A 134,685-nucleotide genomic window follows, 5' to 3' on the forward strand; every position below is an offset into this window, starting at 1 on the left:
TAATTTTAAAGATTCTGCGGTGTAAATAATATTTAAGGTGAGGGGGAAAGATTTAAAAGGGGTCTGAGGGGAAACTTTTCCACACAGTGTGTTTCACATTTTGGGATGAGCTGTGAGAGGAAGGGCAGTTGCTGGTACAATTACAACATCTAAAAGACTTTTGGACACTTTATTGGATAGAAAACTTACAAACGGGTATGGGACAAACACAGGGAAATGGGACTAGTTTAGTTTAGGAAACCTGGCCGGAATGCTAAGTTGGGCTGAATGGTCTGTTTCTGTGCTGTGTCAGTCTAGCATTCTGCAATTCAAACTTCACTGTGATTGGTAAAGGAAAGAACAAACGGGTGTTAATTGTATTTTGTGTCCATAAAAAAGTGTCATGAATTTTAAATAATTTTGTCACATGAAATATTTCGCTCTTATTGTGATTAGAAGTACAATGAACGTGAGCATCAAAGTGAAATATAATTAAATCAATTCAACTGGTTCCATGGTTAAGATAAAAATTGATATTCACAATCATTGTGAGTTTGTAAATTGCAATATCTTCACATTACTTCATGCACTGAGCCATTATTACACATTTATACCCCCTACTGAATTGAACAATACTTAGATATTAGCAACACTTAGATTTTCTAAAATCTATCAGTACATTTAGAAGGAGAAATCTAATTTTGCTGCATGACTGTGCAATGCGCAGACATGAACAGGAAGTATTGCAGAGAAAAGTAGTTACAGTTCTCTGAACTCATAAGGCTGAGATTACTGTGATTATTCAAATGAGCAAAAGTCAGTTTTCGAAGCGTGTTGGATGCAAAATGATTGATTCCATTGTGGGATAGTTGACCTGAAAACATTGTTGCAATGGATTAAATTAAAATATGAAATAAAACAATATATGGATCTGACGATACACGTTAGAAAGCCAAATAACTTATTCAGCAATTATTATAAGGATAATGAATTCCTAATAAATGTTGTATTCTGAACAAATAAATTGACACAATATTTTAAAAACACTTTGCTCTAGTGTTGATTAGACGCACATTAAGATCGGTAAACTGATGACTGAAATATAAAATCTAGATTGATGGATTGAGGACAATAAATCAGCCATTCATTAGTTTATGAAAAGAATTTATTTTTTTCTCAAAATGCAGACAATACAGGAGTAATGTATTTCATTCAATTAGTTTACTTTTAGAAACATGTGTTTTTAATTTATGTAATTTTATTCCGATCGATGTTCAAATATTTGTGTCTGAATTAGGAAGCAAATAAAAAGATAATGAAAGTGAATATGATAGTGACCACAAGATACAGTTCATGACATTTGATAGAAAAAGGAATTTGCATAATCTCATGACTATTTAATGTTCATAAATAATTAACTCCTCAGGTACTGAAGCAGTCCAAGTCCAACGACAACAAGATCAGGACAATATCCAGGCTTGGGCTGACAAGGGGTAAGTAACATACATGCCACACAAATGCAGGCTATGTCCATCACGTATAAGAAATAACCTAACCACCATCCCTTGACATTCGATGGTGTTACCATGACTGAACACCCACTATCAACACTGTCCTGGGGATAATCGTTGATCAGGAACTGAATTGGTCTCACCACATAAACACAGTGGCTACAAGAGTAATTCAAATCCTGGCTCCTGAAATCCTGTCCAAACGCTACCAGGCACAAGTCAGGAGTATGTTGGAATACTCCTCACTTGCCTGGTTGAGTGCAGCCCTTACAACACTCAAGAAACTTGATACCATCCGGAATAAAGCAGCCCACTTGATTGGCACTGCGGCTACTGAGCATCAGTGGTGCAATCTCTACCTCTTCTTATTAACAAGGATAAAAGAATTTTACATTGTTCAACTTTCTCATCAAAATCGAGTACAGTATTCACCGCAGCCCTCTTTTATACTAACCAGCAGCATTTCCATCACCAATAGCAGCTCCTCTTAAAATATTTTGTCAGTAACTTGTAATTAACTGATTGCTCCAATTAAAACTGAAAGCGTGTTACTGTAAAAGCGCAGCAGGTCAGTCAGTATCTACGGAGGAGGAGAATCGACGTTTCGGGCATGAGCCCTTCTTCACGAAGGTCCTGAAGAAGCAGTGAACCAAATTTTGAAATGATCTTTCTAAACATAATATCGATCAGGTTAAAACTGAAGTAGGTGTCTTACACAACTTGCTGCAAGGACAAAGACAGTAGAATCTGAGGTGATCATGAGTATGTGGAGGTGAATGTGGGAGACAAGCTGGGACTTTATTGGATTAGTCATGGTGAGAGGGAACAAATGCTGGATGCAGGGTTTCAGCAGCTGATGGACTGACGCTGAGGCGAGCCATCGGAAACTGAGCAGGAGACCACCATCTAATAGGACAGAGAAACTGATCCATCAGCCTGAAACTGAGTGACCACGTGGCTGTCAGTGACTCCAACACAAGTGAATGGAAACATTGCTCAGAGCCTGTTTCTGTACAACTCAACACAACCAGGAAATGGAAAGTGATTAATTAGCTGAAAACAAAGCCATTGCTCTGTTAGAGTCTAAACCATTCAATGTTCAGTTATTGAACATTATTGATTCTCAGAATATTCTACCCTGCAGAATCACAGTAAAAGGGGAAAGTAAACAACATTCTTGGCAAAGACATAATGAACCAACTGCTTATATAAAAACAGCTCAGCAAAAAGGGCTGAATCCTCCACAAACTGACAAACACAGTTACCATCAGATTTATAGATAGACAATGAAATTCTTCAGAAAATCACTTCCCTGCTTATGGTGTGTTGGAGAAACCATTCTCAGTGAGAACTGCCACTTATTTCCTTTGAAAAGAGTCTCATGTCCCCCTCAGAAAAGCAGGTGTGTTGCTCACTTACAGACTGACTTACAGACAAAGGAAACCTGATCAGGGACTCGCAGGTTAATTAAGCTATTAATGACAGTCCATTGCACACAACAAGAGCTTAGACCACAACAGATTCTAGTGAAACCAACAATGCAATGAAAAAGGTGAGTTAGTCTTTATAATCATGCAGCCTCTCTCAATCAAATAATCCCAGTCAACTTCCAAACATTTTAAAACTATTAATACCAATGTATACATATTTATTTCCTTTCCTAATTTCCTCCAAAAAATATCTGATTATTCTCTTCAAAGTATATTTTAAATGATTAATTCATAATCACAATTCATTTCCAAGTATTCTTAGAGCAAAACAACTTGCAAACTAAAATAGTTTTCATGTCAATAATGACACTGGAAACTTTGTTATGTAGTTTACCCATATTTCCAAATATTGTTTTGGTTCATTATTGCAGTGGAGCTAAAATTGAAGTCTACTTATTTTCTTTGATATCCTTCCATTACTTTATTCCCTAATAACAATGCCCATGGTGTAATGGGTTACAAGCATTGAATAAAATTGAATTTTCATTGCAAGAACTGGTACAAATAATCACATGTTGTCGTTGATTATCATTTATTTTCATTGTATGATCACATTAAATTCACTTAAATAATCACAGTACAATTCTCACCTCGATAGATATGTCGAGTGAATGTCAAATTTTTCTTATTTCAAGTAAAACCAAATTACATTTTGCTCTGTTTTATTCCAGGAATGACGGAATATGTTGCATTATTATGACAAACAGGAACAGGTGAAGGTGGTGGCTCTCAGACGTGAGGCCTTAAAGCCAAAGAACCAGGTGGTAGTTACAGTGGGGGAGGTACCTAGTGCCCCGCTCTCCTCAGAAGGCAGTGAGGATGGTGACACTGACTGGAACGGGTTAGATGACAAAGCGCACACGTATGGACAGAGAGACGGCAATGAGTGGGATCACCCATTGCCCTATAAGGTCCAAAAGGCCCTCTCTATGGAACCACTGGGCATCTAAGCTCAACTTGGACAGACAGTAGGGAGCAACAAACGGAACTGACAGAAATCAAACATGAACCGTTCACCTGCTGAATGACAGATGTTGGTGAGTTAACACCCAGCCTGATAGAGAAATGGTAATAATGGGCCTTATTGGGAGAATATAGATGAATTAATTGAGGTACAGTCTCACCGATGATGGTGTCAGGCCAAAAACTCTCAGGCCAAGATGCCCCGACATGTACATCAGAACCTGTCTCTGCAATGAGAGGGTGCGGGTGCGAGCCGATTCCCCCAGTGCACAGCTGATCAGTGTCTCCAGGCATTTACATATATTACAAGGACACACTGGGGAGGGTACAGGCTGAATGGGCTAAAATAACCTTGGTGTCTCAGGGAACCAAGGGTAATATCGAGGATCATACAGAGAGGAAGCCTGAGGTGTGTAAGGGCCACGGGGGATTACCAAATCCCAATCTGTGATGATGATATCAGTTTGTTGTTTTTCAACTGGGACCCCATTTAACTATAATTATAAACATGTGACTCCCAGTGGGAGATCATTCTAACCACCTTCTGAATTGGACCATGAGTGCTGAGACAAGCTCAGAAACACAGGGGAATAGCTGCAGTACAGGGAGGGTAACCAGACTGGCAATTTTACAAGTAAAGCAGTAAAGGACATATTGCCAACGAACGTAGGCAGAGAGAGGGAGATAGATATTCACATTGTATGTGTGCATGTGTTCACCTAGGCACATGAATATTCTTTGATGCTGTGTTTGGGAACCAGCAGAGCATAATATTAATACAGGAGCATCTATATCAATTACCAATATGGATTTGCCACATATCACCTCAATTGCTAAAATGAGAGCAGTCGGAGAGGGAATCGAGGAAGCTGGATGAAATAAACCTCTCCCGACGCAGATCACGGATGTGGCAAAATATATTCAGATATGGGAGTGGGAAACTGGGGAAGGGACCATTCTGGGAGTTGCAAGTTTAGAACAGTTAGGACCAACTATTGATGTAGAGACACAAACTGTAATATGGGAACAACCTGAACAGGCCTGGGACAGGAAGCAAAGGAAAGGCGACATCTGCAGAGTAGTTACCTTGCAGGGAGACTGGAACAGTCAGGGAATCTGAGGAGTTATAGCTAGGACCCAAACAGCAGTGTGGATAACTTAAACAGGAATGTGGGTTATTACCTGTAGATACTGTAAAGATCGAGGGCCCTCTCACACCCCACACAAACAGGATCTCATTAAAGCTGAGGAGGCAGTAATTGCGACAGTAACAGATTGACAGAAGCAGGGAATAGTCAGATGGACAGTATCCCAGACTAACTCACAGAAGCCGGACAGCTCATCCCACCTCACTATTTAGTATACCTCCCTCAGTAAATCCGCCACTAAAGAGTATCCTACATGAGCGAACCACACCACTGTATTTAATGGACTGAAATCGCAACAGTACATTGTCTCAACCCTTGATATTGTGAATGGGTTCTGGTCCATACCTGTGCACCTGGAATCCCAGAATAAGCTGGCGTTTACTGGCTGAGGAAAACAGCACACCTGGATCCAGTTACCTCAGGGATCCCACAATATTCCACTATATCCCACCGATATATGGCTGATGGAATTAGTCACATTGATCTTTCCAACACCTCATTACCTCAGTTGGTGAGAAAGAACATATCCAGATATTAAACAGAATATAGTGCCAGGTCAGGCAGGACGGGCTTAAAATTAACCCACAGAGAGTGGGAAGGTAGGGGACCTGGGACATCACATCAGGGAGATCAAATCAGGAAGGGAGAGGGGACAATCCCAGTGGAACGACAGACCATGATTTTAAAACTATCCACCCCCACAGCGTGAAGGGGGTAAGGCAAACATTAGGATTGTTTAATTACTGTGGAAAGTTTGTGGAGAATTCTCCAGAATTGGCAGAATCATCACAAACCCTGACAGAAGCACGGACATTAGCCAGGGGTCAGGGAGTCAACATCTACACACACAGTCAGCATGCCTTTGGTATTGTTCATGACCATGTGCTGGCCTGTGCTCGGTGAGGGTACATCACCCTGTCTCGGGGTCACATAGAGCACGAAGCACAGGTCAGATAGTTAGTGGGAGCAGTTAACTATCCCAGTGAAGCAGCAATAATGAAAGATTAGAGCTCACAGGGAAGTAGAAACCCCACACCAACGGGGCAGTAAGTATGTGGGGAACGCGAGTGAAATACTGACTGAAACAGTGCAGACATTTGGGGAAGTGGCAGTGGCAGTAACTGCAGAAGTGAGTAAGGAAAGTTTAAAGACCTTCGCAGATACAGCCCCACAACAGGAGAATGAGGAATGGGAAAAGGGTGGGGCAGTAATATGACACAACAGAGTCTCGATGACCCAGCAGTGCCACTACACTGTATAAGACAAACATTATTAAAACATATCATGGGCTGGCCCATACTGGTGAGGATAAAATGCAATATCAGATGATCCACTACAATCCTTGCCTGGAACAGGGAGAAATACAGCAAGGTTTTGTCGAAGGTGTGTAGTCTGTTCACAGTGTGAGCCAGGGAAAGCAATCAGGATAAAATGGAGGCAGCAGCAGCGACCCAGAGGCCCATGGGAACAAGTACAGATGGGTTTTACACACCCACACCCACCCCAATCCCAGGGAAGGAGGTCCTGCTGGGTTTTAATAAATAGGTTAACTCAGTGGGTGGAATCATTCCCCTGCAGATTCTGACCAAGGGACACATGTTACAGGGAACATAGCTAAAAAGCTATGTGCCCTGTTTAATACTGAACAGAAATCCCATCACCATACCACCCCCAGAGCTCTGTGACAGTAGAAGGAATGACGCAGACACTTAAAGCTCGTCTGACTAAGGCTCTCTCAGAGACAGTACAGCGATGGGTTAGAGTACTCCCCACCAGCCTAATGAAACTGAGGACAAGCCCAGAAAAGGGGACGGGGCTGTCCCCCTTTGACTTAATAACTGGATGGAAGATGCAGATGGCACAGGGTATAGTAGTGGGAGAACCGGAGATGTGTGGTAGTGGGAGGGCTGGAGATGTGCAATGATAAGGTTAGGGTTAAACCATTTGTGAAAGAGCTAACAAAGCAGCTGCATGAATTGAGAGAATCAGACTGTGAAAGGGAACGCGGAAATATCGGAGCTGACATTCCAAACCCTGGAGTTCAGGTCAGGGGGCAAATATTACTGGAACATATGAAGTAAACACATCAAAATGCTGGACTTATCTGGGGGAGCCGGAGAGGGACATCTCCCATCATGTATTAGTAAGGAGCTCTGAATAAACGTTGGTCGTGCTGCTCAACGCAGAACTCAAGGCTCCTCTTTGATATTTCTCTCAGCAATAGTTGTGCAGGGGCATGTTGCTGGCTGGAGGTCTATGGCTAGTGCTGTTCCACAAGGATCAGAACTGGGACATCTGTTGTTTGTAATGTATATAAATGAAAAGTTTGAAAATGTAAATGATTTAATTAGCATGATTTGGAGATGCCGGTGTTGGACTGGGGTTTAATTAGCAAGTTTGTAGATGGCGCAAACTGTTGAACTTGTGAATTGTGAAGAATGATGTCAAAGGATACAGCAAGAAAAAGATGAGTCGGAAAGTTTTGTGGAGAAACTGCAGATATATTTTAATTCAGACAAGTGTGAGGTGATGTGTTTTGGAGGACACATAGCAAGAGGAATGTATACTATAAACGGAAGGGTCCTGAGCAGCACTGATATACAGAGCGATCTTCAGTTGCAAGCTGAAAGATCCCTGAAAGTGGTGAAGGAGGTGAATGGCAGGCTTGCCTTCTTCAGTCAGGGGAGTGAATTTAAAACTATAATCAGGCCACCTTTGGGGGATTGTGTGCCGTTTTGATCACCACATTATAGGTAAAATGTGAAGGCGTTTGGGAAGGTGGAAGCAAGTTTTCCAGGAGGTTTCCTGGATTGGGAGAGGTTGGAAAATCTTGAATTGTTGTCTTTGAAAAGTCAATGGCTGTGGGGTGACACAACTGGCACAGACAGAGTTTGTAAACCATGGTTTACTACAGAAATTGCATCCCTTGTTAAGAAGAAGAAAGAGGCTTATGTGTTGATGAGGCAAAATGGTACAGATGAAGCAATAGAGATTACAGATCAGCTAGGAAAGATTTAAGGAGAGAGTTAGGGACAGCAAAGGGAGGACACAAGCAGTCTTCAGCAAATAGAACAAAGGATAACCCTGAGATTTTCAATAGGTATGTGAAGAATAAAAGGATGTTTAGGGTAGGAATAGGGCTAATCAAAGACAGAAGTGGGAAGTTTTAATGTTTTTCATGTATTGTTATTTTTATGGGTGGCACGGTGGCACAGTGGTTCGCACTGTTGCCTCACAGCACCAGAGACCCGGGTTCAATTCCCCCCTCAGGCGACTGACTGTGTGGAGTTTGCACATTCTCCCCGTGTCTGCGTGGGTTTCCTCCAGGTGCTCCGGTTTCCTCCCACAGTCCAAAAATGTGCAGGTTAGGTGAATTGGCTCTGCTAAATTGCCCGTAGCGGTCGGTGAAGGGGTGAAATGTAGGGGAATGACTCTGGGTGAGTTGCACTTCAGCGGGGTCGGTGTGGGCTTGTTGGGACGAAGGGCCTGTTTCCACACTGTAAGCAATCTAATTTCAAAGTTGAGTGTGGACCCTGCAGAGATCAGAAAAGTGCTAAATGAACATTTCTCATTGGTGCTTACACAGTAAAAGGAGAATATTGTAGAGGACAAAAATGAGGTACGCGATACTAGACCAGAAAGGATTGAGGTTAGTTATGCACAGGTGCAATCAATTCTAGAAGGAGTGAAAGTAGACAGGTCCCCAGCCCGGATGGGGTTTATCCGTGGATTCTCTGCAAAGCTAGGGAAGAGATAGCAGAGCCTTTGGCTTTGGTATTTGAGTCATCATTGTCAATGGGTTTAGTACCCGAGGACAGGAGGATTGCAAGTGTTGTGTCCTTGTTCAAGAAGGGCAGCAGAGATGACCCAGGTAATTATAGACCAGTGAGCCTTACTTCCATTGTAGGAAATGTTTTGGAAAGGATTATAAGAGATAACAGTTATAATCATCGAACAAGCAACAATTTGATTTCAGATAGTCAACATAGTTTTGTCAAGGGCAGGTCGTGTCTCACAAACCTCGTTGATTTTTTTGAGAAGGTGACCAAGCATTTAGATGAGACTAGGACAGTTGACGTGGTATACATGGACTTCAGTAAAGCCTTTGATAAGGTTCCACATGGTAGGTTGTTAGAGAAAATGCAGAGGTATGGAGTTGAGGGTGATTTAGCAGTTTGGATTAGAAACTGGCTTTCTGAAAGAAGGCAGCGAATGGTGGTTGATGGAAAATATTCAGTCTGGAGCCCAGTTACTTGTGGTGTTCCACAAGGATCTGTTTTGGGACCACTGCTGTTTGTCATTTTTATAAATGACTTAGACGCAGGCATAGGTGGATGGATTAGTAAATTTGCAGACGACACTAAAGTCTGTGAAGTTGTAGACAGTTTGGAAGAATGTCACAGGTTTCAGGGGGATTTAGATAAACTGCAGAATTGGGCTGAGAGGTGCAAGTGGAGTTCAATGCAGCGAAATGTGAGGTGTTGCACTTTGGGAGGAATAACAGGAAGGCAGAGTACTGGGTCATTGGAAAAATTCTTGGTAGTGTGGGTGTGCAGAGGGATCTTGGTGTCCATGTACATAGATCCCTGAAAGTTGCCATCTAGATTGATAGTACTGTTAAGGCGGCATACGGCATGTTAGGTTTCATTGGGAGAGGGATTGAGTTCTTAAACCACAATATCATGCTGCAACTATACAAAATGCTGGTGCGGCCACAGTTTTAATATTGTGTACAGTTCTGGTCGCCCCATTACAAAAAGGATGTGGAAGCATTGGAAAAGGTGCAGAGGAGATTTATCAGGATGGTGCCTGGTGTGGAGGGAATGTCTGAAGAGGAAAGGCTGAGAGACATGGATCTGTTCTCATTGGAAGGAAGGCGGCTAACGGGGGATTTGGTAGAGACATACAAGATGATCAGAGGATTAGATATGGTAGACAGTGAAAGTCTTTTTCTTAGGATGATGAGGACAGCTTGTATGAGAGGTCATAACTACAAATTGAGGGGTGATAGATTTAAGTCAGAGACAAATTCTTTACACAAAGAGAATGGTAAGTGTGTGGAATGCCCTACCTGCTAAGGTAGTCAACTCAACCACATTAGGGAGATTTAAACAATCCTCAGAAATGCTCATGGATGATTTTAGGATAGTGTAGGGGGACGAGTTGAGAAAATTCCACAGGTCGGCACAACATTGAGGGCCGAAGGGACTGTTCTGCACTGTATTGTTCTATGTTCTATGTTCTATAAACTCAATCTTTTTCCAAGGTAGAAATGACAAATTCTAGAGGCCATAGCTTTCAGGGGACAGGGGGAAAGTTAAAGAAAATAAAAACCGGGAGAACAGTAGATGCTGTAAATCAGAAACAAAAACAGAAGTGTCTAGAAATGCTCAACAAGTCTGGAAGCATCTGTAAAGAGAAATCAGAGGTCACATTTCTGAAGAAGGACCCGAAACATTAACGGATTTTTATTTTCACAGATGCTGCAAGACCTGCTGAGCATTTCCAACAACATGTGAAAGTTTAATGGGAGTTATATCAGGCAAGTCTCGTATGCAAAAGGTGATAGATGACTGGAAATGTACTTTCCTGGGAGGTGGTAAATGCAGAAACAATCACAATGCTTTAGAGGCATTTGGGCAGGCACATAAGTGGACAGGGGTTGGCAGGGATATGGATCATGTCCAGGCCGGTGGAAATGGTTTGGAATGGCATCATGGTCTGCACAGACATAATGAGCCAATTAATCAGATGCTGTACTTTTCTGTTTTCCAGGGGGTACTGTGCATGGAGCGAGAGGTAATATTTTTTTCTAACACACAGTGAGTTGATACATTTTGAGAGAAGCAATGTAGAAAGGAAATATATATTTAGATAGCACAGACACAAAGAGTAGAGACTGAGGGAAGGGCGGGGGAATGTGTATAATTCATTAAAGGAGAGAAAACATAATCAGAGTGTTTTGATCAAAATATATGGGAACCTGGGTTTCATTAATAAAGGGAATGAGAACAAATTCATGGAAACAATTTCAGTGACTGATTAGGTCACAATCAATCATTGTATCCAATTCAGGTCAACAAATTCCTGCTCAGGAAGGATCTGAGTGATCTTCAGAGTGTGCAGTACAGACTTACTGGTGTGGTGCACTGATGAAGAAAATGCAGTCACTGGATTGATTTGGAAAAAAGATTGTTATTTTCTTTGAAGAAATCAAGTTGAATATATCTTAATAGATTAAAATGGATAAGATTATAACTACCTAGATAGAGCAGACAATAAAATAAATTGCACTCAATAGGTGATGGCTCAAAACTTAAGATCAAATATAACGTTTTGAGAAAGTGGAAGATTGCAATGTTCCGCTGACTGTATTGGCTGGAAATATGCAGAACGTGCTGCCTATTATGGTGTTGCAAGTAGAGATGATCAAAGATTCACAAATACGATTATATCAGATCTGAGGGAAATAAACTTTCAGGGTTTTGAGGACAGTTGGAGAATGAGAATAAGGGATTCTGCTGCAGAGAACCAGCTTGAATTTGATGGGCCCCTTTCTGTGCTATAACACATTTTTTTGTACTTGCTTAACTTGGTCTGGTTATTTGTCTTCAGGGGTTAAATTATCATTAAGGTAAATCTGCTCTGTGCTCATGCTCAGACCAACACAGGTTGTCCTTCCACAGCAGGAGATAATGTTTACTCCTTTATAATTGGTTCTGGGGGAGTCCCCAGGTAGGGTACCCAGAACTGAAAATCTGCTCCAGGGTGTTTTAACCAGGATTGTGAATATCTTGGAACATCTAGTGCCACACCAATACCTGAAATACTTTCCGACTGAATGACTAAATGAAATATGTTCCTTCCACAACATGTTGCTGGCTGGAGTTCTGTGGTCAGTGTTGTTCCACAAGGATCAGAATTGGAACATCATTGTCTGCAACATACATCAATGCTTAGCATGGAAATGTAAACGATTTGATTAGCAGGTTTTAGATGGAAGAAATTGATGAAGTTGTGAATCGTGAAGAATATTGTCCAAGGATACAGCAAGAAAGAGATCAGTAGGAAAACCTGTACGGAGATAGATATTGATCCAGACAAGTGTGAGGTGATGTATTTTGTGAGGCTCATTGCAAGAGGAATGTATTCACTAAACTGAAGGGCTCTCAGCAGCATTGATGTACACAGGGTTCTCTAGGGGCAAGTTCACAGCTCCCTGAAAGTGGTGAAGAAGGTGGATGGCATACTTGCCTTCTTGTGTCAGGGACTGAATATAAAACTGTCATTAGGCAACCTTTGGAGTATTGTGTGCTGTTTTGATCACCACATAAAAAGGAGGATGTTGAGGCTTTGGACAGCGTGAAAACAGGTTTACCAGGATGTTGCCTGGATTGGGAGAGGTTGGAAAGACTTGGATTTTTGCGTTGGGAAAGTCAGTGGCTGTGGGTGATCCGAAAGGCTCAGACAGAGTGAATAATCTGAATCTTTTCCCAAGGTGAAAACGGCAAATTCTACAGGCCAGAGTTTTAAGGGGAGTGGGGGCAAGTTTAAAGGAAATGAAAACTGAACCAACTGCAGATGCTGTAAACCAGAAACAAAAAAATTTTTCTGGAAAAGTTCAGCAGGTCTAGCAGCTTCTATGAAGATAAATTAAAGTCAACGTTTCTGAGGAGGGGTGACCAGACCCGAAATATTAACTCATTTTTCTTCACAGATGCTGCATGATCTGCTAAGCATTTCCAACAACACCTGAGCAAGCTTAAAGGGAGTTGTGTCAGACAAGTTTCTTATGCAGAAGCTGGTAAGTGCCAAGAATGTACTTTCCTGAGAGATGGGAAAAGCAGAAACAATCACAATGTTTCAGAGGCATTTGGACAGACAGATAAGCAGGCATGGATTGGCAGGGATATGGACCATGTACAGGCAGATGGAATTAGTTTGGAATGGCATCATGGACCGCACAGACATGGTGGGCCAATTATTCCGGTGCTGTCCTGTTCTGTTTTCTAGGGGGTAGAATGTGTGGAGCGAGAGATAATATTTTGAGTGGAATATGTCTCTTCTTTAGAACACACAGTAAGTTAATACATTTTGAGAGAAGCAATGTAGAAAGGGAATATATATTTGCATGGCACAGACACAGAGAGCAGGACAGCAGGAATGGGGGACAATGTGTACCAATCCTTAAAGGAGAGAAAACATTATGTGTTTTGGGTAAAACAAATGGGATGCTGGGCTCCATTAATGGAGGAATGATAACAAACTCACGGAAAAGATTCTGACCCTTGACAAAGCTTGAGTTAGGTCACAGTCAATCATTGCATTCAATTCTGGTCAACATATTCCTGGTCAGAACGAGGAAGTTAAAATACCATAGAGGGACCAGTTCCATACATTTTGCTTCTCTTTCAGGACACCGTGGGGTCTCAAGGGTTAAACATTACCTTGCAAAAGGCCTTATTTCATCAACTGAAGGCCTGTACTCTTAGAATACAGACAGAACACCTCAGAATGGTGGAGGCTGACAGTATCTCAAAATAGAACCTCTTGCAGCCAGACATGTGGATTGCCCCGTAATCCCAGACAGAGGAATTTGCCCTTTTCAGACAAGACTGGTAGCCCTGGGCACAACTCTGTTAAACTGCCTCCCACTCCCATTGTCTTACCTCCCCTCCATATTGGCATAGGTAAGTGAATCCCTTATTTACTGAAGGAAGAACCATTCTGCCTTAATCTCCTCCCATCAACACATAATCAACACATAATCATGAACAATACGATCATCAGTTTCTGTAATCCATCACACGTTATCACAGACATCGCTTTGTAAGGTCATAATTACCTACTTTAAACTATGCAAAGACAATCGTCCATGTGATTGATATGCCTTTGTCTAATTCCTATTAAATATACTGTCTCTGTGGGTAAGGCAGAGATTCGTGAAGAAGAGTGTCTACAAGTAGACACTCAGCTACTTTAGAGACATTTTGAAACTCTCGCCGGCTGTCCAATAATAAAGTTACTGCTGTTGTGCAGAAAACTTGCATCGTCTGGATTTGTGGAACAAAATAGGCATCAACAATGAAGGATATGAGTGATCTTCAGACTGTGGCATATAGGCTTACTGGAGTGGCTCACTGATGAAGAAAATGCAGTCACTGGATTGATTTGAAAAAATTGCGATTTTCTTTGAAGTGAAGAAGTTGGATATATTTTTGATAAAGCTGTATAAGGTTATAACACACCTAGATACAGCAGACAAAAATATCTGCATTCGATAGGTGATGGCACAAGAGTTAAGGTCAGATGTAAGGTTTTGAGACAGCGGGAGATGAGTAAGTGTTTCTGCTGACTGTATTGGCTGGAAATATGCAGAACATGCTGCCTACTATGTTGGTGCAAGGAGAGAAGATCAATGATTGATAAAAACAATTAGATCAGTTCTGAGGGAAATAAACTTGCAGAGTTTGGGGTACGTATGGGGAATGAGAATATGGGATTCTGCTACAGAGAGACAGCTTGGATTTGATGGGCCTCTTTCTGTGCTATAATGCATTTTATTTGGACTTGCTCAACTTGCTCTGGTCACCGATTAAGTTGTCATTGAGGTACATCTTCTCAGTGTTCCTACTCAGACCAATACAGGCTGTCCCTCCACAACAGGAGATAATGTTTACTGCTTTATACTGGGTTCTTGGGGGGGGGGGGGGGTGATGGGGACGGGCTATCGGTGTGTGTAACAGTCTGTCAACATTTATCTGAAATGGCTCAACACCAGTGCAGCCACACCAGGGATCGACTCTGGAAATGTGGGGAATGCCAGAAGGGAATTCTTTACCCATCCCACCTGGAAACTGGCCAAACCAGTCAGACTGGGGGGCCGTTCACCTGCTCTGTGTGTGTGAGGGGGAAGGGATTCACTCAGGCATCCATCCTGCTGAGACACCAGTCAATTTACTGATAACCACAGTTGAAGGACTTTTTCCTCTTTTTCACGCCAAGTAATGAACAATGGTTTTGACAGCTCATAAAGTTGTGCACACAGAAATTAGCTTTGGAAATGTTCACAACATTGTTGAACATGCACAGATTCACACTGGGTACAGATTTTTATTTTCCTTTATTCATTCACAGGATGAGGGTGCCGCTGGCCCGGCAGCATTTACTGCCCATACCTCATTGCCCAGAGGGAAGGTAAGAGTCAACCACATTACTGTGGATCTGAGGTCACAATGTTGGCCAGACCAGGTAAGGATGGCAGCTTCATTCCTGAAAGGGCATTAGTGATCCAGATGGGTTTTTCTGACAATCGATTAATGGTCATCATTAGACTCTAATTTCACAAGTTTTTTTATTGAATTCAAATTCCCCCATCTGCTGCAATAGGCTTTGAACCCAGGTCTCCAGAACACGATCTGGGGTTTTAGATTAACTGCCTCGCGACAATACCACGAGACCAATACTTCCCCACATCGCTGTCCATCTGCACAGAGTGAACAGTGATTTTCTGGTTCATCAGAACTTGGTAATCACACATATGTTTGCTCAATGATTGCAGGAGTTGGATGTTGATTGGCTATTGACATCCATCTCCGAACCATGTATTCTGGGGTTTTTTTCTGATGATGATTGGAAGCATCATCAGTCTTGTTATCTTTTGGGGGTAAAAACAGTTTCAATTAGCTTTCTGCTAAATGCATGGCAATCAATTCTATCTCACAACTCACAGGCACATTAGTTTCTTTTGAAGTGCTCTCCGTCTCCCCAACCTCCTTCATCCTCACCTCCAGCAATACAATAATCTCACAGTCTCTTTGTGACTATGAATGAGATAATCTGATCAGCTGCTTCTTCCCCAGCTCCTATGTCAAGTTGGATCTTAAACTCCCCTTGCTGCAGTTGTGGTCCTGCATCATTGTACAGTGTTTCTTGTATTTCATGACTTGGCCTATCAGTGTTCATGATACTGCATGTATTATATGGGGCCAACAGTGTAAGAGTTTAGCTCATTCCTTCCAAGAACTGCAGTAGAATTGTACTCCAACAAATCATATACAATCAGGGCCCCGCATATTACCCAACTTGCCTCTTACCATCAAACCAGAGTATCAGTCCTCATTCAACTGTGAGAATTCAGGAGGGCATATCAGTAAAAGCAGCATGAATACCTAAAAATGAGGTGTTAACCTGATGAAGTTCCCAAAGAGGACTACTTGTGTGCCTAACAGCATAAGCAGCAAGTGATAGACAGAGTGAAGCAATCCGGGAAACAACAGAACAGATCTAAGATTTGCAGTCCAACCAAATCCAGTTGTGAAGGAAGTCAGAGCACAGCTGGAGTTCTGAGGACAGTTCTCTTCAAGATATTAACCAACAAGAATGTCAGACTGGATTAATTATCGTAAAACTCAAGTCCGTTTGATATTCATATATTTACAATCAGTGTTCAATTCACCAAATGTAGCTGAAGGTAAAGATAATCTTCAAGTAATTGTCACGATGGAGACATCTGAATACTTGGTCAGCAACTTAAAGCCTATTGTGTTTAGATAGTAATATTTTTAAAGAGATTTTAAAAAGTAAGGTGACTTGAGTATAATGGAAGCAGTTGATTGGTAGGTAGCTGATAATGTTCTTTTAATCTGAAGTTAATTTAGGATGTGTTAACAAATAAACACATGGTAGGGAATCCCAGCCCCATGGAGTGCAAATCCAGTTCCAAGTGGGAAACCAGGACACGTCTTGTGTGATCGACAACCACAAGAACACGGAGGTGACATGGGAAATATCAGCAACACTCATTTGACTGCAGTTAATGTACTGCACACACTTCTGATCCCCTTATTCCAGGGTTAATGTGATCACACCAGAGAGGATACAGAGGAGATTGATCAGAATGTTTCTACAATTGGAAAATTCCTGCTCTGAGGAAAGGTTGGATAGGCTGGGGATGATTTCCGAGGAGGATGACCTGAGATTTAATTGAAGTGATAAAATGCTGAGGAATCCAGATCGAGTGTCTAGGAAGGAGCTATGCATTAACTGAGAGGTCAGAAACTGGACGATTTAGATTGAAACAAATTCCCAGAAAGAAGGGGAGAGGAGAATTCATTTCACTCAGAGATGGTGGGGAGCAGGAAATCATTGATGGGGTGGCAGAGGCAGTAACCAGCATCACATTAGAATAAAAGGACATGGATGTAACTGCGATGCTGGAACATTAAGGGCTGTGGACTAAAGTCTGCAGAATGGCATCATTGTGATTTATTTAACATTTCTCCAGAATATTAAACTCAAGTCCAATTTGAGAATTTATGAACATCATTCGACCTAAATTCCAAATGTCAGAATAAATTTATCAGAAAGTTACAGCACAGATAGAGGCCACTTGGCCTATCCTGCATATGTTGGCTGAAATAGAATGACCCAGGCTTTACAGCGTTCTGTACTCACCAATGAGAGCAACAATTTCAGACTGTGTACTCTGCCCTCAATGTTGTTATAATCTGCTTTTTCAATGTATTTCTTTGACAGCTGCTCACCTTGTTTCCTGGTTTCTTTCCCAGCTCTAACTCCATTCCCCATGGCCTTGAGGGACTACCATTTCTGTAATTTAATCTCTCCTGTCTTCCCCCGTGTGACAGAGTGTCTTTTTGTCCTTGTCTCCCTCCCACCTTGCTCACATCTTGTTTCAGTTCTGATTGTTCCCAGACCTCTGTGACTTCACTGCGCCCCCTGGGTCAGTGGCACGAGTTTTGAATTCTATTTCTCATGAGATAATCGGAAATCTTTCTGGCTGCAGTTTCTCCCAGATTTTATTTTGAAAAAAAAGAGGATTTGCGTCAAAGTCAAGTATTTCTGAGCCTTCATCCCACAATCCTGAGCACTTAGACATAATATGTGACCCTCCCACAGATGTGCAGGTTTGGTGGATTGGCCATGCTAACATGGCCAATAGTGTGTAGGTTAGGTGGGTTGAGTTAGCCAGGCTAAATGTGGGGTTATGAAGGTAGGGTAGGACAGCAAGTCATTGCATACTGGATGGACCAAATAGTCTCTTTGTGCGCCTAAGGGATTCTGTAATTCTAACTAGTTGTGATTGTTGTCACATTTTCCTAAGTCCAGGTTCATTCAACTCAGGTACACATGCTGCCTTTTGTGTTTTTGTGGGTGCTCAATCAATCCTTTCCTTCTGTTTTACATCAAATTCACACTGTGTGTGAGGGTGGGAATTTATGTAAATATAAATACTCCAACCGAACCCCCTCACAAGTCAGGAACTGTTTCTGGTACGAGCATCACTCACAACAGGAAAATAAAGGTTCAGTCATAAATCTGACAGAGAAACAGTGGGTATAATCACCAGGAAAGGCATAACAGCTTAAAAATCTTTTCTTAAGAAAACAGGAGGCTGAGAGACAACCTGGTACAAGTAGAAAGCTTTGTATCTGTGTTTTAAGAGATTTGAGGTTGAAATCATTGCGTTTGAAGCATGTTTCATTGCTCCAGGTCATCAAAGGTACGATCTAAATGTGCATCTTTCTTACTGCCTATCTGTCTGAGTCAACAATCAGACGGATATGTCATTGTCTGAGTGTTTTCCCAAATCCCTGATTGAATCTGCCTCCTCCCACAATTTCAGGTGCCAGCTGCCTCGAGTCCACCCACATGGGCATGTTGAAGAGCATGACAGGAGAATGGATTGAAACCGAGAGTTCAATGCCGGAATGAAATAGGAAGAAGGAAATAAACAGTATTTTTGGATCCCAGGGGATACAGACTCCAGGATTATTCCCTGTGGGCATTCCCGCAGTAACACGAGACAGCATTCCATGATGAGAGTTAAATCCGGGTGGCAGGAGAGGGAGTCACTGAACATGAGCAGGTTTAGTTCAAACACAGGAGGTTTGTTCAGTCGGTAACAGTGTGTTAGACATGGAGGGGAAGTGAGCAGTGAGGGGAAATGTTACCACAAGCTGACGATGGATCACTTTCATTGGAACAGGAGGAAGTCATTCAGCCCTTCAACCCTGCTCTGCCATTCAATAGATCATGGCTGATTTGTGGCCTAAGTTGGAATTTTCAAAACCATTCAAACACATCAATTAACTACTCTGCACCAGACAAGATCAATATTCAAAAACTAAACATCTGCAAATGCTGGGAAATCAGGAACAATACCAGAAACTGCTGGAAAAAACCAGATCTGGTAGCATCTGTGGAGAGTGAACCTTTGGGTCCAGCGACCGGTCAAGTGATCACCTGCAGCTGACCATTCTGCAACACTCTCTGGAATAGGTTCTGGTGCGAGTGGAATGAGACAGTCAATAACAATTTAGAAAATAGGAGGATGTGCTCAATCAGAATAAAACACATTTTGGTCTTTCACTTTTAATTCAACTGCAAAAATTATTCATTATCATTTCAGAAATAAGATAATAGGCCAGAAATCAACTCTTCATGTCATTGGGTCTGAGAAACTGTTAATTCTGACCTGGTCCAGCCTACAAGTGAATCCAGACATTGAATAACGTGGTTGACTCTGAACCATCTCTTGGGCAGTTAGAATGGATGATAAATGCTGCCCCAGCACGTGATGCCATGATCCCACGAACAAACAAAACAAATCTGATCGCTGTGGTTACTTGTGAACTCGCCGGTGTTATTGGAAGAGGATGAATGGGAAGGTTTATGGGGTAAAGGCAGAAGACTGGCATTCAGTGAGGTGATCCTTTGGAGAGCTGATGAGCCAATCAGCCTCCTTTTGCACAGTAACAATTCTGTGAATATTTCATTCTGAGCCTTATGAGGAAATATCTGGGCAGGGTTTGTAAAGAGGTCAGATTGAATGAGGGTCTCAGTGAGCACAAGTGAGACACAAGTACAGAGAGGTTTTGGGATAGATTAAATTAAATTTTATACATTTGCATAGTCATCAACATGACAGCAGTTAAAACTGGGAGTCTAATTAGAGCAGCAAATAAATCTTAAACAGTTACGCAGCTAAAGGGGATGCTGGGTAAAGATACTGTAGTTCGCGTTTATTTTATTCCAGGCACACCAGCCTAGGAGCACATCCTTCCTGTATGTATCCTCTCGAGCTCTTGAAGATTTTTGTTCCTTTGAAGTGTTTCATGTTTAGATACTCCAGAGAAGACAGCTTCAAGCTCCTTAATCTCTCCTGCCAGGGCAATGCTGCTGTTAGATTTAAATTCACTGCTGCATGTTACTGGCTGCTTCATGGACTGGAACTGGCAATTGAGAATGAAAGGTTACTGTATAAAATATCTTCAATGGTATTACCAGACGGGAGTGGTTTTAGGAAAATTACCTTGGCTTACCGGCATTGAGTGTCAGAGCACTTCCTGTTGTGGGGCATCCTGTTTAGATTCAATCTATTGATAACTATTAGAACTGACTTGTACTGGCTCCGTCAAAGTGGTCAGAGCATTATGGCTGTCATCGAAGGTGGTAACAAACTTCTCATGGGTTAAAAATCATAAAAGATAAAGTAGTCTGAATTGCAGAACTGCACACAGTAATCTAGCTAGGATCCCGCTGGGCTTCTGTATATCGCACTGACGACAGCTGTTTCCAGCCGTCTTCCGCTTTTTTGTTGCAAGTACCTTCGCGGATGACATCAAAAGACGTTGGCTGTTACTGTGTGATACTATACCAATGGAAACAGCTCGATCAATAGAGGCAGCTCAGTCCGCTGGGATGGGTTAATTTCTGCAGTGTCTCCTGCGGATCAGATGCAGTACATTTTATCATTCAGATCATACAGAGTGAGAGCGCTCGAAAAGGCCAATTGGTCACTCGTACCTGTGTCAGCTCGGGAGTTACAAAATATGGGTTAAAGCAGAAACACTGGGGATTGGATCATGTTTCAAGTATTTACGTGAGGCAGGAAGCAGTGATTAGGATCTGACTACAGGAGCAGCAAATAGGTTGTATAGCGCATAGGAGAACTTTGAAGTATTGAATTCTGATTGATGGGCCGATCATGCTTTCACTAGGCCACGCTGTTGCAGAAGATAATATGTCAGTGTCTCTCGCAATTGTGATGTCGCAGGCAAATATCACCGTTACTTTGCAGGAAATTCCTTTTTCCAATGTGACGACAGTCTGTAAGTAAAATAGCTTCTAAATTTAATCCTTTCTCATAAATAATTCCACTCCATCTCAGTGTGTTCAATTGTCTTCTTTCTAATTTACCTGTTATTGTGCCTGCATTGAAGTTGCTTTGCTCCTTCTGCGAATCTTTTACAGTCTGGGTGATGTGATGCATTTGTATTGACCCACCTTCTGACAGAATTTTCCACTTCACTTCAGCCCGTCCTAACTTCGCTATCTGATACCATTCCCGTTGTCTGGGTGTTAAGCGCTCGTCTCAGACACAGACTACCCTCACCCAAAATAAACGCAAAACTCAGACACACTGTGATCACTGCAATATACCGGCCATTCGAACTGACAACCGGAAGCGGCAGAGACAGGCCACGATAAATGCCGGAAGAAACAGCACAGAAGCGCGTCACAGGAGGTTCCCAAACACTGAGGATGTCAACTCGACGAAACGTTTGCAAGACAAATTCCCAGCTCCACAACAGAACCACAACAGGGGCTCTATTCTCTTCTCATGAGGAAGAAGGTACTTATCTCAATCTGTGGAATTCCCTATTCAAAATGCGGTGGATGCCAGGACAATGAGCCAATTTAATGAAGAGATACAGATGTTTAATTTGCAATGAGATGAAGGGTGAGAGAGCAGGCTGGAAAATCCAGCTGAGACCGATGTGAGCTCAATCATCACCGTATTAAATGGTGGGGCTGGTTCTCCAGTGCCCAGTGCTTATCTTCTAACGGTAATAACTGGAAAGCTGAATCCAAAAATCACCAACTTCACCAAAGGAGATTTTCGGAAAATGACAGATAGTCAAGTGCATTAGCATACCAAGCTTAGATAGTGAGGAAGTGTGTAGGAGATAATGATTTTGCAATTTTAAACTCAGGGGAGAGAGTGATTTATGGTTTTAGACTGTGTGGTACATTCACACCGTCCAGAATACTCTGTTGTGATTACCTATCCTGTACTTTATTACACAGCCAAGGTCTCTGACAATGAAAACCAAAACACCCAGGAAACATCGCCTCCCCTCTTAATCTGATAAAAGAATTCTGAGAAGTCTGGTTGAACTTAGAACACAGATGGAAAGCTGGAAGATTAGATCCACTCCCAAGATCCAGTGCTTAAACAAAAGGAGACTACAATAGAATGAGGCAGGAGTTGGCTAATGTGGACTGGAAACAAAGACTTTATGGTGGGAAAGTTGGCGGACAGTGCAGGAATATCAAAGCCATTTTTCGAAGTGCTCAGCAAAAGTATATAGCAGGGAAAAGGAAGGACTGTAGGAAGAGGAGTCATCTGGCAAGGGTGGCTCAGGAAATAAGGTAGTCTATCAAAATGAAATAAAATACATAAATATTGGCAAAGACCAAGGAGATTAGAAAAACTTTAAAGATCAACAGAAAGCGAGATGGAATTGGCGGAGAAAAGTGATTAATACCTGTCCCTTGGGCTGGAATAGCAGTTTACCCTGCTGAGGGGAACATATTGTGTGGGGAATATATGGCCTCTGTAATTGCTGAAGTACTTAACTGTTACCATTGAGATAATCTTAGAACATAGAACATAGAACAATACAGCACAGAACAGGCCATTCGGCCCACGATGTTGTGCCGAACTTCTATCCTAGATTAAGCACCCATCCATGGACATATCCAAATGCCGCTTAAAGGTCGCAAATGAATCTGACTCTACCACTCCCACGGGCAGTGCATTCCATGCCCCCACCACTCTCTGGGTAAAGAACCCACCCCTGACATCTCCCCTATACCTTCCACCCTTCACCTTAAATTTATGTCCCCTTGTAACACTCTGTTGTACCCGGGGAAAAAGTTTCTGACTGTCTACTCTATCTATTCCCCTGATCATCTTTCAACCTCTATCAAGTCACCCCTCATCCTTCGCCGTTCCAACGAGAAAAGGCCGAGAACTCTCAACCTATCCTCGTACGACCTACTCTCCATTCCAGGCAACATCCTGGTAAATCTTCTCTGCACCGTCTCCAAAGCTTCCACATCTTTCCTAAAGTGAGGCGACCATAACTGCACACAGTACTCCAAATGTGGCCTAACCAAAGTCCTGTACAGCTGCAACATCACCTCACGACTCTTGAATTCAATCCCTCTGCTAATGAACGATAATACTCCATGGGCCTTCTTACAAACTCTATCCACCTGAGTGGCAACCTTCAAAGATCTATGTACATAGACCCCAAGATCCCTCTGTTCCTCCACCTGACCAAGAACCCTACCATTAACCCTGTATTCCGCATTCTTATTTGTTCTTCCAAAATGGACAACCTCACACTTGGCAGGGTTGAACTCCATCTGCCACTCCTCAGCCCAGCTCTGCATCATATCTAAGTCCCTCTGCAGCCGACAACAGCCCTCCTCACTGTCCACAACTCCACCTATCTTTGTATCATCTGCAAATTTACTGACCCACCCTTCGACTCCCTCATCTAAGTCATTAATAAAAATTACAAACAGCAGAGGACCCAGAACTGATCCCTGCGGAACTCCACTTGTAACTGGACTCCATGCTGAATATTTACCATCTACCACCACTCTCTGACTTCGACCGGTTAGCCAGTTTTCTATCCAATTGGCCAAATTTCCCTCTATCCCATGCCTCCTGACTTTCCGCATAAGCCTACCATGGGGAACCTTATCAAATGCCTTACTAAAATCCATGTACACTACATCCACTGCTCTACCCTCATCCACATGCTTGGTCACCTCCTCGAAGAATTCAATAAGACTTGTAAGGCAAGACCTACCCTTCACAAATCCGTGCTGGCTGTCCCGAATCAAGCAGTGTCTTTCCAGATACTCGTAAATCCTATCCCTCAGTACCCTTTCCATTACTTTGCCTACCACAGAAGTAAGACTAACTGGCCTGTAATTCCCGGGGTTATCCCTATTCCCTTTTTTGAACAGGGGCACAACATTCGCTACTCTCCAGTCCCCTGGTACCACCTCAGTGGCCAGTGAAGACGAGAAGATCATTGCCAACGGTACTGCAATTTCCTCTCTTGCTTCCCACATAATCCTCGGATATATCCCGTCAGGCCTGGGGGACTTGTCTATCCTCAAGTTGTTCAAAATGTCCAACACATCTTCCTTCCTAACAGGTATCTCTTCTAGCTTATCAGTCCGTTTCACACTCTCCTCTTCAACAATACGGTCCCTCTCGTTCGTAAATACTGAAGAGAAGTACTTGTTCAAGACCTCTCCTATCTCTTCCGACTCAATACACAGTCTCCCACCACTGTCCTTGATCGGACCTACCCTCGTTCTCGTCATTCTCAGGTTTCTCACGTACGCATAGAATGCCTTGGGGTTATCCTTGATCCTATCCGCCAGGATAATCTTGATCAAGTTAAAAATCACAGCACACTCCAAAGGCTTGTACCTCAAAATAATCCTGTTGGATTGCAACTTGGTGATGTGTGGTTTTTAACTTTGTCCACCCCACCACCGGCTCCTCGACATCAGAATCCTGAGAGATACCCCACTGAAACTGAAGCGCCTGTCAGATACTTGAGGGAGTCACAGGGGTGTGGGGGAAGGGTATGTGGTTTAACCACAAAGTGCTGAACTGAACTAGACTTTCTAACTGCCGTTGCCATGGAGATAATACTGAGAGACAGTCTCTATTCAAAGTCCCAAACCACAACGGTATACGAATGGGAGCTGTACATCCGACAGGCAGGGAGTTACCTGATGCTGTCTGGAGGTATTTTGTATGTACACTATCTAGGTATCTGCCATGTCTCATAAATGAAGATTCAAAGAAGACCTCTCACAGTTCTGTGCCGAGTTATTCCTATCCAGCAGGGTTCAGGAATATGAGTACACAGCAGTCAGCCTTCACAGTGGAGGATACGAAGAACAGGACAGGAATTGATAAGGAGACTGAGGAAGGTGAGGACCTAGATAATAACAATTATCGTGAAAGAGTTAGAGCTGGGCAAGTTAATGGAGCGAAAGGTACACAAGTCTCATTGCCCTGATGGAATACATCCCAGGATACCAGAGTTAGTGGGAGAAATAGGAAATGCACTTAGAATTGTAGAATCTTACAGCAGAGATAGGCCCTTTGGCCCAAACTGGCCCATGCCGACCAGAATGTCTATCCACACTAACCCCATTTCGCTGCACTTGCCCATTTGCTTCTGACCCTTTCCTATCCATGTATTTGTCCAAATGCCTTTTCCCTGTTGTGAGTGTTCCTGCCTGACCCACTTCCACTGGCAGGTCATTCCATATACATACCACCCTCTGTCTAAAACAGTTGCCCCTCAGCTTCCCTTTTATTCTTTCTCCTCTAACCTTAAACTGATCTAATCAAGCCGTCCAATCCTTGAGTTCCTGGGAAAAGGATGAGTGCATTCACCTTATCCATGACCCTCATGGTCTTATACACTTCTAGAAAATAACCCACTCAGTTTCCTCTGCACTAAACGTAAAATCCTCACTTGTACAACCTCTCCCTATAACACAGACCCCTAAGCGCTGGCAACATCCTTTTAAAATGTTCTGCACTTTTTACTGTTTCATACAGGAAAATACATTACATTCATCATATTCTCACTATTTCCCCACGGTGCTGGAACCGACATGACAATGCAAATCGATTACAATCCATGATCGAGAATGAACTCCTTGACAACAATCCCGTTTTCATAGTGTTTCCCATGGTGCAGGTATACGAGTGTCTTTCTGGTTGTATGGTTAATTCTCACAGATACATTTGGAGCTGAAAGGAGTCTGAGAAGATAGACTCAGCTTACCATTGATTTTTGTCTGGATTGATGGGCTCTCATTATCTGCTGCGAAATTGATATTGTAGACGGGCACATCCCAGCAGCTGTGCGAGTCGGAGAGGGATCATGGAACCATTTTCATGTGACTTGGCATCTGTTGTTATGCAGGAGAGCACAGTTGGAAACGGAAGAAAATGGTGCGCGCGGCCGGCTGGTAGTGTGGCCGAGCGGTCTAAGGCGCTGGATCCAGGTTCCAGTCTCGAAAGGGGCGTGGGTTCGAATCCCACCACTGCCATTTCTGCAGATCAACTCCAACGCTGCAGCCTTTTTGTTAAAATGCTGTTTCTGTCCCCACTGTATTGATGTTGAAAACAAAAGTAAAATGGCTTTGCTTCCCGGGGAATTAACTGTGGTGTGGGATAGTGCCGAATATTTCAAAGTGTCTCTGTCTGTCATGATCGTGTTCGCCTCGAAAGGGGCGTGGGTTCGAATCCCACCACTGCCATTTCTGCAGATCAACTCCAACGCTGCAGCCTTTTTGTTAAAATGCTGTTTCTGTCCCCACTGTATTGATGTTGAAAACAAAAGTAAAATGGCTTTGCTTCCCGGGGAATTAACTGTGGTGTGGGATAGTGCCGAATATTTCAAAGTGTCTCTGTCTGTCATGATCGTGTTCGCCTCCCGCGCAGAAAATCGCAAGCAGCTGTGCTGTTCCAGGCAAGTTGAGCTTGTACTGGAACCGAATGGAGACCGGTATTTCATCGCTGTTGTGAAACAAAGTCCTGGGGTGACTCGACTCGTCGTTATTTGGTTTTTCGGCCAATGGGAAAATCGTTCCAACGAATTTCGATGTGATATGTTGTTGAATTTCTCCCATTTCCTTCGTTTCCGTCCTGGAGACATCGGAAGGGAAAGGTAATCTAATCGAGACTGTGATTGGTGAAATTCACTTTTTATGGCCCATTCTTATTAGGTTCTTTCTTTCTCTCTTTTCAGTATTGTCTGGGAAGTGGTGGTTCCCTAAGGCTGCAGTATGTGTGAAAGAGTAGTTTGGAATTGTCCTGTTGTTAGTTGTGAGATTACTTTATAAATCATGCCCTCGGACTGTCTCACATTTAGCATTCATGCATCTCTGTGTCTGAAAATGCATTAGGTATGCCAGCTTTGTTTGTGTTCCGTGTTAAATGCTTTCTGTTTTGCGATTCGCTCAATACTTTACGAGTTAACAGCGTTTCTGAGGAAACTTCCAGCTGCAAAAGTCCTTAAATGAGGATCTGGGAAAATTTCACAGAGTATGGTCAGTCGGAGCAAAAGTAAGGAAGTCGTTCCTTTCTGCAGTGTTTCGCAATACTACCTTTCCCGTGAGCATCGAACACAGTAAAGGATTGTGCCACAGACTGCGACGGCAAGCTCCGCTAAAAAGTAATCCTTTAAAGCAGGTGTAAGCAACACAACGTTATTGGGGGACACCGCGTGGAAACAGATACTTCGGTGTATCTCGTCCATGCTCAGCACATAGCCAAATATAAACAAGTCCGGTTCCCCAGTATTTGGCCCCAAACCCTCTCAACCCATCCTATCCAGAAACTCATGCAATTTTCTGAGCCTCCTCCGCTTCCTCTGGGAGCTCATTCCATACACGCACAACCTTCTGTGTGGGAAATGTGCCTCAGGTCCTTTGTCAATTTCAGCCCACTCACCTTAAACCTATGCTCTCGAGTTTTCAACTCACCCCAACTTGGGTAAAACACGTAAATACTCAGTTTCCAACCCTTCCATTAGATCATGTCGCAGTCGTTACGCTGCAGGGAAAGTCGTCCCAGCCTAGTCGACCTCGCCCTACGGTCCAAACATTGACCACATCCTTGTCTATATTTTATCATCAATTTCACGTGTCTTTTTTTTATGTTTTGAAGATGTCAATTACGCTGGACAACAACGAGCTATTGGAAACAGAAAGGTGAAACGAAGAATGGCTTCAACTTTCAGTGCTGGATGCCCCTGAGCTGCCGGATGGGCGGCTGCGGCTTGTTTCTGTAGTGTAGTGGTCATCACGTTCGCCTCACACGCGAAAAGTCCCCAGTTCGAAACTGGGCAGAAACTGCTTTGTTCTTCATCGGCAGCCTTTTACATGGACAAGAACGGTGCTTTCTTGCTTGCTTTCCCATCTGCAAACCTGCCTTCGAAGTTGCTTGAACAAATCTGCTCGCGTAGTGAAATGTAATGCAATTCCATTTAATGACTGTGCAAAGAATTGTAAAGTTTTTATCCAAACTGGTTCTGATCATATGCAATTCTGTATGAGAGTGTAGTTACCCCCTTCTGATTCTTCTACGAAAAGCAGTACCGCATTTGCATTCCTTGCGCAGGCGGCTCGGTTCAAAGACAGGGAAGAAGCTGATGCGCTGGTGTCACAGTGCACCACGGATTCCTGAACTTGTCTGTCTGTTAAATGTACCCCAAAGGCGTCTCTGAAAGGCCTCGTTTGGAAGCTGTCTGTCGTTATTCAACGTACGAGAATTGGCACCAGAGGTCCTGAATCATGTTTTGGAGCAGTTCGCACTTGAGTGGCTCTTTCAATCAGCAACAGCAATGAAAGAAATTACACTCTCAGAGGAACCTCTGGACCTGTGCTTTCATGGTGTCGCTAGTATTAAGGTGCGCCCCGAGACCTAAGCCACGTTGGAACTGAAACGGAGGAATCGACAGAGAGGTTACAGAATGACATCGCATCCATTTGGTTTTCTTGAAATCACTGAGGAGCAGGAAAATGTAAACGGCGAAGTCGAGTGGGGAAGTCAGGCAGTTGCAGCTCTGGAGAAACTCCTTCTTTGTGACTCACTCAGCAACCAGACACGTGAAGGTGACTCAGAGGCGTGAGAGCTCTTCACATCGAGAACAAAAAGCAATCAAGGGCAGTTAGCACCTCTTCCGGAGTGGGGGTGGGGTGAGGTAATTACCTTTTGACTTTGTTACTATGTTGAGAAACTGCCTTTTAAATTGAGGTGAACAGAAAATGCATTTCTAATAAGCACCATGGAATTGAGCAAAATTTATTGAGTCGCTTCTCGTCGATTCCCACACAGGTTTCCAACTCAGTTGCTATCCATGTGGCTGATGTCCAGGAGTGAACATCTCTGCAGCAAATTGCACGGTTAGGGTAAAAGGCAAGGAAAGTGTCATCTCGAACTGGCTCCGAGGTCAGAGCATCGTCACAATGTAATCTGTCGTTCTCGAATAGGAATGCGACCTCCGGTTTTAGGGTGGAGTACATTGTTTGGGACTCTTTTTCTGCAAAACAGACAGAGTGACTGAAATTACGCTGCACGGTATGATGTGGAACACGGCTTTGTGCATTTTCCCTGTAGTCCGGTGTGCTTCATGTTCCGCGTAAACGTGAAACTTGCCCTGTTTCAAGCAATGGGTGAAATCATTTAGCAAAGCAAGAATCGAAATTGCAGTAATGTCAAGCAGCTCGTGGTTATTTGACCAAATCATAACCGAACATATATTCTCACAGATACATTTGGAGCTGAAAGGAGTCTGAGAAGATAGACTCAGCTTACCATTGATTTTTGTCTGGATTGATGGGCTCTCATTATCTGCTGCGAAATTGATATTGTAGACGGGCACATCCCAGCAGCTGTGCGAGTCGGAGAGGGATCATGGAACCATTTTCATGTGACTTGGCATCTGTTGTTATGCAGGAGAGCACAGTTGGAAACGCAAGAAAATGATGCGCGCGGCCGGCTGGTAGTGTGGCCGAGCGGTCTAAGGCGCTGGATCCAGGTTCCAGTCTCGAAAGGGGCGTGGGTTCGAATCCCACCACTGCCATTTCTGCAGATCAACTCCAACGCTGCAGCCTTTTTGTTAAAATGCTGTTTCTGTCCCCACTGTATTGATGTTGAAAACAAAAGTAAAATGGCTTTGCTTCCCGGGGAATTAACTGTGGTGTGGGATAGTGCCGAATATTTCAAAGTGTCTCTGTCTGTCATGATCGTGTTCGCCTCCCGCGCAGAAAATCGCAAGCAGCTGTGCTGTTCCAGGCAAGTTGAGCTTGTACTGGAACCGAATGGAGACCGGTATTTCATCGCTGTTGTGAAACAAAGTCCTGGGGTGACTCGACTCGTCGTTATTTGTTTTTTCGGCCAATGGGAAAATCGTTCCAACGAATTTCGATGTGATATGTTGTTGAATTTCTCCCATTTCCTTCGTTTCCGTCCTGGAGACATCGGAAGGGAAAGGTAATCTAATCGAGACTGTGATTGGTGAAATTCACTTTTTATGGCCCATTCTTATTAGGTTCTTTCTTTCTCTCTTTTCAGTATTGTCTGGGAAGTGGTGGTTCCCTAAGGCTGCAGTATGTGTGAAAGAGTAGTTTGGAATTGTCCTGTTGTTAGTTGTGAGATTACTTTATAAATCATGCCCTCGGACTGTCTCACATTTAGCATTCATGCATCTCTGTGTCTGAAAATGCATTAGGTATGCCAGCTTTGTTTGTGTTCCGTGTTAAATGCTTTCTGTTTTGCGATTCGCTCAATACTTTACGAGTTAACAGCGTTTCTGAGGAACCTTCCAGCTGCAAAATTCCCTAACTGAGGATCTGGGAAAATTTCACAGAGTATGGTCAGTCGGAGCAAAAGTAAGGAAGTCGTTCCTTTCTGCAGTGTTTCGCAACACTACCTTTCCCGTGAGCATCGAACACAGTAAAGGATTGTGCCACAGACTGCGACGGCAAGCTCCGCTAAAAAGTAATCCTTTAAAGCAGGTGTAAGCAACACAACGTTTTTGGGGGACACCGCGTGGAAACAGATACTTCGGTGTATCTCGTCCATGCTCAGCACATAGCCAAATATAAACAAGTCCGGTTCCCCAGTATTTGGCCCCAAACCCTCTCAACCCATCCTATCCAGAAACTCATGCAATTTTCTGAGCCTCCTCCGCTTCCTCTGGGAGCTCATTCCATACACGCACAACCTTCTGTGTGGGAAATGTGCCTCAGGTCCTTTGTCAATTTCAGCCCACTCACCTTAAACCTATGCTCTCGAGTTTTCAACTCACCCCAACTTGGGTAAAACACGTAAATACTCAGTTTCCAACCCTTCCATTAGATCATGTCGCAGTCGTTACGCTGCAGGGAAAGTCGTCCCAGCCTAGTCGACCTCGCCCTACGGTCCAAACATTGACCACATCCTTGTCTATATTTTATCATCAATTTCACGTGTCTTTTTTTTATGTTTTGAAGATGTCAATTACGCTGGACAACAACGAGCTATTGGAAACAGAAAGGTGAAACGAAGAATGGCTTCAACTTTCAGTGCTGGATGCCCCTGAGCTGCCGGATGGGCGGCTGCGGCTTGTTTCTGTAGTGTAGTGGTCATCACGTTCGCCTCACACGCGAAAGGTCCCCAGTTCGAAACTGGGCAGAAACTGCTTTGTTCTTCATCGGCAGCCTTTTACATGGACAAGAACGGTGCTTTCTTGCTTGCTTTCCCATCTGCAAACCTGCCTTCGAAGTTGCTTGAACAAATCTGCTCGCGTAGTGAAATGTAATGCAATTCCATTTAATGACTGTGCAAAGAATTGTAAAGTTTTTATCCAAACTGGTTCTGATCATATGCCATTCTGTTTGAGAGTGTAGTTACCCCCTTCTGATTCTTCTACGAAAAGCAGTACCGCATTTGCATTCCTTGCGCAGGCGGCCCGGTTCAAAGACAGGGAAGAAGCTGATGCGCTGGTGTCACAGTGCACCACGGATTCCTGAACTAGTCTGTCTGTTAAATGTACCCCAAAGGCGTCTCTGAAAGGCCTCGTTTGGAAGCTGTCTGTCGTTATTCAACGTACGAGAATTGGCACCAGAGGTCCTGAATCATGTTTTGGAGCAGTTCGCACTTGAGTGGCTCTTTCAATCAGCAACAGCAATGAAAGAAATTACACTCTCAGAGGAACCTCTGGACCTGTGCTTTCATGGTGTCGCTAGTATTAAGGTGCGCCCCGAGACCTAAGCCACGTTGGAACTGAAACGGAGGAATCGACAGAGAGGTTACAGAATGACATCGCATCCATTTGGTTTTCTTGAAATCACTGGGGAGCAGGAAAATGTAAACGGCGAAGTCGAGTGGGGAAGTCAGGCAGTTGCAGCTCTGGAGAAACTCCTTCTTTGTGACTCACTCAGCAACCAGACACGTGAAGGTGACTCAGAGGCGTGAGAGCTCTTCACATCGAGAACAAAAAGCAATCAAGGGCAGTTAGCACTTCTTCCGGAGTGGGGGTGGGGTGAGGTAATTACCTTTTGACTTTGTTACTATGTTGAGAAACTGCCTTTTAGATTGAGGTGAACAGAAAATGCATTTCTAATAAGCACCATGGAATTGAGCAAAATTTATTGAGTCGCTTCTCGTCGATTCCCACACAGGTTTCCAACTCAGTTGCTATCCATGTGGCTGATGTCCAGGAGTGAACATCTCTGCAGCAAATTGCACGGTTAGGGTAAAAGGCAAGGAAAGTGTCATCTCGAACTGGCTCCGAGGTCAGAGCATCATCACAATGTAATCTGTCGTTCTCGAATAGGAATGCGACCTCCGGTTTTAGGGTGGAGTACATTGTTTGGGACTCTTTTTCTGCAAAACAGACAGAGTGACTGAAATTACGCTGCACGGTATGATGTGGAACACGGCTTTGTGCATTTTCCCTGTAGTCCGGTGTGCTTCATGTTCCGCGTAAACGTGAAACTTGCCCTGTTTCAAGCAATGGGTGAAATCATTTAGCAAAGCAAGAATCGAAATTGCAGTAATGTCAAGCAGCTCGTGGTTATTTGACCAAATCATAACCGAACATATATTCTCACAGATACATTTGGAGCTGAAAGGAGTCTGAGAAGATAGACTCAGCTTACCATTGATTTTTGTCTGGATTGATGGGCTCTCATTATCTGCTGCGAAATTGATATTGTAGACGGGCACATCCCAGCAGCTGTGCGAGTCGGAGAGGGATCATGGAACCATTTTCATGTGACTTGGCATCTGTTGTTATGCAGGAGAGCACAGTTGGAAACGCAAGAAAATGGTGCGCGCGGCCGGCTGGTAGTGTGGCCGAGCGGTCTAATGCACTGGATCCAGGTTCCAGTCTCGAAAGGGGCGTGGGTTCGAATCCCACCACTGCCATTTCTGCAGATCAACTCCAACGCTGCAGCTTTTTTGTTAAAATGCTGTTTCTGTCCCCACTGTATTGACGTTGAAAACAAAAGTAAAATGGCTTTGCTTCCCGGGGAATTAACTGTGGTGTGGGATAGTGCCGAATATTTCAAAGTGTCTCTGTCTGTCATGATCGTGTTCGCCTCCCGCGCAGAAAATCGCAAGCAGCTCTACTGTTGCTTTCTGTTCCAGGCAAGTTGAGCTTGTACTGGAACCGAATGGAGACCGGTATTTCATCGCTGTTGTGAAACAAAGTCCTGGGGTGACTCGACTCGTCGTTATTTGGTTTTTCGGCCAATGGGAAAATCGTTCCAACGAATTTCGATGTGATATGTTGTTGAATTTCTCCCATTTCCTTCGTTTCCGTCCTGGAGACATCGGAAGGGAAAGGTAATCTAATCGAGACTGTGATTGGTGAAATTCACTTTTTATGGCCCATTCTTATTAGGTTCTTTCTTTCTCTCTTTTCAGTATTGTCTGGGAAGTGGTGGTTCCCTAAGGCTGCAGTATGTGTGAAAGAGTAGTTTGGAATTGTCCTGTTGTTAGTTGTGAGATTACTTTATAAATCATGCCCTCGGACTGTCTCACATTTAGCATTCATGCATCTCTGTGTCTGAAAATGCATTAGGTATGCCAGCTTTGTTTGTGTTCCGTGTTAAATGCTTTCTGTTTTGCGATTCGCTCAATACTTTACGAGTTAACAGCGTTTCTGAGGAACCTTCCAGCTGCAAAATTCCCTAACTGAGGATCTGGGAAAATTTCACAGAGTATGGTCAGTCGGAGCAAAAGTAAGGAAGTCGTTCCTTTCTGCAGTGTTTCGCAACACTACCTTTCCCGTGAGCATCGAACACAGTAAAGGATTGTGCCACAGACTGCGACGGCAAGCTCCGCTAAAAAGTAATCCTTTAAAGCAGGTGTAAGCAACACAACGTTTTTGGGGGACACCGCGTGGAAACAGATACTTCGGTGTATCTCGTCCATGCTCAGCACATAGCCAAATATAAACAAGTCCGGTTCCCCAGTATTTGGCCCCAAACCCTCTCAACCCATCCTATCCAGAAACTCATGCAATTTTCTGAGCCTCCTCCGCTTCCTCTGGGAGCTCATTCCATACACGCACAACCTTCTGTGTGGGAAATGTGCCTCAGGTCCTTTGTCAATTTCAGCCCACTCACCTTAAACCTATGCTCTCGAGTTTTCAACTCACCCCAACTTGGGTAAAACACGTAAATACTCAGTTTCCAACCCTTCCATTAGATCATGTCGCAGTCGTTACGCTGCAGGGAAAGTCGTCCCAGCCTAGTCGACCTCGCCCTACGGTCCAAACATTGACCACATCCTTGTCTATATTTTATCATCAATTTCACGTGTCTTTTTTTTATGTTTTGAAGATGTCAATTACGCTGGACAACAACGAGCTATTGGAAACAGAAAGGTGAAACGAAGAATGGCTTCAACTTTCAGTGCTGGATGCCCCTGAGCTGCCGGATGGGCGGCTGCGGCTTGTTTCTGTAGTGTAGTGGTCATCACGTTCGCCTCACACGCGAAAGGTCCCCAGTTCGAAACTGGGCAGAAACTGCTTTGTTCTTCATCGGCAGCCTTTTACATGGACAAGAACGGTGCTTTCTTGCTTGCTTTCCCATCTGCAAACCTGCCTTCGAAGTTGCTTGAACAAATCTGCTCGCGTAGTGAAATGTAATGCAATTCCATTTAATGACTGTGCAAAGAATTGTAAAGTTTTTATCCAAACTGGTTCTGATCATATGCAATTCTGTTTGAGAGTGTAGTTACCCCCTTCTGATTCTTCTACGAAAAGCAGTACCGCATTTGCATTCCTTGCGCAGGCGGCTCGGTTCAAAGACAGGGAAGAAGCTGATGCGCTGGTGTCACAGTGCACCACGGATTCCTGAACTTGTCTGTCTGTTAAATGTACCCCAAAGGCGTCTCTGAAAGGCCTCGTTTGGAAGCTGTCTGTCGTTATTCAACGTACGAGAATTGGCACCAGAGGTCCTGAATCATGTTTTGGAGCAGTTCGCACTTGAGTGGCTCTTTCAATCAGCAACAGCAATGAAAGAAATTACACTCTCAGAGGAACCTCTGGACCTGTGCTTTCATGGTGTCGCTAGTATTAAGGTGCGCCCCGAGACCTAAGCCACGTTGGAACTGAAACGGAGGAATCGACAGAGAGGTTACAGAATGACATCGCATCCATTTGGTTTTCTTGAAATCACTGAGGAGCAGGAAAATGTAAACGGCGAAGTCGAGTGGGGAAGTCAGGCAGTTGCAGCTCTGGAGAAACTCCTTCTTTGTGACTCACTCAGCAACCAGACACGTGAAGGTGACTCAGAGGCGTGAGAGCTCTTCACATCGAGAACAAAAAGCAATCAAGGGCAGTTAGCACCTCTTCCGGAGTGGGGGTGGGGTGAGGTAATTACCTTTTGACTTTGTTACTATGTTGAGAAACTGCCTTTTAGATTGAGGTGAACAGAAAATGCATTTCTAATAAGCACCATGGAATTGAGCAAAATTTATTGAGTCGCTTCTTGTCGATTCCCACACAGGTTTCCAACTCAGTTGCTATCCATGTGGCTGATGTCCAGGAGTGAACATCTCTGCAGCAAATTGCACGGTTAGGGTAAAAGGCAAGGAAAGTGGCATCTCGAACTGGCTCCGAGGTCAGAGCATCGTCACAATGTGATCTGTCGTTCTCGAATAGGAATGCGACCTCCGGTTTTAGGGTGGAGTACATTGTTTGGGACTCTTTTTCTGCAAAACAGACAGAGTGACTGAAATTACGCTGCACGGTATGATGTGGAACACGGCTTTGTGCATTTTCCCTGTAGTCCGGTGTGCTTCATGTTCCGCGTAAACGTGAAACTTGCCCTGTTTCAAGCAATGGGTGAAATCATTTAGCAAAGCAAGAATCGAAATTGCAGTAATGTCAAGCAGCTCGTGGTTATTTGACCAAATCATAACCGAACATATATTCTCACAGATACATTTGGAGCTGAAAGGAGTCTGAGAAGATAGACTCAGCTTACCATTGATTTTTGTCTGGATTGATGGGCTCTCATTATCTGCTGCGAAATTGATATTGTAGACGGGCACATCCCAGCAGCTGTGCGAGTCGGAGAGGGATCATGGAACCATTTTCATGTGACTTGGCATCTGTTGTTATGCAGGAGAGCACAGTTGGAAACGCAAGAAAATGGTGCGCGCGGCCGGCTGGTAGTGTGGCCGAGCGGTCTAAGGCGCTGGATCCAGGTTCCAGTCTCGAAAGGGGCGTGGGTTCGAATCCCACCACTGCCATTTCTGCAGATCAACTCCAACGCTGCAGCCTTTTTGTTAAAATGCTGTTTCTGTCCCCACTGTATTGACGTTGAAAACAAAAGTAAAATGGCTTTGCTTCCCGGGGAATTAACTGTGGTGTGGGATAGTGCCGAATATTTCAAAGTGTCTCTGTCTGTCATGATCGTGTTCGCCTCCCGCGCAGAAAATCGCAAGCAGCTGTGCTGTTCCAGGCAAGTTGAGCTTGTACTGGAACCGAATGGAGACCGGTATTTCATCGCTGTTGTGAAACAAAGTCCTGGGGTGACTCGACTCGTCGTTATTTGGTTTTTCGGCCAATGGGAAAATCGTTCCAACGAATTTCGATGTGATATGTTGTTGAATTTCTCCCATTTCCTTCGTTTCCGTCCTGGAGACATCGGAAGGGAAAGGTAATCTAATCGAGACTGTGATTGGTGAAATTCACTTTTTATGGCCCATTCTTATTAGGTTCTTTCTTTCTCTCTTTTCAGTATTGTCTGGGAAGTGGTGGTTCCCTAAGGCTGCAGTATGTGTGAAAGAGTAGTTTGGAATTGTCCTGTTGTTAGTTGTGAGATTACTTTATAAATCATGCCCTCGGACTGTCTCACATTTAGCATTCATGCATCTCTGTGTCTGAAAATGCATTAGGTATGCCAGCTTTGTTTGTGTTCCGTGTTAAATGCTTTCTGTTTTGCGATTCGCTCAATACTTTACGAGTTAACAGCGTTTCTGAGGAACCTTCCAGCTGCAAAATTCCCTAACTGAGGATCTGGGAAAATTTCACAGAGTATGGTCAGTCGGAGCAAAAGTAAGGAAGTCGTTCCTTTCTGCAGTGTTTCGCAACACTACCTTTCCCGTGAGCATCGAACACAGTAAAGGATTGTGCCACAGACTGCGACGGCAAGCTCCGCTAAAAAGTAATCCTTTAAAGCAGGTGTAAGCAACACAACGTTTTTGGGGGACACCGCGTGGAAACAGATACTTCGGTGTATCTCGTCCATGCTCAGCACATAGCCAAATATAAACAAGTCCGGTTCCCCAGTATTTGGCCCCAAACCCTCTCAACCCATCCTATCCAGAAACTCATGCAATTTTCTGAGCCTCCTCCGCTTCCTCTGGGAGCTCATTCCATACACGCACAACCTTCTGTGTGGGAAATGTGCCTCAGGTCCTTTGTCAATTTCAGCCCACTCACCTTAAACCTATGCTCTCGAGTTTTCAACTCACCCCAACTTGGGTAAAACACATAAATACTCAGTTTCCAACCCTTCCATTAGATCATGTCGCAGTCGTTACGCTGCAGGGAAAGTCGTCCCAGCCTAGTCGACCTCGCCCTACGGTCCAAACATTGACCACATCCTTGTCTATATTTTATCATCAATTTCACGTGTCTTTTTTTTATGTTTTGAAGATGTCAATTACGCTGGACAACAACGAGCTATTGGAAACAGAAAGGTGAAACGAAGAATGGCTTCAACTTTCAGTGCTGGATGCCCCTGAGCTGCCGGATGGGCGGCTGCGGCTTGTTTCTGTAGTGTAGTGGTCATCACGTTCGCCTCACACGCGAAAGGTCCCCAGTTCGAAACTGGGCAGAAACTGCTTTGTTCTTCATCGGCAGCCTTTTACATGGACAAGAACGGTGCTTTCTTGCTTGCTTTCCCATCTGCAAACCTGCCTTCGAAGTTGCTTGAACAAATCTGCTCGCGTAGTGAAATGTAATGCAATTCCATTTAATGACTGTGCAAAGAATTGTAAAGTTTTTATCCAAACTGGTTCTGATCATATGCAATTCTGTTTGAGAGTGTAGTTACCCCCTTCTGATTCTTCTACGAAAAGCAGTACCGCATTTGCATTCCTTGCGCAGGCGGCTCGGTTCAAAGACAGGGAAGAAGCTGATGCGCTGGTGTCACAGTGCACCACGGATTCCTGAACTTGTCTGTCTGTTAAATGTACCCCAAAGGCGTCTCTGAAAGGCCTCGTTTGGAAGCTGTCTGTCGTTATTCAATGTACGAGAATTGGCACCAGAGGTCCTGAATCATGTTTTGGAGCAGTTCGCACTTGAGTGGCTCTTTCAATCAGCAACAGCAATGAAAGAAATTACACTCTCAGAGGAACCTCTGGACCTGTGCTTTCATGGTGTCGCTAGTATTAAGGTGCGCCCCGAGACCTAAGCCACGTTGGAACTGAAACGGAGGAATCGACAGAGAGGTTACAGAATGACATCGCATCCATTTGGTTTTCTTGAAATCACTGAGGAGCAGGAAAATGTAAACGGCGAAGTCGAGTGGGGAAGTCAGGCAGTTGCAGCTCTGGAGAAACTCCTTCTTTGTGACTCACTCAGCAACCAGACACGTGAAGGTGACTCAGAGGCGTGAGAGCTCTTCACATCGAGAACAAAAAGCAATCAAGGGCAGTTAGCACCTCTTCCGGAGTGGGGGTGGGGTGAGGTAATTACCTTTTGACTTTGTTACTATGTTGAGAAACTGCCTTTTAGATTGAGGTGAACAGAAAATGCATTTCTAATAAGCACCATGGAATTGAGCAAAATTTATTGAGTCGCTTCTTGTCGATTCCCACACAGGTTTCCAACTCAGTTGCTATCCATGTGGCTGATGTCCAGGAGTGAACATCTCTGCAGCAAATTGCACGGTTAGGGTAAAAGGCAAGGAAAGTGGCATCTCGAACTGGCTCCGAGGTCAGAGCATCGTCACAATGTGATCTGTCGTTCTCGAATAGGAATGCGACCTCCGGTTTTAGGGTGGAGTACATTGTTTGGGACTCTTTTTCTGCAAAACAGACAGAGTGACTGAAATTACGCTGCACGGTATGATGTGGAACACGGCTTTGTGCATTTTCCCTGTAGTCCGGTGTGCTTCATGTTCCGCGTAAACGTGAAACTTGCCCTGTTTCAAGCAATGGGTGAAATCATTTAGCAAAGCAAGAATCGAAATTGCAGTAATGTCAAGCAGCTCGTGGTTATTTGACCAAATCATAACCGAACATATATTCTCACAGATACATTTGGAGCTGAAAGGAGTCTGAGAAGATAGACTCAGCTTACCATTGATTTTTGTCTGGATTGATGGGCTCTCATTATCTGCTGCGAAATTGATATTGTAGACGGGCACATCCCAGCAGCTGTGCGAGTCGGAGAGGGATCATGGAACCATTTTCATGTGACTTGGCATCTGTTGTTATGCAGGAGAGCACAGTTGGAAACGCAAGAAAATGGTGCGCGCGGCCGGCTGGTAGTGTGGCCGAGCGGTCTAAGGCGCTGGATCCAGGTTCCAGTCTCGAAAGGGGCGTGGGTTCGAATCCCACCACTGCCATTTCTGCAGATCAACTCCAACGCTGCAGCCTTTTTGTTAAAATGCTGTTTCTGTCCCCACTGTATTGATGTTGAAAACAAAAGTAAAATGGCTTTGCTTCCCGGGGAATTAACTGTGGTGTGGGATAGTGCCGAATATTTCAAAGTGTCTCTGTCTGTCATGATCGTGTTCGCCTCGAAAGGGGCGTGGGTTCGAATCCCACCACTGCCATTTCTGCAGATCAACTCCAACGCTGCAGCCTTTTTGTTAAAATGCTGTTTCTGTCCCCACTGTATTGATGTTGAAAACAAAAGTAAAATGGCTTTGCTTCCCGGGGAATTAACTGTGGTGTGGGATAGTGCCGAATATTTCAAAGTGTCTCTGTCTGTCATGATCGTGTTCGCCTCCCGCGCAGAAAATCGCAAGCAGCTGTGCTGTTCCAGGCAAGTTGAGCTTGTACTGGAACCGAATGGAGACCGGTATTTCATCGCTGTTGTGAAACAAAGTCCTGGGGTGACTCGACTCGTCGTTATTTGGTTTTTCGGCCAATGGGAAAATCGTTCCAACGAATTTCGATGTGATATGTTGTTGAATTTCTCCCATTTCCTTCGTTTCCGTCCTGGAGACATCGGAAGGGAAAGGTAATCTAATCGAGACTGTGATTGGTGAAATTCACTTTTTATGGCCCATTCTTATTAGGTTCTTTCTTTCTCTCTTTTCAGTATTGTCTGGGAAGTGGTGGTTCCCTAAGGCTGCAGTATGTGTGAAAGAGTAGTTTGGAATTGTCCTGTTGTTAGTTGTGAGATTACTTTATAAATCATGCCCTCGGACTGTCTCACATTTAGCATTCATGCATCTCTGTGTCTGAAAATGCATTAGGTATGCCAGCTTTGTTTGTGTTCCGTGTTAAATGCTTTCTGTTTTGCGATTCGCTCAATACTTTACGAGTTAACAGCGTTTCTGAGGAAACTTCCAGCTGCAAAAGTCCTTAAATGAGGATCTGGGAAAATTTCACAGAGTATGGTCAGTCGGAGCAAAAGTAAGGAAGTCGTTCCTTTCTGCAGTGTTTCGCAATACTACCTTTCCCGTGAGCATCGAACACAGTAAAGGATTGTGCCACAGACTGCGACGGCAAGCTCCGCTAAAAAGTAATCCTTTAAAGCAGGTGTAAGCAACACAACGTTATTGGGGGACACCGCGTGGAAACAGATACTTCGGTGTATCTCGTCCATGCTCAGCACATAGCCAAATATAAACAAGTCCGGTTCCCCAGTATTTGGCCCCAAACCCTCTCAACCCATCCTATCCAGAAACTCATGCAATTTTCTGAGCCTCCTCCGCTTCCTCTGGGAGCTCATTCCATACACGCACAACCTTCTGTGTGGGAAATGTGCCTCAGGTCCTTTGTCAATTTCAGCCCACTCACCTTAAACCTATGCTCTCGAGTTTTCAACTCACCCCAACTTGGGTAAAACACGTAAATACTCAGTTTCCAACCCTTCCATTAGATCATGTCGCAGTCGTTACGCTGCAGGGAAAGTCGTCCCAGCCTAGTCGACCTCGCCCTACGGTCCAAACATTGACCACATCCTTGTCTATATTTTATCATCAATTTCACGTGTCTTTTTTTTATGTTTTGAAGATGTCAATTACGCTGGACAACAACGAGCTATTGGAAACAGAAAGGTGAAACGAAGAATGGCTTCAACTTTCAGTGCTGGATGCCCCTGAGCTGCCGGATGGGCGGCTGCGGCTTGTTTCTGTAGTGTAGTGGTCATCACGTTCGCCTCACACGCGAAAAGTCCCCAGTTCGAAACTGGGCAGAAACTGCTTTGTTCTTCATCGGCAGCCTTTTACATGGACAAGAACGGTGCTTTCTTGCTTGCTTTCCCATCTGCAAACCTGCCTTCGAAGTTGCTTGAACAAATCTGCTCGCGTAGTGAAATGTAATGCAATTCCATTTAATGACTGTGCAAAGAATTGTAAAGTTTTTATCCAAACTGGTTCTGATCATATGCAATTCTGTTTGAGAGTGTAGTTACCCCCTTCTGATTCTTCTACGAAAAGCAGTACCGCATTTGCATTCCTTGCGCAGGCGGCTCGGTTCAAAGACAGGGAAGAAGCTGATGCGCTGGTGTCACAGTGCACCACGGATTCCTGAACTTGTCTGTCTGTTAAATGTACCCCAAAGGCGTCTCTGAAAGGCCTCGTTTGGAAGCTGTCTGTCGTTATTCAACGTACGAGAATTGGCACCAGAGGTCCTGAATCATGTTTTGGAGCAGTTCGCACTTGAGTGGCTCTTTCAATCAGCAACAGCAATGAAAGAAATTACACTCTCAGAGGAACCTCTGGACCTGTGCTTTCATGGTGTCGCTAGTATTAAGGTGCGCCCCGAGACCTAAGCCACGTTGGAACTGAAACGGAGGAATCGACAGAGAGGTTACAGAATGACATCGCATCCATTTGGTTTTCTTGAAATCACTGAGGAGCAGGAAAATGTAAACGGCGAAGTCGAGTGGGGAAGTCAGGCAGTTGCAGCTCTGGAGAAACTCCTTCTTTGTGACTCACTCAGCAACCAGACACGTGAAGGTGACTCAGAGGCGTGAGAGCTCTTCACATCGAGAACAAAAAGCAATCAAGGGCAGTTAGCACCTCTTCCGGAGTGGGGGTGGGGTGAGGTAATTACCTTTTGACTTTGTTACTATGTTGAGAAACTGCCTTTTAAATTGAGGTGAACAGAAAATGCATTTCTAATAAGCACCATGGAATTGAGCAAAATTTATTGAGTCGCTTCTCGTCGATTCCCACACAGGTTTCCAACTCAGTTGCTATCCATGTGGCTGATGTCCAGGAGTGAACATCTCTGCAGCAAATTGCACGGTTAGGGTAAAAGGCAAGGAAAGTGTCATCTCGAACTGGCTCCGAGGTCAGAGCATCGTCACAATGTAATCTGTCGTTCTCGAATAGGAATGCGACCTCCGGTTTTAGGGTGGAGTACATTGTTTGGGACTCTTTTTCTGCAAAACAGACAGAGTGACTGAAATTACGCTGCACGGTATGATGTGGAACACGGCTTTGTGCATTTTCCCTGTAGTCCGGTGTGCTTCATGTTCCGCGTAAACGTGAAACTTGCCCTGTTTCAAGCAATGGGTGAAATCATTTAGCAAAGCAAGAATCGAAATTGCAGTAATGTCAAGCAGCTCGTGGTTATTTGACCAAATCATAACCGAACATATATTCTCACAGATACATTTGGAGCTGAAAGGAGTCTGAGAAGATAGACTCAGCTTACCATTGATTTTTGTCTGGATTGATGGGCTCTCATTATCTGCTGCGAAATTGATATTGTAGACGGGCACATCCCAGCAGCTGTGCGAGTCGGAGAGGGATCATGGAACCATTTTCATGTGACTTGGCATCTGTTGTTATGCAGGAGAGCACAGTTGGAAACGCAAGAAAATGATGCGCGCGGCCGGCTGGTAGTGTGGCCGAGCGGTCTAAGGCGCTGGATCCAGGTTCCAGTCTCGAAAGGGGCGTGGGTTCGAATCCCACCACTGCCATTTCTGCAGATCAACTCCAACGCTGCAGCCTTTTTGTTAAAATGCTGTTTCTGTCCCCACTGTATTGATGTTGAAAACAAAAGTAAAATGGCTTTGCTTCCCGGGGAATTAACTGTGGTGTGGGATAGTGCCGAATATTTCAAAGTGTCTCTGTCTGTCATGATCGTGTTCGCCTCCCGCGCAGAAAATCGCAAGCAGCTGTGCTGTTCCAGGCAAGTTGAGCTTGTACTGGAACCGAATGGAGACCGGTATTTCATCGCTGTTGTGAAACAAAGTCCTGGGGTGACTCGACTCGTCGTTATTTGTTTTTTCGGCCAATGGGAAAATCGTTCCAACGAATTTCGATGTGATATGTTGTTGAATTTCTCCCATTTCCTTCGTTTCCGTCCTGGAGACATCGGAAGGGAAAGGTAATCTAATCGAGACTGTGATTGGTGAAATTCACTTTTTATGGCCCATTCTTATTAGGTTCTTTCTTTCTCTCTTTTCAGTATTGTCTGGGAAGTGGTGGTTCCCTAAGGCTGCAGTATGTGTGAAAGAGTAGTTTGGAATTGTCCTGTTGTTAGTTGTGAGATTACTTTATAAATCATGCCCTCGGACTGTCTCACATTTAGCATTCATGCATCTCTGTGTCTGAAAATGCATTAGGTATGCCAGCTTTGTTTGTGTTCCGTGTTAAATGCTTTCTGTTTTGCGATTCGCTCAATACTTTACGAGTTAACAGCGTTTCTGAGGAACCTTCCAGCTGCAAAATTCCCTAACTGAGGATCTGGGAAAATTTCACAGAGTATGGTCAGTCGGAGCAAAAGTAAGGAAGTCGTTCCTTTCTGCAGTGTTTCGCAACACTACCTTTCCCGTGAGCATCGAACACAGTAAAGGATTGTGCCACAGACTGCGACGGCAAGCTCCGCTAAAAAGTAATCCTTTAAAGCAGGTGTAAGCAACACAACGTTTTTGGGGGACACCGCGTGGAAACAGATACTTCGGTGTATCTCGTCCATGCTCAGCACATAGCCAAATATAAACAAGTCCGGTTCCCCAGTATTTGGCCCCAAACCCTCTCAACCCATCCTATCCAGAAACTCATGCAATTTTCTGAGCCTCCTCCGCTTCCTCTGGGAGCTCATTCCATACACGCACAACCTTCTGTGTGGGAAATGTGCCTCAGGTCCTTTGTCAATTTCAGCCCACTCACCTTAAACCTATGCTCTCGAGTTTTCAACTCACCCCAACTTGGGTAAAACACGTAAATACTCAGTTTCCAACCCTTCCATTAGATCATGTCGCAGTCGTTACGCTGCAGGGAAAGTCGTCCCAGCCTAGTCGACCTCGCCCTACGGTCCAAACATTGACCACATCCTTGTCTATATTTTATCATCAATTTCACGTGTCTTTTTTTTATGTTTTGAAGATGTCAATTACGCTGGACAACAACGAGCTATTGGAAACAGAAAGGTGAAACGAAGAATGGCTTCAACTTTCAGTGCTGGATGCCCCTGAGCTGCCGGATGGGCGGCTGCGGCTTGTTTCTGTAGTGTAGTGGTCATCACGTTCGCCTCACACGCGAAAGGTCCCCAGTTCGAAACTGGGCAGAAACTGCTTTGTTCTTCATCGGCAGCCTTTTACATGGACAAGAACGGTGCTTTCTTGCTTGCTTTCCCATCTGCAAACCTGCCTTCGAAGTTGCTTGAACAAATCTGCTCGCGTAGTGAAATGTAATGCAATTCCATTTAATGACTGTGCAAAGAATTGTAAAGTTTTTATCCAAACTGGTTCTGATCATATGCCATTCTGTTTGAGAGTGTAGTTACCCCCTTCTGATTCTTCTACGAAAAGCAGTACCGCATTTGCATTCCTTGCGCAGGCGGCCCGGTTCAAAGACAGGGAAGAAGCTGATGCGCTGGTGTCACAGTGCACCACGGATTCCTGAACTAGTCTGTCTGTTAAATGTACCCCAAAGGCGTCTCTGAAAGGCCTCGTTTGGAAGCTGTCTGTCGTTATTCAACGTACGAGAATTGGCACCAGAGGTCCTGAATCATGTTTTGGAGCAGTTCGCACTTGAGTGGCTCTTTCAATCAGCAACAGCAATGAAAGAAATTACACTCTCAGAGGAACCTCTGGACCTGTGCTTTCATGGTGTCGCTAGTATTAAGGTGCGCCCCGAGACCTAAGCCACGTTGGAACTGAAACGGAGGAATCGACAGAGAGGTTACAGAATGACATCGCATCCATTTGGTTTTCTTGAAATCACTGGGGAGCAGGAAAATGTAAACGGCGAAGTCGAGTGGGGAAGTCAGGCAGTTGCAGCTCTGGAGAAACTCCTTCTTTGTGACTCACTCAGCAACCAGACACGTGAAGGTGACTCAGAGGCGTGAGAGCTCTTCACATCGAGAACAAAAAGCAATCAAGGGCAGTTAGCACTTCTTCCGGAGTGGGGGTGGGGTGAGGTAATTACCTTTTGACTTTGTTACTATGTTGAGAAACTGCCTTTTAGATTGAGGTGAACAGAAAATGCATTTCTAATAAGCACCATGGAATTGAGCAAAATTTATTGAGTCGCTTCTCGTCGATTCCCACACAGGTTTCCAACTCAGTTGCTATCCATGTGGCTGATGTCCAGGAGTGAACATCTCTGCAGCAAATTGCACGGTTAGGGTAAAAGGCAAGGAAAGTGTCATCTCGAACTGGCTCCGAGGTCAGAGCATCCTCACAATGTAATCTGTCGTTCTCGAATAGGAATGCGACCTCCGGTTTTAGGGTGGAGTACATTGTTTGGGACTCTTTTTCTGCAAAACAGACAGAGTGACTGAAATTACGCTGCACGGTATGATGTGGAACACGGCTTTGTGCATTTTCCCTGTAGTCCGGTGTGCTTCATGTTCCGCGTAAACGTGAAACTTGCCCTGTTTCAAGCAATGGGTGAAATCATTTAGCAAAGCAAGAATCGAAATTGCAGTAATGTCAAGCAGCTCGTGGTTATTTGACCAAATCATAACCGAACATATATTCTCACAGATACATTTGGAGCTGAAAGGAGTCTGAGAAGATAGACTCAGCTTACCATTGATTTTTGTCTGGATTGATGGGCTCTCATTATCTGCTGCGAAATTGATATTGTAGACGGGCACATCCCAGCAGCTGTGCGAGTCGGAGAGGGATCATGGAACCATTTTCATGTGACTTGGCATCTGTTGTTATGCAGGAGAGCACAGTTGGAAACGCAAGAAAATGGTGCGCGCGGCCGGCTGGTAGTGTGGCCGAGCGGTCTAATGCACTGGATCCAGGTTCCAGTCTCGAAAGGGGCGTGGGTTCGAATCCCACCACTGCCATTTCTGCAGATCAACTCCAACGCTGCAGCTTTTTTGTTAAAATGCTGTTTCTGTCCCCACTGTATTGACGTTGAAAACAAAAGTAAAATGGCTTTGCTTCCCGGGGAATTAACTGTGGTGTGGGATAGTGCCGAATATTTCAAAGTGTCTCTGTCTGTCATGATCGTGTTCGCCTCCCGCGCAGAAAATCGCAAGCAGCTCTACTGTTGCTTTCTGTTCCAGGCAAGTTGAGCTTGTACTGGAACCGAATGGAGACCGGTATTTCATCGCTGTTGTGAAACAAAGTCCTGGGGTGACTCGACTCGTCGTTATTTGGTTTTTCGGCCAATGGGAAAATCGTTCCAACGAATTTCGATGTGATATGTTGTTGAATTTCTCCCATTTCCTTCGTTTCCGTCCTGGAGACATCGGAAGGGAAAGGTAATCTAATCGAGACTGTGATTGGTGAAATTCACTTTTTATGGCCCATTCTTATTAGGTTCTTTCTTTCTCTCTTTTCAGTATTGTCTGGGAAGTGGTGGTTCCCTAAGGCTGCAGTATGTGTGAAAGAGTAGTTTGGAATTGTCCTGTTGTTAGTTGTGAGATTACTTTATAAATCATGCCCTCGGACTGTCTCACATTTAGCATTCATGCATCTCTGTGTCTGAAAATGCATTAGGTATGCCAGCTTTGTTTGTGTTCCGTGTTAAATGCTTTCTGTTTTGCGATTCGCTCAATACTTTACGAGTTAACAGCGTTTCTGAGGAACCTTCCAGCTGCAAAATTCCCTAACTGAGGATCTGGGAAAATTTCACAGAGTATGGTCAGTCGGAGCAAAAGTAAGGAAGTCGTTCCTTTCTGCAGTGTTTCGCAACACTACCTTTCCCGTGAGCATCGAACACAGTAAAGGATTGTGCCACAGACTGCGACGGCAAGCTCCGCTAAAAAGTAATCCTTTAAAGCAGGTGTAAGCAACACAACGTTTTTGGGGGACACCGCGTGGAAACAGATACTTCGGTGTATCTCGTCCATGCTCAGCACATAGCCAAATATAAACAAGTCCGGTTCCCCAGTATTTGGCCCCAAACCCTCTCAACCCATCCTATCCAGAAACTCATGCAATTTTCTGAGCCTCCTCCGCTTCCTCTGGGAGCTCATTCCATACACGCACAACCTTCTGTGTGGGAAATGTGCCTCAGGTCCTTTGTCAATTTCAGCCCACTCACCTTAAACCTATGCTCTCGAGTTTTCAACTCACCCCAACTTGGGTAAAACACGTAAATACTCAGTTTCCAACCCTTCCATTAGATCATGTCGCAGTCGTTACGCTGCAGGGAAAGTCGTCCCAGCCTAGTCGACCTCGCCCTACGGTCCAAACATTGACCACATCCTTGTCTATATTTTATCATCAATTTCACGTGTCTTTTTTTTATGTTTTGAAGATGTCAATTACGCTGGACAACAACGAGCTATTGGAAACAGAAAGGTGAAACGAAGAATGGCTTCAACTTTCAGTGCTGGATGCCCCTGAGCTGCCGGATGGGCGGCTGCGGCTTGTTTCTGTAGTGTAGTGGTCATCACGTTCGCCTCACACGCGAAAGGTCCCCAGTTCGAAACTGGGCAGAAACTGCTTTGTTCTTCATCGGCAGCCTTTTACATGGACAAGAACGGTGCTTTCTTGCTTGCTTTCCCATCTGCAAACCTGCCTTCGAAGTTGCTTGAACAAATCTGCTCGCGTAGTGAAATGTAATGCAATTCCATTTAATGACTGTGCAAAGAATTGTAAAGTTTTTATCCAAACTGGTTCTGATCATATGCAATTCTGTTTGAGAGTGTAGTTACCCCCTTCTGATTCTTCTACGAAAAGCAGTACCGCATTTGCATTCCTTGCGCAGGCGGCTCGGTTCAAAGACAGGGAAGAAGCTGATGCGCTGGTGTCACAGTGCACCACGGATTCCTGAACTTGTCTGTCTGTTAAATGTACCCCAAAGGCGTCTCTGAAAGGCCTCGTTTGGAAGCTGTCTGTCGTTATTCAACGTACGAGAATTGGCACCAGAGGTCCTGAATCATGTTTTGGAGCAGTTCGCACTTGAGTGGCTCTTTCAATCAGCAACAGCAATGAAAGAAATTACACTCTCAGAGGAACCTCTGGACCTGTGCTTTCATGGTGTCGCTAGTATTAAGGTGCGCCCCGAGACCTAAGCCACGTTGGAACTGAAACGGAGGAATCGACAGAGAGGTTACAGAATGACATCGCATCCATTTGGTTTTCTTGAAATCACTGAGGAGCAGGAAAATGTAAACGGCGAAGTCGAGTGGGGAAGTCAGGCAGTTGCAGCTCTGGAGAAACTCCTTCTTTGTGACTCACTCAGCAACCAGACACGTGAAGGTGACTCAGAGGCGTGAGAGCTCTTCACATCGAGAACAAAAAGCAATCAAGGGCAGTTAGCACCTCTTCCGGAGTGGGGGTGGGGTGAGGTAATTACCTTTTGACTTTGTTACTATGTTGAGAAACTGCCTTTTAGATTGAGGTGAACAGAAAATGCATTTCTAATAAGCACCATGGAATTGAGCAAAATTTATTGAGTCGCTTCTTGTCGATTCCCACACAGGTTTCCAACTCAGTTGCTATCCATGTGGCTGATGTCCAGGAGTGAACATCTCTGCAGCAAATTGCACGGTTAGGGTAAAAGGCAAGGAAAGTGGCATCTCGAACTGGCTCCGAGGTCAGAGCATCGTCACAATGTGATCTGTCGTTCTCGAATAGGAATGCGACCTCCGGTTTTAGGGTGGAGTACATTGTTTGGGACTCTTTTTCTGCAAAACAGACAGAGTGACTGAAATTACGCTGCACGGTATGATGTGGAACACGGCTTTGTGCATTTTCCCTGTAGTCCGGTGTGCTTCATGTTCCGCGTAAACGTGAAACTTGCCCTGTTTCAAGCAATGGGTGAAATCATTTAGCAAAGCAAGAATCGAAATTGCAGTAATGTCAAGCAGCTCGTGGTTATTTGACCAAATCATAACCGAACATATATTCTCACAGATACATTTGGAGCTGAAAGGAGTCTGAGAAGATAGACTCAGCTTACCATTGATTTTTGTCTGGATTGATGGGCTCTCATTATCTGCTGCGAAATTGATATTGTAGACGGGCACATCCCAGCAGCTGTGCGAGTCGGAGAGGGATCATGGAACCATTTTCATGTGACTTGGCATCTGTTGTTATGCAGGAGAGCACAGTTGGAAACGCAAGAAAATGGTGCGCGCGGCCGGCTGGTAGTGTGGCCGAGCGGTCTAAGGCGCTGGATCCAGGTTCCAGTCTCGAAAGGGGCGTGGGTTCGAATCCCACCACTGCCATTTCTGCAGATCAACTCCAACGCTGCAGCCTTTTTGTTAAAATGCTGTTTCTGTCCCCACTGTATTGATGTTGAAAACAAAAGTAAAATGGCTTTGCTTCCCGGGGAATTAACTGTGGTGTGGGATAGTGCCGAATATTTCAAAGTGTCTCTGTCTGTCATGATCGTGTTCGCCTCCCGCGCAGAAAATCGCAAGCAGCTGTGCTGTTCCAGGCAAGTTGAGCTTGTACTGGAACCGAATGGAGACCGGTATTTCATCGCTGTTGTGAAACAAAGTCCTGGGGTGACTCGACTCGTCGTTATTTGGTTTTTCGGCCAATGGGAAAATCGTTCCAACGAATTTCGATGTGATATGTTGTTGAATTTCTCCCATTTCCTTCGTTTCCGTCCTGGAGACATCGGAAGGGAAAGGTAATCTAATCGAGACTGTGATTGGTGAAATTCACTTTTTATGGCCCATTCTTATTAGGTTCTTTCTTTCTCTCTTTTCAGTATTGTCTGGGAAGTGGTGGTTCCCTAAGGCTGCAGTATGTGTGAAAGAGTAGTTTGGAATTGTCCTGTTGTTAGTTGTGAGATTACTTTATAAATCATGCCCTCGGACTGTCTCACATTTAGCATTCATGCATCTCTGTGTCTGAAAATGCATTAGGTATGCCAGCTTTGTTTGTGTTCCGTGTTAAATGCTTTCTGTTTTGCGATTCGCTCAATACTTTACGAGTTAACAGCGTTTCTGAGGAAACTTCCAGCTGCAAAAGTCCTTAAATGAGGATCTGGGAAAATTTCACAGAGTATGGTCAGTCGGAGCAAAAGTAAGGAAGTCGTTCCTTTCTGCAGTGTTTCGCAATACTACCTTTCCCGTGAGCATCGAACACAGTAAAGGATTGTGCCACAGACTGCGACGGCAAGCTCCGCTAAAAAGTAATCCTTTAAAGCAGGTGTAAGCAACACAACGTTATTGGGGGACACCGCGTGGAAACAGATACTTCGGTGTATCTCGTCCATGCTCAGCACATAGCCAAATATAAACAAGTCCGGTTCCCCAGTATTTGGCCCCAAACCCTCTCAACCCATCCTATCCAGAAACTCATGCAATTTTCTGAGCCTCCTCCGCTTCCTCTGGGAGCTCATTCCATACACGCACAACCTTCTGTGTGGGAAATGTGCCTCAGGTCCTTTGTCAATTTCAGCCCACTCACCTTAAACCTATGCTCTCGAGTTTTCAACTCACCCCAACTTGGGTAAAACACGTAAATACTCAGTTTCCAACCCTTCCATTAGATCATGTCGCAGTCGTTACGCTGCAGGGAAAGTCGTCCCAGCCTAGTCGACCTCGCCCTACGGTCCAAACATTGACCACATCCTTGTCTATATTTTATCATCAATTTCACGTGTCTTTTTTTTATGTTTTGAAGATGTCAATTACGCTGGACAACAACGAGCTATTGGAAACAGAAAGGTGAAACGAAGAATGGCTTCAACTTTCAGTGCTGGATGCCCCTGAGCTGCCGGATGGGCGGCTGCGGCTTGTTTCTGTAGTGTAGTGGTCATCACGTTCGCCTCACACGCGAAAAGTCCCCAGTTCGAAACTGGGCAGAAACTGCTTTGTTCTTCATCGGCAGCCTTTTACATGGACAAGAACGGTGCTTTCTTGCTTGCTTTCCCATCTGCAAACCTGCCTTCGAAGTTGCTTGAACAAATCTGCTCGCGTAGTGAAATGTAATGCAATTCCATTTAATGACTGTGCAAAGAATTGTAAAGTTTTTATCCAAACTGGTTCTGATCATATGCAATTCTGTTTGAGAGTGTAGTTACCCCCTTCTGATTCTTCTACGAAAAGCAGTACCGCATTTGCATTCCTTGCGCAGGCGGCTCGGTTCAAAGACAGGGAAGAAGCTGATGCGCTGGTGTCACAGTGCACCACGGATTCCTGAACTTGTCTGTCTGTTAAATGTACCCCAAAGGCGTCTCTGAAAGGCCTCGTTTGGAAGCTGTCTGTCGTTATTCAACGTACGAGAATTGGCACCAGAGGTCCTGAATCATGTTTTGGAGCAGTTCGCACTTGAGTGGCTCTTTCAATCAGCAACAGCAATGAAAGAAATTACACTCTCAGAGGAACCTCTGGACCTGTGCTTTCATGGTGTCGCTAGTATTAAGGTGCGCCCCGAGACCTAAGCCACGTTGGAACTGAAACGGAGGAATCGACAGAGAGGTTACAGAATGACATCGCATCCATTTGGTTTTCTTGAAATCACTGAGGAGCAGGAAAATGTAAACGGCGAAGTCGAGTGGGGAAGTCAGGCAGTTGCAGCTCTGGAGAAACTCCTTCTTTGTGACTCACTCAGCAACCAGACACGTGAAGGTGACTCAGAGGCGTGAGAGCTCTTCACATCGAGAACAAAAAGCAATCAAGGGCAGTTAGCACCTCTTCCGGAGTGGGGGTGGGGTGAGGTAATTACCTTTTGACTTTGTTACTATGTTGAGAAACTGCCTTTTAAATTGAGGTGAACAGAAAATGCATTTCTAATAAGCACCATGGAATTGAGCAAAATTTATTGAGTCGCTTCTCGTCGATTCCCACACAGGTTTCCAACTCAGTTGCTATCCATGTGGCTGATGTCCAGGAGTGAACATCTCTGCAGCAAATTGCACGGTTAGGGTAAAAGGCAAGGAAAGTGTCATCTCGAACTGGCTCCGAGGTCAGAGCATCGTCACAATGTAATCTGTCGTTCTCGAATAGGAATGCGACCTCCGGTTTTAGGGTGGAGTACATTGTTTGGGACTCTTTTTCTGCAAAACAGACAGAGTGACTGAAATTACGCTGCACGGTATGATGTGGAACACGGCTTTGTGCATTTTCCCTGTAGTCCGGTGTGCTTCATGTTCCGCGTAAACGTGAAACTTGCCCTGTTTCAAGCAATGGGTGAAATCATTTAGCAAAGCAAGAATCGAAATTGCAGTAATGTCAAGCAGCTCGTGGTTATTTGACCAAATCATAACCGAACATATATTCTCACAGATACATTTGGAGCTGAAAGGAGTCTGAGAAGATAGACTCAGCTTACCATTGATTTTTGTCTGGATTGATGGGCTCTCATTATCTGCTGCGAAATTGATATTGTAGACGGGCACATCCCAGCAGCTGTGCGAGTCGGAGAGGGATCATGGAACCATTTTCATGTGACTTGGCATCTGTTGTTATGCAGGAGAGCACAGTTGGAAACGCAAGAAAATGATGCGCGCGGCCGGCTGGTAGTGTGGCCGAGCGGTCTAAGGCGCTGGATCCAGGTTCCAGTCTCGAAAGGGGCGTGGGTTCGAATCCCACCACTGCCATTTCTGCAGATCAACTCCAACGCTGCAGCCTTTTTGTTAAAATGCTGTTTCTGTCCCCACTGTATTGATGTTGAAAACAAAAGTAAAATGGCTTTGCTTCCCGGGGAATTAACTGTGGTGTGGGATAGTGCCGAATATTTCAAAGTGTCTCTGTCTGTCATGATCGTGTTCGCCTCCCGCGCAGAAAATCGCAAGCAGCTGTGCTGTTCCAGGCAAGTTGAGCTTGTACTGGAACCGAATGGAGACCGGTATTTCATCGCTGTTGTGAAACAAAGTCCTGGGGTGACTCGACTCGTCGTTATTTGTTTTTTCGGCCAATGGGAAAATCGTTCCAACGAATTTCGATGTGATATGTTGTTGAATTTCTCCCATTTCCTTCGTTTCCGTCCTGGAGACATCGGAAGGGAAAGGTAATCTAATCGAGACTGTGATTGGTGAAATTCACTTTTTATGGCCCATTCTTATTAGGTTCTTTCTTTCTCTCTTTTCAGTATTGTCTGGGAAGTGGTGGTTCCCTAAGGCTGCAGTATGTGTGAAAGAGTAGTTTGGAATTGTCCTGTTGTTAGTTGTGAGATTACTTTATAAATCATGCCCTCGGACTGTCTCACATTTAGCATTCATGCATCTCTGTGTCTGAAAATGCATTAGGTATGCCAGCTTTGTTTGTGTTCCGTGTTAAATGCTTTCTGTTTTGCGATTCGCTCAATACTTTACGAGTTAACAGCGTTTCTGAGGAACCTTCCAGCTGCAAAATTCCCTAACTGAGGATCTGGGAAAATTTCACAGAGTATGGTCAGTCGGAGCAAAAGTAAGGAAGTCGTTCCTTTCTGCAGTGTTTCGCAACACTACCTTTCCCGTGAGCATCGAACACAGTAAAGGATTGTGCCACAGACTGCGACGGCAAGCTCCGCTAAAAAGTAATCCTTTAAAGCAGGTGTAAGCAACACAACGTTTTTGGGGGACACCGCGTGGAAACAGATACTTCGGTGTATCTCGTCCATGCTCAGCACATAGCCAAATATAAACAAGTCCGGTTCCCCAGTATTTGGCCCCAAACCCTCTCAACCCATCCTATCCAGAAACTCATGCAATTTTCTGAGCCTCCTCCGCTTCCTCTGGGAGCTCATTCCATACACGCACAACCTTCTGTGTGGGAAATGTGCCTCAGGTCCTTTGTCAATTTCAGCCCACTCACCTTAAACCTATGCTCTCGAGTTTTCAACTCACCCCAACTTGGGTAAAACACGTAAATACTCAGTTTCCAACCCTTCCATTAGATCATGTCGCAGTCGTTACGCTGCAGGGAAAGTCGTCCCAGCCTAGTCGACCTCGCCCTACGGTCCAAACATTGACCACATCCTTGTCTATATTTTATCATCAATTTCACGTGTCTTTTTTTTATGTTTTGAAGATGTCAATTACGCTGGACAACAACGAGCTATTGGAAACAGAAAGGTGAAACGAAGAATGGCTTCAACTTTCAGTGCTGGATGCCCCTGAGCTGCCGGATGGGCGGCTGCGGCTTGTTTCTGTAGTGTAGTGGTCATCACGTTCGCCTCACACGCGAAAGGTCCCCAGTTCGAAACTGGGCAGAAACTGCTTTGTTCTTCATCGGCAGCCTTTTACATGGACAAGAACGGTGCTTTCTTGCTTGCTTTCCCATCTGCAAACCTGCCTTCGAAGTTGCTTGAACAAATCTGCTCGCGTAGTGAAATGTAATGCAATTCCATTTAATGACTGTGCAAAGAATTGTAAAGTTTTTATCCAAACTGGTTCTGATCATATGCCATTCTGTTTGAGAGTGTAGTTACCCCCTTCTGATTCTTCTACGAAAAGCAGTACCGCATTTGCATTCCTTGCGCAGGCGGCCCGGTTCAAAGACAGGGAAGAAGCTGATGCGCTGGTGTCACAGTGCACCACGGATTCCTGAACTAGTCTGTCTGTTAAATGTACCCCAAAGGCGTCTCTGAAAGGCCTCGTTTGGAAGCTGTCTGTCGTTATTCAACGTACGAGAATTGGCACCAGAGGTCCTGAATCATGTTTTGGAGCAGTTCGCACTTGAGTGGCTCTTTCAATCAGCAACAGCAATGAAAGAAATTACACTCTCAGAGGAACCTCTGGACCTGTGCTTTCATGGTGTCGCTAGTATTAAGGTGCGCCCCGAGACCTAAGCCACGTTGGAACTGAAACGGAGGAATCGACAGAGAGGTTACAGAATGACATCGCATCCATTTGGTTTTCTTGAAATCACTGGGGAGCAGGAAAATGTAAACGGCGAAGTCGAGTGGGGAAGTCAGGCAGTTGCAGCTCTGGAGAAACTCCTTCTTTGTGACTCACTCAGCAACCAGACACGTGAAGGTGACTCAGAGGCGTGAGAGCTCTTCACATCGAGAACAAAAAGCAATCAAGGGCAGTTAGCACTTCTTCCGGAGTGGGGGTGGGGTGAGGTAATTACCTTTTGACTTTGTTACTATGTTGAGAAACTGCCTTTTAGATTGAGGTGAACAGAAAATGCATTTCTAATAAGCACCATGGAATTGAGCAAAATTTATTGAGTCGCTTCTCGTCGATTCCCACACAGGTTTCCAACTCAGTTGCTATCCATGTGGCTGATGTCCAGGAGTGAACATCTCTGCAGCAAATTGCACGGTTAGGGTAAAAGGCAAGGAAAGTGTCATCTCGAACTGGCTCCGAGGTCAGAGCATCCTCACAATGTAATCTGTCGTTCTCGAATAGGAATGCGACCTCCGGTTTTAGGGTGGAGTACATTGTTTGGGACTCTTTTTCTGCAAAACAGACAGAGTGACTGAAATTACGCTGCACGGTATGATGTGGAACACGGCTTTGTGCATTTTCCCTGTAGTCCGGTGTGCTTCATGTTCCGCGTAAACGTGAAACTTGCCCTGTTTCAAGCAATGGGTGAAATCATTTAGCAAAGCAAGAATCGAAATTGCAGTAATGTCAAGCAGCTCGTGGTTATTTGACCAAATCATAACCGAACATATATTCTCACAGATACATTTGGAGCTGAAAGGAGTCTGAGAAGATAGACTCAGCTTACCATTGATTTTTGTCTGGATTGATGGGCTCTCATTATCTGCTGCGAAATTGATATTGTAGACGGGCACATCCCAGCAGCTGTGCGAGTCGGAGAGGGATCATGGAACCATTTTCATGTGACTTGGCATCTGTTGTTATGCAGGAGAGCACAGTTGGAAACGCAAGAAAATGGTGCGCGCGGCCGGCTGGTAGTGTGGCCGAGCGGTCTAATGCACTGGATCCAGGTTCCAGTCTCGAAAGGGGCGTGGGTTCGAATCCCACCACTGCCATTTCTGCAGATCAACTCCAACGCTGCAGCTTTTTTGTTAAAATGCTGTTTCTGTCCCCACTGTATTGACGTTGAAAACAAAAGTAAAATGGCTTTGCTTCCCGGGGAATTAACTGTGGTGTGGGATAGTGCCGAATATTTCAAAGTGTCTCTGTCTGTCATGATCGTGTTCGCCTCCCGCGCAGAAAATCGCAAGCAGCTCTACTGTTGCTTTCTGTTCCAGGCAAGTTGAGCTTGTACTGGAACCGAATGGAGACCGGTATTTCATCGCTGTTGTGAAACAAAGTCCTGGGGTGACTCGACTCGTCGTTATTTGGTTTTTCGGCCAATGGGAAAATCGTTCCAACGAATTTCGATGTGATATGTTGTTGAATTTCTCCCATTTCCTTCGTTTCCGTCCTGGAGACATCGGAAGGGAAAGGTAATCTAATCGAGACTGTGATTGGTGAAATTCACTTTTTATGGCCCATTCTTATTAGGTTCTTTCTTTCTCTCTTTTCAGTATTGTCTGGGAAGTGGTGGTTCCCTAAGGCTGCAGTATGTGTGAAAGAGTAGTTTGGAATTGTCCTGTTGTTAGTTGTGAGATTACTTTATAAATCATGCCCTCGGACTGTCTCACATTTAGCATTCATGCATCTCTGTGTCTGAAAATGCATTAGGTATGCCAGCTTTGTTTGTGTTCCGTGTTAAATGCTTTCTGTTTTGCGATTCGCTCAATACTTTACGAGTTAACAGCGTTTCTGAGGAACCTTCCAGCTGCAAAATTCCCTAACTGAGGATCTGGGAAAATTTCACAGAGTATGGTCAGTCGGAGCAAAAGTAAGGAAGTCGTTCCTTTCTGCAGTGTTTCGCAACACTACCTTTCCCGTGAGCATCGAACACAGTAAAGGATTGTGCCACAGACTGCGACGGCAAGCTCCGCTAAAAAGTAATCCTTTAAAGCAGGTGTAAGCAACACAACGTTTTTGGGGGACACCGCGTGGAAACAGATACTTCGGTGTATCTCGTCCATGCTCAGCACATAGCCAAATATAAACAAGTCCGGTTCCCCAGTATTTGGCCCCAAACCCTCTCAACCCATCCTATCCAGAAACTCATGCAATTTTCTGAGCCTCCTCCGCTTCCTCTGGGAGCTCATTCCATACACGCACAACCTTCTGTGTGGGAAATGTGCCTCAGGTCCTTTGTCAATTTCAGCCCACTCACCTTAAACCTATGCTCTCGAGTTTTCAACTCACCCCAACTTGGGTAAAACACGTAAATACTCAGTTTCCAACCCTTCCATTAGATCATGTCGCAGTCGTTACGCTGCAGGGAAAGTCGTCCCAGCCTAGTCGACCTCGCCCTACGGTCCAAACATTGACCACATCCTTGTCTATATTTTATCATCAATTTCACGTGTCTTTTTTTTATGTTTTGAAGATGTCAATTACGCTGGACAACAACGAGCTATTGGAAACAGAAAGGTGAAACGAAGAATGGCTTCAACTTTCAGTGCTGGATGCCCCTGAGCTGCCGGATGGGCGGCTGCGGCTTGTTTCTGTAGTGTAGTGGTCATCACGTTCGCCTCACACGCGAAAGGTCCCCAGTTCGAAACTGGGCAGAAACTGCTTTGTTCTTCATCGGCAGCCTTTTACATGGACAAGAACGGTGCTTTCTTGCTTGCTTTCCCATCTGCAAACCTGCCTTCGAAGTTGCTTGAACAAATCTGCTCGCGTAGTGAAATGTAATGCAATTCCATTTAATGACTGTGCAAAGAATTGTAAAGTTTTTATCCAAACTGGTTCTGATCATATGCAATTCTGTTTGAGAGTGTAGTTACCCCCTTCTGATTCTTCTACGAAAAGCAGTACCGCATTTGCATTCCTTGCGCAGGCGGCTCGGTTCAAAGACAGGGAAGAAGCTGATGCGCTGGTGTCACAGTGCACCACGGATTCCTGAACTTGTCTGTCTGTTAAATGTACCCCAAAGGCGTCTCTGAAAGGCCTCGTTTGGAAGCTGTCTGTCGTTATTCAACGTACGAGAATTGGCACCAGAGGTCCTGAATCATGTTTTGGAGCAGTTCGCACTTGAGTGGCTCTTTCAATCAGCAACAGCAATGAAAGAAATTACACTCTCAGAGGAACCTCTGGACCTGTGCTTTCATGGTGTCGCTAGTATTAAGGTGCGCCCCGAGACCTAAGCCACGTTGGAACTGAAACGGAGGAATCGACAGAGAGGTTACAGAATGACATCGCATCCATTTGGTTTTCTTGAAATCACTGAGGAGCAGGAAAATGTAAACGGCGAAGTCGAGTGGGGAAGTCAGGCAGTTGCAGCTCTGGAGAAACTCCTTCTTTGTGACTCACTCAGCAACCAGACACGTGAAGGTGACTCAGAGGCGTGAGAGCTCTTCACATCGAGAACAAAAAGCAATCAAGGGCAGTTAGCACCTCTTCCGGAGTGGGGGTGGGGTGAGGTAATTACCTTTTGACTTTGTTACTATGTTGAGAAACTGCCTTTTAGATTGAGGTGAACAGAAAATGCATTTCTAATAAGCACCATGGAATTGAGCAAAATTTATTGAGTCGCTTCTTGTCGATTCCCACACAGGTTTCCAACTCAGTTGCTATCCATGTGGCTGATGTCCAGGAGTGAACATCTCTGCAGCAAATTGCACGGTTAGGGTAAAAGGCAAGGAAAGTGGCATCTCGAACTGGCTCCGAGGTCAGAGCATCGTCACAATGTGATCTGTCGTTCTCGAATAGGAATGCGACCTCCGGTTTTAGGGTGGAGTACATTGTTTGGGACTCTTTTTCTGCAAAACAGACAGAGTGACTGAAATTACGCTGCACGGTATGATGTGGAACACGGCTTTGTGCATTTTCCCTGTAGTCCGGTGTGCTTCATGTTCCGCGTAAACGTGAAACTTGCCCTGTTTCAAGCAATGGGTGAAATCATTTAGCAAAGCAAGAATCGAAATTGCAGTAATGTCAAGCAGCTCGTGGTTATTTGACCAAATCATAACCGAACATATATTCTCACAGATACATTTGGAGCTGAAAGGAGTCTGAGAAGATAGACTCAGCTTACCATTGATTTTTGTCTGGATTGATGGGCTCTCATTATCTGCTGCGAAATTGATATTGTAGACGGGCACATCCCAGCAGCTGTGCGAGTCGGAGAGGGATCATGGAACCATTTTCATGTGACTTGGCATCTGTTGTTATGCAGGAGAGCACAGTTGGAAACGCAAGAAAATGGTGCGCGCGGCCGGCTGGTAGTGTGGCCGAGCGGTCTAAGGCGCTGGATCCAGGTTCCAGTCTCGAAAGGGGCGTGGGTTCGAATCCCACCACTGCCATTTCTGCAGATCAACTCCAACGCTGCAGCCTTTTTGTTAAAATGCTGTTTCTGTCCCCACTGTATTGACGTTGAAAACAAAAGTAAAATGGCTTTGCTTCCCGGGGAATTAACTGTGGTGTGGGATAGTGCCGAATATTTCAAAGTGTCTCTGTCTGTCATGATCGTGTTCGCCTCCCGCGCAGAAAATCGCAAGCAGCTGTGCTGTTCCAGGCAAGTTGAGCTTGTACTGGAACCGAATGGAGACCGGTATTTCATCGCTGTTGTGAAACAAAGTCCTGGGGTGACTCGACTCGTCGTTATTTGGTTTTTCGGCCAATGGGAAAATCGTTCCAACGAATTTCGATGTGATATGTTGTTGAATTTCTCCCATTTCCTTCGTTTCCGTCCTGGAGACATCGGAAGGGAAAGGTAATCTAATCGAGACTGTGATTGGTGAAATTCACTTTTTATGGCCCATTCTTATTAGGTTCTTTCTTTCTCTCTTTTCAGTATTGTCTGGGAAGTGGTGGTTCCCTAAGGCTGCAGTATGTGTGAAAGAGTAGTTTGGAATTGTCCTGTTGTTAGTTGTGAGATTACTTTATAAATCATGCCCTCGGACTGTCTCACATTTAGCATTCATGCATCTCTGTGTCTGAAAATGCATTAGGTATGCCAGCTTTGTTTGTGTTCCGTGTTAAATGCTTTCTGTTTTGCGATTCGCTCAATACTTTACGAGTTAACAGCGTTTCTGAGGAACCTTCCAGCTGCAAAATTCCCTAACTGAGGATCTGGGAAAATTTCACAGAGTATGGTCAGTCGGAGCAAAAGTAAGGAAGTCGTTCCTTTCTGCAGTGTTTCGCAACACTACCTTTCCCGTGAGCATCGAACACAGTAAAGGATTGTGCCACAGACTGCGACGGCAAGCTCCGCTAAAAAGTAATCCTTTAAAGCAGGTGTAAGCAACACAACGTTTTTGGGGGACACCGCGTGGAAACAGATACTTCGGTGTATCTCGTCCATGCTCAGCACATAGCCAAATATAAACAAGTCCGGTTCCCCAGTATTTGGCCCCAAACCCTCTCAACCCATCCTATCCAGAAACTCATGCAATTTTCTGAGCCTCCTCCGCTTCCTCTGGGAGCTCATTCCATACACGCACAACCTTCTGTGTGGGAAATGTGCCTCAGGTCCTTTGTCAATTTCAGCCCACTCACCTTAAACCTATGCTCTCGAGTTTTCAACTCACCCCAACTTGGGTAAAACACATAAATACTCAGTTTCCAACCCTTCCATTAGATCATGTCGCAGTCGTTACGCTGCAGGGAAAGTCGTCCCAGCCTAGTCGACCTCGCCCTACGGTCCAAACATTGACCACATCCTTGTCTATATTTTATCATCAATTTCACGTGTCTTTTTTTTATGTTTTGAAGATGTCAATTACGCTGGACAACAACGAGCTATTGGAAACAGAAAGGTGAAACGAAGAATGGCTTCAACTTTCAGTGCTGGATGCCCCTGAGCTGCCGGATGGGCGGCTGCGGCTTGTTTCTGTAGTGTAGTGGTCATCACGTTCGCCTCACACGCGAAAGGTCCCCAGTTCGAAACTGGGCAGAAACTGCTTTGTTCTTCATCGGCAGCCTTTTACATGGACAAGAACGGTGCTTTCTTGCTTGCTTTCCCATCTGCAAACCTGCCTTCGAAGTTGCTTGAACAAATCTGCTCGCGTAGTGAAATGTAATGCAATTCCATTTAATGACTGTGCAAAGAATTGTAAAGTTTTTATCCAAACTGGTTCTGATCATATGCAATTCTGTTTGAGAGTGTAGTTACCCCCTTCTGATTCTTCTACGAAAAGCAGTACCGCATTTGCATTCCTTGCGCAGGCGGCTCGGTTCAAAGACAGGGAAGAAGCTGATGCGCTGGTGTCACAGTGCACCACGGATTCCTGAACTTGTCTGTCTGTTAAATGTACCCCAAAGGCGTCTCTGAAAGGCCTCGTTTGGAAGCTGTCTGTCGTTATTCAATGTACGAGAATTGGCACCAGAGGTCCTGAATCATGTTTTGGAGCAGTTCGCACTTGAGTGGCTCTTTCAATCAGCAACAGCAATGAAAGAAATTACACTCTCAGAGGAACCTCTGGACCTGTGCTTTCATGGTGTCGCTAGTATTAAGGTGCGCCCCGAGACCTAAGCCACGTTGGAACTGAAACGGAGGAATCGACAGAGAGGTTACAGAATGACATCGCATCCATTTGGTTTTCTTGAAATCACTGAGGAGCAGGAAAATGTAAACGGCGAAGTCGAGTGGGGAAGTCAGGCAGTTGCAGCTCTGGAGAAACTCCTTCTTTGTGACTCACTCAGCAACCAGACACGTGAAGGTGACTCAGAGGCGTGAGAGCTCTTCACATCGAGAACAAAAAGCAATCAAGGGCAGTTAGCACCTCTTCCGGAGTGGGGGTGGGGTGAGGTAATTACCTTTTGACTTTGTTACTATGTTGAGAAACTGCCTTTTAGATTGAGGTGAACAGAAAATGCATTTCTAATAAGCACCATGGAATTGAGCAAAATTTATTGAGTCGCTTCTTGTCGATTCCCACACAGGTTTCCAACTCAGTTGCTATCCATGTGGCTGATGTCCAGGAGTGAACATCTCTGCAGCAAATTGCACGGTTAGGGTAAAAGGCAAGGAAAGTGGCATCTCGAACTGGCTCCGAGGTCAGAGCATCGTCACAATGTGATCTGTCGTTCTCGAATAGGAATGCGACCTCCGGTTTTAGGGTGGAGTACATTGTTTGGGACTCTTTTTCTGCAAAACAGACAGAGTGACTGAAATTACGCTGCACGGTATGATGTGGAACACGGCTTTGTGCATTTTCCCTGTAGTCCGGTGTGCTTCATGTTCCGCGTAAACGTGAAACTTGCCCTGTTTCAAGCAATGGGTGAAATCATTTAGCAAAGCAAGAATCGAAATTGCAGTAATGTCAAGCAGCTCGTGGTTATTTGACCAAATCATAACCGAACATATATTCTCACAGATACATTTGGAGCTGAAAGGAGTCTGAGAAGATAGACTCAGCTTACCATTGATTTTTGTCTGGATTGATGGGCTCTCATTATCTGCTGCGAAATTGATATTGTAGACGGGCACATCCCAGCAGCTGTGCGAGTCGGAGAGGGATCATGGAACCATTTTCATGTGACTTGGCATCTGTTGTTATGCAGGAGAGCACAGTTGGAAACGCAAGAAAATGGTGCGCGCGGCCGGCTGGTAGTGTGGCCGAGCGGTCTAAGGCGCTGGATCCAGGTTCCAGTCTCGAAAGGGGCGTGGGTTCGAATCCCACCACTGCCATTTCTGCAGATCAACTCCAACGCTGCAGCCTTTTTGTTAAAATGCTGTTTCTGTCCCCACTGTATTGATGTTGAAAACAAAAGTAAAATGGCTTTGCTTCCCGGGGAATTAACTGTGGTGTGGGATAGTGCCGAATATTTCAAAGTGTCTCTGTCTGTCATGATCGTGTTCGCCTCGAAAGGGGCGTGGGTTCGAATCCCACCACTGCCATTTCTGCAGATCAACTCCAACGCTGCAGCCTTTTTGTTAAAATGCTGTTTCTGTCCCCACTGTATTGATGTTGAAAACAAAAGTAAAATGGCTTTGCTTCCCGGGGAATTAACTGTGGTGTGGGATAGTGCCGAATATTTCAAAGTGTCTCTGTCTGTCATGATCGTGTTCGCCTCCCGCGCAGAAAATCGCAAGCAGCTGTGCTGTTCCAGGCAAGTTGAGCTTGTACTGGAACCGAATGGAGACCGGTATTTCATCGCTGTTGTGAAACAAAGTCCTGGGGTGACTCGACTCGTCGTTATTTGGTTTTTCGGCCAATGGGAAAATCGTTCCAACGAATTTCGATGTGATATGTTGTTGAATTTCTCCCATTTCCTTCGTTTCCGTCCTGGAGACATCGGAAGGGAAAGGTAATCTAATCGAGACTGTGATTGGTGAAATTCACTTTTTATGGCCCATTCTTATTAGGTTCTTTCTTTCTCTCTTTTCAGTATTGTCTGGGAAGTGGTGGTTCCCTAAGGCTGCAGTATGTGTGAAAGAGTAGTTTGGAATTGTCCTGTTGTTAGTTGTGAGATTACTTTATAAATCATGCCCTCGGACTGTCTCACATTTAGCATTCATGCATCTCTGTGTCTGAAAATGCATTAGGTATGCCAGCTTTGTTTGTGTTCCGTGTTAAATGCTTTCTGTTTTGCGATTCGCTCAATACTTTACGAGTTAACAGCGTTTCTGAGGAAACTTCCAGCTGCAAAAGTCCTTAAATGAGGATCTGGGAAAATTTCACAGAGTATGGTCAGTCGGAGCAAAAGTAAGGAAGTCGTTCCTTTCTGCAGTGTTTCGCAATACTACCTTTCCCGTGAGCATCGAACACAGTAAAGGATTGTGCCACAGACTGCGACGGCAAGCTCCGCTAAAAAGTAATCCTTTAAAGCAGGTGTAAGCAACACAACGTTATTGGGGGACACCGCGTGGAAACAGATACTTCGGTGTATCTCGTCCATGCTCAGCACATAGCCAAATATAAACAAGTCCGGTTCCCCAGTATTTGGCCCCAAACCCTCTCAACCCATCCTATCCAGAAACTCATGCAATTTTCTGAGCCTCCTCCGCTTCCTCTGGGAGCTCATTCCATACACGCACAACCTTCTGTGTGGGAAATGTGCCTCAGGTCCTTTGTCAATTTCAGCCCACTCACCTTAAACCTATGCTCTCGAGTTTTCAACTCACCCCAACTTGGGTAAAACACGTAAATACTCAGTTTCCAACCCTTCCATTAGATCATGTCGCAGTCGTTACGCTGCAGGGAAAGTCGTCCCAGCCTAGTCGACCTCGCCCTACGGTCCAAACATTGACCACATCCTTGTCTATATTTTATCATCAATTTCACGTGTCTTTTTTTTATGTTTTGAAGATGTCAATTACGCTGGACAACAACGAGCTATTGGAAACAGAAAGGTGAAACGAAGAATGGCTTCAACTTTCAGTGCTGGATGCCCCTGAGCTGCCGGATGGGCGGCTGCGGCTTGTTTCTGTAGTGTAGTGGTCATCACGTTCGCCTCACACGCGAAAAGTCCCCAGTTCGAAACTGGGCAGAAACTGCTTTGTTCTTCATCGGCAGCCTTTTACATGGACAAGAACGGTGCTTTCTTGCTTGCTTTCCCATCTGCAAACCTGCCTTCGAAGTTGCTTGAACAAATCTGCTCGCGTAGTGAAATGTAATGCAATTCCATTTAATGACTGTGCAAAGAATTGTAAAGTTTTTATCCAAACTGGTTCTGATCATATGCAATTCTGTTTGAGAGTGTAGTTACCCCCTTCTGATTCTTCTACGAAAAGCAGTACCGCATTTGCATTCCTTGCGCAGGCGGCTCGGTTCAAAGACAGGGAAGAAGCTGATGCGCTGGTGTCACAGTGCACCACGGATTCCTGAACTTGTCTGTCTGTTAAATGTACCCCAAAGGCGTCTCTGAAAGGCCTCGTTTGGAAGCTGTCTGTCGTTATTCAACGTACGAGAATTGGCACCAGAGGTCCTGAATCATGTTTTGGAGCAGTTCGCACTTGAGTGGCTCTTTCAATCAGCAACAGCAATGAAAGAAATTACACTCTCAGAGGAACCTCTGGACCTGTGCTTTCATGGTGTCGCTAGTATTAAGGTGCGCCCCGAGACCTAAGCCACGTTGGAACTGAAACGGAGGAATCGACAGAGAGGTTACAGAATGACATCGCATCCATTTGGTTTTCTTGAAATCACTGAGGAGCAGGAAAATGTAAACGGCGAAGTCGAGTGGGGAAGTCAGGCAGTTGCAGCTCTGGAGAAACTCCTTCTTTGTGACTCACTCAGCAACCAGACACGTGAAGGTGACTCAGAGGCGTGAGAGCTCTTCACATCGAGAACAAAAAGCAATCAAGGGCAGTTAGCACCTCTTCCGGAGTGGGGGTGGGGTGAGGTAATTACCTTTTGACTTTGTTACTATGTTGAGAAACTGCCTTTTAAATTGAGGTGAACAGAAAATGCATTTCTAATAAGCACCATGGAATTGAGCAAAATTTATTGAGTCGCTTCTCGTCGATTCCCACACAGGTTTCCAACTCAGTTGCTATCCATGTGGCTGATGTCCAGGAGTGAACATCTCTGCAGCAAATTGCACGGTTAGGGTAAAAGGCAAGGAAAGTGTCATCTCGAACTGGCTCCGAGGTCAGAGCATCGTCACAATGTAATCTGTCGTTCTCGAATAGGAATGCGACCTCCGGTTTTAGGGTGGAGTACATTGTTTGGGACTCTTTTTCTGCAAAACAGACAGAGTGACTGAAATTACGCTGCACGGTATGATGTGGAACACGGCTTTGTGCATTTTCCCTGTAGTCCGGTGTGCTTCATGTTCCGCGTAAACGTGAAACTTGCCCTGTTTCAAGCAATGGGTGAAATCATTTAGCAAAGCAAGAATCGAAATTGCAGTAATGTCAAGCAGCTCGTGGTTATTTGACCAAATCATAACCGAACATATATTCTCACAGATACATTTGGAGCTGAAAGGAGTCTGAGAAGATAGACTCAGCTTACCATTGATTTTTGTCTGGATTGATGGGCTCTCATTATCTGCTGCGAAATTGATATTGTAGACGGGCACATCCCAGCAGCTGTGCGAGTCGGAGAGGGATCATGGAACCATTTTCATGTGACTTGGCATCTGTTGTTATGCAGGAGAGCACAGTTGGAAACGCAAGAAAATGATGCGCGCGGCCGGCTGGTAGTGTGGCCGAGCGGTCTAAGGCGCTGGATCCAGGTTCCAGTCTCGAAAGGGGCGTGGGTTCGAATCCCACCACTGCCATTTCTGCAGATCAACTCCAACGCTGCAGCCTTTTTGTTAAAATGCTGTTTCTGTCCCCACTGTATTGATGTTGAAAACAAAAGTAAAATGGCTTTGCTTCCCGGGGAATTAACTGTGGTGTGGGATAGTGCCGAATATTTCAAAGTGTCTCTGTCTGTCATGATCGTGTTCGCCTCCCGCGCAGAAAATCGCAAGCAGCTGTGCTGTTCCAGGCAAGTTGAGCTTGTACTGGAACCGAATGGAGACCGGTATTTCATCGCTGTTGTGAAACAAAGTCCTGGGGTGACTCGACTCGTCGTTATTTGTTTTTTCGGCCAATGGGAAAATCGTTCCAACGAATTTCGATGTGATATGTTGTTGAATTTCTCCCATTTCCTTCGTTTCCGTCCTGGAGACATCGGAAGGGAAAGGTAATCTAATCGAGACTGTGATTGGTGAAATTCACTTTTTATGGCCCATTCTTATTAGGTTCTTTCTTTCTCTCTTTTCAGTATTGTCTGGGAAGTGGTGGTTCCCTAAGGCTGCAGTATGTGTGAAAGAGTAGTTTGGAATTGTCCTGTTGTTAGTTGTGAGATTACTTTATAAATCATGCCCTCGGACTGTCTCACATTTAGCATTCATGCATCTCTGTGTCTGAAAATGCATTAGGTATGCCAGCTTTGTTTGTGTTCCGTGTTAAATGCTTTCTGTTTTGCGATTCGCTCAATACTTTACGAGTTAACAGCGTTTCTGAGGAACCTTCCAGCTGCAAAATTCCCTAACTGAGGATCTGGGAAAATTTCACAGAGTATGGTCAGTCGGAGCAAAAGTAAGGAAGTCGTTCCTTTCTGCAGTGTTTCGCAACACTACCTTTCCCGTGAGCATCGAACACAGTAAAGGATTGTGCCACAGACTGCGACGGCAAGCTCCGCTAAAAAGTAATCCTTTAAAGCAGGTGTAAGCAACACAACGTTTTTGGGGGACACCGCGTGGAAACAGATACTTCGGTGTATCTCGTCCATGCTCAGCACATAGCCAAATATAAACAAGTCCGGTTCCCCAGTATTTGGCCCCAAACCCTCTCAACCCATCCTATCCAGAAACTCATGCAATTTTCTGAGCCTCCTCCGCTTCCTCTGGGAGCTCATTCCATACACGCACAACCTTCTGTGTGGGAAATGTGCCTCAGGTCCTTTGTCAATTTCAGCCCACTCACCTTAAACCTATGCTCTCGAGTTTTCAACTCACCCCAACTTGGGTAAAACACGTAAATACTCAGTTTCCAACCCTTCCATTAGATCATGTCGCAGTCGTTACGCTGCAGGGAAAGTCGTCCCAGCCTAGTCGACCTCGCCCTACGGTCCAAACATTGACCACATCCTTGTCTATATTTTATCATCAATTTCACGTGTCTTTTTTTTATGTTTTGAAGATGTCAATTACGCTGGACAACAACGAGCTATTGGAAACAGAAAGGTGAAACGAAGAATGGCTTCAACTTTCAGTGCTGGATGCCCCTGAGCTGCCGGATGGGCGGCTGCGGCTTGTTTCTGTAGTGTAGTGGTCATCACGTTCGCCTCACACGCGAAAGGTCCCCAGTTCGAAACTGGGCAGAAACTGCTTTGTTCTTCATCGGCAGCCTTTTACATGGACAAGAACGGTGCTTTCTTGCTTGCTTTCCCATCTGCAAACCTGCCTTCGAAGTTGCTTGAACAAATCTGCTCGCGTAGTGAAATGTAATGCAATTCCATTTAATGACTGTGCAAAGAATTGTAAAGTTTTTATCCAAACTGGTTCTGATCATATGCCATTCTGTTTGAGAGTGTAGTTACCCCCTTCTGATTCTTCTACGAAAAGCAGTACCGCATTTGCATTCCTTGCGCAGGCGGCCCGGTTCAAAGACAGGGAAGAAGCTGATGCGCTGGTGTCACAGTGCACCACGGATTCCTCAACTAGTCTGTCTGTTAAATGTACCCCAAAGGCGTCTCTGAAAGGCCTCGTTTGGAAGCTGTCTGTCGTTATTCAACGTACGAGAATTGGCACCAGAGGTCCTGAATCATGTTTTGGAGCAGTTCGCACTTGAGTGGCTCTTTCAATCAGCAACAGCAATGAAAGAAATTACACTCTCAGAGGAACCTCTGGACCTGTGCTTTCATGGTGTCGCTAGTATTAAGGTGCGCCCCGAGACCTAAGCCACGTTGGAACTGAAACGGAGGAATCGACAGAGAGGTTACAGAATGACATCGCATCCATTTGGTTTTCTTGAAATCACTGGGGAGCAGGAAAATGTAAACGGCGAAGTCGAGTGGGGAAGTCAGGCAGTTGCAGCTCTGGAGAAACTCCTTCTTTGTGACTCACTCAGCAACCAGACACGTGAAGGTGACTCAGAGGCGTGAGAGCTCTTCACATCGAGAACAAAAAGCAATCAAGGGCAGTTAGCACTTCTTCCGGAGTGGGGGTGGGGTGAGGTAATTACCTTTTGACTTTGTTACTATGTTGAGAAACTGCCTTTTAGATTGAGGTGAACAGAAAATGCATTTCTAATAAGCACCATGGAATTGAGCAAAATTTATTGAGTCGCTTCTCGTCGATTCCCACACAGGTTTCCAACTCAGTTGCTATCCATGTGGCTGATGTCCAGGAGTGAACATCTCTGCAGCAAATTGCACGGTTAGGGTAAAAGGCAAGGAAAGTGTCATCTCGAACTGGCTCCGAGGTCAGAGCATCCTCACAATGTAATCTGTCGTTCTCGAATAGGAATGCGACCTCCGGTTTTAGGGTGGAGTACATTGTTTGGGACTCTTTTTCTGCAAAACAGACAGAGTGACTGAAATTACGCTGCACGGTATGATGTGGAACACGGCTTTGTGCATTTTCCCTGTAGTCCGGTGTGCTTCATGTTCCGCGTAAACGTGAAACTTGCCCTGTTTCAAGCAATGGGTGAAATCATTTAGCAAAGCAAGAATCGAAATTGCAGTAATGTCAAGCAGCTCGTGGTTATTTGACCAAATCATAACCGAACATATATTCTCACAGATACATTTGGAGCTGAAAGGAGTCTGAGAAGATAGACTCAGCTTACCATTGATTTTTGTCTGGATTGATGGGCTCTCATTATCTGCTGCGAAATTGATATTGTAGACGGGCACATCCCAGCAGCTGTGCGAGTCGGAGAGGGATCATGGAACCATTTTCATGTGACTTGGCATCTGTTGTTATGCAGGAGAGCACAGTTGGAAACGCAACAAAATGGTGCGCGCGGCCGGCTGGTAGTGTGGCCGAGCGGTCTAATGCACTGGATCCAGGTTCCAGTCTCGAAAGGGGCGTGGGTTCGAATCCCACCACTGCCATTTCTGCAGATCAACTCCAACGCTGCAGCTTTTTTGTTAAAATGCTGTTTCTGTCCCCACTGTATTGACGTTGAAAACAAAAGTAAAATGGCTTTGCTTCCCGGGGAATTAACTGTGGTGTGGGATAGTGCCGAATATTTCAAAGTGTCTCTGTCTGTCATGATCGTGTTCGCCTCCCGCGCAGAAAATCGCAAGCAGCTCTACTGTTGCTTTCTGTTCCAGGCAAGTTGAGCTTGTACTGGAACCGAATGGAGACCGGTATTTCATCGCTGTTGTGAAACAAAGTCCTGGGGTGACTCGACTCGTCGTTATTTGGTTTTTCGGCCAATGGGAAAATCGTTCCAACGAATTTCGATGTGATATGTTGTTGAATTTCTCCCATTTCCTTCGTTTCCGTCCTGGAGACATCGGAAGGGAAAGGTAATCTAATCGAGACTGTGATTGGTGAAATTCACTTTTTATGGCCCATTCTTATTAGGTTCTTTCTTTCTCTCTTTTCAGTATTGTCTGGGAAGTGGTGGTTCCCTAAGGCTGCAGTATGTGTGAAAGAGTAGTTTGGAATTGTCCTGTTGTTAGTTGTGAGATTACTTTATAAATCATGCCCTCGGACTGTCTCACATTTAGCATTCATGCATCTCTGTGTCTGAAAATGCATTAGGTATGCCAGCTTTGTTTGTGTTCCGTGTTAAATGCTTTCTGTTTTGCGATTCGCTCAATACTTTACGAGTTAACAGCGTTTCTGAGGAACCTTCCAGCTGCAAAATTCCCTAACTGAGGATCTGGGAAAATTTCACAGAGTATGGTCAGTCGGAGCAAAAGTAAGGAAGTCGTTCCTTTCTGCAGTGTTTCGCAACACTACCTTTCCCGTGAGCATCGAACACAGTAAAGGATTGTGCCACAGACTGCGACGGCAAGCTCCGCTAAAAAGTAATCCTTTAAAGCAGGTGTAAGCAACACAACGTTTTTGGGGGACACCGCGTGGAAACAGATACTTCGGTGTATCTCGTCCATGCTCAGCACATAGCCAAATATAAACAAGTCCGGTTCCCCAGTATTTGGCCCCAAACCCTCTCAACCCATCCTATCCAGAAACTCATGCAATTTTCTGAGCCTCCTCCGCTTCCTCTGGGAGCTCATTCCATACACGCACAACCTTCTGTGTGGGAAATGTGCCTCAGGTCCTTTGTCAATTTCAGCCCACTCACCTTAAACCTATGCTCTCGAGTTTTCAACTCACCCCAACTTGGGTAAAACACGTAAATACTCAGTTTCCAACCCTTCCATTAGATCATGTCGCAGTCGTTACGCTGCAGGGAAAGTCGTCCCAGCCTAGTCGACCTCGCCCTACGGTCCAAACATTGACCACATCCTTGTCTATATTTTATCATCAATTTCACGTGTCTTTTTTTTATGTTTTGAAGATGTCAATTACGCTGGACAACAACGAGCTATTGGAAACAGAAAGGTGAAACGAAGAATGGCTTCAACTTTCAGTGCTGGATACCCCTGAGCTGCCGGATGGGCGGCTGCGGCTTGTTTCTGTAGTGTAGTGGTCATCACGTTCGCCTCACACGCGAAAGGTCCCCAGTTCGAAACTGGGCAGAAACTGCTTTGTTCTTCATCGGCAGCCTTTTACATGGACAAGAACGGTGCTTTCTTGCTTGCTTTCCCATCTGCAAACCTGCCTTCGAAGTTGCTTGAACAAATCTGCTCGCGTAGTGAAATGTAATGCAATTCCATTTAATGACTGTGCAAAGAATTGTAAAGTTTTTATCCAAACTGGTTCTGATCATATGCAATTCTGTTTGAGAGTGTAGTTACCCCCTTCTGATTCTTCTACGAAAAGCAGTACCGCATTTGCATTCCTTGCGCAGGCGGCTCGGTTCAAAGACAGGGAAGAAGCTGATGCGCTGGTGTCACAGTGCACCACGGATTCCTGAACTTGTCTGTCTGTTAAATGTACCCCAAAGGCGTCTCTGAAAGGCCTCGTTTGGAAGCTGTCTGTCGTTATTCAACGTACGAGAATTGGCACCAGAGGTCCTGAATCATGTTTTGGAGCAGTTCGCACTTGAGTGGCTCTTTCAATCAGCAACAGCAATGAAAGAAATTACACTCTCAGAGGAACCTCTGGACCTGTGCTTTCATGGTGTCGCTAGTATTAAGGTGCGCCCCGAGACCTAAGCCACGTTGGAACTGAAACGGAGGAATCGACAGAGAGGTTACAGAATGACATCGCATCCATTTGGTTTTCTTGAAATCACTGAGGAGCAGGAAAATGTAAACGGCGAAGTCGAGTGGGGAAGTCAGGCAGTTGCAGCTCTGGAGAAACTCCTTCTTTGTGACTCACTCAGCAACCAGACACGTGAAGGTGACTCAGAGGCGTGAGAGCTCTTCACATCGAGAACAAAAAGCAATCAAGGGCAGTTAGCACCTCTTCCGGAGTGGGGGTGGGGTGAGGTAATTACCTTTTGACTTTGTTACTATGTTGAGAAACTGCCTTTTAGATTGAGGTGAACAGAAAATGCATTTCTAATAAGCACCATGGAATTGAGCAAAATTTATTGAGTCGCTTCTTGTCGATTCCCACACAGGTTTCCAACTCAGTTGCTATCCATGTGGCTGATGTCCAGGAGTGAACATCTCTGCAGCAAATTGCACGGTTAGGGTAAAAGGCAAGGAAAGTGGCATCTCGAACTGGCTCCGAGGTCAGAGCATCGTCACAATGTGATCTGTCGTTCTCGAATAGGAATGCGACCTCCGGTTTTAGGGTGGAGTACATTGTTTGGGACTCTTTTTCTGCAAAACAGACAGAGTGACTGAAATTACGCTGCACGGTATGATGTGGAACACGGCTTTGTGCATTTTCCCTGTAGTCCGGTGTGCTTCATGTTCCGCGTAAACGTGAAACTTGCCCTGTTTCAAGCAATGGGTGAAATCATTTAGCAAAGCAAGAATCGAAATTGCAGTAATGTCAAGCAGCTCGTGGTTATTTGACCAAATCATAACCGAACATATATTCTCACAGATACATTTGGAGCTGAAAGGAGTCTGAGAAGATAGACTCAGCTTACCATTGATTTTTGTCTGGATTGATGGGCTCTCATTATCTGCTGCGAAATTGATATTGTAGACGGGCACATCCCAGCAGCTGTGCGAGTCGGAGAGGGATCATGGAACCATTTTCATGTGACTTGGCATCTGTTGTTATGCAGGAGAGCACAGTTGGAAACGCAAGAAAATGGTGCGCGCGGCCGGCTGGTAGTGTGGCCGAGCGGTCTAAGGCGCTGGATCCAGGTTCCAGTCTCGAAAGGGGCGTGGGTTCGAATCCCACCACTGCCATTTCTGCAGATCAACTCCAACGCTGCAGCTTTTTTGTTAAAATGCTGTTTCTGTCCCCACTGTATTGACGTTGAAAACAAAAGTAAAATGGCTTTGCTTCCCGGGGAATTAACTGTGGTGTGGGATAGTGCCGAATATTTCAAAGTGTCTCTGTCTGTCATGATCGTGTTCGCCTCCCGCGCAGAAAATCGCAAGCAGCTGTGCTGTTCCAGGCAAGTTGAGCTTGTACTGGAACCGAATGGAGACCGGTATTTCATCGCTGTTGTGAAACAAAGTCCTGGGGTGACTCGACTCGTCGTTATTTGGTTTTTCGGCCAATGGGAAAATCGTTCCAACGAATTTCGATGTGATATGTTGTTGAATTTCTCCCATTTCCTTCGTTTCCGTCCTGGAGACATCGGAAGGGAAAGGTAATCTAATCGAGACTGTGATTGGTGAAATTCACTTTTTATGGCCCATTCTTATTAGGTTCTTTCTTTCTCTCTTTTCAGTATTGTCTGGGAAGTGGTGGTTCCCTAAGGCTGCAGTATGTGTGAAAGAGTAGTTTGGAATTGTCCTGTTGTTAGTTGTGAGATTACTTTATAAATCATGCCCTCGGACTGTCTCACATTTAGCATTCATGCATCTCTGTGTCTGAAAATGCATTAGGTATGCCAGCTTTGTTTGTGTTCCGTGTTAAATGCTTTCTGTTTTGCGATTCGCTCAATACTTTACGAGTTAACAGCGTTTCTGAGGAACCTTCCAGCTGCAAAATTCCCTAACTGAGGATCTGGGAAAATTTCACAGAGTATGGTCAGTCGGAGCAAAAGTAAGGAAGTCGTTCCTTTCTGCAGTGTTTCGCAACACTACCTTTCCCGTGAGCATCGAACACAGTAAAGGATTGTGCCACAGACTGCGACGGCAAGCTCCGCTAAAAAGTAATCCTTTAAAGCAGGTGTAAGCAACACAACGTTTTTGGGGGACACCGCGTGGAAACAGATACTTCGGTGTATCTCGTCCATGCTCAGCACATAGCCAAATATAAACAAGTCCGGTTCCCCAGTATTTGGCCCCAAACCCTCTCAACCCATCCTATCCAGAAACTCATGCAATTTTCTGAGCCTCCTCCGCTTCCTCTGGGAGCTCATTCCATACACGCACAACCTTCTGTGTGGGAAATGTGCCTCAGGTCCTTTGTCAATTTCAGCCCACTCACCTTAAACCTATGCTCTCGAGTTTTCAACTCACCCCAACTTGGGTAAAACACATAAATACTCAGTTTCCAACCCTTCCATTAGATCATGTCGCAGTCGTTACGCTGCAGGGAAAGTCGTCCCAGCCTAGTCGACCTCGCCCTACGGTCCAAACATTGACCACATCCTTGTCTATATTTTATCATCAATTTCACGTGTCTTTTTTTTATGTTTTGAAGATGTCAATTACGCTGGACAACAACGAGCTATTGGAAACAGAAAGGTGAAACGAAGAATGGCTTCAACTTTCAGTGCTGGATGCCCCTGAGCTGCCGGATGGGCGGCTGCGGCTTGTTTCTGTAGTGTAGTGGTCATCACGTTCGCCTCACACGCGAAAGGTCCCCAGTTCGAAACTGGGCAGAAACTGCTTTGTTCTTCATCGGCAGCCTTTTACATGGACAAGAACGGTGCTTTCTTGCTTGCTTTCCCATCTGCAAACCTGCCTTCGAAGTTGCTTGAACAAATCTGCTCGCGTAGTGAAATGTAATGCAATTCCATTTAATGACTGTGCAAAGAATTGTAAAGTTTTTATCCAAACTGGTTCTGATCATATGCAATTCTGTTTGAGAGTGTAGTTACCCCCTTCTGATTCTTCTACGAAAAGCAGTACCGCATTTGCATTCCTTGCGCAGGCGGCTCGGTTCAAAGACAGGGAAGAAGCTGATGCGCTGGTGTCACAGTGCACCACGGATTCCTGAACTTGTCTGTCTGTTAAATGTACCCCAAAGGCGTCTCTGAAAGGCCTCGTTTGGAAGCTGTCTGTCGTTATTCAATGTACGAGAATTGGCACCAGAGGTCCTGAATCATGTTTTGGAGCAGTTCGCACTTGAGTGGCTCTTTCAATCAGCAACAGCAATGAAAGAAATTACACTCTCAGAGGAACCTCTGGACCTGTGCTTTCATGGTGTCGCTAGTATTAAGGTGCGCCCCGAGACCTAAGCCACGTTGGAACTGAAACGGAGGAATCGACAGAGAGGTTACAGAATGACATCGCATCCATTTGGTTTTCTTGAAATCACTGAGGAGCAGGAAAATGTAAACGGCGAAGTCGAGTGGGGAAGTCAGGCAGTTGCAGCTCTGGAGAAACTCCTTCTTTGTGACTCACTCAGCAACCAGACACGTGAAGGTGACTCAGAGGCGTGAGAGCTCTTCACATCGAGAACAAAAAGCAATCAAGGGCAGTTAGCACCTCTTCCGGAGTGGGGGTGGGGTGAGGTAATTACCTTTTGACTTTGTTACTATGTTGAGAAACTGCCTTTTAGATTGAGGTGAACAGAAAATGCATTTCTAATAAGCACCATGGAATTGAGCAAAATTTATTGAGTCGCTTCTTGTCGATTCCCACACAGGTTTCCAACTCAGTTGCTATCCATGTGGCTGATGTCCAGGAGTGAACATCTCTGCAGCAAATTGCACGGTTAGGGTAAAAGGCAAGGAAAGTGGCATCTCGAACTGGCTCCGAGGTCAGAGCATCGTCACAATGTGATCTGTCGTTCTCGAATAGGAATGCGACCTCCGGTTTTAGGGTGGAGTACATTGTTTGGGACTCTTTTTCTGCAAAACAGACAGAGTGACTGAAATTACGCTGCACGGTATGATGTGGAACACGGCTTTGTGCATTTTCCCTGTAGTCCGGTGTGCTTCATGTTCCGCGTAAACGTGAAACTTGCCCTGTTTCAAGCAATGGGTGAAATCATTTAGCAAAGCAAGAATCGAAATTGCAGTAATGTCAAGCAGCTCGTGGTTATTTGACCAAATCATAACCGAACATATATTCTCACAGATACATTTGGAGCTGAAAGGAGTCTGAGAAGATAGACTCAGCTTACCATTGATTTTTGTCTGGATTGATGGGCTCTCATTATCTGCTGCGAAATTGATATTGTAGACGGGCACATCCCAGCAGCTGTGCGAGTCGGAGAGGGATCATGGAACCATTTTCATGTGACTTGGCATCTGTTGTTATGCAGGAGAGCACAGTTGGAAACGCAAGAAAATGGTGCGCGCGGCCGGCTGGTAGTGTGGCCGAGCGGTCTAAGGCGCTGGATCCAGGTTCCAGTCTCGAAAGGGGCGTGGGTTCGAATCCCACCACTGCCATTTCTGCAGATCAACTCCAACGCTGCAGCTTTTTTGTTAAAATGCTGTTTCTGTCCCCACTGTATTGACGTTGAAAACAAAAGTAAAATGGCTTTGCTTCCCGGGGAATTAACTGTGGTGTGGGATAGTGCCGAATATTTCAAAGTGTCTCTGTCTGTCATGATCGTGTTCGCCTCCCGCGCAGAAAATCGCAAGCAGCTGTGCTGTTCCAGGCAAGTTGAGCTTGTACTGGAACCGAATGGAGACCGGTATTTCATCGCTGTTGTGAAACAAAGTCCTGGGGTGACTCGACTCGTCGTTATTTGGTTTTTCGGCCAATGGGAAAATCGTTCCAACGAATTTCGATGTGATATGTTGTTGAATTTCTCCCATTTCCTTCGTTTCCGTCCTGGAGACATCGGAAGGGAAAGGTAATCTAATCGAGACTGTGATTGGTGAAATTCACTTTTTATGGCCCATTCTTATTAGGTTCTTTCTTTCTCTCTTTTCAGTATTGTCTGGGAAGTGGTGGTTCCCTAAGGCTGCAGTATGTGTGAAAGAGTAGTTTGGAATTGTCCTGTTGTTAGTTGTGAGATTACTTTATAAATCATGCCCTCGGACTGTCTCACATTTAGCATTCATGCATCTCTGTGTCTGAAAATGCATTAGGTATGCCAGCTTTGTTTGTGTTCCGTGTTAAATGCTTTCTGTTTTGCGATTCGCTCAATACTTTACGAGTTAACAGCGTTTCTGAGGAACCTTCCAGCTGCAAAATTCCCTAACTGAGGATCTGGGAAAATTTCACAGAGTATGGTCAGTCGGAGCAAAAGTAAGGAAGTCGTTCCTTTCTGCAGTGTTTCGCAACACTACCTTTCCCGTGAGCATCGAACACAGTAAAGGATTGTGCCACAGACTGCGACGGCAAGCTCCGCTAAAAAGTAATCCTTTAAAGCAGGTGTAAGCAACACAACGTTTTTGGGGGACACCGCGTGGAAACAGATACTTCGGTGTATCTCGTCCATGCTCAGCACATAGCCAAATATAAACAAGTCCGGTTCCCCAGTATTTGGCCCCAAACCCTCTCAACCCATCCTATCCAGAAACTCATGCAATTTTCTGAGCCTCCTCCGCTTCCTCTGGTAGCTCATTCCATACACGCACAACCTTCTGTGTGGGAAATGTGCCTCAGGTCCTTTGTCAATTTCAGCCCACTCACCTTAAACCTATGCTCTCGAGTTTTCAACTCACCCCAACTTGGGTAAAACACGTAAATACTCAGTTTCCAACCCTTCCATTAGATCATGTCGCAGTCGTTACGCTGCAGGGAAAGTCGTCCCAGCCTAGTCGACCTCGCCCTACGGTCCAAACATTGACCACATCCTTGTCTATATTTTATCATCAATTTCACGTGTCTTTTTTTTATGTTTTGAAGATGTCAATTACGCTGGACAACAACGAGCTATTGGAAACAGAAAGGTGAAACGAAGAATGGCTTCAACTTTCAGTGCTGGATGCCCCTGAGCTGCCGGATGGGCGGCTGCGGCTTGTTTCTGTAGTGTAGTGGTCATCACGTTCGCCTCACACGCGAAAGGTCCCCAGTTCGAAACTGGGCAGAAACTGCTTTGTTCTTCATCGGCAGCCTTTTACATGGACAAGAACGGTGCTTTCTTGCTTGCTTTCCCATCTGCAAACCTGCCTTCGAAGTTGCTTGAACAAATCTGCTCGCGTAGTGAAATGTAATGCAATTCCATTTAATGACTGTGCAAAGAATTGTAAAGTTTTTATCCAAACTGGTTCTGATCATATGCAATTCTGTTTGAGAGTGTAGTTACACCCTTCTGATTCTTCTACGAAAAGCAGTACCGCATTTGCATTCCTTGCGCAGGCGGCTCGGTTCAAAGACAGGGAAGAAGCTGATGCGCTGGTGTCACAGTGCACCACGGATTCCTGAACTTGTCTGTCTGTTAAATGTACCCCAAAGGCGTCTCTGAAAGGCCTCGTTTGGAAGCTGTCTGTCGTTATTCAATGTACGAGAATTGGCACCAGAGGTCCTGAATCATGTTTTGGAGCAGTTCGCACTTGAGTGGCTCTTTCAATCAGCAACAGCAATGAAAGAAATTACACTCTCAGAGGAACCTCTGGACCTGTGCTTTCATGGTGTCGCTAGTATTAAGGTGCGCCCCGAGACCTAAGCCACGTTGGAACTGAAACGGAGGAATCGACAGAGAGGTTACAGAATGACATCGCATCCATTTGGTTTTCTTGAAATCACTGAGGAGCAGGAAAATGTAAACGGGGAAGTCGAGTGGGGAAGTCAGGCAGTTGCAGCTCTGGAGAAACTACTTCTTTGTGACTCACTCAGCAACCAGACACGTGAAGGTGACTCAGAGGCGTGAGAGCTCTTCACATCGAGAACAAAAAGCAATCAAGGGCAGTTAGCACCTCTTCCGGAGTGGGGGTGGGGTGAGGTAATTACCTTTTGACTTTGTTACTATGTTGAGAAACTGCCTTTTAGATTGAGGTGAACAGAAAATGCATTTCTAATAAGCACCATGGAATTGAGCAAAATTTATTGAGTCGCTTCTTGTCGATTCCCACACAGGTTTCCAACTCAGTTGCTATCCATGTGGCTGATGTCCAGGAGTGAACATCTCTGCAGCAAATTGCACGGTTAGGGTAAAAGGCAAGGAAAGTGTCATCTCGAACTGGCCCCGAGGTCAGAGCATCCTCACAATGTAATCTGTCGTTCTCGAATAGGAATGAGACCTCCGGTTTTAGGGTGGAGTACATTGTTTGGGACTCTTTTTCTGCAAAACAGACACAGTGACTGAAATTACGCTGCACGGTATGATGTGGAACACGGCTTTGTGCATTTTCCCTGTAGTCCGGTGTGCTTTATGTTCCGTGTAAACGTGAAACTTGCCCTGTTTCAAGCAATGGGTGAAATCATTTAGCAAAGCAAGAATCGAAATTGCAGTAATGTCAAGCAGCTCGTGGTTATTTGACCAAATCATAACCGAACATATATTCTCACAGATACATTTGGAGCTGAAAGGAGTCTGAGAAGATAGACTCAGCTTACCATTGATTTTTGTCTGGATTGATGGGCTCTCATTATCTGCTGCGAAATTGATATTGTAGACGGGCACATCCCAGCAGCTGTGCGAGTCGGAGAGGGATCATGGAACCATTTTCATGTGACTTGGCATCTGTTGTTATGCAGGAGAGCACAGTTGGAAAGGCAAGAAAATGGTGCGCGCGGCCGGCTGGTAGTGTGGCCGAGCGGTCTAAGGCGCTGGATCCAGGTTCCAGTCTCGAAAGGGGCGTGGGTTCGAATCCCACCACTGCCATTTCTGCAGATCAACTCCAACGCTGCAGCCTTTTTGTTAAAATGCTGTTTCTGTCCCCACTGTATTGATGTTGAAAACAAAAGTAAAATGGCTTTGCTTCCCGGGGAATTAACTGTGGTGTGGGATAGTGCCGAATATTTCAAAGTGTCTCTGTCTGTCATGATCGTGTTCGCCTCCCGCGCAGAAAATCGCAAGCAGCTGTGCTGTTCCAGGCAAGTTGAGCTTGTACTGGAACCGAATGGAGACCGGTATTTCATCGCTGTTGTGAAACAAAGTCCTGGGGTGACTCGACTCGTCGTTATTTGGTTTTTCGGCCAATGGGAAAATCGTTCCAACGAATTTCGATGTGATATGTTGTTGAATTTCTCCCATTTCCTTCGTTTCCGTCCTGGAGACATCGGAAGGGAAAGGTAATCTAATCGAGACTGTGATTGGTGAAATTCACTTTTTATGGCCCATTCTTATTAGGTTCTTTCTTTCTCTCTTTTCAGTATTGTCTGGGAAGTGGTGGTTCCCTAAGGCTGCAGTATGTGTGAAAGAGTAGTTTGGAATTGTCCTGTTGTTAGTTGTGAGATTACTTTATAAATCATGCCCTCGGACTGTCTCACATTTAGCATTCATGCATCTCTGTGTCTGAAAATGCATTAGGTATGCCAGCTTTGTTTGTGTTCCGTGTTAAATGCTTTCTGTTTTGCGATTCGCTCAATACTTTACGAGTTAACAGCGTTTCTGAGGAACCTTCCAGCTGCAAAATTCCCTAACTGAGGATCTGGGAAAATTTCACAGAGTATGGTCAGTCGGAGCAAAAGTAAGGAAGTCGTTCCTTTCTGCAGTGTTTCGCAACACTACCTTTCCCGTGAGCATCGAACACAGTAAAGGATTGTGCCACAGACTGCGACGGCAAGCTCCGCTAAAAAGTAATCCTTTAAAGCAGGTGTAAGCAACACAACGTTTTTGGGGGACACCGCGTGGAAACAGATACTTCGGTGTATCTCGTCCATGCTCAGCACATAGCCAAATATAAACAAGTCCGGTTCCCCAGTATTTGGCCCCAAACCCTCTCAACCCATCCTATCCAGAAACTCATGCAATTTTCTGAGCCTCCTCCGCTTCCTCTGGGAGCTCATTCCATACACGCACAACCTTCTGTGTGGGAAATGTGCCTCAGGTCCTTTGTCAATTTCAGCCCACTCACCTTAAACCTATGCTCTCGAGTTTTCAACTCACCCCAACTTGGGTAAAACACGTAAATACTCAGTTTCCAACCCTTCCATTAGATCATGTCGCAGTCGTTACGCTGCAGGGAAAGTCGTCCCAGCCTAGTCGACCTCGCCCTACGGTCCAAACATTGACCACATCCTTGTCTATATTTTATCATCAATTTCACGTGTCTTTTTTTTATGTTTTGAAGATGTCAATTACGCTGGACAACAACGAGCTATTGGAAACAGAAAGGTGAAACGAAGAATGGCTTCAACTTTCAGTGCTGGATGCCCCTGAGCTGCCGGATGGGCGGCTGCGGCTTGTTTCTGTAGTGTAGTGGTCATCACGTTCGCCTCACACGCGAAAGGTCCCCAGTTCGAAACTGGGCAGAAACTGCTTTGTTCTTCATCGGCAGCCTTTTACATGGACAAGAACGGTGCTTTCTTGCTTGCTTTCCCATCTGCAAACCTGCCTTCGAAGTTGCTTGAACAAATCTGCTCGCGTAGTGAAATGTAATGCAATTCCATTTAATGACTGTGCAAAGAATTGTAAAGTTTTTATCCAAACTGGTTCTGATCATATGCCATTCTGTTTGAGAGTGTAGTTACCCCCTTCTGATTCTTCTACGAAAAGCAGTACCGCATTTGCATTCCTTGCGCAGGCGGCCCGGTTCAAAGACAGGGAAGAAGCTGATGCGCTGGTGTCACAGTGCACCACGGATTCCTGAACTAGTCTGTCTGTTAAATGTACCCCAAAGGCGTCTCTGAAAGGCCTCGTTTGGAAGCTGTCTGTCGTTATTCAACGTACGAGAATTGGCACCAGAGGTCCTGAATCATGTTTTGGAGCAGTTCGCACTTGAGTGGCTCTTTCAATCAGCAACAGCAATGAAAGAAATTACACTCTCAGAGGAACCTCTGGACCTGTGCTTTCATGGTGTCGCTAGTATTAAGGTGCGCCCCGAGACCTAAGCCACGTTGGAACTGAAACGGAGGAATCGACAGAGAGGTTACAGAATGACATCGCATCCATTTGGTTTTCTTGAAATCACTGGGGAGCAGGAAAATGTAAACGGCGAAGTCGAGTGGGGAAGTCAGGCAGTTGCAGCTCTGGAGAAACTCCTTCTTTGTGACTCACTCAGCAACCAGACACGTGAAGGTGACTCAGAGGCGTGAGAGCTCTTCACATCGAGAACAAAAAGCAATCAAGGGCAGTTAGCACTTCTTCCGGAGTGGGGGTGGGGTGAGGTAATTACCTTTTGACTTTGTTACTATGTTGAGAAACTGCCTTTTAGATTGAGGTGAACAGAAAATGCATTTCTAATAAGCACCATGGAATTGAGCAAAATTTATTGAGTCGCTTCTCGTCGATTCCCACACAGGTTTCCAACTCAGTTGCTATCCATGTGGCTGATGTCCAGGAGTGAACATCTCTGCAGCAAATTGCACGGTTAGGGTAAAAGGCAAGGAAAGTGTCATCTCGAACTGGCTCCGAGGTCAGAGCATCCTCACAATGTAATCTGTCGTTCTCGAATAGGAATGCGACCTCCGGTTTTAGGGTGGAGTACATTGTTTGGGACTCTTTTTCTGCAAAACAGACAGAGTGACTGAAATTACGCTGCACGGTATGATGTGGAACACGGCTTTGTGCATTTTCCCTGTAGTCCGGTGTGCTTCATGTTCCGCGTAAACGTGAAACTTGCCCTGTTTCAAGCAATGGGTGAAATCATTTAGCAAAGCAAGAATCGAAATTGCAGTAATGTCAAGCAGCTCGTGGTTATTTGACCAAATCATAACCGAACATATATTCTCACAGATACATTTGGAGCTGAAAGGAGTCTGAGAAGATAGACTCAGCTTACCATTGATTTTTGTCTGGATTGATGGGCTCTCATTATCTGCTGCGAAATTGATATTGTAGACGGGCACATCCCAGCAGCTGTGCGAGTCGGAGAGGGATCATGGAACCATTTTCATGTGACTTGGCATCTGTTGTTATGCAGGAGAGCACAGTTGGAAACGCAAGAAAATGGTGCGCGCGGCCGGCTGGTAGTGTGGCCGAGCGGTCTAAGGCGCTGGATCCAGGTTCCAGTCTCGAAAGGGGCGTGGGTTCGAATCCCACCACTGCCATTTCTGCAGATCAACTCCAACGCTGCAGCTTTTTTGTTAAAATGCTGTTTCTGTCCCCACTGTATTGACGTTGAAAACAAAAGTAAAATGGCTTTGCTTCCCGGGGAATTAACTGTGGTGTGGGATAGTGCCGAATATTTCAAAGTGTCTCTGTCTGTCATGATCGTGTTCGCCTCCCGCGCAGAAAATCGCAAGCAGCTGTGCTGTTCCAGGCAAGTTGAGCTTGTACTGGAACCGAATGGAGACCGGTATTTCATCGCTGTTGTGAAACAAAGTCCTGGGGTGACTCGACTCGTCGTTATTTGGTTTTTCGGCCAATGGGAAAATCGTTCCAACGAATTTCGATGTGATATGTTGTTGAATTTCTCCCATTTCCTTCGTTTCCGTCCTGGAGACATCGGAAGGGAAAGGTAATCTAATCGAGACTGTGATTGGTGAAATTCACTTTTTATGGCCCATTCTTATTAGGTTCTTTCTTTCTCTCTTTTCAGTATTGTCTGGGAAGTGGTGGTTCCCTAAGGCTGCAGTATGTGTGAAAGAGTAGTTTGGAATTGTCCTGTTGTTAGTTGTGAGATTACTTTATAAATCATGCCCTCGGACTGTCTCACATTTAGCATTCATGCATCTCTGTGTCTGAAAATGCATTAGGTATGCCAGCTTTGTTTGTGTTCCGTGTTAAATGCTTTCTGTTTTGCGATTCGCTCAATACTTTACGAGTTAACAGCGTTTCTGAGGAACCTTCCAGCTGCAAAATTCCCTAACTGAGGATCTGGGAAAATTTCACAGAGTATGGTCAGTCGGAGCAAAAGTAAGGAAGTCGTTCCTTTCTGCAGTGTTTCGCAACACTACCTTTCCCGTGAGCATCGAACACAGTAAAGGATTGTGCCACAGACTGCGACGGCAAGCTCCGCTAAAAAGTAATCCTTTAAAGCAGGTGTAAGCAACACAACGTTTTTGGGGGACACCGCGTGGAAACAGATACTTCGGTGTATCTCGTCCATGCTCAGCACATAGCCAAATATAAACAAGTCCGGTTCCCCAGTATTTGGCCCCAAACCCTCTCAACCCATCCTATCCAGAAACTCATGCAATTTTCTGAGCCTCCTCCGCTTCCTCTGGTAGCTCATTCCATACACGCACAACCTTCTGTGTGGGAAATGTGCCTCAGGTCCTTTGTCAATTTCAGCCCACTCACCTTAAACCTATGCTCTCGAGTTTTCAACTCACCCCAACTTGGGTAAAACACGTAAATACTCAGTTTCCAACCCTTCCATTAGATCATGTCGCAGTCGTTACGCTGCAGGGAAAGTCGTCCCAGCCTAGTCGACCTCGCCCTACGGTCCAAACATTGACCACATCCTTGTCTATATTTTATCATCAATTTCACGTGTCTTTTTTTTATGTTTTGAAGATGTCAATTACGCTGGACAACAACGAGCTATTGGAAACAGAAAGGTGAAACGAAGAATGGCTTCAACTTTCAGTGCTGGATGCCCCTGAGCTGCCGGATGGGCGGCTGCGGCTTGTTTCTGTAGTGTAGTGGTCATCACGTTCGCCTCACACGCGAAAGGTCCCCAGTTCGAAACTGGGCAGAAACTGCTTTGTTCTTCATCGGCAGCCTTTTACATGGACAAGAACGGTGCTTTCTTGCTTGCTTTCCCATCTGCAAACCTGCCTTCGAAGTTGCTTGAACAAATCTGCTCGCGTAGTGAAATGTAATGCAATTCCATTTAATGACTGTGCAAAGAATTGTAAAGTTTTTATCCAAACTGGTTCTGATCATATGCAATTCTGTTTGAGAGTGTAGTTACACCCTTCTGATTCTTCTACGAAAAGCAGTACCGCATTTGCATTCCTTGCGCAGGCGGCTCGGTTCAAAGACAGGGAAGAAGCTGATGCGCTGGTGTCACAGTGCACCACGGATTCCTGAACTTGTCTGTCTGTTAAATGTACCCCAAAGGCGTCTCTGAAAGGCCTCGTTTGGAAGCTGTCTGTCGTTATTCAATGTACGAGAATTGGCACCAGAGGTCCTGAATCATGTTTTGGAGCAGTTCGCACTTGAGTGGCTCTTTCAATCAGCAACAGCAATGAAAGAAATTACACTCTCAGAGGAACCTCTGGACCTGTGCTTTCATGGTGTCGCTAGTATTAAGGTGCGCCCCGAGACCTAAGCCACGTTGGAACTGAAACGGAGGAATCGACAGAGAGGTTACAGAATGACATCGCATCCATTTGGTTTTCTTGAAATCACTGAGGAGCAGGAAAATGTAAACGGGGAAGTCGAGTGGGGAAGTCAGGCAGTTGCAGCTCTGGAGAAACTCCTTCTTTGTGACTCACTCAGCAACCAGACACGTGAAGGTGACTCAGAGGCGTGAGAGCTCTTCACATCGAGAACAAAAAGCAATCAAGGGCAGTTAGCACCTCTTCCGGAGTGGGGGTGGGGTGAGGTAATTACCTTTTGACTTTGTTACTATGTTGAGAAACTGCCTTTTAGATTGAGGTGAACAGAAAATGCATTTCTAATAAGCACCATGGAATTGAGCAAAATTTATTGAGTCGCTTCTTGTCGATTCCCACACAGGTTTCCAACTCAGTTGCTATCCATGTGGCTGATGTCCAGGAGTGAACATCTCTGCAGCAAATTGCACGGTTAGGGTAAAAGGCAAGGAAAGTGTCATCTCGAACTGGCCCCGAGGTCAGAGCATCCTCACAATGTAATCTGTCGTTCTCGAATAGGAATGAGACCTCCGGTTTTAGGGTGGAGTACATTGTTTGGGACTCTTTTTCTGCAAAACAGACACAGTGACTGAAATTACGCTGCACGGTATGATGTGGAACACGGCTTTGTGCATTTTCCCTGTAGTCCGGTGTGCTTTATGTTCCGTGTAAACGTGAAACTTGCCCTGTTTCAAGCAATGGGTGAAATCATTTAGCAAAGCAAGAATCGAAATTGCAGTAATGTCAAGCAGCTCGTGGTTATTTGACCAAATCATAACCGAACATATATTCTCACAGATACATTTGGAGCTGAAAGGAGTCTGAGAAGATAGACTCAGCTTACCATTGATTTTTGTCTGGATTGATGGGCTCTCATTATCTGCTGCGAAATTGATATTGTAGACGGGCACATCCCAGCAGCTGTGCGAGTCGGAGAGGGATCATGGAACCATTTTCATGTGACTTGGCATCTGTTGTTATGCAGGAGAGCACAGTTGGAAAGGCAAGAAAATGGTGCGCGCGGCCGGCTGGTAGTGTGGCCGAGCGGTCTAAGGCGCTGGATCCAGGTTCCAGTCTCGAAAGGGGCGTGGGTTCGAATCCCACCACTGCCATTTCTGCAGATCAACTCCAACGCTGCAGCCTTTTTGTTAAAATGCTGTTTCTGTCCCCACTGTATTGATGTTGAAAACAAAAGTAAAATGGCTTTGCTTCCCGGGGAATTAACTGTGGTGTGGGATAGTGCCGAATATTTCAAAGTGTCTCTGTCTGTCATGATCGTGTTCGCCTCCCGCGCAGAAAATCGCAAGCAGCTGTGCTGTTCCAGGCAAGTTGAGCTTGTACTGGAACCGAATGGAGACCGGTATTTCATCGCTGTTGTGAAACAAAGTCCTGGGGTGACTCGACTCGTCGTTATTTGGTTTTTCGGCCAATGGGAAAATCGTTCCAACGAATTTCGATGTGATATGTTGTTGAATTTCTCCCATTTCCTTCGTTTCCGTCCTGGAGACATCGGAAGGGAAAGGTAATCTAATCGAGACTGTGATTGGTGAAATTCACTTTTTATGGCCCATTCTTATTAGGTTCTTTCTTTCTCTCTTTTCAGTATTGTCTGGGAAGTGGTGGTTCCCTAAGGCTGCAGTATGTGTGAAAGAGTAGTTTGGAATTGTCCTGTTGTTAGTTGTGAGATTACTTTATAAATCATGCCCTCGGACTGTCTCACATTTAGCATTCATGCATCTCTGTGTCTGAAAATGCATTAGGTATGCCAGCTTTGTTTGTGTTCCGTGTTAAATGCTTTCTGTTTTGCGATTCGCTCAATACTTTACGAGTTAACAGCGTTTCTGAGGAACCTTCCAGCTGCAAAATTCCCTAACTGAGGATCTGGGAAAATTTCACAGAGTATGGTCAGTCGGAGCAAAAGTAAGGAAGTCGTTCCTTTCTGCAGTGTTTCGCAACACTACCTTTCCCGTGAGCATCGAACACAGTAAAGGATTGTGCCACAGACTGCGACGGCAAGCTCCGCTAAAAAGTAATCCTTTAAAGCAGGTGTAAGCAACACAACGTTTTTGGGGGACACCGCGTGGAAACAGATACTTCGGTGTATCTCGTCCATGCTCAGCACATAGCCAAATATAAACAAGTCCGGTTCCCCAGTATTTGGCCCCAAACCCTCTCAACCCATCCTATCCAGAAACTCATGCAATTTTCTGAGCCTCCTCCGCTTCCTCTGGGAGCTCATTCCATACACGCACAACCTTCTGTGTGGGAAATGTGCCTCAGGTCCTTTGTCAATTTCAGCCCACTCACCTTAAACCTATGCTCTCGAGTTTTCAACTCACCCCAACTTGGGTAAAACACGTAAATACTCAGTTTCCAACCCTTCCATTAGATCATGTCGCAGTCGTTACGCTGCAGGGAAAGTCGTCCCAGCCTAGTCGACCTCGCCCTACGGTCCAAACATTGACCACATCCTTGTCTATATTTTATCATCAATTTCACGTGTCTTTTTTTTATGTTTTGAAGATGTCAATTACGCTGGACAACAACGAGCTATTGGAAACAGAAAGGTGAAACGAAGAATGGCTTCAACTTTCAGTGCTGGATGCCCCTGAGCTGCCGGATGGGCGGCTGCGGCTTGTTTCTGTAGTGTAGTGGTCATCACGTTCGCCTCACACGCGAAAGGTCCCCAGTTCGAAACTGGGCAGAAACTGCTTTGTTCTTCATCGGCAGCCTTTTACATGGACAAGAACGGTGCTTTCTTGCTTGCTTTCCCATCTGCAAACCTGCCTTCGAAGTTGCTTGAACAAATCTGCTCGCGTAGTGAAATGTAATGCAATTCCATTTAATGACTGTGCAAAGAATTGTAAAGTTTTTATCCAAACTGGTTCTGATCATATGCAATTCTGTTTGAGAGTGTAGTTACCCCCTTCTGATTCTTCTACGAAAAGCAGTACCGCATTTGCATTCCTTGCGCAGGCGGCTCGGTTCAAAGACAGGGAAGAAGCTGATGCGCTGGTGTCACAGCGCACCACGGATTCCTGAACTTGTCTGTCTGTTAAATGTACCCCAAAGGCGTCTCTGAAAGGCCTCGTTTGGAAGCTGTCTGTCGTTATTCAATGTACGAGAATTGGCACCAGAGGTCCTGAATCATGTTTTGGAGCAGTTCGCACTTGAGTGGCTCTTTCAATCAGCAACAGCAATGAAAGAAATTACACTCTCAGAGGAACCTCTGGACCTGTGCTTTCATGGTGTCGCTAGTATTAAGGTGCGCCCCGAGACCTAAGCCACGTTGGAACTGAAACGGAGGAATCGACAGAGAGGTTACAGAATGACATCGCATCCATTTGGTTTTCTTGAAATCACTGAGGAGCAGGAAAATGTAAACGGCGAAGTCGAGTGGGGAAGTCAGGCAGTTGCAGCTCTGGAGAAACTCCTTCTTTGTGACTCACTCAGCAACCAGACACGTGAAGGTGACTCAGAGGCGTGAGAGCTCTTCACATCGAGAACAAAAAGCAATCAAGGGCAGTTAGCACCTCTTCCGGAGTGGGGGTGGGGTGAGGTAATTACCTTTTGACTTTGTTACTATGTTGAGAAACTGCCTTTTAGATTGAGGTGAACAGAAAATGCATTTCTAATAAGCACCATGGAATTGAGCAAAATTTATTGAGTCGCTTCTTGTCGATTCCCACACAGGTTTCCAACTCAGTTGCTATCCATGTGGCTGATGTCCAGGAGTGAACATCTCTGCAGCAAATTGCACGGTTAGGGTAAAAGGCAAGGAAAGTGGCATCTCGAACTGGCTCCGAGGTCAGAGCATCGTCACAATGTGATCTGTCGTTCTCGAATAGGAATGCGACCTCCGGTTTTAGGGTGGAGTACATTGTTTGGGACTCTTTTTCTGCAAAACAGACAGAGTGACTGAAATTACGCTGCACGGTATGATGTGGAACACGGCTTTGTGCATTTTCCCTGTAGTCCGGTGTGCTTCATGTTCCGCGTAAACGTGAAACTTGCCCTGTTTCAAGCAATGGGTGAAATAATTTAGCAAAGCAAGAATCGAAATTGCAGTAATGTCAAGCAGCTCGTGGTTATTTGACCAAATCATAACCGAACATATATTCTCACAGATACATTTGGAGCTGAAAGGAGTCTGAGAAGATAGACTCAGCTTACCATTGATTTTTGTCTGGATTGATGGGCTCTCATTATCTGCTGCGAAATTGATATTGTAGACGGGCACATCCCAGCAGCTGTGCGAGTCGGAGAGGGATCATGGAACCATTTTCATGTGACTTGGCATCTGTTGTTATGCAGGAGAGCACAGTTGGAAAGGCAAGAAAATGGTGCGCGCGGCCGGCTGGTAGTGTGGCCGAGCGGTCTAAGGCGCTGGATCCAGGTTCCAGTCTCGAAAGGGGCGTGGGTTCGAATCCCACCACTGCCATTTCTGCAGATCAACTCCAACGCTGCAGCTTTTTTGTTAAAATGCTGTTTCTGTCCCCACTGTATTGACGTTGAAAACAAAAGTAAAATGGCTTTGCTTCCCGGGGAATTAACTGTGGTGTGGGATAGTGCCGAATATTTCAAAGTGTCTCTGTCTGTCATGATCGTGTTCGCCTCCCGCGCAGAAAATCGCAAGCAGCTGTGCTGTTCCAGGCAAGTTGAGCTTGTACTGGAACCGAATGGAGACCGGTATTTCATCGCTGTTGTGAAACAAAGTCCTGGGGTGACTCGACTCGTCGTTATTTGGTTTTTCGGCCAATGGGAAAATCGTTCCAACGAATTTCGATGTGATATGTTGTTGAATTTCTCCCATTTCCTTCGTTTCCGTCCTGGAGACATCGGAAGGGAAAGGTAATCTAATCGAGACTGTGATTGGTGAAATTCACTTTTTATGGCCCATTCTTATTAGGTTCTTTCTTTCTCTCTTTTCAGTATTGTCTGGGAAGTGGTGGTTCCCTAAGGCTGCAGTATGTGTGAAAGAGTAGTTTGGAATTGTCCTGTTGTTAGTTGTGAGATTACTTTATAAATCATGCCCTCGGACTGTCTCACATTTAGCATTCATGCATCTCTGTGTCTGAAAATGCATTAGGTATGCCAGCTTTGTTTGTGTTCCGTGTTAAATGCTTTCTGTTTTGCGATTCGCTCAATACTTTACGAGTTAACAGCGTTTCTGAGGAACCTTCCAGCTGCAAAATTCCCTAACTGAGGATCTGGGAAAATTTCACAGAGTATGGTCAGTCGGAGCAAAAGTAAGGAAGTCGTTCCTTTCTGCAGTGTTTCGCAACACTACCTTTCCCGTGAGCATCGAACACAGTAAAGGATTGTGCCACAGACTGCGACGGCAAGCTCCGCTAAAAAGTAATCCTTTAAAGCAGGTGTAAGCAACACAACGTTTTTGGGGGACACCGCGTGGAAACAGATACTTCGGTGTATCTCGTCCATGCTCAGCACATAGCCAAATATAAACAAGTCCGGTTCCCCAGTATTTGGCCCCAAACCCTCTCAACCCATCCTATCCAGAAACTCATGCAATTTTCTGAGCCTCCTCCGCTTCCTCTGGTAGCTCATTCCATACACGCACAACCTTCTGTGTGGGAAATGTGCCTCAGGTCCTTTGTCAATTTCAGCCCACTCACCTTAAACCTATGCTCTCGAGTTTTCAACTCACCCCAACTTGGGTAAAACACGTAAATACTCAGTTTCCAACCCTTCCATTAGATCATGTCGCAGTCGTTACGCTGCAGGGAAAGTCGTCCCAGCCTAGTCGACCTCGCCCTACGGTCCAAACATTGACCACATCCTTGTCTATATTTTATCATCAATTTCACGTGTCTTTTTTTTATGTTTTGAAGATGTCAATTACGCTGGACAACAACGAGCTATTGGAAACAGAAAGGTGAAACGAAGAATGGCTTCAACTTTCAGTGCTGGATGCCCCTGAGCTGCCGGATGGGCGGCTGCGGCTTGTTTCTGTAGTGTAGTGGTCATCACGTTCGCCTCACACGCGAAAGGTCCCCAGTTCGAAACTGGGCAGAAACTGCTTTGTTCTTCATCGGCAGCCTTTTACATGGACAAGAACGGTGCTTTCTTGCTTGCTTTCCCATCTGCAAACCTGCCTTCGAAGTTGCTTGAACAAATCTGCTCGCGTAGTGAAATGTAATGCAATTCCATTTAATGACTGTGCAAAGAATTGTAAAGTTTTTATCCAAACTGGTTCTGATCATATGCAATTCTGTTTGAGAGTGTAGTTACACCCTTCTGATTCTTCTACGAAAAGCAGTACCGCATTTGCATTCCTTGCGCAGGCGGCTCGGTTCAAAGACAGGGAAGAAGCTGATGCGCTGGTGTCACAGTGCACCACGGATTCCTGAACTTGTCTGTCTGTTAAATGTACCCCAAAGGCGTCTCTGAAAGGCCTCGTTTGGAAGCTGTCTGTCGTTATTCAATGTACGAGAATTGGCACCAGAGGTCCTGAATCATGTTTTGGAGCAGTTCGCACTTGAGTGGCTCTTTCAATCAGCAACAGCAATGAAAGAAATTACACTCTCAGAGGAACCTCTGGACCTGTGCTTTCATGGTGTCGCTAGTATTAAGGTGCGCCCCGAGACCTAAGCCACGTTGGAACTGAAACGGAGGAATCGACAGAGAGGTTACAGAATGACATCGCATCCATTTGGTTTTCTTGAAATCACTGAGGAGCAGGAAAATGTAAACGGGGAAGTCGAGTGGGGAAGTCAGGCAGTTGCAGCTCTGGAGAAACTCCTTCTTTGTGACTCACTCAGCAACCAGACACGTGAAGGTGACTCAGAGGCGTGAGAGCTCTTCACATCGAGAACAAAAAGCAATCAAGGGCAGTTAGCACCTCTTCCGGAGTGGGGGTGGGGTGAGGTAATTACCTTTTGACTTTGTTACTATGTTGAGAAACTGCCTTTTAGATTGAGGTGAACAGAAAATGCATTTCTAATAAGCACCATGGAATTGAGCAAAATTTATTGAGTCGCTTCTTGTCGATTCCCACACAGGTTTCCAACTCAGTTGCTATCCATGTGGCTGATGTCCAGGAGTGAACATCTCTGCAGCAAATTGCACGGTTAGGGTAAAAGGCAAGGAAAGTGTCATCTCGAACTGGCCCCGAGGTCAGAGCATCCTCACAATGTAATCTGTCGTTCTCGAATAGGAATGAGACCTCCGGTTTTAGGGTGGAGTACATTGTTTGGGACTCTTTTTCTGCAAAACAGACACAGTGACTGAAATTACGCTGCACGGTATGATGTGGAACACGGCTTTGTGCATTTTCCCTGTAGTCCGGTGTGCTTTATGTTCCGTGTAAACGTGAAACTTGCCCTGTTTCAAGCAATGGGTGAAATCATTTAGCAAAGCAAGAATCGAAATTGCAGTAATGTCAAGCAGCTCGTGGTTATTTGACCAAATCATAACCGAACATATATTCTCACAGATACATTTGGAGCTGAAAGGAGTCTGAGAAGATAGACTCAGCTTACCATTGATTTTTGTCTGGATTGATGGGCTCTCATTATCTGCTGCGAAATTGATATTGTAGACGGGCACATCCCAGCAGCTGTGCGAGTCGGAGAGGGATCATGGAACCATTTTCATGTGACTTGGCATCTGTTGTTATGCAGGAGAGCACAGTTGGAAAGGCAAGAAAATGGTGCGCGCGGCCGGCTGGTAGTGTGGCCGAGCGGTCTAAGGCGCTGGATCCAGGTTCCAGTCTCGAAAGGGGCGTGGGTTCGAATCCCACCACTGCCATTTCTGCAGATCAACTCCAACGCTGCAGCCTTTTTGTTAAAATGCTGTTTCTGTCCCCACTGTATTGATGTTGAAAACAAAAGTAAAATGGCTTTGCTTCCCGGGGAATTAACTGTGGTGTGGGATAGTGCCGAATATTTCAAAGTGTCTCTGTCTGTCATGATCGTGTTCGCCTCCCGCGCAGAAAATCGCAAGCAGCTGTGCTGTTCCAGGCAAGTTGAGCTTGTACTGGAACCGAATGGAGACCGGTATTTCATCGCTGTTGTGAAACAAAGTCCTGGGGTGACTCGACTCGTCGTTATTTGGTTTTTCGGCCAATGGGAAAATCGTTCCAACGAATTTCGATGTGATATGTTGTTGAATTTCTCCCATTTCCTTCGTTTCCGTCCTGGAGACATCGGAAGGGAAAGGTAATCTAATCGAGACTGTGATTGGTGAAATTCACTTTTTATGGCCCATTCTTATTAGGTTCTTTCTTTCTCTCTTTTCAGTATTGTCTGGGAAGTGGTGGTTCCCTAAGGCTGCAGTATGTGTGAAAGAGTAGTTTGGAATTGTCCTGTTGTTAGTTGTGAGATTACTTTATAAATCATGCCCTCGGACTGTCTCACATTTAGCATTCATGCATCTCTGTGTCTGAAAATGCATTAGGTATGCCAGCTTTGTTTGTGTTCCGTGTTAAATGCTTTCTGTTTTGCGATTCGCTCAATACTTTACGAGTTAACAGCGTTTCTGAGGAAACTTCCAGCTGCAAAAGTCCTTAACTGAGGATCTGGGAAAATTTCACAGAGTATGGTCAGTCGGAGCAAAAGTAAGGAAGTCGTTCCTTTCTGCAGTGTTTCGCAATACTACCTTTCCCGTGAGCATCGAACACAGTAAAGGATTGTGCCACAGACTGCGACGGAAAGCTCCGCTAAAAAGTAATCCTTTAAAGCAGGTGTAAGCAACACAACGTTATTGGGGGACACCGCGTGGAAACAGATACTTCGGTGTATCTCGTCCATGCTCAGCACATAGCCAAATATAAACAAGTCCGGTTCCCCAGTATTTGGCCCCAAACCCTCTCAACCCATCCTATCCAGAAACTCATGCAATTTTCTGAGCCTCCTCCGCTTCCTCTGGTAGCTCATTCCATACACGCACAACCTTCTGTGTGGGAAATGTGCCTCAGGTCCTTTGTCAATTTCAGCCCACTCACCTTAAACCTATGCTCTCGAGTTTTCAACTCACCCCAACTTGGGTAAAACACGTAAATACTCAGTTTCCAACCCTTCCATTAGATCATGTCGCAGTCGTTACGCTGCAGGGAAAGTCGTCCCAGCCTAGTCGACCTCGCCCTACGGTCCAAACATTGACCACATCCTTGTCTATATTTTATCATCAATTTCACGTGTCTTTTTTTTATGTTTTGAAGATGTCAATTACGCTGGACAACAACGAGCTATTGGAAACAGAAAGGTGAAACGAAGAATGGCTTCAACTTTCAGTGCTGGATGCCCCTGAGCTGCCGGATGGGCGGCTGCGGCTTGTTTCTGTAGTGTAGTGGTCATCACGTTCGCCTCACACGCGAAAGGTCCCCAGTTCGAAACTGGGCAGAAACTGCTTTGTTCTTCATCGGCAGCCTTTTACATGGACAAGAACGGTGCTTTCTTGCTTGCTTTCCCATCTGCAAACCTGCCTTCGAAGTTGCTTGAACAAATCTGCTCGCGTAGTGAAATGTAATGCAATTCCATTTAATGACTGTGCAAAGAATTGTAAAGTTTTTATCCAAACTGGTTCTGATCATATGCAATTCTGTTTGAGAGTGTAGTTACACCCTTCTGATTCTTCTACGAAAAGCAGTACCGCATTTGCATTCCTTGCGCAGGCGGCTCGGTTCAAAGACAGGGAAGAAGCTGATGCGCTGGTGTCACAGTGCACCACGGATTCCTGAACTTGTCTGTCTGTTAAATGTACCCCAAAGGCGTCTCTGAAAGGCCTCGTTTGGAAGCTGTCTGTCGTTATTCAATGTACGAGAATTGGCACCAGAGGTCCTGAATCATGTTTTGGAGCAGTTCGCACTTGAGTGGCTCTTTCAATCAGCAACAGCAATGAAAGAAATTACACTCTCAGAGGAACCTCTGGACCTGTGCTTTCATGGTGTCGCTAGTATTAAGGTGCGCCCCGAGACCTAAGCCACGTTGGAACTGAAACGGAGGAATCGACAGAGAGGTTACAGAATGACATCGCATCCATTTGGTTTTCTTGAAATCACTGAGGAGCAGGAAAATGTAAACGGGGAAGTCGATTGGGGAAGTCAGGCAGTTGCAGCTCTGGAGAAACTCCTTCTTTGTGACTCACTCAGCAACCAGACACGTGAAGGTGACTCAGAGGCGTGAGAGCTCTTCACATCGAGAACAAAAAGCAATCAAGGGCAGTTAGCACCTCTTCCGGAGTGGGGGTGGGGTGAGGTAATTACCTTTTGACTTTGTTACTATGTTGAGAAACTGCCTTTTAGATTGAGGTGAACAGAAAATGCATTTCTAATAAGCACCATGGAATTGAGCAAAATTTATTGAGTCGCTTCTTGTCGATTCCCACACAGGTTTCCAACTCAGTTGCTATCCATGTGGCTGATGTCCAGGAGTGAACATCTCTGCAGCAAATTGCACGGTTAGGGTAAAAGGCAAGGAAAGTGTCATCTCGAACTGGCCCCGAGGTCAGAGCATCCTCACAATGTAATCTGTCGTTCTCGAATAGGAATGAGACCTCCGGTTTTAGGGTGGAGTACATTGTTTGGGACTCTTTTTCTGCAAAACAGACACAGTGACTGAAATTACGCTGCACGGTATGATGTGGAACACGGCTTTGTGCATTTTCCCTGTAGTCCGGTGTGCTTTATGTTCCGTGTAAACGTGAAACTTGCCCTGTTTCAAGCAATGGGTGAAATCATTTAGCAAAGCAAGAATCGAAATTGCAGTAATGTCAAGCAGCTCGTGGTTATTTGACCAAATCATAACCGAACATATATTCTCACAGATACATTTGGAGCTGAAAGGAGTCTGAGAAGATAGACTCAGCTTACCATTGATTTTTGTCTGGATTGATGGGCTCTCATTATCTGCTGCGAAATTGATATTGTAGACGGGCACATCCCAGCAGCTGTGCGAGTCGGAGAGGGATCATGGAACCATTTTCATGTGACTTGGCATCTGTTGTTATGCAGGAGAGCACAGTTGGAAAGGCAAGAAAATGGTGCGCGCGGCCGGCTGGTAGTGTGGCCGAGCGGTCTAAGGCGCTGGATCCAGGTTCCAGTCTCGAAAGGGGCGTGGGTTCGAATCCCACCACTGCCATTTCTGCAGATCAACTCCAACGCTGCAGCCTTTTTGTTAAAATGCTGTTTCTGTCCCCACTGTATTGATGTTGAAAACAAAAGTAAAATGGCTTTGCTTCCCGGGGAATTAACTGTGGTGTGGGATAGTGCCGAATATTTCAAAGTGTCTCTGTCTGTCATGATCGTGTTCGCCTCCCGCGCAGAAAATCGCAAGCAGCTGTGCTGTTCCAGGCAAGTTGAGCTTGTACTGGAACCGAATGGAGACCGGTATTTCATCGCTGTTGTGAAACAAAGTCCTGGGGTGACTCGACTCGTCGTTATTTGGTTTTTCGGCCAATGGGAAAATCGTTCCAACGAATTTCGATGTGATATGTTGTTGAATTTCTCCCATTTCCTTCGTTTCCGTCCTGGAGACATCGGAAGGGAAAGGTAATCTAATCGAGACTGTGATTGGTGAAATTCACTTTTTATGGCCCATTCTTATTAGGTTCTTTCTTTCTCTCTTTTCAGTATTGTCTGGGAAGTGGTGGTTCCCTAAGGCTGCAGTATGTGTGAAAGAGTAGTTTGGAATTGTCCTGTTGTTAGTTGTGAGATTACTTTATAAATCATGCCCTCGGACTGTCTCACATTTAGCATTCATGCATCTCTGTGTCTGAAAATGCATTAGGTATGCCAGCTTTGTTTGTGTTCCGTGTTAAATGCTTTCTGTTTTGCGATTCGCTCAATACTTTACGAGTTAACAGCGTTTCTGAGGAAACTTCCAGCTGCAAAAGTCCTTAACTGAGGATCTGGGAAAATTTCACAGAGTATGGTCAGTCGGAGCAAAAGTAAGGAAGTCGTTCCTTTCTGCAGTGTTTCGCAATACTACCTTTCCCGTGAGCATCGAACACAGTAAAGGATTGTGCCACAGACTGCGACGGAAAGCTCCGCTAAAAAGTAATCCTTTAAAGCAGATGTAAGCAACACAACGTTATTGGGGGACACCGCGTGGAAACAGATACTTCGGTGTATCTCGTCCATGCTCAGCACATAGCCAAATATAAACAAGTCCGGTTCCCCAGTATTTGGCCCCAAACCCTCTCAACCCATCCTATCCAGAAACTCATGCAATTTTCTGAGCCTCCTCCGCTTCCTCTGGGAGCTCATTCCATCCACGCACAACCTTCTGTGTGGGAAATGTGCCTCAGGTCCTTTGTCAATTTCAGCCCACTCACCTTAAACCTATGCTCTCGAGTTTTCAACTCACCCCAACTTGGGTAAAACACGTAAATACTCAGTTTCCAACCCTTCCATTAGATCATGTCGCAGTCGTTACGCTGCAGGGAAAGTCGTCCCAGCCTAGTCGACCTCGCCCTACGGTCCAAACATTGACCACATCCTTGTCTATATTTTATCATCAATTTCACGTGTCTTTTTTTTATGTTTTGAAGATGTCAATTACGCTGGACAACAACGAGCTATTGGAAACAGAAAGGTGAAACGAAGAATGGCTTCAACTTTCAGTGCTGGATGCCCCTGAGCTGCCGGATGGGCGGCTGCGGCTTGTTTCTGTAGTGTAGTGGTCATCACGTTCGCCTCACACGCGAAAGGTCCCCAGTTCGAAACTGGGCAGAAACTGCTTTGTTCTTCATCGGCAGCCTTTTACATGGACAAGAACGGTGCTTTCTTGCTTGCTTTCCCATCTGCAAACCTGCCTTCGAAGTTGCTTGAACAAATCTGCTCGCGTAGTGAAATGTAATGCAATTCCATTTAATGACTGTGCAAAGAATTGTAAAGTTTTTATCCAAACTGGTTCTGATCATATGCAATTCTGTTTGAGAGTGTAGTTACCCCCTTCTGATTCTTCTACGAAAAGCAGTACCGCATTTGCATTCCTTGCGCAGGCGGCCCGGTTCAAAGACAGGGAAGAAGCTGATGCGCTGGTGTCACAGTGCACCACGGATTCCTCAACTAGTCTGTCTGTCAAATGTACCCCAAAGGCGTCTGTGAAAGGCCTCGTTTGGAAGCTGTCTGTCGTTATTCAACGTACGAGAATTGGCACCAGAGGTCCTGAATCATGTTTTGGAGCAGTTCGCACTTGAGTGGCTCTTTCAATCAGCAACAGCAATGAAAGAAATTACACTCTCAGAGGAACCTCTGGACCTGTGCTTTCATGGTGTCGCTAGTATTAAGGTGCGCCCCGAGACCTAAGCCACGTTGGAACTGAAACGGAGGAATCGACAGAGAGGTTACAGAATGACATCGCATCCATTTGGTTTTCTTGAAATCACTGGGGAGCAGGAAAATGTAAACGGCGAAGTCGAGTGGGGAAGTCAGGCAGTTGCAGCTCTGGAGAAACTCCTTCTTTGTGACTCACTCAGCAACCAGACACGTGAAGGTGACTCAGAGGCGTGAGAGCTCTTCACATCGAGAACAAAAAGCAATCAAGGGCAGTTAGCACTTCTTCCGGAGTGGGGGTGGGGTGAGGTAATTACCTTTTGACTTTGTTACTATGTTGAGAAACTGCCTTTTAGATTGAGGTGAACAGAAAATGCATTTCTAATAAGCACCATGGAATTGAGCAAAATTTATTGAGTCGCTTCTCGTCGATTCCCACACAGGTTTCCAACTCAGTTGCTATCCATGTGGCTGATGTCCAGGAGTGAACATCTCTGCAGCAAATTGCACGGTTAGGGTAAAAGGCAAGGAAAGTGTCATCTCGAACTGGCTCCGAGGTCAGAGCATCCTCACAATGTAATCTGTCGTTCTCGAATAGGAATGCGACCTCCGGTTTTAGGGTGGAGTACATTGTTTGGGACTCTTTTTCTGCAAAACAGACAGAGTGACTGAAATTACGCTGCACGGTATGATGTGGAACACGGCTTTGTGCATTTTCCCTGTAGTCCGGTGTGCTTCATGTTCCGCGTAAACGTGAAACTTGCCCTGTTTCAAGCAATGGGTGAAATAATTTAGCAAAGCAAGAATCGAAATTGCAGTAATGTCAAGCAGCTCGTGGTTATTTGACCAAATCATAACCGAACATATATTCTCACAGATACATTTGGAGCTGAAAGGAGTCTGAGAAGATAGACTCAGCTTACCATTGATTTTTGTCTGGATTGATGGGCTCTCATTATCTGCTGCGAAATTGATATTGTAGACGGGCACATCCCAGCAGCTGTGCGAGTCGGAGAGGGATCATGGAACCATTTTCATGTGACTTGGCATCTGTTGTTATGCAGGAGAGCACAGTTGGAAACGCAAGAAAATGGTGCGCGCGGCCGGCTGGTAGTGTGGCCGAGCGGTCTAAGGCGCTGGATCCAGGTTCCAGTCTCGAAAGGGGCGTGGGTTCGAATCCCACCACTGCCATTTCTGCAGATCAACTCCAACGCTGCAGCCTTTTTGTTAAAATGCTGTTTCTGTCCCCACTGTATTGATGTTGAAAACAAAAGTAAAATGGCTTTGCTTCCCGGGGAATTAACTGTGGTGTGGGATAGTGCCGAATATTTCAAAGTGTCTCTGTCTGTCATGATCGTGTTCGCCTCCCGCGCAGAAAATCGCAAGCAGCTGTGCTGTTCCAGGCAAGTTGAGCTTGTACTGGAACCGAATGGAGACCGGTATTTCATCGCTGTTGTGAAACAAAGTCCTGGGGTGACTCGACTCGTCGTTATTTGGTTTTTCGGCCAATGGGAAAATCGTTCCAACGAATTTCGATGTGATATGTTGTTGAATTTCTCCCATTTCCTTCGTTTCCGTCCTGGAGACATCGGAAGGGAAAGGTAATCTAATCGAGACTGTGATTGGTGAAATTCACTTTTTATGGCCCATTCTTATTAGGTTCTTTCTTTCTCTCTTTTCAGTATTGTCTGGGAAGTGGTGGTTCCCTAAGGCTGCAGTATGTATGAAAGAGTAGTTTGGAATTGTCCTGTTGTTAGTTGTGAGATTACTTTATAAATCATGCCCTCGGACTGTCTCACATTTAGCATTCATGCATCTCTGTGTCTGAAAATGCATTAGGTATGCCAGCTTTGTTTGTGTTCCGTGTTAAATGCTTTCTGTTTTGCGATTCGCTCAATACTTTACGAGTTAACAGCGTTTCTGAGGAAACTTCCAGCTGCAAAAGTCCTTAACTGAGGATCTGGGAAAATTTCACAGAGTATGGTCAGTCGGAGCAAAAGTAAGGAAGTCGTTCCTTTCTGCAGTGTTTCGCAATACTACCTTTCCCGTGAGCATCGAACACAGTAAAGGATTGTGCCACAGACTGCGACGGAAAGCTCCGCTAAAAAGTAATCCTTTAAAGCAGGTGTAAGCAACACAACGTTATTGGGGGACACCGCGTGGAAACAGATACTTCGGTGTATCTCGTCCATGCTCAGCACATAGCCAAATATAAACAAGTCCGGTTCCCCAGTATTTGGCCCCAAACCCTCTCAACCCATCCTATCCAGAAACTCATGCAATTTTCTGAGCCTCCTCCGCTTCCTCTGGGAGCTCATTCCATCCACGCACAACCTTCTGTGTGGGAAATGTGCCTCAGGTCCTTTGTCAATTTCAGCCCACTCACCTTAAACCTCTGCTCTCGAGTTTTCAACTCACCCCAACTTGGGTAAAACACGTAAATACTCAGTTTCCAACCCTTCCATTAGATCATGTCGCAGTCGTTACGCTGCAGGGAAAGTCGTCCCAGCCTAGTCGACCTCGCCCTACGGTCCAAACATTGACCACATCCTTGTCTATATTTTATCATCAATTTCACGTGTCTTTTTTTTATGTTTTGAAGATGTCAATTACGCTGGACAACAACGAGCTATTGGAAACAGAAAGGTGAAACGAAGAATGGCTTCAACTTTCAGTGCTGGATGCCCCTGAGCTGCCGGATGGGCGGCTGCGGCTTGTTTCTGTAGTGTAGTGGTCATCACGTTCGCCTCACACGCGAAAGGTCCCCAGTTCGAAACTGGGCAGAAACTGCTTTGTTCTTCATCGGCAGCCTTTTACATGGACAAGAACGGTGCTTTCTTGCTTGCTTTCCCATCTGCAAACCTGCCTTCGAAGTTGCTTGAACAAATCTGCTCGCGTAGTGAAATGTAATGCAATTCCATTTAATGACTGTGCAAAGAATTGTAAAGTTTTTATCCAAACTGGTTCTGATCATATGCAATTCTGTTTGAGAGTGTAGTTACCCCCTTCTGATTCTTCTACGAAAAGCAGTACCGCATTTGCATTCCTTGCGCAGGCGGCCCGGTTCAAAGACAGGGAAGAAGCTGATGCGCTGGTGTCACAGTGCACCACGGATTCCTGAACTTGTCTGTCTGTTAAATGTACCCCAAAGGCGTCTGTGAAAGGCCTCGTTTGGAAGCTGTCTGTCGTTATTCAACGTACGAGAATTGGCACCAGAGGTCCTGAATCATGTTTTGGAGCAGTTCGCACTTGAGTGGCTCTTTCAATCAGCAACAGCAATGAAAGAAATTACACTCTCAGAGGAACCTCTGGACCTGTGCTTTCATGGTGTCGCTAGTATTAAGGTGCGCCCCGAGACCTAAGCCACGTTGGAACTGAAACGGAGGAATCGACAGAGAGGTTACAGAATGACATCGCATCCATTTGGTTTTCTTGAAATCACTGGGGAGCAGGAAAATGTAAACGGCGAAGTCGAGTGGGGAAGTCAGGCAGTTGCAGCTCTGGAGAAACTCCTTCTTTGTGACTCACTCAGCAACCAGACACGTGAAGGTGACTCAGAGGCGTGAGAGCTCTTCACATCGAGAACAAAAAGCAATCAAGGGCAGTTAGCACTTCTTCCGGCGTGGGGGTGGGGTGAGGTAATTACCTTTTGACTTTGTTACTATGTTGAGAAACTGCCTTTTAGATTGAGGTGAACAGAAAATGCATTTCTAATAAGCACCATGGAATTGAGCAAAATTTATTGAGTCGCTTCTCGTCGATTCCCACACAGGTTTCCAACTCAGTTGCTATCCATGTGGCTGATGTCCAGGAGTGAACATCTCTGCAGCAAATTGCACGGTTAGGGTAAAAGGCAAGGAAAGTGTCATCTCGAACTGGCTCCGAGGTCAGAGCATCCTCACAATGTAATCTGTCGTTCTCGAATAGGAATGCGACCTCCGGTTTTAGGGTGGAGTACATTGTTTGGGACTCTTTTTCTGCAAAACAGACAGAGTGACTGAAATTACGCTGCACGGTATGATGTGGAACACGGCTTTGTGCATTTTCCCTGTAGTCCGGTGTGCTTCATGTTCCGCGTAAACGTGAAACTTGCCCTGTTTCAAGCAATGGGTGAAATCATTTAGCAAAGCAAGAATCGAAATTGCAGTAATGTCAAGCAGCTCGTGGTTATTTGACCAAATCATAACCGAACATATATTCTCACAGATACATTTGGAGCTGAAAGGAGTCTGAGAAGATAGACTCAGCTTACCATTGATTTTTGTCTGGATTGATGGGCTCTCATTATCTGCTGCGAAATTGATATTGTAGACGGGCACATCCCAGCAGCTGTGCGAGTCGGAGAGGGATCATGGAACCATTTTCATGTGACTTGGCATCTGTTGTTATGCAGGAGAGCACAGTTGGAAACGCAAGAAAATGGTGCGCGCGGCCGGCTGGTAGTGTGGCCGAGCGGTCTAATGCGCTGGATCCAGGTTCCAGTCTCGAAAGGGGCGTGGGTTCGAATCCCACCACTGCCATTTCTGCAGATCAACTCCAACGCTGCAGCTTTTTTGTTAAAATGCTGTTTCTGTCCCCACTGTATTGACGTTGAAAACAAAAGTAAAATGGCTTTGCTTCCCGGGGAATTAACTGTGGTGTGGGATAGTGCCGAATATTTCAAAGTGTCTCTGTCTGTCATGATCGTGTTCGCCTCCCGCGCAGAAAATCGCTTTCAGCTCTACTGTTGCTTTCTGTTCCAGGCAAGTTGAGCTTGTACTGGAACCGAATGGAGACCGGTATTTCATCGCTGTTGTGAAACAAAGTCCTGGGGTGACTCGACTCGTCGTTATTTGGTTTTTCGGCCAATGGGAAAATCGTTCCAACGAATTTCGATGTGATATGTTGTTGAATTTCTCCCATTTCCTTCGTTTCCGTCCTGGAGACATCGGAAGGGAAAGGTAATCTAATCGAGACTGTGATTGGTGAAATTCACTTTTTATGGCCCATTCTTATTAGGTTCTTTCTTTCTCTCTTTTCAGTATTGTCTGGGAAGTGGTGGTTCCCTAAGGCTGCAGTATGTGTGAAAGAGTAGTTTGGAATTGTCCTGTTGTTAGTTGTGAGATTACTTTATAAATCATGCCCTCGGACTGTCTCACATTTAGCATTCATGCATCTCTGTGTCTGAAAATGCATTAGGTATGCCAGCTTTGTTTGTGTTCCGTGTTAAATGCTTTCTGTTTTGCGATTCGCTCAATACTTTACGAGTTAACAGCGTTTCTGAGGAAACTTCCAGCTGCAAAATTCCTTAACTGAGGATCTGGGAAAATTTCACAGAGTATGGTCAGTCGGAGCAAAAGTAAGGAAGTCGTTCCTTTCTGCAGTGTTTCGCAACACTACCTTTCCCGTGAGCATCGAACACAGTAAAGGATTGTGCCACAGACTGCGACGGCAAGCTCCGCTAAAAAGTAATCCTTTAAAGCAGGTGTAAGCAACACAACGTTTTTGGGGGACACCGCGTGGAAACAGATACTTCGGTGTATCTCGTCCATGCTCAGCACATAGCCAAATATAAACAAGTCCGGTTCCCCAGTATTTGGCCCCAAACCCTCTCAACCCATCCTATCCAGAAACTCATGCAATTTTCTGAGCCTCCTCCGCTTCCTCTGGGAGCTCATTCCATACACGCACAACCTTCTGTGTGGGAAATGTGCCTCAGGTCCTTTGTCAATTTCAGCCCACTCACCTTAAACCTCTGCTCTCGAGTTTTCAACTCACCCCAACTTGGGTAAAACACGTAAATACTCAGTTTCCAACCCTTCCATTAGATCATGTCGCAGTCGTTACGCTGCAGGGAAAGTCGTCCCAGCCTAGTCGACCTCGCCCTACGGTCCAAACATTGACCACATCCTTGTCTATATTTTATCATCAATTTCACGTGTCTTTTTTTTATGTTTTGAAGATGTCAATTACGCTGGACAACAACGAGCTATTGGAAACAGAAAGGTGAAACGAAGAATGGCTTCAACTTTCAGTGCTGGATGCCCCTGAGCTGCCGGATGGGCGGCTGCGGCTTGTTTCTGTAGTGTAGTGGTCATCACGTTCGCCTCACACGCGAAAGGTCCCCAGTTCGAAACTGGGCAGAAACTGCTTTGTTGTTCATCGGCAGCCTTTTACATGGACAAGAACGGTGCTTTCTTGCTTGCTTTCCCATCTGCAAACCTGCCTTCGAAGTTGCTTGAACAAATCTGCTCGCGTAGTGAAATGTAATGCAATTCCATTTAATGACTGTGCAAAGAATTGTAAAGTTTTTATCCAAACTGGTTCTGATCATATGCAATTCTGTTTGAGAGTGTAGTTACCCCCTTCTGATTCTTCTACGAAAAGCAGTACCGCATTTGCATTCCTTGCGCAGGCGGCTCGGTTCAAAGACAGGGAAGAAGCTGATGCGCTGGTGTCACAGTGCACCACGGATTCCTGAACTTGTCTGTCTGTTAAATGTACCCCAAAGGCGTCTCTGAAAGGCCTCGTTTGGAAGCTGTCTGTCGTTATTCAACGTACGAGAATTGGCACCAGAGGTCCTGAATCATGTTTTGGAGCAGTTCGCACTTGAGTGGCTCTTTCAATCAGCAACAGCAATGAAAGAAATTACACTCTCAGAGGAACCTCTGGACCTGTGCTTTCATGGTGTCGCTAGTATTAAGGTGCGCCCCGAGACCTAAGCCACGTTGGAACTGAAACGGAGGAATCGACAGAGAGGTTACAGAATGACATCGCATCCATTTGGTTTTCTTGAAATCACTGAGGAGCAGGAAAATGTAAACGGCGAAGTCGAGTGGGGAAGTCAGGCAGTTGCAGCTCTGGAGAAACTCCTTCTTTGTGACTCACTCAGCAACCAGACACGTGAAGGTGACTCAGAGGCGTGAGAGCTCTTCACATCGAGAACAAAAAGCAATCAAGGGCAGTTAGCACCTCTTCCGGAGTGGGGGTGGGGTGAGGTAATTACCTTTTGACTTTGTTACTATGTTGAGAAACTGCCTTTTAGATTGAGGTGAACAGAAAATGCATTTCTAATAAGCACCATGGAATTGAGCAAAATTTATTGAGTCGCTTCTCGTCGATTCCCACACAGGTTTCCAACTCAGTTGCTATCCATGTGGCTGATGTCCAGGAGTGAACATCTCTGCAGCAAATTGCACGGTTAGGGTAAAAGGCAAGGAAAGTGTCATCTCGAACTGGCTCCGAGGTCAGAGCATCCTCACAATGTAATCTGTCGTTCTCGAATAGGAATGAGACCTCCGGTTTTAGGGTGGAGTACATTGTTTGGGACTCTTTTTCTGCAAAACAGACACAGTGACTGAAATTACGCTGCACGGTATGATGTGGAACACGGCTTTGTGCATTTTCCCTGTAGTCCGGTGTGCTTCATGTTCCGCGTAAACGTGAAACTTGCCCTGTTTCAAGCAATGGGTGAAATCATTTAGCAAAGCAAGAATCGAAATTGCAGTAATGTCAAGCAGCTCGTGGTTATTTGACCAAATCATAACCGAACATATATTCTCACAGATACATTTGGAGCTGAAAGGAGTCTGAGAAGATAGACTCAGCTTACCATTGATTTTTGTCTGGATTGATGGGCTCTCATTATCTGCTGCGAAATTGATATTGTAGACGGGCACATCCCAGCAGCTGTGCGAGTCGGAGAGGGATCATGGAACCATTTTCATGTGACTTGGCATCTGTTGTTATGCAGGAGAGCACAGTTGGAAACGCAAGAAAATGGTGCGCGCGGCCGGCTGGTAGTGTGGCCGAGCGGTCTAAGGCGCTGGATCCAGGTTCCAGTCTCGAAAGGGGCGTGGGTTCGAATCCCACCACTGCCATTTCTGCAGATCAACTCCAACGCTGCAGCCTTTTTGTTAAAATGCTGTTTCTGTCCCCACTGTATTGATGTTGAAAACAAAAGTAAAATGGCTTTGCTTCCCGGGGAATTAACTGTGGTGTGGGATAGTGCCGAATATTTCAAAGTGTCTCTGTCTGTCATGATCGTGTTCGCCTCCCGCGCAGAAAATCGCAAGCAGCTGTGCTGTTCCAGGCAAGTTGAGCTTGTACTGGAACCGAATGGAGACCGGTATTTCATCGCTGTTGTGAAACAAAGTCCTGGGGTGACTCGACTCGTCGTTATTTGGTTTTTCGGCCAATGGGAAAATCGTTCCAACGAATTTCGATGTGATATGTTGTTGAATTTCTCCCATTTCCTTTGTTTCCGTCCTGGAGACATCGGAAGGGAAAGGTAATCTAATCGAGACTGTGATTGGTGAAATTCACTTTTTATGGCCCATTCTTATTAGGTTCTTTCTTTCTCTCTTTTCAGTATTGTCTGGGAAGTGGTGGTTCCCTAAGGCTGCAGTATGTGTGAAAGAGTAGTTTGGAATTGTCCTGTTGTTAGTTGTGAGATTACTTTATAAATCATGCCCTCGGACTGTCTCACATTTAGCATTCATGCATCTCTGTGTCTGAAAATGCATTAGGTATGCCAGCTTTGTTTGTGTTCCGTGTTAAATGCTTTCTGTTTTGCGATTCGCTCAATACTTTACGAGTTAACAGCGTTTCTGAGGAAACTTCCAGCTGCAAAAGTCCTTAACTGAGGATCTGGGAAAATTTCACAGAGTATGGTCAGTCGGAGCAAAAGTAAGGAAGTCGTTCCTTTCTGCAGTGTTTCGCAATACTACCTTTCCCGTGAGCATCGAACACAGTAAAGGATTGTGCCACAGACTGCGACGGCAAGCTCCGCTAAAAAGTAATCCTTTAAAGCAGGTGTAAGCAACACAACGTTATTGGGGGACACCGCGTGGAAACAGATACTTCGGTGTATCTCGTCCATGCTCAGCACATAGCCAAATATAAACAAGTCCGGTTCCCCAGTATTTGGCCCCAAACCCTCTCAACCCATCCTATCCAGAAACTCATGCAATTTTCTGAGCCTCCTCCGCTTCCTCTGGGAGCTCATTCCATACACGCACAACCTTCTGTGTGGGAAATGTGCCTCAGGTCCTTTGTCAATTTCAGCCCACTCACCTTAAACCTATGCTCTCGAGTTTTCAACTCACCCCAACTTGGGTAAAACACGTAAATACTCAGTTTCCAACCCTTCCATTAGATCATGTCGCAGTCGTTACGCTGCAGGGAAAGTCGTCCCAGCCTAGTCGACCTCGCCCTACGGTCCAAACATTGACCACATCCTTGTCTATATTTTATCATCAATTTCACGTGTCTTTTTTTTATGTTTTGAAGATGTCAATTACGCTGGACAACAACGAGCTATTGGAAACAGAAAGGTGAAACGAAGAATGGCTTCAACTTTCAGTGCTGGATGCCCCTCAGCTGCCGGACGGGCGGCTGCGGCTTGTTTCTGTAGTGTAGTGGTCATCACGTTCGCCTCACACGCGAAAGGTCCCCAGTTCGAAACTGGGCAGAAACTGCTTTGTTCTTCATCGGCAGCCTTTTACATGGACAAGAACGGTGCTTTCTTGCTTGCTTTCCCATCTGCAAACCTGCCTTCGAAGTTGCTTGAACAAATCTGCTCGCGTAGTGAAATGTAATGCAATTCCATTTAATGACTGTGCAAAGAATTGTAAAGTTTTTATCCAAACTGGTTCTGATCATATGCAATTCTGTTTGAGAGTGTAGTTACCCCCTTCTGATTCTTCTACGAAAAGCAGTACCGCATTTGCATTCCTTGCGCAGGCGGCCCGGTTCAAAGACAGGGAAGAAGCTGATGCGCTGGTGTCACAGTGCACCACGGATTCCTGAACTTGTCTGTCTGTTAAATGTACCCCAAAGGCGTCTCTGAAAGGCCTCGTTTGGAAGCTGTCTGTCGTTATTCAACGTACGAGAATTGGCACCAGAGGTCCTGAATCATGTTTTGGAGCAGTTCGCACTTGAGTGGCTCTTTCAATCAGCAACAGCAATGAAAGAAATTACACTCTCAGAGGAACCTCTGGACCTGTGCTTTCATGGTGTCGCTAGTATTAAGGTGCGCCCCGAGACCTAAGCCACGTTGGAACTGAAACGGAGGAATCGACAGAGAGGTTACAGAATGACATCGCATCCATTTGGTTTTCTTGAAATCACTGAGGAGCAGGAAAATGTAAACGGGGAAGTCGAGTGGGGAAGTCAGGCAGTTGCAGCTCTGGAGAAACTCCTTCTTTGTGACTCACTCAGCAACCAGACACGTGAAGGTGACTCAGAGGCGTGAGAGCTCTTCACATCGAGAACAAAAAGCAATCAAGGGCAGTTAGCACCTCTTCCGGAGTGGGGGTGGGGTGAGGTAATTACCTTTTGACTTTGTTACTATGTTGAGAAACTGCCTTTTAGATTGAGGTGAACAGAAAATGCATTTCTAATAAGCACCATGGAATTGAGCAAAATTTATTGAGTCGCTTCTCGTCGATTCCCACACAGGTTTCCAACTCAGTTGCTATCCATGTGGCTGATGTCCAGGAGTGAACATCTCTGCAGCAAATTGCACGGTTAGGGTAAAAGGCAAGGAAAGTGGCATCTCGAACTGGCTCCGAGGTCAGAGCATTCTCACGATGTGATCTGTCGTTCTCGAATAGGAATGCGACCTCCGGTTTTAGGGTGGAGTACATTGTTTGGGACTCTTTTTCTGCAAAACAGACACAGTGACTGAAATTACGCTGCACGGTATGATGTGGAACACGGCTTTGTGCATTTTCCCTGTAGTCCGGTGTGCTTCATGTTCCGCGTAAACGTGAAACTTGCCCTGTTTCAAGCAATGGGTGAAATAATTTAGCAAAGCAAGAATCGAAATTGCAGTAATGTCAAGCAGCTCGTGGTTATTTGACCAAATCATAACCGAACATATATTCTCACAGATACATTTGGAGCTGAAAGGAGTCTGAGAAGATAGACTCAGCTTACCATTGATTTTTGTCTGGATTGATGGGCTCTCATTATCTGCTGCGAAATTGATATTGTAGACGGGCACATCCCAGCAGCTGTGCGAGTCGGAGAGGGATCATGGAACCATTTTCATGTGACTTGGCATCTGTTGTTATGCAGGAGAGCACAGTTGGAAACGCAAGAAAATGGTGCGCGCGGCCGGCTGGTAGTGTGGCCGAGCGGTCTAAGGCGCTGGATCCAGGTTCCAGTCTCGAAAGGGGCGTGGGTTCGAATCCCACCACTGCCATTTCTGCAGATCAACTCCAACGCTGCAGCTTTTTTGTTAAAATGCTGTTTCTGTCCCCACTGTATTGATGTTGAAAACAAAAGTAAAATGGCTTGGCTTCCCGGGGAATTAACTGTGGTGTGGGATAGTGCCGAATATTTCAAAGTGTCTCTGTCTGTCATGATCGTGTTCGCCTCCCGCGCAGAAAATCGCAAGCAGCTGTGCTGTTCCAGGCAAGTTGAGCTTGTCCTGGAACCGAATGGAGACCGGTATTTCATCGCTGTTGTGAAACAAAGTCCTGGGGTGACTCGACTCGTCGTTATTTGGTTTTTCGGCCAATGGGAAAATCGTTCCAACGAATTTCGATGTGATATGTTGTTGAATTTCTCCCATTTCCTTCGTTTCCGTCCTGGAGACATCGGAAGGGAAAGGTAATCTAATCGAGACTGTGATTGGTGAAATTCACTTTTTATGGCCCATTCTTATTAGGTTCTTTCTTTCTCTCTTTTCAGTATTGTCTGGGAAGTGGTGGTTCCCTAAGGCTGCAGTATGTGTGAAAGAGTAGTTTGGAATTGTCCTGTTGTTAGTTGTGAGATTACTTTATAAATCATGCCCTCGGACTGTCTCACATTTAGCATTCATGCATCTCTGTGTCTGAAAATGCATTAGGTATGCCAGCTTTGTTTGTGTTCCGTGTTAAATGCTTTCTGTTTTGCGATTCGCTCAATACTTTACGAGTTAACAGCGTTTCTGAGGAAACTTCCAGCTGCAAAAGTCCTTAACTGAGGATCTGGGAAAATTTCACAGAGTATGGTCAGTCGGAGCAAAAGTAAGGAAGTCGTTCCTTTCTGCAGTGTTTCGCAAAACTACCTTTCCCGTGAGCATCGAACACAGTAAAGGATTGTGCCACAGACTGCGACGGCAAGCTCCGCTAAAAAGTAATCCTTTAAAGCAGGTGTAAGCAACACAACGTTTTTGGGGGACACCGCGTGGAAACAGATACTTCGGTGTATCTCGTCCATGCTCAGCACATAGCCAAATATAAACAAGTCCGGTTCCCCAGTATTTGGCCCCAAACCCTCTCAACCCATCCTATCCAGAAACTCATGCAATTTTCTGAGCCTCCTCCGCTTCCTCTGGGAGCTCATTCCATACACGCACAACCTTCTGTGTGGGAAATGTGCCTCAGGTCCTTTGTCAATTTCAGCCCACTCACCTTAAACCTATGCTCTCGAGTTTTCAACTCACCCCAACTTGGGTAAAACACGTAAATACTCAGTTTCCAACCCTTCCATTAGATCATGTCGCAGTCGTTACGCTGCAGGGAAAGTCGTCCCAGCCTAGTCCACCTCGCCCTACGGTCCAAACATTGACCACATCCTTGTCTATATTTTATCATCAATTTCACGTGTCTTTTTTTATGTTTTGAAGATGTCAATTACGCTGGACAACAACGAGCTATTGGAAACAGAAAGGTGAAACCAAGAATGGCTTCAACTTTCAGTGCTGGATGCCCCTGAGCTGCCGAACGGGCGGCAGCGGCTTGTTTCTGTAGTGTAGTGGTCATCACGTTCGCCTCACACGCGAAAGGTCCCCAGTTCGAAACTGGGCAGAAACTGCTTTGTTGTTCATCGGCAGCCTTTTACATGGACAAGAACGGTGCTTTCTTGCTTGCTTTCCCATCTGCAAACCTGCCTTCGAAGTTGCTTGAACAAATCTGCTCGCGTAGTGAAATGTAATGCAATTCCATTTAATGACTGTGCAAAGAATTGTAAAGTTTTTATCCAAACTGGTTCTGATCATATGCAATTCTGTTTGAGAGTGTAGTTACCCCCTTCTGATTCTTCTACGAAAAGCAGTACCGCATTTGCATTCCTTGCGCAGGCGGCCCGGTTCAAAGACAGGGAAGAAGCTGATGCGCTGGTGTCACAGTGCACCACGGATTCCTCAACTAGTCTGTCTTTCAAATGTACCCCAAAGGCGTCTGTGAAAGGCCTCGTTTGGAAGCTGTCTGTCGTTATTCAACGTACGAGAATTGGGACCAGAGGTCCTGAATCATGTTTTGGAGCAGTTCGCACTTGAGTGGCTCTTTCAATCAGCAACAGCAATGAAAGAAATTACACTCTCAGAGGAACCTCTGGACCTGTGCTTTCATGGTGTCGCTAGTATTAAGGTGCGCCCCGAGACCTAAGCCACGTTGGAACTGAAACGGAGGAATCGACAGAGAGGTTACAGAATGACATCGCATCCATTTGGTTTTCTTGAAATCACTGAGGAGCAGGAAAATATAAACGGCGAAGTCGAGTGGGGAAGTCAGGCAGTTGCAGCTCTGGAGAAACTCCTTCTTTGTGACTCACTCAGCAACCAGACACGTGAAGGTGACTCAGAGGCGTGAGAGCTCTTCACATCGAGAACAGAAAGCAATCAAGGGCAGTTAGCACCTCTTCCGGAGTGGGGGTGGGGTGAGGTAATTACCTTTTGACTTTGTTACTATGTTGAGAAACTGCCTTTTAGATTGAGGTGAACAGAAAATGCATTTCTAATAAGCACCATGGAATTGAGCAAAATTTATTGAGTCGCTTCTCGTCGATTCCCACACAGGTTTCCAACTCAGTAGCTATCCATGTGGCTGATGTCCAGGAGTGAACATCTCTGCAGCAAATTGCACGGTTAGGGTAAAAGGCAAGGAAAGTGGCATCTCGAACTGGCTCCGAGGTCAGAGCATCCTCACGATGTGATCTGTCGCTCTCGAATAGGAATGCGACCTCCGGTTTTAGGGTGGAGAACATTGTTTGGGACTCTTTTTCTGCAAAACAGACACAGTGACTGAAATTACGCTGCACGGTATGATGTGGAACACGGCTTTGTGCATTTTCCCTGTAGTCCGGTGTGCTTCATGTTCCGCGTAAACGTGAAACTTGCCCTGTTTCAAGCAATGGGTGAAATCATTTAGCAAAGCAAGAATCGAAATTGCAGTAATGTCAAGCAGCTCGTGGTTATTTGACCAAATCATAACCGAACATATATTCTCACAGATACATTTGGAGCTGAAAGGAGTCTGAGAAGATAGACTCAGCTTACCATTGATTTTTGTCTGGATTGATGGGCTCTCATTATCTGCTGCGAAATTGATATTGTAGACGGGCACATCCCAGCAGCTGTGCGAGTCGGAGAGGGATCATGGAACCATTTTCATGTGACTTGGCATCTGTTGTTATGCAGGAGAGCACAGTTGGAAACGCAAGAAAATGGTGCGCGCGGCCGGCTGGTAGTGTGGCCGAGCGGTCTAAGGCGCTGGATCCAGGTTCCAGTCTCGAAAGGGGCGTGGGTTCGAATCCCACCACTGCCATTTCTGCAGATCAACTCCAACGCTGCAGCTTTTTTGTTAAAATGCTGTTTCTGTCCCCACTGTATTGATGTTGAAAACAAAAGTAAAATGGCTTGGCTTCCCGGGGAATTAACTGTGGTGTGGGATAGTGCCGAATATTTCAAAGTGTCTCTGTCTGTCATGATCGTGTTCGCCTCCCGCGCAGAAAATCGCAAGCAGCTGTGCTGTTCCAGGCAAGTTGAGCTTGTCCTGGAACCGAATGGAGACCGGTATTTCATCGCTGTTGTGAAACAAAGTCCTGGGGTGACTCGACTCGTCGTTATTTGGTTTTTCGGCCAATGGGAAAATCGTTCCAACGAATTTCGATGTGATATGTTGTTGAATTTCTCCCATTTCCTTCGTTTCCGTCCTGGAGACATCGGAAGGGAAAGGTAATCTAATCGAGACTGTGATTGGTGAAATTCACTTTTTATGGCCCATTCTTATTAGGTTCTTTCTTTCTCTCTTTTCAGTATTGTCTGGGAAGTGGTGGTTCCCTAAGGCTGCAGTATGTGTGAAAGAGTAGTTTGGAATTGTCCTGTTGTTAGTTGTGAGATTACTTTATAAATCATGCCCTCGGACTGTCTCACATTTAGCATTCATGCATCTCTGTGTCTGAAAATGCATTAGGTATGCCAGCTTTGTTTGTGTTCCGTGTTAAATGCTTTCTGTTTTGCGATTCGCTCAATACTTTACGAGTTAACAGCGTTTCTGAGGAAACTTCCAGCTGCAAAAGTCCTTAACTGAGGATCTGGGAAAATTTCACAGAGTATGGTCAGTCGGAGCAAAAGTAAGGAAGTCGTTCCTTTCTGCAGTGTTTCGCAAAACTACCTTTCCCGTGAGCATCGAACACAGTAAAGGATTGTGCCACAGACTGCGACGGCAAGCTCCGCTAAAAAGTAATCCTTTAAAGCAGGTGTAAGCAACACAACGTTTTTGGGGGACACCGCGTGGAAACAGATACTTCGGTGTATCTCGTCCATGCTCAGCACATAGCCAAATATAAACAAGTCCGGTTCCCCAGTATTTGGCCCCAAACCCTCTCAACCCATCCTATCCAGAAACTCATGCAATTTTCTGAGCCTCCTCCGCTTCCTCTGGGAGCTCATTCCATACACGCACAACCTTCTGTGTGGGAAATGTGCCTCAGGTCCTTTGTCAATTTCAGCCCACTCACCTTAAACCTATGCTCTCGAGTTTTCAACTCACCCCAACTTGGGTAAAACACGTAAATACTCAGTTTCCAACCCTTCCATTAGATCATGTCGCAGTCGTTACGCTGCAGGGAAAGTCGTCCCAGCCTAGTCCACCTCGCCCTACGGTCCAAACATTGACCACATCCTTGTCTATATTTTATCATCAATTTCACGTGTCTTTTTTTATGTTTTGAAGATGTCAATTACGCTGGACAACAACGAGCTATTGGAAACAGAAAGGTGAAACCAAGAATGGCTTCAACTTTCAGTGCTGGATGCCCCTGAGCTGCCGAACGGGCGGCAGCGGCTTGTTTCTGTAGTGTAGTGGTCATCACGTTCGCCTCACACGCGAAAGGTCCCCAGTTCGAAACTGGGCAGAAACTGCTTTGTTGTTCATCGGCAGCCTTTTACATGGACAAGAACGGTGCTTTCTTGCTTGCTTTCCCATCTGCAAACCTGCCTTCGAAGTTGCTTGAACAAATCTGCTCGCGTAGTGAAATGTAATGCAATTCCATTTAATGACTGTGCAAAGAATTGTAAAGTTTTTATCCAAACTGGTTCTGATCATATGCAATTCTGTTTGAGAGTGTAGTTACCCCCTTCTGATTCTTCTACGAAAAGCAGTACCGCATTTGCATTCCTTGCGCAGGCGGCCCGGTTCAAAGACAGGGAAGAAGCTGATGCGCTGGTGTCACAGTGCACCACGGATTCCTCAACTAGTCTGTCTTTCAAATGTACCCCAAAGGCGTCTGTGAAAGGCCTCGTTTGGAAGCTGTCTGTCGTTATTCAACGTACGAGAATTGGGACCAGAGGTCCTGAATCATGTTTTGGAGCAGTTCGCACTTGAGTGGCTCTTTCAATCAGCAACAGCAATGAAAGAAATTACACTCTCAGAGGAACCTCTGGACCTGTGCTTTCATGGTGTCGCTAGTATTAAGGTGCGCCCCGAGACCTAAGCCACGTTGGAACTGAAACGGAGGAATCGACAGAGAGGTTACAGAATGACATCGCATCCATTTGGTTTTCTTGAAATCACTGAGGAGCAGGAAAATATAAACGGCGAAGTCGAGTGGGGAAGTCAGGCAGTTGCAGCTCTGGAGAAACTCCTTCTTTGTGACTCACTCAGCAACCAGACACGTGAAGGTGACTCAGAGGCGTGAGAGCTCTTCACATCGAGAACAGAAAGCAATCAAGGGCAGTTAGCACCTCTTCCGGAGTGGGGGTGGGGTGAGGTAATTACCTTTTGACTTTGTTACTATGTTGAGAAACTGCCTTTTAGATTGAGGTGAACAGAAAATGCATTTCTAATAAGCACCATGGAATTGAGCAAAATTTATTGAGTCGCTTCTCGTCGATTCCCACACAGGTTTCCAACTCAGTAGCTATCCATGTGGCTGATGTCCAGGAGTGAACATCTCTGCAGCAAATTGCACGGTTAGGGTAAAAGGCAAGGAAAGTGGCATCTAGAACTGGCTCCGAGGTCAGAGCATCCTCACGATGTGATCTGTCGCTCTCGAATAGGAATGCGACCTCCGGTTTTAGGGTGGAGAACATTGTTTGGGACTCTTTTTCTGCAAAACAGACACAGTGACTGAAATTACGCTGCACGGTATGATGTGGAACACGGCTTTGTGCATTTTCCCTGTAGTCCGGTGTGCTTCATGTTCCGCGTAAACGTGAAACTTGCCCTGTTTCAAGCAATGGGTGAAATCATTTAGCAAAGCAAGAATCGAAATTGCAGTAATGTCAAGCAGCTCGTGGTTATTTGACCAAATCATAACCGAACATATATTCTCACAGATACATTTGGAGCTGAAAGGAGTCTGAGAAGATAGACTCAGCTTACCATTGATTTTTGTCTGGATTGATGGGCTCTCATTATCTGCTGCGAAATTGATATTGTAGACGGGCACATCCCAGCAGCTGTGCGAGTCGGAGAGGGATCATGGAACCATTTTCATGTGACTTGGCATCTGTTGTTATGCAGGAGAGCACAGTTGGAAACGCAAGAAAATGGTGCGCGCGGCCGGCTGGTAGTGTGGCCGAGCGGTCTAAGGCGCTGGATCCAGGTTCCAGTCTCGAAAGGGGCGTGGGTTCGAATCCCACCACTGCCATTTCTGCAGATCAACTCCAACGCTGCAGCTTTTTTGTTAAAATGCTGTTTCTGTCCCCACTGTATTGATGTTGAAAACAAAAGTAAAATGGCTTTGCTTCCCGGGGAATTAACTGTGGTGTGGGATAGTGCCGAATATTTCAAAGTGTCTCTGTCTGTCATGATCGTGTTCGCGTCCCGCGCAGAAAATCGCAAGCAGCTGTGCTGTTCCAGGCAAGTTGAGCTTGTACTGGAACCGAATGGAGACCGGTATTTCATCGCTGTTGTGAAACAAAGTCCTGGGGTGACTCGACTCGTCGTTATTTGGTTTTTCGGCCAATGGGAAAATCGTTCCAACGAATTTCGATGTGATATGTTGTTGAATTTCTCCCATTTCCTTCGTTTCCGTCCTGGAGACATCGGAAGGGAAAGGTAATCTAATCGAGACTGTGATTGGTGAAATTCACTTTTTATGGCCCATTCTTATTAGGTTCTTTCTTTCTCTCTTTTCAGTATTGTCTGGGAAGTGGTGGTTCCCTAAGGCTGCAGTATGTGTGAAAGAGTAGTTTGGAATTGTCCTGTTGTTAGTTGTGAGATTACTTTATAAATCATGCCCTCGGACTGTCTCACATTTAGCATTCATGCATCTCTGTGTCTGAAAATGCATTAGGTATGCCAGCTTTGTTTGTGTTCCTTGTTAAATGCTTTCTGTTTTGCGATTCGCTCAATACTTTACGAGTTAACAGCGTTTCTGAGGAAACTTCCAGCTGCAAAAGTCCTTAACTGAGGATCTCGGAAAATTTCACATAGTATGGTCAGTCGGAGCAAAAGTAAGGAAGTCGTTCCTTTCTGCAGTGTTTCGCATTACTACCTTTCCCGTGAGCATCGAACACAGTAAAGGATTGTGCCACAGACTGCGACGGCAAGCTCCGCTAAAAAGTAATCCTTTAAAGCAGGTGTAAGCAACACAACGTTTTTGGGGGACACCGCGTGGAAACAGATACTTCGGTGTATCTCGTCCATGCTCAGCACATAGCCAAATATAAACAAGTCCGGTTCCCCAGTATTTGGCCCCAAACCCTCTCAACCCATCCTATCCAGAAACTCATGCAATTTTCTGAGCCTCCTCCGCTTCCTCTGGGAGCTCATTCCATACACGCACAACCTTCTGTGTGGGAAATGTGCCTCAGGTCCTTTGTCAATTTCAGCCCACTCACCTTAAACCTATGCTCTCGAGTTTTCAACTCACCCCAACTTGGGTAAAACACGTAAATACTCAGTTTCCAACCCTTCCATTAGATCATGTCGCAGTCGTTACGCTGCAGGGAAAGTCGTCCCAGCCTAGTCCACCTCGCCCTACGGTCCAAACATTGACCACATCCTTGTCTATATTTTATCATCAATTTCACGTGTCTTTTTTTTATGTTTTGAAGATGTCAATTACGCTGGACAACAACGAGCTATTGGAAACAGAAAGGTGAAACCAAGAATGGCTTCAACTTTCAGTGCTGGATGCCCCTGAGCTGCCGGACGGGCGGCAGCGGCTTGTTTCTGTAGTGTAGTGGTCATCACGTTCTTCTCACACGCGAAAGGTCCCCAGTTCGAAACCGATCAGAAACTGCTTTGTTGTTCATCGGCAGCCTTTTACATGGACAAGAACGGTGCTTTCTTGCTTGCTTTCCCATCTGCAAACCTGCCTTCGAAGTTGCTTGAACAAATCTGCTCGCGTCGTGAAATGTAATGCAATTCCATTTAATGACTGTGCAAAGAATTGTAAAGTTTTTATCCAAACTGGTTCTGATCATATGCCATTCTGTTTGAGAGTGTAGTTACCCCCTTCTGATTCTTCTACGAAAAGCAGTACCGCATTTGCATTCCTTGCGCAGGCGGCTCGGTTCAAAGACAGGGAAGAAGCTGATGCGCTGGTGTCACAGTGCACCACGGATTCCTGAACTTGTCTGTCTGTTAAATGTACCCCAAAGGCGTCTCTGAAAGGCCTCGTTTGGAAGCTGTCTGTCGTTATTCAACGTACGAGAATTGGCACCAGAGGTCCTGAATCATGTTTTGGAGCAGTTCGCACTTGAGTGGCTCTTTCAATCAGCAACAGCAATGAAAGAAATTACACTCTCAGAGGAACCTCTGGACCTGTGCTTTCATGGTGTCGCTAGTATTAAGGTGCGCCCCGAGACCTAAGCCACGTTGGAACTGAAACGGAGGAATCGACAGAGAGGTTACAGAATGACATCGCATCCATTTGGTTTTCTTGAAATCACTGAGGAGCAGGAAAATGTAAACGGCGAAGTCGAGTGGGGAAGTCAGGCAGTTGCAGCTCTGGAGAAACTCCTTCTTTGTGACTCACTCAGCAACCAGACACGTGAAGGTGACTCAGAGGCGTGAGAGCTCTTCACATCGAGAACAAAAAGCAATCAAGGGCAGTTAGCACCTCTTCCGGAGTGGGGGTGGGGTGAGGTAATTACCTTTTGACTTTGTTACTATGTTGAGAAACTGCCTTTTAGATTGAGGTGAACAGAAAATGCATTTCTAATAAGCACCATGGAATTGAGCAAAATTTATTGAGTCGCTTCTCGTCGATTCCCACACAGGTTTCCGACTCAGTTGCTATCCATGTGGCTGATGTCCAGGAGTGAACATCTCTGCAGCAAATTGCACGGTTAGGGTAAAAGGCAAGGAAAGTGGCATCTAGAACTGGCTCCGAGGTCAGAGCATCCTCACGATGTGATCTGTCGCTCTCGAATAGGAATGCGACCTCCGGTTTTAGGGTGGAGTACATTGTTTGGGACTCTTTTTCTGCAAAACAGACACAGTGACTGAAATTACGCTGCACGGTATGATGTGGAACACGGCTTTGTGCATTTTCCCTGTAGTCCGGTGTGCTTCATGTTCCGCGTAAACGTGAAACTTGCCCTGTTTCAAGCAATGGGTGAAATCATTTAGCAAAGCAAGAATCGAAATTGCAGTAATGTCAAGCAGCTCGTGGTTATTTGACCAAATCATAACCGAACATATATTCTCACAGATACATTTGGAGCTGAAAGGAGTCTGAGAAGATAGACTCAGCTTACCATTGATTTTTGTCTGGATTGATGGGCTCTCATTATCTGCTGCGAAATTGATATTGTAGACGGGCACATCCCAGCAGCTGTGCGAGTCGGAGAGGGATCATGGAACCATTTTCATGTGACTTGGCATCTGTTGTTATGCAGGAGAGCACAGTTGGAAACGCAAGAAAATGGTGCGCGCGGCCGGCTGGTAGTGTGGCCGAGCGGTCTAAGGCGCTGGATCCAGGTTCCAGTCTCGAAAGGGGCGTGGGTTCGAATCCCACCACTGCCATTTCTGCAGATCAACTCCAACGCTGCAGCTTTTTTGTTAAAATGCTGTTTCTGTCCCCACTGTATTGATGTTGAAAACAAAAGTAAAATGGCTTTGCTTCCCGGGGAATTAACTGTGGTGTGGGATAGTGCCGAATATTTCAAAGTGTCTCTGTCTGTCATGATCGTGTTCGCCTCCCGCGCAGAAAATCGCAAGCAGCTGTGCTCTTCCAGGCAAGTTGAGCTTGTCCTGGAACCGAATGGAGACCGGTATTTCATCGCTGTTGTGAAACAAAGTCCTGGGGTGACTCGACTCGTCGTTATTTGGTTTTTCGGCCAATGGGAAAATCGTTCCAACGAATTTCGATGTGATATGTTGTTGAATTTCTCCCATTTCCTTCGTTTCCGTCCTGGAGACATCGGAAGGGAAAGGTAATCTAATCGAGACTGTGATTGGTGAAATTCACTTTTTATGGCCCATTCTTATTAGGTTCTTTCTTTCTCTCTTTTCAGTATTGTCTGGGAAGTGGTGGTTCCCTAAGGCTGCAGTATGTGTGAAAGAGTAGTTTGGAATTGTCCTGTTGTTAGTTGTGAGATTACTTTATAAATCATGCCCTCGGACTGTCTCACATTTAGCATTCATGCATCTCTGTGTCTGAAAATGCATTAGGTATGCCAGCTTTGTTTGTGTTCCGTGTCAAATGCTTTCTGTTTTGCGATTCGCTCAATACTTTACGAGTTAACAGCGTTTCTGAGGAAACTTCCAGCTGCAAAAGTCCTTAACTGAGGATCTGGGAAAATTTCACAGAGTATGGTCAGTCGGAGCAAAAGTAAGGAAGTCGTTCCTTTCTGCAGTGTTTCGCAATACTACCTTTCCCGTGAGCATCGAACACAGTAAAGGATTGTGCCACAGACTGCGACGGCAAGCTCCGCTAAAAAGTAATCATTTAAAGCAGGTGTGAGCAACACAACGTTTTTGGGGGACACCGCGTGGAAACAGATACTTCGGTGTATCTCGTCCATGCTCAGCACATAGCCAAATATAAACAAGTCCGGTTCCCCAGTATTTGGCCTCAAACTCTCTAAACCCATGCCATGTTGTGTGCCATTGATTTCATTGACATTGAGATATTTTGCTTATACAGGAAGGGATTCATAATCGCGTAAAGTTCGTAATTAAAGTCATATTTTCTTTTTTAAAATTATGAGAATTCCTTTGTGAAACAGTGATTTAGAGATGCCGGAGTTGGACTGGGGTGAGGAAAGTTAAAAATCACGTGACACTATGTTATAGTCCAACAGGTTTATTGGGAAGCCCTAACTTTCAAGGTGATGCCTCTTCATCGGGCGACCTTCATCTCTTCATCCGCTCGGACTAGAGAATAAGGATTGGTGTACGTGAGGAGTTGAACTGCACCATAATGATGTGTTAAATGTTTATTGAAACTCTTCTGCAGAATTAAGTTCACAGAATAAACAATATTTGAACATTCTTGAGCTGACTAGAAGTAAAATCCTGTTGCCCACCATATGAATAATACCCGAATGTATTTTGATTTAATAAAATGAATTTCATTACTTAGATACTTTAAAATTTTAAAAACTGCAGTGTCCTCAAATCTAAAATTTGGATATAATGTAATATGATACATAATGTTATTAATGACCTGAAAATAATAAATTGCAGATTAAGAGATTATTGGAATGAACAACAGACAGAAGCAGATCCAAAACTGGATTGAAAATCAATTCAAACTCTGCTTAGATATATTCTAATCACCATTCCAAGCTGCTCTGGCATATCTCTGTTGGAGAAGGGAACCGAACCCACACCTCCTAGTCTCATAAGAGTGACACTACTAGAGATCCACAAGTGTCTTTCATTATGTTCCTAACAAGGAAGGGTGGGATTATAATCAATTGTGATGACTCAAATGAAAACTAATCAATATTCATTCCGATAATTGGGCTGGGAATTAATTAGACTGTTTCTGTGTGTAATGGACTGAGAATGAAATAATAATTCCCAATAATGATGGTACTAAGCAGAAATGCACTTACTTAAAAATTAAAATCATGACAATTGAAAGAAAGATAAATGCACATATCATGCGCTTATTGTAAATTCATGAAAAATATGACTGCGGAATGTGTTTAAAGCCGTTTTTCTTATAATGAAACGATAGCTAGAATGCTTAGCAGCAGGATGTAATCGCAAAAAAAACATTCAATGTGACTATTCAGCTGCAGGCAGCTCCCCTTCCTTACACATATGTATAACTTCCAACAATTCAAAATTTACTCTGATAAAGAAAAGAACATACGCATGTAAATTCTTTTTTCTTGTTGACAAAAAAGTCACAAATTTGAATTTTTTTTAGCTTTAAAGTATTTAACTATTCCTGTGATCAGAAATACAATAAATCTTCATGTTGAAGAAAAATATGATCAAATCAATTCAAATCAAAATAAATATCGATATTCACAACAATTGGGAGAGTAGACACAACAATATCTTTCCATGTACTGAGCCATAATTCCACTTTTATACCCCTTACTGGAATGATCAATTATTAGATATTAGCAATAACTAAATTATTAATATGCTGTCAGTGAACTGAATATTAATGAGAAATCTCATATTGCTGTTTGAAAGAGCAATGTGTCGATATAAACAGTAATTCTTAGTGAAATGCCTTAGACATCTCTTAATCAATGAGGCTATGTATACTTTGATTGTTGAAACGAGTAGCATTCAGTTACTTATAAAGAGCATTGGATGGAAATCACTGCTTTTTGGTGCAGAGCTGAAAGATTTTGTTATTGTAGTATTGGCAGTAAGAAATAATGGATTAAATTATGATGTGCATATCACCTTACTGAATATTTTCAAGTTTTCTAAAAGGCTTCTGGTCCAATCTTCAGTTTAACAAGGGGAAGTTTGGGTCAGAACATCAGTAACTGCAAACAATTTCGACACATCTCCATCAAAGTTATTAATCTGATAATTCAGAACAAATATCAAAAACTTACCTCTGTAAATTTAGTTGACTATATTTTTAGATTGTAGTCAAGTTCGTTCTCTACTTATTTCCTTCCTATTTCTGACACCATTGGCTAAATATGGATTAGATTAAATGTCATATGAGTTAGACGTTCGTTTTCTCTCACAGATCCGTGCAGCACAGGAATTGGTTATTTGGCCCATAACGTTGTGCTGAACATAATGCTAAAGAAACTCATCCCTTCTGCCAACTCTTGGTCCATATCCTTCCAAATTATCGAAATGAACATTAAAGAGCCTTAATGTATCTGCTTCCACCACCAACCATGGAAGTTCATTCCAGACACCTACCACTCCCTGTGTAAAAACAAATTGCCCGTTACATGCCCCTTGAACTTTCCCCCTAACCTTAAATGCATGTCACATAGTTTTTGATGCTTCAACTATGGGAAAAACTTTCTGACCGTCAACCCTATCTACGTATCTCATGATTGTAGAGACTTCCATCAAGTCTTCCCCCAGTCTCCGCCACTCCACAAAAAAGCAATCTGAGTTTTTTCTCGCCTCTCTGAATCCAGGCAGCATCCTGGTAAACGCCCTCTGTACCCTCTCCAAATCCTCCATCCCTGTCCTGTAATGTGGAGAACAAAAGTGAATAAAATACTTCAAGTATGCCTTAACCAGTCTTATAAATTTACAACATGGCTTCCTGACACTTGTAACCAGTTCTCTGACCAATACAGGCAAGCATACCATTTGCCTTCCTAACCACTTTCAGGGAGCCATGGTCTTGAACACCAAGATCCCTTTCAATAATAAAGCTGTTAGGGTCCTGCTATTAACTATCTACTTTTCCTTAACATTTGAGCTTCCAAAGTGAAACACCTCACACTTGTATGGATTAAACTTCACCTTTAATTACTCTGCCCATATCTGCAATTTATCTTTTTCCTGCTGCATTATATGACAACCCTCTACATTGTCCCCAACTGCACTGAACTTATTAACTCCCCCAATTCGATTATAATCCATTTCACTTCTATATAATTGTATCACAAACAGAAGGGTTCCAGTACAGGTACCTGTGGAAAAAAGACAGGTAATGAGGGAAATGCAGAATTCTTGACGAAATGAGGTTTTTTTTCAATGACAGAACAATTCTGATGAATAATCTTCTAAGGTGTGATTTTTGTTTTTAAATTAACCCAATGTTTTAATTCTCAGTTTACTGATCTTAATGAATATCCAGTACAAACTGCTTTGTTAATATTTAATCATTTTAAGTGTTGAGTTCTAACGTTAATTATTGTTTAATTGTTATTTCAATTCTCACACCATCAGGAGATTCACATTTTAGTTGAATCCATTATTTCTTAGTGCCAGTATCATAATGAAATATTAACATTCTTTTCAGGTCAACTCACCTGCAATCAACCAAAGTTTTCTCATCCAACATCTAACTATCTCATTCTCTTTCATTTGAGTTCTCATATTAATGGAAGGATCATTAAACAGTCTTATCAATTAAGAGATGGCTAACTATTTTTCATATAAATATTTCATTTTTTTCCAACATATTGCACAATTACATTGCAAAAAGAGTTTTCTTATCATTATTAAATTTGTTATCAGCCATTTTAAAACTAATTATGGACAATATCTAACCGGCAAACATTGTTGAAATCCAATATCTCCAGCTGTCGATGTGGAGCTATGGCTCAATACATCAACTGACGTAAACAATATTGCACTCTGCAATCTCTTAATCTTAGCAAAAATAATTTTAAGTGTTTACGCTTAGATGGATTGAATTGGTTGTGAGCAAAAATGCAGACTGAAGAAAGGTCACTGGCCCAAAGTTTTCACACTGATTTCTCCCCACAGATGCTGCCAGACCTGCTGAGTTATTTTCCAGCAATTACTGATTTTGCTTGTGATTTCCAGCATCCACAGTTTTGTTTACATTCTTGTATTGATTATATTTCACTTCAATTCTAACATTTCTATATATCTGATTATGACAATAAGAGCTAAATATTTTTCATGTTAAACATGATTTAAATTTTCCGAGTTTCTTGTTTAAATAAACCAGAATTAACAAATGTTTGCTCTATGCTATAACAATAAATCTTGAATTCTTAGCAATCACAATTTTTTGAAAATGAGGAAAGTTATCTTTCGCTGAATAGTCACATTGAAAGACTAATGCTTTATTTCCATTTCATGTGCATTACAAAGCGTGTTAATTTTTATTTATGCAGATGAGTAACTGCTTCAAACATATTGACTTACTTGATTATCATGAGATCTATGTTTATTTAAGATCATTGTTGCTTCGTTCCTTCATTATTAGAAATAACTAATTCTTTTTATCGATCCATTACACTCTGGAACTGTCTAATACAAGCCTAGACCAATTATAACAATAAATATCTCAGTAGTTTTCCCTGTGAATAAACACAGTAAGTATGTGATTATAGTCCTGCCCTTCCTGCAAGGGAATATTATGGAGGACTCCGGTAATGTCTGTACTAGTAGACCAGGTGGCATGGGTTCAATTCCCACCTTCAACAGAGGTGTGTCAAATCACCTCAGAGTTGATTAGAAAATATCTAAGTGTCGATTGAACTGCTTTTCAACCAACATTGTCTCAACTTGTAACTGTTGTCATTATAATGATCACAACATCTTGAATTTATTTGCTTCACATCACTGATTAAAGTATGAATGTTATTACGCTGCTTCTAAATACCTCTCAACTTTTAGTAACTTTGCAGTCTTAAAGATTCTACGATTTAAGGTGAGGGGGAAAGATTTAAAAGGGGTCTGAGGGGCAACGTTTCCACACAGTGTGTTTCACATTTTAGGATGAGCTGTGAGAGGAAGGGCAGAGGCTGGCACAAATACAACATCTAAAAGACTTTTGGACTGTTTATTGTATAGAAAACGTCCAAAGGGGTATGGGACAAACACAGGGAAATGGGACTAGTTTAGTTTAGGAAACCTGGCCGGAATGCCAAGTTAGGCTGAATGTCCTGTTTCCATGCTGTATCAGTCTAGCATTCGACAACTCAAACTTCACTGTGATTGGTAAAGGAAAGAACAAACGGATGTTAATTCTATTTAGTGTCCATAAAAAAGTGAAATGCATTTTAAATAATTTTGTCACATGAAATAGTTCGCTCTTATTGTGATAAGAAATACAATGATTGTGAGCATTGAAGTGAAATAAAATTAAATCAATTCAACTGTGTTTCCATGGTTAACATAAAAATTGATATTCACAATCATTGTGAGTTTGTACATTGCAATATCTTCACATTACTTCATGTACTGAGCCATTATTACACATTTATACCCCCTACTGAACTGAACAATAATTAGATATTAGCAACACTCAGATTTTCGAAAATCTATCAGTACACTTAGAAGAAGGAGAGATTCAATTTCACTACATGACTGTGCAATGCGCAGACATGAACAGGAATTTTTGCAGTGAAAAGTAGTTACAGTTCTCTGAATTCATAAGGCTGAAATTACTGTGATTATTCAAATGAGCAAAAGTCAGTTTACAAAGCGTGTTGGATGCAAAATGATTGGTTCCATTGTGGGATAGTTGACCTGAAAACAATAGCATTGTTGCAATGGATTAAATTAAAATATGGATTAAAATAATATATGGATCTGACGATACATGTTAGGAAGACAAACAAATTATTCTGCAAGTATTATAAGGATAATGAATTCATAATAAAAGTTGTATTCTGAACAAATAAATTGACTCAATATTTTAAAAACACTTTGCTCTGATGTTGATTAGACATACACTAAGATCGGTAAACTGAAGACTGAATTATAATACCTAGATTGATGGATTGAGGACAATAAATGAGCCATTCAATAGTTATTGAAAAGAATTTATATTTTTGTCAAAATGCAGACAATACAGAAGTAATGCATTTCATTCAATGAGTTTACTTGTAGAAACATGTGTTCTTAATTTATGAAATTTTATTGTGATCGATGTTCAAACATTTGTGTCTGAATTAGGAAGTAAATAAAAAGATAATGAAAATGAATATGAGAGTGACCACAAGATACAGTCCGTGATATTGGATAGAAAAAGGAATTCGCATAATCTTATGAGTATTTAATGTTAATAAAATATAACTCCTCAGGTACTGAAGCAGTCCAAGTCCAAGTACAACAAGACCTGGACAGTATCCAGGCTTGGGCTTACAGGAGGCAAGTAACATACATGCCACATAAATGCAGGTTATCACGTATAAGAAATAACCTAACCACCATCCCTTGACATTCGATGGTGTTACCATGACTGAACATCCACTATCAACATTATCCTGTGGATTATCATTGATCAGGAACTGAACTGGTCTCACCACATAAACACAGTGGCTACAAGAGTAATTCAACTCCTGGCTCCTGAAATCCTGTCCAAACGCTACCAAGTACAAGTCAGGAGTGTGATGGAATACTCCCCACTTGCCTGGATGAGTGCAGCCCTAACAACACTTAAGAAACTTGATACCATCCGGAATAAAGCAGCCCGCTTGATTGGCACTGCTGCTACTGAGCATCAGTGGTGGTGAGGGTGGATGCTTGTGGATGTCCTACCTGCAATCTCTGCCTCTTCTTATTAACAAAGATAAAAGAATCTTACATTGCTCAACTTTCTCATCAAAACCGAGTACTGTATTCACCTCAACCCTCCAACCACAAGGGATGAACTCAGATTTCTCCAGTTTCCTCATTTCTCCTCCACCTACCTTGTCTCAATCAAATCCCTCGAACTCAGCACCACCTTCCTAACCTACAATCTTCTTCCTGACCTCTCCGCCCCCACTCCATTCGAATCCTATCACCCTCACCTTGACCTCCCTCCACCTATCGCATTCCCAACGCCCCTCCCCCAAGTCCCTCCTCCCTACCTTTTATCTTAGCCTGCTGGACACACGTTCCTCATTCCTGAAGAAGGGCTCATGCCCGAAACGTCGATTCTCCTGTTCCTTGGATGCTGCCTGACCTGCTGCGCTTTTCCAGCAACACATTTTCAGCTCTGATCTCCAGCATCTGCAGTCCTCACTTTCTCCTCCAGCCCTCTATTATACCATCCAGCAGCATTTCCAACACCAATAGCAGCTCCTCTTAAAATATTTTGTCAGTAACTTGTAATAAACTGGTTAATACAATTACAACTGAAAATGTGTTGCTAGAAAAGCGCAGCAGGTCAGGCAGCATCAAAGGAGCAGGAGAATCGACATTTCGGGCATGAGCCCTGCTTCAGGAAGGTCCTGAAGAAGCAGTGAACCAAATTTTGAAATGATCTTTCCAAACATAATATAGATCAGGTTAAAACTGAAGTAGGTGTTTTACACAACTTGCTACAAGGACACAGACAGTAGAATCTGAGGTGATCATGAGTATGTGGAGGTAGAATGTGGGAGACAAGCTGGGACTGTATTGGAGTAGTCACGGTGAGAGGGAACAAATGCTGGATGCAGGGTTTCAGCAGCTGATGGACTGACACTGAGGTGAGCCATCGGAAACTGAGCAAGTGACCACCATCTAATAGGACAGAGAAACTGATCCATCAGCCTGAAACTGACTGACCACATGGCTGTCAGTGACTCCAACACAAGGGAATGGAAACATTGCTCAGAGCCTGTTTCTGTAACATTCAACACAACCAGGAAATGGAAAGTGAATAATGAGCTGAAAACAAGGCCACTGCTCTGTTAGAGTCAAAATCATTCAATGTTCAGTTATTGAATATTACTGACTCTCAGAATATTCTAACCTGCAGAATCACAGTAAAAGGGGAAAGTAAACAACATTCTTGGCAAAGACAGAACGAACCAACTGCTTGTATAAAAACAGCTCAGAACAAAGGGGCGGAATCCTCTACAAACTGACAAACACAGATACCATTAGATTTATAGATAGTGATTGGAATTCTTTCGAAAAACACTTCCCTGTTTATGGTGTGTGGTAGTAACCATTCTCAGTGAGAACTGCCACTTATTTCCTTTGAAAAGAGTCTCTGTTTCCCCTCAGAAAAGCAGGTGTGTTGCTCACTTACAGACTGACTTACAGACAAAGGAAACCTGATCAGGGACTCGACGGTTAATTAAGCTGTTAGTGACAGTCCATTGCACACAACAAGAGCTTAGACCACAACAGATTCTAATGAAACCAACAATGTGATGAAAAAGGTGAATTAGTCTTTATAATCATGCAGTCTCTCTCAATCAAATAATCCCAGTCAACTTCCAAACATTTTAAAACTATTAATACAATGTGTACATATTTATTTACTTTCCTAATTTCCTCCAAAAATATATCTGATAATTCTCTTCAAAATATATTTTAAATGGTCAATTCATAATCACAATTCATTTCCAATTATTCTTAGAGCAGAACAAATTGCAAACTAAAATTGTTTTCACGTCAATAATGACACTAGAAAATTTGATCTGTAGTTTAACCATATTTCCAAATATTGTTTTGGTACATTATTGCAGTGCAGCTAAAATTAAACTGTATTTATTTTCTCTGATATCCTTTCATTACTTTATTCCCTAATAACAATGCCCATGGTGCAATGGGTGACAAACATTAAATAAAATTGAATTTTCATTGCAAGAACTTGTACAAATAATCACATATTATTTAGTTCATTCATTGTCGTTGATTATCAGTTATTTTCACTGTATGATCAAGTTAAATTTACTTAAATAATCACAGTACAATTCTCACCTTTATAGATATGTCGAATGAATGCCAAATTATTCTTATTTCAAGTAAAAATAAATTCACGTTTTGCTCTGTTTTATTCCAGGAATGACAGGATGTGTTGAATTATTATGGGAAACAGGAACAAGTGAGGGTGGTGGCTCTCAGACGTGAGGCCTTAAAGCCAAAGGGCCAGGTGGTAGTAACAGTGGGGGGAGGTACCTAGTGCCCCGCTCTCCTCAGAAGGCAGAGAGGATGATGACAAAGTGCACACGAATGGACAGAGGGACGGCAATGGGTGGGATCACCCACCACCCTGTAAGGCCCAGAAGGCTATGTCCATGGCACCACTGGGCATCAAAGCTCAACTTGGACAGACAGTAGGGAGCAACAAAGGGAACTGTCAGAAACCAAACATGAACAGTTCACCCGCTGAATGACAGATGTTGGTGAGTTAACACCCAGCCTGATAGAGAAATGGTAATAATGGGCCTTATTGGGACAATATGGATGAATTAGTTGAGGTACAGTCTCACCGATGATGGTGTCAGGCCAAAATCTCTCAGGCCAAGATACCCTGACGTGTACATCAGAACCTGTCCCTGCAATGAGAGGGTGAGGGTGTGAGCTGGTCCCCCCCAGTGCACAGCCGATCAGTGTCTCCAGGAATTTACAGATATTACAGGGACACACTGGGGAGGGGACAGGCTGAATGGGCTAAAATAACCTTGGTGTCTCAGGGAACCAAGGGTAATATCGAGGATCATACAGAGAGGAAGCCTGAGGTGTGTAAGGACCACGGGGGATTACCAAACCCCAATCTGTGATGATGATATCATTTTTTTTGTTTTTAAACTGGGACCCTATTTAACTGTGATTATAAACATGGGACTCCCAGTGGAAGATCATTCTAACCACTTTCTGAATTGGACCATGAGAGCTGAGGCAAACTCAGAAACACAGGGGAATAGCTGCAGTACAGGGAGGGTAACCAGACTGGCAATGTTACAAGTGAAGAAGGAAAGGGCACATAGCCAAGGAATGTAGGCAGAGAGAGGGAGATAGATGTTCACATTGTGTGTGTGCATGTGTTCACGTAGGCACATGAATATTCTTTGATGCTGTGTTTGCGAACCAGCAGAACAAATATTAATACAGGAGCATCTATATCAATGACTGATATGGATTTGTCCCTTACCACCTCAATTACTAAAATGAGAGCAGTCGAAGAAGGAATCAAGGAAGCTGGATGAAATAAACTTCTCCCGACGCAGATCATTCATATGGCAAAATATATTCAGATGTGGGCTGTGGGAAACTGAGGAAGGGACCACTCTGGGAGTTGTCCATTTCGAACAGTTAGGACCAACTATTGATGTAGAGACACAAACTGTAATATGGGAACAACCTGAACAGGCCTGGGACAGGAAGCAAAGGAGAGTCGACATCTCCAGAGTAGTTACCTTGCAGGGAGACTGGAACAGTCAGGGAATCTGGGGAGTTATAGCTAGGACCCAAGCAGCAGTTTGGGTAACTCAAACAGGAATGTGGGTTATTATTTGTAGATCCTGTAAAGATCAAGGGCCCTCTCACTCCCCACACAAACCGGATCCCATTAAAGCTGAGGAGGCAGTAATTGTGACAGTATCAGATTGACAAAAGCAGTGAATAGTCAGACCAGCAGTATCCCAGACTAACTCACAGAAGCCGGACAGCTCATCCCACCTCACTATTGAGTATACGTCCCTCAGTGAATCCGCCACTAAAGAGTATCCTACATTAGCGAACCACACCACTGTATTTAATGGATTGAAATCGCAACAGGATATAGTCTAAGTCCTTGATGTTGTGAATGGGTTCTGGTCCATACCTGTGGACCTGGAATCCCAGAATAGGCTGGCATTTACTGGCTGAGGAAAACAGTACTCCTGGATCCAGTTACCTCAGGGATCCCACAATATTCCACTATATCCCACCGATATATGGCTGATGGAGTTAGTCACATTGATCTTTCCAACACCTCATGACCTCAGATATTAAACAGGCAGGCCAGGCTTAAAATTAACCCACAGAGAGTGGGAAGGTAGGGAGAGATGCCACTGCTCTGTTAGAGTCAAAATCATTCAACGTTCAGTTATTGAATATTACTGACTCTCAGAATATTCTAACCTGCAGAATCACAGTAAAAGGGGAAAGTAAACAACATTCTTGGCAAAGACAGAATGAACCAACTGCTTGTATAAAAACAGCTCAGAACAAAGGGGCGGAATCCTCCATAAACTGACAAACACAGATACCATTAGATTTATAGATAGACAATGAAATTCTTCAGAAAAACCCTTCCCTGTTTATGGTGTGTGGTAGTAACCATTCTCAGTGAGAACTGCCACTTATTTCCTTTGAAAAGAATCTCTGTTTCCCCTCAGAAAAGGAGGTGTGTTGCTCACTTACAGACTGACTTACAGACAAAGGAAACCTGATCAGGGACTCGACGGTTAATTAAGCTGTTAGTGACAGTCCATTGCACACAACAAGAGCTTAGACCATAACAGATTCTAGTGAAACCAACAATGCGATGAAAAAGGTGAGTTAGTCTTTATAATCATGCAGCCTCTCTCAATCAAATAATTCTAGTCAACTTCCAAACATTTTAAAACTATTAATACCAATGTATACATATTTATTTCCTTTCCTAAGTTGCCTCCAAAACTATATATCTGACTATTCTCTTCAAAATATATTTTAAATGGTCAATTCATAATCACAATTCATTTCCAATTATTTTTAGAGCAAAGCAACTTGCAAACTAAAATAGTTTTCATGTCAATAATGACACTGGAAACTTTGTTATGTAGTTTAACCATATTTCCAAATATTGTTTTGGTTCATTATTGCAGTGAAGCTAAAATTAAAGTCTATTTATTTTCTCTGATATCCTTCCATTACTTTATTCCCTAATAACAATGCCCACGGTGATATGGGTGACAAGCATTAAAATAAAATTGAATTTTCAATGCAAGAAGTGGTACAAATAATCACATATTATTCTGTTCATTCATTGTCGTTGATTATCAGAGTTATTTTCATTGTATGATCACGTTAAATTCACTTAAATAATCACAGTACAATCTCACCTCTATAGATATGTCAAAGTGAATGTCAAATTATTTCAAGTAAAACCAAATTCACATTTTGCTCTGTTTTATTCCAGGAATGACAGGATGTGTTGAATTATTATGGGAAACAGGAACAAGTGAAGGTGGTGGCTCTCAGACGTGAGGCCTTAAAGCCAAGGGCCAGGTGGTAGTAACAGTGGGGGGAGGTACCTAGTGCCCCGCTCTCCTCAGAAGGCAGTGAGGATGATGACAAAGCGCACACGAATGGACAGAGGGACGGCAATGGGTGGGATCACCCACCACCCTGTAAGGCCCAGAAGGCCCTGTCTATGGCTCCACTGGGCATCAAAGCTCAAACTTGGACAGACAGTAGGGAGCAACAAGGGGAACTGACAGAAACGAAACCTGAACCGTTTACCCGCTGAATAACAGATGTTGGTGAATGAACACCCAGCCTGATAGAGAAATGGTAACAATGGGCCTTATTGGGACAATATGGATGAATTAGTAGAGGTACACAGTCTCACCGAAGATGATGTACGGACCCTCCCTCGAGCCAAGATGCCCTGACGTGTACAGCAGAATCTGTCCCTGCAATGAGAGGGTGAGGGTGAGAGTCGGTTCCCCCAATGCACAGCCGATCAGTGGCTCCAGGCATTTACAGATATTACAGGGACACACTGGGGAGGGGACAGGCTGAATGGGCTGAAATAACCTTGGTGTCTCAGGGAACCAAGGGTAATATCGAGGATCATACAGAGAGGAAGCCTGATGTATGTACGGACCACGGGGGATTACCAAACCACAACATGTGATGATGAAATCGGTTTGATGCATTTAAAAGATGACATGGGACCCTATTTAACTGTAATTATAAACATGGGACTCCCAGTGGGAGATAATTCTAACCACTCTCTGAATTGGGCCATGAGAGCTGAGGCAAACACAGAAACACAGGGGAATAGCTGCAGTACAGGGAGGGTAATGAGACCCACAATGTTACAAGGGAAGCAGGAAAGGGCACATAGACAAGGAATGTAGGCACAGAGAGGGAGATAGGTGTTCATATTGTGAGTGGCCTGTGTTCATGTAGATATATGCATAGCCCATGAATATTCATTGATGCGCTGTTAAGGGGCCAACACTTTCATGATTCTAACACCGGAGCATCTTTGCCTTTTATGGCTCACCCTACAACTCAAATCCTCCAACCCTAACAACATCCTTGTAAGTCTTTTTTGAAACCTTTCATGTTTCACAGCACCCTTCTGATAGGAGGCAGGCCAGAACTGCACACACGATTCCAAAAGTGGCCTAACGAATGTCCTGTACAGTAACATGACCTCCCACATCCGATACTCAATGCTCAAACCAATAAAGGAAAACATAGTGAACACCTTCATCATCCTATCTGCCTGCAACTTGACTTGCAAGGACTATGAACCTGCCGTCCAAGCTCTCTTTGTTGCGCAAACGTCTTCAGGGCCTTGCCATTCAGTGTACAAGTCCTGCCCTGATTTGCTTTTCCAAAATGCAGCACATCACATTTACCTAAATTAAACCCCATCTGATCAATATCTTATTGTAATCTGAGGTAACCTTCTTCATTATCCACACCCCTCCAATTTTGTATGACCTGTAAACTCATTTACGATACC

General features: G+C 44.7%; 52 non-coding genes across 52 annotated transcripts; all 52 read left to right on the forward strand.

The window, feature by feature from the left end:
* Nucleotides 1-26,204: 26,204 nt before the first annotated feature.
* Nucleotides 26,205-26,286, forward strand: trnal-cag (transfer RNA leucine (anticodon CAG)). The gene has a single exon. It is a non-coding gene; the product is annotated as a tRNA-Leu (tRNA).
* Nucleotides 26,287-28,021: 1,735 nt separating this feature from the next.
* On the forward strand, nucleotides 28,022-28,094 carry trnav-cac (transfer RNA valine (anticodon CAC)). The gene has a single exon. It is a non-coding gene; the product is annotated as a tRNA-Val (tRNA).
* Nucleotides 28,095-29,743: 1,649 nt separating this feature from the next.
* On the forward strand, nucleotides 29,744-29,825 carry trnal-cag (transfer RNA leucine (anticodon CAG)). Its single transcript has one exon. It is a non-coding gene; the product is annotated as a tRNA-Leu (tRNA).
* A 1,525-nt stretch (nucleotides 29,826-31,350) lies between these two features.
* trnav-cac (transfer RNA valine (anticodon CAC)) lies at nucleotides 31,351-31,423 on the forward strand. Its single transcript has one exon. It is a non-coding gene; the product is annotated as a tRNA-Val (tRNA).
* A 3,266-nt stretch (nucleotides 31,424-34,689) lies between these two features.
* trnav-cac (transfer RNA valine (anticodon CAC)) lies at nucleotides 34,690-34,762 on the forward strand. The gene has a single exon. It is a non-coding gene; the product is annotated as a tRNA-Val (tRNA).
* Nucleotides 34,763-36,411: 1,649 nt separating this feature from the next.
* On the forward strand, nucleotides 36,412-36,493 carry trnal-cag (transfer RNA leucine (anticodon CAG)). Its single transcript has one exon. It is a non-coding gene; the product is annotated as a tRNA-Leu (tRNA).
* Nucleotides 36,494-38,018: 1,525 nt separating this feature from the next.
* Nucleotides 38,019-38,091, forward strand: trnav-cac (transfer RNA valine (anticodon CAC)). The gene has a single exon. It is a non-coding gene; the product is annotated as a tRNA-Val (tRNA).
* A 1,649-nt stretch (nucleotides 38,092-39,740) lies between these two features.
* On the forward strand, nucleotides 39,741-39,822 carry trnal-cag (transfer RNA leucine (anticodon CAG)). The gene has a single exon. It is a non-coding gene; the product is annotated as a tRNA-Leu (tRNA).
* Nucleotides 39,823-41,557: 1,735 nt separating this feature from the next.
* On the forward strand, nucleotides 41,558-41,630 carry trnav-cac (transfer RNA valine (anticodon CAC)). Its single transcript has one exon. It is a non-coding gene; the product is annotated as a tRNA-Val (tRNA).
* A 1,649-nt stretch (nucleotides 41,631-43,279) lies between these two features.
* trnal-cag (transfer RNA leucine (anticodon CAG)) lies at nucleotides 43,280-43,361 on the forward strand. The gene has a single exon. It is a non-coding gene; the product is annotated as a tRNA-Leu (tRNA).
* A 1,525-nt stretch (nucleotides 43,362-44,886) lies between these two features.
* trnav-cac (transfer RNA valine (anticodon CAC)) lies at nucleotides 44,887-44,959 on the forward strand. The gene has a single exon. It is a non-coding gene; the product is annotated as a tRNA-Val (tRNA).
* A 3,266-nt stretch (nucleotides 44,960-48,225) lies between these two features.
* On the forward strand, nucleotides 48,226-48,298 carry trnav-cac (transfer RNA valine (anticodon CAC)). Its single transcript has one exon. It is a non-coding gene; the product is annotated as a tRNA-Val (tRNA).
* Nucleotides 48,299-49,947: 1,649 nt separating this feature from the next.
* On the forward strand, nucleotides 49,948-50,029 carry trnal-cag (transfer RNA leucine (anticodon CAG)). Its single transcript has one exon. It is a non-coding gene; the product is annotated as a tRNA-Leu (tRNA).
* A 1,525-nt stretch (nucleotides 50,030-51,554) lies between these two features.
* On the forward strand, nucleotides 51,555-51,627 carry trnav-cac (transfer RNA valine (anticodon CAC)). Its single transcript has one exon. It is a non-coding gene; the product is annotated as a tRNA-Val (tRNA).
* Nucleotides 51,628-53,276: 1,649 nt separating this feature from the next.
* trnal-cag (transfer RNA leucine (anticodon CAG)) lies at nucleotides 53,277-53,358 on the forward strand. The gene has a single exon. It is a non-coding gene; the product is annotated as a tRNA-Leu (tRNA).
* Nucleotides 53,359-54,883: 1,525 nt separating this feature from the next.
* Nucleotides 54,884-54,956, forward strand: trnav-cac (transfer RNA valine (anticodon CAC)). The gene has a single exon. It is a non-coding gene; the product is annotated as a tRNA-Val (tRNA).
* Nucleotides 54,957-58,222: 3,266 nt separating this feature from the next.
* On the forward strand, nucleotides 58,223-58,295 carry trnav-cac (transfer RNA valine (anticodon CAC)). Its single transcript has one exon. It is a non-coding gene; the product is annotated as a tRNA-Val (tRNA).
* Nucleotides 58,296-59,944: 1,649 nt separating this feature from the next.
* trnal-cag (transfer RNA leucine (anticodon CAG)) lies at nucleotides 59,945-60,026 on the forward strand. The gene has a single exon. It is a non-coding gene; the product is annotated as a tRNA-Leu (tRNA).
* Nucleotides 60,027-61,551: 1,525 nt separating this feature from the next.
* trnav-cac (transfer RNA valine (anticodon CAC)) lies at nucleotides 61,552-61,624 on the forward strand. Its single transcript has one exon. It is a non-coding gene; the product is annotated as a tRNA-Val (tRNA).
* A 1,649-nt stretch (nucleotides 61,625-63,273) lies between these two features.
* On the forward strand, nucleotides 63,274-63,355 carry trnal-cag (transfer RNA leucine (anticodon CAG)). The gene has a single exon. It is a non-coding gene; the product is annotated as a tRNA-Leu (tRNA).
* Nucleotides 63,356-65,090: 1,735 nt separating this feature from the next.
* On the forward strand, nucleotides 65,091-65,163 carry trnav-cac (transfer RNA valine (anticodon CAC)). The gene has a single exon. It is a non-coding gene; the product is annotated as a tRNA-Val (tRNA).
* Nucleotides 65,164-66,812: 1,649 nt separating this feature from the next.
* trnal-cag (transfer RNA leucine (anticodon CAG)) lies at nucleotides 66,813-66,894 on the forward strand. Its single transcript has one exon. It is a non-coding gene; the product is annotated as a tRNA-Leu (tRNA).
* A 1,525-nt stretch (nucleotides 66,895-68,419) lies between these two features.
* trnav-cac (transfer RNA valine (anticodon CAC)) lies at nucleotides 68,420-68,492 on the forward strand. The gene has a single exon. It is a non-coding gene; the product is annotated as a tRNA-Val (tRNA).
* Nucleotides 68,493-71,758: 3,266 nt separating this feature from the next.
* Nucleotides 71,759-71,831, forward strand: trnav-cac (transfer RNA valine (anticodon CAC)). Its single transcript has one exon. It is a non-coding gene; the product is annotated as a tRNA-Val (tRNA).
* A 1,649-nt stretch (nucleotides 71,832-73,480) lies between these two features.
* trnal-cag (transfer RNA leucine (anticodon CAG)) lies at nucleotides 73,481-73,562 on the forward strand. The gene has a single exon. It is a non-coding gene; the product is annotated as a tRNA-Leu (tRNA).
* A 1,525-nt stretch (nucleotides 73,563-75,087) lies between these two features.
* Nucleotides 75,088-75,160, forward strand: trnav-cac (transfer RNA valine (anticodon CAC)). Its single transcript has one exon. It is a non-coding gene; the product is annotated as a tRNA-Val (tRNA).
* A 1,649-nt stretch (nucleotides 75,161-76,809) lies between these two features.
* trnal-cag (transfer RNA leucine (anticodon CAG)) lies at nucleotides 76,810-76,891 on the forward strand. Its single transcript has one exon. It is a non-coding gene; the product is annotated as a tRNA-Leu (tRNA).
* A 1,525-nt stretch (nucleotides 76,892-78,416) lies between these two features.
* trnav-cac (transfer RNA valine (anticodon CAC)) lies at nucleotides 78,417-78,489 on the forward strand. The gene has a single exon. It is a non-coding gene; the product is annotated as a tRNA-Val (tRNA).
* A 1,649-nt stretch (nucleotides 78,490-80,138) lies between these two features.
* Nucleotides 80,139-80,220, forward strand: trnal-cag (transfer RNA leucine (anticodon CAG)). Its single transcript has one exon. It is a non-coding gene; the product is annotated as a tRNA-Leu (tRNA).
* A 1,525-nt stretch (nucleotides 80,221-81,745) lies between these two features.
* trnav-cac (transfer RNA valine (anticodon CAC)) lies at nucleotides 81,746-81,818 on the forward strand. The gene has a single exon. It is a non-coding gene; the product is annotated as a tRNA-Val (tRNA).
* Nucleotides 81,819-83,467: 1,649 nt separating this feature from the next.
* trnal-cag (transfer RNA leucine (anticodon CAG)) lies at nucleotides 83,468-83,549 on the forward strand. The gene has a single exon. It is a non-coding gene; the product is annotated as a tRNA-Leu (tRNA).
* A 1,525-nt stretch (nucleotides 83,550-85,074) lies between these two features.
* On the forward strand, nucleotides 85,075-85,147 carry trnav-cac (transfer RNA valine (anticodon CAC)). Its single transcript has one exon. It is a non-coding gene; the product is annotated as a tRNA-Val (tRNA).
* A 1,649-nt stretch (nucleotides 85,148-86,796) lies between these two features.
* Nucleotides 86,797-86,878, forward strand: trnal-cag (transfer RNA leucine (anticodon CAG)). Its single transcript has one exon. It is a non-coding gene; the product is annotated as a tRNA-Leu (tRNA).
* Nucleotides 86,879-88,403: 1,525 nt separating this feature from the next.
* On the forward strand, nucleotides 88,404-88,476 carry trnav-cac (transfer RNA valine (anticodon CAC)). Its single transcript has one exon. It is a non-coding gene; the product is annotated as a tRNA-Val (tRNA).
* A 1,649-nt stretch (nucleotides 88,477-90,125) lies between these two features.
* trnal-cag (transfer RNA leucine (anticodon CAG)) lies at nucleotides 90,126-90,207 on the forward strand. Its single transcript has one exon. It is a non-coding gene; the product is annotated as a tRNA-Leu (tRNA).
* Nucleotides 90,208-91,732: 1,525 nt separating this feature from the next.
* trnav-cac (transfer RNA valine (anticodon CAC)) lies at nucleotides 91,733-91,805 on the forward strand. The gene has a single exon. It is a non-coding gene; the product is annotated as a tRNA-Val (tRNA).
* Nucleotides 91,806-93,454: 1,649 nt separating this feature from the next.
* On the forward strand, nucleotides 93,455-93,536 carry trnal-cag (transfer RNA leucine (anticodon CAG)). The gene has a single exon. It is a non-coding gene; the product is annotated as a tRNA-Leu (tRNA).
* Nucleotides 93,537-95,061: 1,525 nt separating this feature from the next.
* Nucleotides 95,062-95,134, forward strand: trnav-cac (transfer RNA valine (anticodon CAC)). Its single transcript has one exon. It is a non-coding gene; the product is annotated as a tRNA-Val (tRNA).
* A 1,649-nt stretch (nucleotides 95,135-96,783) lies between these two features.
* Nucleotides 96,784-96,865, forward strand: trnal-cag (transfer RNA leucine (anticodon CAG)). The gene has a single exon. It is a non-coding gene; the product is annotated as a tRNA-Leu (tRNA).
* A 1,525-nt stretch (nucleotides 96,866-98,390) lies between these two features.
* On the forward strand, nucleotides 98,391-98,463 carry trnav-cac (transfer RNA valine (anticodon CAC)). Its single transcript has one exon. It is a non-coding gene; the product is annotated as a tRNA-Val (tRNA).
* Nucleotides 98,464-100,112: 1,649 nt separating this feature from the next.
* trnal-cag (transfer RNA leucine (anticodon CAG)) lies at nucleotides 100,113-100,194 on the forward strand. Its single transcript has one exon. It is a non-coding gene; the product is annotated as a tRNA-Leu (tRNA).
* A 1,525-nt stretch (nucleotides 100,195-101,719) lies between these two features.
* trnav-cac (transfer RNA valine (anticodon CAC)) lies at nucleotides 101,720-101,792 on the forward strand. Its single transcript has one exon. It is a non-coding gene; the product is annotated as a tRNA-Val (tRNA).
* A 1,649-nt stretch (nucleotides 101,793-103,441) lies between these two features.
* trnal-cag (transfer RNA leucine (anticodon CAG)) lies at nucleotides 103,442-103,523 on the forward strand. The gene has a single exon. It is a non-coding gene; the product is annotated as a tRNA-Leu (tRNA).
* Nucleotides 103,524-105,058: 1,535 nt separating this feature from the next.
* On the forward strand, nucleotides 105,059-105,131 carry trnav-cac (transfer RNA valine (anticodon CAC)). The gene has a single exon. It is a non-coding gene; the product is annotated as a tRNA-Val (tRNA).
* A 1,649-nt stretch (nucleotides 105,132-106,780) lies between these two features.
* trnal-cag (transfer RNA leucine (anticodon CAG)) lies at nucleotides 106,781-106,862 on the forward strand. Its single transcript has one exon. It is a non-coding gene; the product is annotated as a tRNA-Leu (tRNA).
* A 1,525-nt stretch (nucleotides 106,863-108,387) lies between these two features.
* Nucleotides 108,388-108,460, forward strand: trnav-cac (transfer RNA valine (anticodon CAC)). The gene has a single exon. It is a non-coding gene; the product is annotated as a tRNA-Val (tRNA).
* A 1,649-nt stretch (nucleotides 108,461-110,109) lies between these two features.
* Nucleotides 110,110-110,191, forward strand: trnal-cag (transfer RNA leucine (anticodon CAG)). Its single transcript has one exon. It is a non-coding gene; the product is annotated as a tRNA-Leu (tRNA).
* Nucleotides 110,192-111,715: 1,524 nt separating this feature from the next.
* trnav-cac (transfer RNA valine (anticodon CAC)) lies at nucleotides 111,716-111,788 on the forward strand. The gene has a single exon. It is a non-coding gene; the product is annotated as a tRNA-Val (tRNA).
* Nucleotides 111,789-113,437: 1,649 nt separating this feature from the next.
* trnal-cag (transfer RNA leucine (anticodon CAG)) lies at nucleotides 113,438-113,519 on the forward strand. Its single transcript has one exon. It is a non-coding gene; the product is annotated as a tRNA-Leu (tRNA).
* A 1,524-nt stretch (nucleotides 113,520-115,043) lies between these two features.
* On the forward strand, nucleotides 115,044-115,116 carry trnav-cac (transfer RNA valine (anticodon CAC)). Its single transcript has one exon. It is a non-coding gene; the product is annotated as a tRNA-Val (tRNA).
* A 1,649-nt stretch (nucleotides 115,117-116,765) lies between these two features.
* Nucleotides 116,766-116,847, forward strand: trnal-cag (transfer RNA leucine (anticodon CAG)). The gene has a single exon. It is a non-coding gene; the product is annotated as a tRNA-Leu (tRNA).
* A 3,247-nt stretch (nucleotides 116,848-120,094) lies between these two features.
* trnal-cag (transfer RNA leucine (anticodon CAG)) lies at nucleotides 120,095-120,176 on the forward strand. The gene has a single exon. It is a non-coding gene; the product is annotated as a tRNA-Leu (tRNA).
* The last annotated feature ends 14,509 nt before the right edge of the window (nucleotides 120,177-134,685 follow it).

Source organism: Chiloscyllium punctatum, unplaced genomic scaffold (genome assembly GCF_047496795.1).
Source record: "Chiloscyllium punctatum isolate Juve2018m unplaced genomic scaffold, sChiPun1.3 scaffold_85, whole genome shotgun sequence".
In the NCBI taxonomy this organism is placed as follows: Eukaryota; Metazoa; Chordata; class Chondrichthyes; order Orectolobiformes; family Hemiscylliidae; genus Chiloscyllium; species Chiloscyllium punctatum.